At 43.4% G+C, this 121896-nt stretch overlaps 2 protein-coding genes across 8 annotated transcripts; both read right to left on the bottom strand.

Annotated features, from left to right (window-relative positions):
• Positions 1-750: 750 nt before the first annotated feature.
• Positions 751-73012, bottom strand: LOC130358582 (serine/threonine-protein kinase Nek5-like). Of its 6 annotated transcripts, none has more exons than XM_056562022.1 (23): positions 72932-73012; positions 49334-49470; positions 45213-45309; positions 41792-41889; positions 41121-41204; positions 40969-41039; positions 36266-36352; positions 34960-35014; positions 30726-30926; positions 29449-29545; positions 28773-28906; positions 27662-27831; positions 26250-26313; positions 23606-23725; positions 21413-21502; positions 20490-20585; positions 19297-19377; positions 17146-17232; positions 12319-12406; positions 11025-11174; positions 7116-7232; positions 4531-4639; positions 751-1864 (listed from the first exon to the last, which is right to left on the bottom strand). In XM_056562022.1, the coding sequence occupies exons 2-23, from the start codon at positions 49448-49450 to the stop codon at positions 1486-1488; spliced, it is 2592 nt and encodes an 863-aa protein (XP_056417997.1). In that variant the 5' UTR covers positions 49451-49470; positions 72932-73012; the 3' UTR covers positions 751-1485. The 6 variants fall into 6 exon arrangements, with proteins under 6 accessions (XP_056417997.1, XP_056417996.1, XP_056417998.1 ...); XM_056562021.1 differs by lacking the exon at positions 72932-73012 and adding an exon at positions 63055-63287; XM_056562023.1 differs by lacking the exon at positions 72932-73012 and adding an exon at positions 63055-63287 and having other exon boundaries at positions 7116-7229.
• A 5488-nt stretch (positions 73013-78500) lies between these two features.
• LOC130357628 (serine/threonine-protein kinase Nek3-like) lies at positions 78501-112608 on the bottom strand. Of its 2 annotated transcripts, XM_056560356.1 has the most exons (15): positions 112477-112608; positions 104204-104325; positions 102919-102963; positions 100505-100598; positions 99029-99126; positions 96888-96971; positions 95513-95580; positions 93546-93632; positions 91838-91892; positions 91429-91629; positions 91258-91342; positions 87535-87660; positions 84860-84991; positions 80858-80987; positions 78501-78700 (listed from the first exon to the last, which is right to left on the bottom strand). In XM_056560356.1, exons 2-15 carry the CDS (start codon positions 104318-104320, stop codon positions 78625-78627), a joined length of 1398 nt encoding a protein of 465 aa, XP_056416331.1. In that variant the 5' UTR covers positions 104321-104325; positions 112477-112608; the 3' UTR covers positions 78501-78624. The 2 variants fall into 2 exon arrangements, with proteins under 2 accessions (XP_056416331.1, XP_056416332.1); XM_056560357.1 differs by lacking the exon at positions 102919-102963.
• Positions 112609-121896: the final 9288 nt, after the last annotated feature.

The raw sequence follows: 121896 nt of genomic DNA, 5'->3' as shown, positions 1-121896 counted from the left end.
GGTCGATGCATACGGTTTTCAATATGGTTCCGTACGGTTTTCACATTGAAAACGTATACGGGAACTGTATTGCAAAAAACGTGGTGCGCATGCAGATTTACAATGGCCTCAGGTTATCGCTATACACTGGTCTATTCTGTTTCACAGATCTTGAATCCATATACAATGGACAGTCCAGATCTATGAAACGTGACAATGGCTGGAGGAACTGACCAATCAGAATGGACATTTCACAGGTAAAACCCCTGTAATACTGATGTGCATGCACTGATAGATCTAGTAGCGCCTCCCTACAGTACAGGGAGGTATTACATGTTTTGTACTCTTTAACTGTGCCAGGGTTAGGCTGGGTTCACACCACGTTTTGTTAAATACGGTTCCCGTATACGGCTGGGAGGAGGGGGCGTGGCTTAATCGCGGCGCTCGCACTCAGCCGTATTCGGCAACCGTATTTAATGCAAGTCTATGAGCCGACCGGAGTGAACCGCAGCCTCCGGTCGGCTTCGTTTTCGTCCGTATGCGGTTTCCCGACCGCAGGCAAAAAACGTGGTCGACCGTGTTTTGCCTACGGTCGGGAAACCGCATACGGCCGAAAACGAAGCCGACCGGAGGCTGCGGTTCACTTCGGTCGGCTCATAGACTTGCATTAAATACGGTTGCCAAATACGGCTGAGTGCAGGCGCCGCGATTAAGCCCCGCCCCCCTCCTCCCAGCCGTATACGGGAACCTTATTTAACAAAACGTGGTGTGAACCCAGCCTTAGCTGCGCCTTTGGACACCAGGTGGGGGGCGGCTCCATGTTACTCTTTTAGGACACTGTGCACTGTACAGGACCCTGAAGCAGCTCCTGTCCTCTACATAGACAGTGATTTACAGCTTTCAGCAGATCTTTCTTTCATTTATATGTAAGAACTAGCTTTATCTGCATTGGCTGTCTACTTATTTTTCCTTAATCCTCACTTCAGAACCATATATCCGATTTACATAGAGTTCAGGTCTCAACATACAATGGAACTTACATCCTGGAACCAATTAATATTATAACTTGAGAGACCACTGTATAGACAAGCACTGTACTATGTTGGACTCAATCCAATAATCTGTTCATAATGACCTGGTGTGACGATTGGTAAAAAATGTTAGGCTATGTTCACATGCTGCGGCTAATCAGTGGTACCGCAGCTAATTACCACGTGTGGTTTTGTCGCAAACATCCGTAATTGTAAAAATGGCGCATTTTACAGTAGTAAGCATAATTTGTGTAATCGCTGTAAAATGTGCAATTTTTCACAATATTGGTCATTCACGGCAGAAAACGTGCGTTAATCAGCTGTGGTGCCGCTAATTAGCCTTAGCATGTAAACACACCTTAAATTTAGGGATAACCCGCGTAAGGGGGTTTCGTTAGATTTAAAAAGAGATCAAGTTTCTCATTTACACAAAGTATTTCCTTTTACACACATGAAATGAAGTCCACCACCATATCTATTCTACAGAACAAATAGGAGACTGTGTATTGCTTTTAGTGGCGGGATCTGACGCCTCAGAAATATTATCGGAGCAGAGTTCAGATTTCACTTCTTCAGCCTGTCCTCCTGAAATGACTGGTCCATGATCATTCTCCATGGAGCTTATAGATGGAGACGAGTCCTGGTTATTATCTGAACCTTCTGCTTTCTCCACAGTTGACTGGTCTGCCACGGCTTCTATGTGATCTCGGCTTCCCAGGGACACTTTGTCACTACAGGTTTCCTTTTTAGCTTTCTCTACAGCATCCTCATAATCTTCATCATCATCTCTGGGCGTTAAAACTTTTTCCATCATCTCTATAACTTCCAGCTCATCTTCAGACTCTTCAAAGGTGCTGTGTAAAAAGAGTAACACTTGTGAAATAAACTATAGGAGATCTTTCCTTTAAAGGGTTACTCCGCTCTCCAGGGTCCGGAACTCAATGTTCCGAATGCTGGGTGGGGGCTTCTGTGTTCACGCCAGCCCCCTTGTGACGTTACGCCCCCTCCCATAGACTTGCATTGAGGGGGCGGGATGTGACATCACGGGGCGGGATGTGACGTCACGAGGGGGCGGGCGTTAACACGGAAGGCCGCATCCAGAGTTCGGAACATTGAGTTCCGGATGCTGGGGAACGGAGTGACCCTTTAACTTAAAGGGAATGTGTCATCAGAAAATGATCTATTGTCCTATTTTATGTTAACCATTTTTTAAGAAATTTTGCAGTGATGTTTTTCTAATTAGCTATCTGTATTTCATAATCCTAATATTTTGCAGTTTCCATTCTGGCCACTAGAGCTATAACTAAGATGAGACCTGTTCTGTACAGATCATTTCCCAGTAATGCCTTTCTTCTTAGGAGTACAGTGAATGGTGATGCCAGTAAAACACTGGATTCACCGCAGTGATCAGCACCCCCCTCCTGCCGGCAGAATTACTTCTTTAAAAAAAAGGTCACAGAGAATGCCCAGTAAAGTCTCCAAATTATAGGAAAGGTGACAGGTTCTGTCTGTTGCTGTCTGTGGTCCGTGGGTACTGCAGTAAAGCATATCACTAAATGTTGTTAAAACAGCAAGGAAGGCAAGATGGCATTCCCTTCCCCATAATAATGTACAGAAACAGATAAGAAAAAACAGCATCTGGGTCTAATCAGGGAAAAAAATCTAGATGACACATTCCCTTTAAAGGGGTACTCCGCTGCTCCAGCGTTTGGAACATTTTGGTTGCAGGCGGCAGGGGTCATGATGTCACCACCATGCCCCTTGTGACGTCACGCCCCCTCAATGCAAGTCTATGGGAGGGGACGTGGCTACCGCCAAGCCCCCTCCAATAGACTTGCATTGATGGGGCGTGGCATGGTGTCATAAGGGATGTGGCTGTGACGTCATGGCCCCCGCCGCCTGCAACCAAAATGTTAAGAACGCTGGGGCAGCGGAGCACCCCTTTAAACACTTCTCTCCTATAAGGGCATACATGCCATAGAGTGTGAGGCCCTTGCAACTCGTGGCAGAAAGTTTACAGGACTTTCCTCTCTATAGGATGTGCATTGTTATAAAAGATGGGGGTGAGGAATTAGTCTGAAGGATCATAGAGCAGAGGAGCAAACAGCAGGTCCTACAATCCTAGGTGACATAATGGACCATGAGGGTTTATGCCCACTGAAGTGATTTGCTGCTGATTTTCCATGCTGTGCAAGGCAAATCTGCAACAGATTACAGCAAAGTAGATGTGATTTATGAAATCCCATATTTATACAGCGGACATTTTTCTGACTGATTTGTCACAGATTTCCCTATTAAAATAAATAGGAAAAGTAAAATGGATTATTTAATGCGCATGTACCCTAAAGCGGAGCCCACTCTGAACTTTGCCATGAATCCCTGTTCTTCTGATTTAACTATCACTCAGGTCATTGCCTTTGGAAAATGAGTAAATGCACATAATGCCTTCCTCTTGCAGAAACTGCTGACACACTCCAGCCACATGAGGTCTAGCATTGTCTTGCATTAGGAGATACCAAGGGCCAACCGCACCAGCATATGGTCTCATAAGGGGTCTGAGGATCTCATCTCGGTACCTAATGGCAGTCAGGCTACCTCTGGCAAGCACATGGAGGGCTGTGGTGCCCCCCAAAGAAATGCCAGCCCACACAATTACTGACCCACCGCCAAACCGGTCATGCTGGGGGATGTTGCAGGCAGCTGAACATTTTCTACGGCATCTCCAGACTCTGTCACATGTGTTCAGTGTGAACCTGCTTTCATCTGTGAAGAGCACAGGGAGCCAGTGGTGAATATGCCAATCTTGGTTTTCTCTGTCAAATGTCCTGCACGGTGTTGGGCTGTAAGCACAACCCCGACCTGTGGATGTTGGGCCCTCATACCACCCTCACCACCCTGTTTCTGACCGTTTGAGTGGACACCTTCTGGAGGTCATTTTGCAGGACTCAGGCAGTGCTCCTCCTGCTCCTCCTTACACAAAGGCGGAGGTAGCGGTCCTGCTGCTGGGCTGTTGCCCTCCTACAGCCGCCTCCACGTCTCCTGATGTACTGACCTGTCTCCTGGTAGCGCCTCCATGCTCTAGACACTACGCTGACAGGCACAACAAACCTTCTTGCCACAGCTCGCATTGATGTGTCATCCAGGATGAGCTGCACTACCTGAGCCACTTGTGTGGGTTGTGGATTCCGTCTAATGGTACCACTAGATTGAAAGCACCGCCAGTATTAAAAAGTGAACAAAACATCAGGCAGGAAGCACAGGAACTGAGAAGTTGTCTGTATTCACCACCTGCAGAACCACTCCTTTATTGGGGGTGTCTTGCTAATTGTCTATAATTTCCACCTGTTGTCTGTTCCATTTGTACAACAGCAATGTGAAATTGATTGTCAATCAGTGTTGTTTCCTGAGTGGACAGTGTGATTTCACAGAAGTGTCATTGACTTGGAGTTACATTGTGTTGTGTTGTGTTTATTTTTTTGAGCAGTGTAGTAGTTTTGTTCCCTGCTCCTATTACACTTACGTGTCTTCATCATCGGATCTTGGCTCAAATCGTTCTTCATCCAGATCATCAGATGTCATGTCTGCTTCTGGTTCATTAGTGGCTGGCGTCCATTGCTTCAGTGTTCCATCTAAATACACAATATTTTACAGATTCTATTTAGTAATGTTTTAACGACCTTATAATCTTGTGAGATGCAAAAATGGGAAAACTCAGCCACACTTCTCTATGATCATTGTTTTCATTGTAACAGAACACATGATATACCATATATACTCGAGTATAAGCCGACCCGAATATAAGCCGAGGCCCCTAATTTCACCCCAAAATCCCAGGAAAAAAAAAAATAAAAGTTATCGACTCGAGTATAAGCCTAGGGTGGGAAATACATCATTCCCCCCCTGTCATCATCCAGACCCCCGTCATTAACACCCTCATCATCATCACTGTCATCATCCCACACCCCCCTTCATCATCCCCTTGTCATCATCCCCACCTCCCTTCATCATCCCCTTGTCATCATCCCCTTGTCATCATCCCCACCCCCCTTCATCATCCCCTTGTCATCATCCCCAACCCCCCTTCATCATCCCCTTGTCATCATCCCCACCCCCCCTTCATCATCCCTTTGCCATAATCCCCCCCCCTTCATCATCCCCTTGTCATAATCCCCCCCCCCTTTCATCATCCCCTTGTCATCATCACCACATGTCATCATCATGGTCTTCAACCTGCGGACCTCCAGAGGTTTCAAAACTACAACTCCCAGCAAGCCCGGGCAGCCATCGGCTGAGGTAGCCTGAGGGCTTACCTCATGTCCTGTGCCGGCTCCGGCAGGGCCAGGCTTTATCAATCGAGCGCAGAGCACACAGATCATTGTGGTTTTATAAAACCACATTGATCTGTATGAGGAATCAAATGATTCCTCCTTAAAGTCCCCTAAGGGGACTAAAAGTGTAAAAAAAAAAGTTTAAAAACACACACACACACACACACACACACACACACACACACACACACACACACACACACACACACACACACATTAACCCCTTTCCCCAAATTCCATATAAAAAAAATATAAACATAAAAAAACATATGTAGTATCGCCGCATACGTAAATGTCCGAACTATAAAAACTATTGTTAATTAGACTGCATGGTCAATGGCGTACGGGCAAAAAAAAATCCAAAGTCCAAAATAGCGTATTTTTGGTCACTTTTTATACCATAAAAAAGGAATAAAAAGCGATCAAAAAGTCCGATCAAAACAGAAATGATACCGTTTAAAACTTCAGATGACGGCGCAAAAAATGAGCCCTCATACCGCCCTGTACGTGGAAAAATAAAAAACTTATAGGGGTCAGAAGGACAATTTTAAATGTATTAATTTTCCTGCATGTAGTTATGATTTTTTCCAAAAGTACGACAAAATCAAACCTATATAGGTATCATTTTAATCATATGGACCTACAGAATAAAGATAAAGTTTCATTTTTACCCAAAAATTTACGGTGTAGAAACGAAAGCCCCCAAAATTTACTAAATTGTGTTTTTTCTTCAATTTTGTCGCACAATGATTTTTATTCCCGTTTCACCATAGATTTTTGGGTAAAATGACTTCTGTCATTACAAATTGGAATTGGTGGCGCAAAAAATAGACCCTCACATGGATTTATAGGTGCAAAATTGAAAGGGTTATGATTTTTAAAAAGTGAGGAGGGAAAAACAAGTGCAAAAACAGAAAAGGGGTACTCCGGTGAAAACCTTTTTTCTTTTAAATCAACTGGTGGCAGAAAGTTAAACATATTTGTAAATTACTTCTATTAAAAAAATCTTAATCCTTCCAGTACTTATTAGCTGCTGAATGCTACAGAGGAAATTCCTTTCTTTTTGGAATACTGATGACATCACGAACACAGTGCTCTCTGCTGACATCTCTGTTCATTTTAGCAACCATGCATAGCAGATGTTTGCTAAGGGCAGCATGGTGGCTCATGCCTTGCAGTGCTGGGGCCTTGGGTTCAAATCCCACTAAGGACAACAATAAATAAAGCATTATTATTATAATAACGTCAGCAGAGAGAACTGTGCTCGTGATGTCATCAGAGAGCATTCCAAAAAGATAAGAATTTCCTCTGTAGTATTCAGCAGCTAATAAGTACAGGAAGGATTAAGAATTTTTAATAGAAGTAATTTACAAATATGTTTAACTTTCTGCCACCTGTTGATTTAAAAGAAAAAAGGTTTTCACCGGAGTACCCCTTTAAATCTGGTTCACCCACACTATAACCCTGTGTATTGGGTAAAAAAGTACTTTTATTATGAACTGCTAAAGGAAAATATATATATATATTTTAATATTTGTTTTGTATTGCACTTTTGTAAATGCCCCTTTACAAAATTGAAGAAAAAAAAACTTCCTATGTAAAAAGGACCCTTAGTTAGGGGCCTACAATAAATTAATTGCTTTATTTTCTATACACCATTAATAAAAAAAAACAAATACCACAGATACAAGGTGGTCAAAAGTTATTGTCACATTGCTTCTCACCATCTTTCTAGTATTTCCAGGATTAAAACACTTATATTACCATTCTTATTTACCTTGGAAGTCTTCAGGTGCAAAGGAGTCATCCATATCTGCTGCCTCCAAGACTCTCATCAGAGTTTGTGGGGCCTCATGCCTCCAAAGTCTCCTGTTTGCTGAGGGATCATCATCTTCTTTAGTGAAATAAACATGTAATAGGGAGAGCAAAGGGTTAAGATACATAGAAAAGAGCAACATATTCATTAAAGTATAATTGTTATGTGCAAAAACCTTTTATATAATGTAGATAATACCAATCTATATTTATAATATACAATGGTTAAAAAAAAATCTGTACATTTTTTGGGTGAAAAAATTCTGTCTGGTCTCTGCAGCTATTGGCTGTGTGTCTTTGCAGAGACAAAATACAGGAAGTGTGGACGGACAAGCAAGGCTCTGTGCAGGCTGCTGTGTGAGCCGAAGGCATGTTACAGACAGAGCCCTGCTTGTCCTCCGTGTGCAGAGCCCTACTTGTCCTGAGTGTACAGAGCCCTGCTTGTCCTCACTGCAAAGAACCCTGCTTGTCCCCACTGCACAGAGCCCTGCTTGTCCTCAGCGCACAGAGCCCTGCTTGTCCTCAGCGCACAGAGCCCTGCTTGTCCTCAGCGCACAGAGCCCTGCTTGTCCTCAGCGCACAGAGCCCTGCTTGTCCTCAGCGCACGGAGCCCTGCTTGTCCTCAGCGCACGGAGCCCTGCTTGTCCTCAGCGTACGGAGCCCTGCTTGTCCTCAGCGTACGGAGCCCTGCTTGCCCTCAGCGTACAGAGCCCTGCTTGTCCTCAGTGCACACAGCCCTGCTTGTCCTCAGTGCACACAGCCCTGCTTGTCCTCAGTGTACACAGCCCAGCTTGTCCTCAGTGTACACAGCCCTGCTTGTCCTCAGTGCACAGAGCCCTGCTTGTCCTCAGTGCACAGAGCCCTGCTTGTCCTCAGTGCACAGGGCCCTGCTTGTCCTCTGTGCACAGGGCCCTGCTTGTCCTCAGTGCACAGGGCCCTGCTTGTCCTCAGTGCACAGGGCCCTGCTTGTCCTCAGTGCACAGGGCCCTGCTTGTCCTCAGTGTACAGATCCCTGCTTGTCCTCAGTGCACAGAGCCCTGCTTGTCCTCAGTGCACAGAGCCCTACTTGTGTGGTAGCTTGGGGGTGTAGGGTATCTGGGGTGTAGCTGTGTGGTAACTAAAGGGTGCTTGTTTAGGAGATAATAAATAAATGATTGCCCACAACCGAGATTTTCAGAAAACTGTCGGAACTTTTACTGCAGCTTTTATGCAGACTTAAACAGGAACAGTCCATTTAACAGAGTCTATCTGAAGTTTGACAGCTGGTTGGGACCTCGTGAGTTTCTAGAGCTTAGGAGATTTATATGCGCGGTTCCACTGGATTTAGGGGATTGATATTAGGTCCAGTAGTCACGTTAGCTTTAGCGGGGATTGATATTTAAACTCATGGTTTCGCAAGTTGCAGAATTTTCAGGCTTCAGGCTTGGTCTTATCTTTGTAAGTTGCACAGATCCTTTCTCTCTCTTTCTGCTAGTCCGGAACCCAAGAGAACAATGTGATAGCCTGGGGGATGTAGGGTATGGGGAGTGTAGCTGTGTAGTAATTAAAGGGTGCTTGTTAACCCTTGCTATTCGTGACGCCAGGGTGAGGGCTCCTCAATAATGCTTTTCCTACCACCACCCTTCCCAAGAGACATAGGGAGGTAGATAATAAGAATAGATTGTCCACAACCGGAGAGTTTCTGAAATAGTATTAACTTTTACTGAAGTTTTTCTGCAAGCTTCAATAATATAACAGTCTCTAAGCATAACAACGGCTTTACTTGGAGAATGACGAAGGTTGGGACTTTAGCATTTAGAGTCTTTTAGTTCTATGCGTTGTTCCACTGGATTTAGGGGTTAGTTGCGGTCCAGTAGTTATGCTAGCACTAGCAGGGATTTAGATTTGAACTCACGGTTTTGGTTCTGCTGAGGCCGGTAGGTTTTTAGGCCTAGCGTGTCTTTGAAAGTTGTGTAGCACCGTCCTGTTAGTCCGGCATCCACGAGAGCAGCAACCGAAGAGAGCGATAATTGGACGCAGCTCCCTTATATGGGCAGAGGCTGGACTAGTGCTAATTGGTCCATACTGATGTCAATCACCATTACAAAGATTTGTGGGTAACACGTGACTCAAGGACCTCCTAAGGTCCTCCAACATACCATAGAGGTTATTAGCATGGTCACATGACTGAAGGTTCTGCGACGCTGAACAAGGTGAGTACTATACATTACTATAAAATATAATTATTAAATATATACATATATATTATTATTAGAAATAGACTTGAGGAGACGCAACTAGGGGCTGTCCCACCTGAGGAATCCTACCCGAACGTAGTTAATCTGACTTTGGGGACCTCTACACTAGGTACGGTATGCAATACGGTACCGGGTCACCACAGCAAGGATTGGCTGGCAGCTCCCTTATATGGCAGGGGCTTGTCTTAAGCTCATTGGTCCATATCATATGTCAATTCTCCTTACAAAGGATTATGGTCTGACATGTAACTATACCATGTGACCTCGGAAGGTCCTTAAGCATAACCTAAAGAAGTAACATTAGTCATCTGACCTAAGGTCCTGTGGCACTATATAGACAATTAAATATATAATTACTTATACATGTAAACATCCTAAAATTAAAGAAGGAAGAGGTGACTAGGAGGATCCCACCAGGAGGATGCTACTGGAACAAAAAAACTCTGACTTTGGGGACCACCATACAAGGTACGGTATACCATACGGTACCGGGACACCACACTTGTCCTCAGTGCACAAAGCCCTGCTTGTCCTCAGTGTACAGAGCCCTGCTTGTCCTCAGTGCACAGAGCCCTGCTTGTCCTCAGTGTACAGAGCCCTGCTTGTCCTCAGTGTACAGAACGCTGCTTGTCCTCAGTGTACAGAGCCCTGCTTGTCCTCAGTGCACAGAGCCCTGCTTGTTCTCAGTGCACAGAGCCCTGGTTGTCCTCAGTGTACAGAACCCCGCTTGTCCTCAGTGTACAGAGCCCCGCCTGTCCTCAGTGCACAGAGCCCCGCTTGTCCTCAGTGCACAGAGCCCTGCTTGTCCTCAGTGCACAGAGCCCTGCTTGTCCTCAGTGCACAGAGCCCTGCTTGTCCTCAGTGCACAGAGCCCTGCTTGTCCTCAGTGCACAGAGCCCTGCTTGTCCTCAGTGCACAGAGCCCTGCTTGTCCTCAGTGTACCGAGCCCTGCTTGTCCTCAGTGTACAGAGTCCTGCTTGTCCTCAGTGTACAGATCCCTGCTTGTGTTCAGTGTACAGAGCCCTGCTTGTGTTCAGTGTACAGAGCCCTGCTTGTGTTCAGTGTACAGAGCCCTGCTTGTCCTCAGTGTACAGAGCCCTGCTTGTGTTCAGTGTACAGATCCCTGCTTGTGTTCAGTGTACAGAGCCCTGCTTGTGTTCAGTGTACAGAGCCCTGCTTGTCCTCAGTGTACAGAGCCCTGCTTGTGTTCAGTGTACAGAGCCCTGCTTGTGTTCAGTGTACAGAGCCCTGCTTGTCCACCCACACTTTCTGTATTTTGAAACAGGCAATAGCAGGGACAGCATTTTTTTATCCAAAAATATACACATTTTTTTAACCGATGTATATTACAAATATACATATAATGTTATCTACATTGTGTAAAAAAAAATTTTTGCAAGCGACAGGTACACTTTAAAGCGTCACTATCAGTTGAATACACTTTTGACATGTTGTCCAGACATGTCACAAGTATAGATTTTATAAGCATGATCGTTTTAAGAGGTATTTATAAAAGTTTGAAGACAGCAACAACAGGTTGGTTTTCAAGCAGGTGGCACTTACAAACATGGCTTTTTTTTAACTGTATTGCATAAAGTATAATCCAGGATATGAAAATTATGACTGGCTATTACCTGCTATGACAGAGGGGGAGATATCCCCATCCCACACCGTTTCCCCCATAGTATTGCACTCAGATGTGATGGCAACAGCCCTTAGATTACCAAGAAGTGTCTGAGGCTCTTTCGGACTCCATTGTTTTCGGTTATTTAAATTTCCATGATCTGTAATAAGATATGACAAAGTTACAATATATCAGTGATAGGATGAAATGTTTGTAGCGGGGGGGGGGGGGGGGGGGGATAATATTAGGCAACAAGGCTTGTGTGTGACTGTCACCTTTGCTTTCTATATAGCTCATAATTAAAAAACCCTTATTAATGCCCATGGTTTGGGGATGAGATTTAACTTGCCCCTAAGGATATGATTGTCTAGTGCAGCGGCTCTCAACCTTTTTCGCGAATTTACCCCCAAAGGGTGAAAGTATGTCCACGGGTACCCCTCACGCGGAACTTACGTGCAAGAGGTACCCACGAACAAAATAATTCATAAAATTCCTTATTTTCATAATGGCGTGTGCTTACCTTTATACTAATGCGATACTTAATCCCCTTTTGCCATTATTCCCCCCTCCATCTTTATTCCCTTGTGCCATTATTATCCAATATGGCAAAAGGGGATCAGAGGGAGGGGGGGGGAATAATGCCACAAGGGCATTAAGATGAAGAGGGGGGGGGGGGGGGGGGAGAATAATGGCACAAGGGCATTAAGATGAAGGGGGGGAGAATAATGGCACATGGGGATCCCCTATCCATCCGATCCCCCGGGGCTAATATATACATACAATAACATCCCTCCCTCCCATACACTTAGTTTTTACTTTTTTTTTTTTTTAACATTACCCGTTCTGTTCGGGTATACAGCGCTGGAGTCCCATTCGGTGGGCCACACGCACTGATGGGTGACGTCCTCCTGCGCTGTGTGGCACATGCGCGCAATGTCAGGGGACGTCAAAAGTCTGCCTGGCAACCACGCAGCTCCCATAAAGCCGCTGCGGCCGGAGTTGTGGCCGCGGTACTTTACAGACAGCTGCTGCAGCCATTCTCCGCTCTCCTTTGACAAATACTGGCCAATGCATTGCTGGTAATAGTCAGCGCATTGGCATACCCCCGCACAACCAATTACGTACCCCTAGGGGTACGCGTACCACCGGTTGAGAACCCCTGGTCTAGTGTTCTACACCAATATAAAAAAGGAGGTATAGGGTGTATTCCCTTAGGGCACACGTACCACAGATGAAAAAACTAAGCTTTAGACCATGCCGTGTATTTTCCTTAACTGATATTGGATTGTGTTAAATGTTCTCACCTTGATCCATACAAATCTTGTGCCAGTTGGTGCCCTCTAATCTTTCTCCATGTTCAAAGGTTAATGTGTCATTGAGAGGATCATTTTCCTGTAAAAATAATAAATTATCACCTTTGCTATCAGAGAAATACAGTCAATGAGGGAATGTAACTAGAGATGAGCAAACTTACAGTAAATTCGATTCGTCACGAACTTCTCGGCTCGGCGGTTGATGACTTTTCCTGCAGAAATTAGTTCAGCTTTCCGTTGCTCCTGTGGGCTGGAAAAGGTGGATACAGTCCTAGGAGAGTCTTTCCTAGGACTGTATCCACCTTTTCCAGCCCACCGGAGCACCTGAAAGCTGAACTAATTTATGCAGGAAAAGTCATCAACTGCCGAGCCGAGAAGTTTGTGACGAATCGGATTTACTGTAAGTTCGCTCATCTCTAAATGTAACCATACTAAAAGCATATCTGATGGATAGCATTGTGTACGTGTTTATTTTCCTTTTTTTTTTTTTAAGGTTAAAAAAAATGTTTAACCTGTCACTAAGATGATTCTGCTTCATTTATTTTTCGTATCCTAGTAAGAGACTGTTTTCCTTATGATTTCCTCTTATGTTCATCACCATCCTGTCAAAAATGGGATGTCAGTGTGTACTGCGACATACTTTAATGGGCCAAACATAGCCAACTACTGACTACATTCAAACCATTTTCTGCACCTATACGTTTACTTTGGGACATGTTTTGAGTTGTGCAAGGGAAATATATACCCGTATTTTTCGCCCTATAGGACGCACCGGCGTATAAGACGCACCCAATTTATAGGTGCAAAATCTAAAAAAATAAAGATTTTGAACCCAATAGTGGTCTTCAACCTGCGGACCTCCAGATGTTGCAAAACTACAACTCCCAGCATGCCCGGACAGCCGTTGGCTGTCCGGGCAAGCTGGGAGTTGTAGTTTTGCAACACCTGGAGGTCCGCAGATTGGAAACCACTGCATAGGAGGTAATACTCACGTGTCCCCGCCGCTCCGGACCCGTCACCGCTGCCCTGGATGTCGCTCCATCGCTGTCGCCGTGCCCCCGTCGCTCCGGAACGTCTCTGCTGCCAGCCGGGTATCCTCGCTCTCCGTCGCCGTCATCACGTCGTTACGCACGCCAACGCACGTACGCGACGACGAGGAAGGAGAGCGCCGGCCATACAGGGGATCCCTGAATGGAGAAAACACCGAGGAGGCAGGTAAGGTCCCTCCCGGTGTCCTGTAAGCACTAACCCGGCTATTCAGTCAGGCTGTTCGGGACCACCGCGGTGAAATCGCGGCGGTCCTGAATAGCCCGACTAAACAGCCGGGTTAGTGTCACTTTCCCTTCAGACGTGGCGGTCAGCTTTTATCGCCGCATCTGAAGGGTTAATACAGGGCATCACCGCGATCGGTGATGTCCTGTATTAGTCGCGGGTCCTGGCCGTTGTTGGCCGCAGGGACCGCCGCGATAGGTTTGTATTCGCCGTATAAGACGCACCCTTTCCCCCCAGTTTTGGGGAAGAAAAAGTGCGTCTTATACGGCGAAAAATACGGTACATCTGGGAAATGGACTAAATGTATTTACTGTGTTTGGGCCACACATTAGTATGCTGCGTTATATTTTAGCATGCCTTATTGACAAGATGTAGACGTTTACCGCAAACATAAGGGGAAATATAAATAGAAAAAAAAATAGAAAATGTATATAATAGAAAATAGAAGCTGACTCAGCATATCTAATCCTCAGCAATTGGGGGAAGTAATTCATGGCGGGGGATTATTGGTGGATCGTGCACTGAATTTGCAAGAAAGGCAGTAATTCCTAAACTGCAGCTCTCAGGTCTGGCTCACAGAGCTGGTCCCAAGTGGGGCGGCCCGTAATAAGATACCTATATGTCCTATAGGTTATATAAATGTGGTGTCCCAGCACCAAAGGCTGTCCTGTGGCTTCGGACTGCTTCAGGACACCTTACAAAAATAATTATGTTTGCACTTTAGTAAGTATTAATATATATTTTTTATAATTATTTTTGTTGTTATTATCCTCATTTATGTTATTTGTATGTTACTGTGCCTTTAACCCGTTAGGGACTCAGTCCATTTTCAACTTAAGCAAAGGAAGAGAAATCCAGCGCTGGGTGCAGCAAATTCAGGTATTTATTGTAGGATCAATGCAGCCGACGCGCTTCGGACCTCTAAGGGTTCTTAGTCATGGCATAATAAACGTGAGTTAAAAATCGGAGTTTAAATACTAACAAACTAAGTCACATGTAGCATGACATCATCATCAAAATTTTAACCTTAAGGACTAAAAACTATTTTCATTTTTGCACACTCGTTTTTTTCTCCTCATCTTCTAAAAATCATAACGTGTTAAATTTTGCCCCTACAGACCCATATAAGGGCTTGTTTTTTGCATCACCCATTGTACTTTGTAAGGTAAAGAAAACTGCAGCACTCTAAGATGTGGTAAAAAACTTGTGAAAAAGTATTTATTCCATCAAAAATACAGAAGGCAATGTTTCAGCTAACATGCAGCCTTTCTTAAGCCTTTCCCTATTGTACTTTGTAGTGACATTATTTATTTTATAACAATCTGCAGCGAAACAAAAAAAATAAAATTGTGTGGTAAAATGAAAAAATTATTAAAATTTTTTAGGGCTTCTGTTTCTACGCAGTGCACTTTTTGGTAAAAATGACACCATATCGTTATTTTGTAGGTCCATACGGTTACAGGGATATCAATTTTTTGTAGGTTTTATTTATTTTACTACTTAAAAAAAATATATAACTACATGCACTAAAAATTTGTATGTTTAAAATTGTCAAATTCTGACCCCTGTAACATTTTTGTTTTTGATGGGACTTTTTGATTGCTTAATATTAATATTTTTATGGTATATGAAGTGACCAAAAATGCACAATTTTGGTATTTTTTAACGTGTGTGCCAGACCGTGCGGTTTAGCTAACCTTATATTTGAATAGTTTGGACATTTACGCATGCGGCGGTACCACATGATTTTTTTTAATTACATTATTTTATATATAAAAAAGGAAATAGGGGGGTGATTCAAACTTTTATTGGGGGGGGGGGCTTATTCACATTTATACTCTTATTTTTTTAACCACTTTTTACTTTTTATTTTTTTTGCCCCCTTAGGAGGCTATACCATGCAGTATTTTGATTGCATACACTGATCAATGCTATGCCATAGCATAGCATTGATCAGTGTTGTCTGCGCTTTTCTGCTCCAGCCTTCTGAGCAGGCATGGACCAGTAGATTGCCGATCGGACGATGAGGAGGCAGGTGAGGACCCTGCCGTCGTGCAGTAAGCTGATCATGACATCGTGATTCTGTTGCGATTGTCCCAATCAGCTCCACTGAGCTGCCGGGATAGTATTACTTTCACTTTAGACACCGCAATCAACTTTGATCGCAGCGTTTAAAAAGTTCATGCCGGGCATCGGCCCGATTGGCAGTGCCCGGCATTAGCCGTGGGTCCTGGCTGCCTGTAGCAACCGAGACTCACAGGGTTTAACCAGTTCTCCGCTTGTGAGAATGGTTTAAACCCTGTTAGCGGTACTCAGTACCTACAGGTACGCCCTCAGTCCTTAAAGGGGTACTCCGCCCCTAGACATCTTATCCCCTATCCAAAGGATAGTGGATAAGATGTCAGATCGCTGCGGTCCCGCTGCTGGGGAGCCCAGGGATCGCCGCTGCAGCACTGCGCTATCATTACTGCACAGAGCGAGTTCGTTCTGTGCGTAATGATGGGCGATACAGGGGCAGAGCAGCGTGATGTCATGGCTCCGCCCCTCGTGACATCACGGCCTGTCCCCTTAATGCAAGTCTATGGCAGGGGGCGTGACAACCGCCATGCCCCCTCCCATAGACTTGTATTGAGGGGGCGGGCCGTGACGTCATGGGGGGCGGAGCCATGACGTAACGATGCTCCGGCCCCTGTATTGCCCGTCATTACATGCACCGCGAACTCGCTCTGTGCAGTAATGATAGCGCGGTGCCGCAGCGGGGATCCCGGGGTCCCCAGCAGCGGGACCGCGGAGATCTGACATCTTATCCACTATCCTTTGGATAGAGGATAAGATGTCTAGGGGCAGAGTACCCCTTTAAGGACTCAGGAACGGGGCCGTACCTGTATGCCCTGTGTCCTTAACTGGTTAAACATAGGAGCAGTGCCTGCCAATGGGAACGCCTAAATTCTTCCCCGTATAGTGTAGTGAGGGGAGGAGTTGCCCCAGTTTAGCCAGAGCATCAGTGTGGTAAAGGTGTTGTGTGCTCTAAGGGAAGGCCCAGATCAAATCTACTTTATCCGGTCATTCTACAAGGATCAACCGCACGGTGGAAGTTCATGCCCTGGCGGAGGAGGCTACAATGTCCCAGCAAGGCAACAGGGCTCCCAAGGAGTTACGCTGCATCCTCTTACTCTACACCAGACTGTCCGTGTAATACCGTCTGCACCCTGCTCAGTATAGACAGTTATCCAGAACCTGACGTTGGGGTGTTCCTTTACTCCCCATGTCTGGCCCAGGAGAAGCTGTCTCCAACCTCGGACCATGTATAAGCTTACGGTGTCCCTGCGTCACAAAGCAATAAGGTATTTCTCCTAGCACCCCCGTGGCTACCACAAAACTATGGACTGTCCTGATAGCTCAACCCCTTTTATGTTATAATGAGGCCTGGGAGCACCATTGCTCAACTATATGTTCATCCAACCTTAAATAGAAGATCTAGAACACTGGTCCACAGTTATGTAAAGTATAAAAAGCTGAGGTGTATAGGAATAAAGTTTCTCAGACCTCTTCATGTTCTCTGTTAGGGTCATCAGCAGTGGGACCATCTGTCTGAAACTCTTCTGTGATGTCAATTTCAAATCTTATTCCACCCTGGAAAATCAAATAATAACATCATGAAGAATAAAGATAATTTCACCTTATAGTCCTAGTGCAGGATATGGAAACTAACAAGATAAAGATCACTTAAATGCAGTTTGGAAGAAATTATTCTGTACTTAAAAGGGTACTCCACCCCTAGACATCTTATCCCCTATCCAAAGGATAGGGAATAAGATGTCTGATCACGGGGGTCCCGCCAATGGGACCCTTGTCATCTTTGCTGTGGCACCGTAGTCATCCTGCACATGGAGCGAACTTTGCTCTGTGCCTGATGACTAGCGATGCAGCACTGACATCACGGCCACACCCCCTCGTGGCCACCATGCCTCCTCCCATAGACGTGCATCGAGGGGGCGTGGCGTGACATCACGAGCCATCCGATGCCGCAGCCAGCGTTCTAAATGAACGCCAGCTGCTGCAGGGAGATCGCGGGGGGTCCCAGCGACAGGATGCCCTGCGATCAGATATCTTATCCCCTATCCTTTGGATAGGGGATAAGATGTATAGGGGCGGAGTACCCCTTTAAAGAGGACCTCCTGATATCTTAATTTTAATAAGAGGGGTAACCCAGAGAAAACTATTATTTTTAAATCAACTGTTCAAAGAAAGTTATACATATTTGTAAATTAATTCTATATAAAAATGTCAAGCCTTCCAGTACTTATCAGCTGCTGTATGTTCTGGAGGAAGTTGTCTGTAGTCTTTCCAGTCAGAAATAGTTCTCTGCTAGCACCTTTGTCGTTTCAGAAACTTCCTAGAGCAGAAGCATAAGCGTGGTTTATCCTCAATACCACCTGAAGGTATACCACTGGATCCTGGGCTAGGCAAGGGGGCAATAATGACTGCGACACCAAGTTACGGACAACAGTAGCTTTACTGAGTGACAGATGGAACAGTCTATACAGTTCAGCCAGGCCCACGGAGGTGACCAGTGACTTCAGAGACCTTAGGGCTTGCAGTAGATTTGGACAATTTTAGTGCAGGCCACTCTGACTTGACAATAGATGACTGTGACTGACTTGACTTGAGACTGACTAAGCGGTGATTGTAGCTTACTTGTAGACTTGAAGGCTTGTGGCTGCAGGACAGACTTGAGGCCTCCTATGGACTCCAGACACACTCTTATATACATTTTATGGTATAACACTTGGCAGAAAATAAATATCCATAAGGGGACAGGTGTCGGGGGTCCAGGGGACACTGCAGGGAGGCTGCCTGACAGGGCAGCAAGGGTACAGGGGTATAACTCCTGTACTGGGCCACCACACCCATAGCAAACATCTGCCGCTCTGGACAGTTCCTGACAGAGACAGATGTGGCAGAAGTCTACATGACTTCCTCCAGACATACAGCAGCTGATAAGTACTGGACCACCGATACAACACCACGACTGGACACTGTGGACCTTGATCATAGGCATACCTATCTATACTATCTATACTACCTGAGTGAATGGTCCAATCTTGGACCATTTGAGATAAACTCAATTGGGGAGATTTATCAAAACCTATGCAGAGGAAGAGTGGTGCAGTTGCCCATAGCAACCAATCAGATTGCTTCTTTCATTTTCCACAGGCCTCTAAAGAGGCCTGTGGAAAATGAAAGAAGCGATCTGATTGGTTGCTATGGGCAACTGCACCACTCTTCCTCTGCACAGGTTTTGATAAATCTCCCCCATTGTTTCTAATCTGGGGTCTAGTCGTGGAAAAAAATAAAGTGTGAGAACTCAAGATTTCCACTCAAGGGCTGGTCCTACAGGACTTCTGCTAATGGGAACTTCCTGCTGTGAAAAAAGTACAGGAACTCCCTTCCCATGCGTTCCTGCAGGACTTGAGCTCTGTTTCTAATTTAATCCATGCTTTATTTGCAAGAATTGTGGGGAGTAAAGAACCCATTACACCTATTTCCACGGGCCCAAACAGTTGTCGGGTTGCACTTACTTCTCTATAATATATATGACATCATACAAAATCTATCTATTTGAATAAACTATTTAACTTTTATTATTATTATTTCAATAGTAGCACAAAGCAGGATGTTAAACATAAAACTTACCTTTACTTTATACTTCTCTTCCAATGCTTTTCTCTCTAGTCTGTTTTGCTTGAGGATATTGTCAAACTGTAGTTGAATCTCCTAAAATATATAAATATACAGGATCTTCATCAGCACCTTGTGATGGGAAATGTGTATATAAGAAGGGAGAAGCAGTGACTGTAATAACTGAGGCACCTGCTCCACCAGACAGATTTCTGTTACACTGATCCACATTGTTGCCTTTATTGCAGTGAAATAATAATGTGTTTATTCTATGTACACACATATAGCACTTATTATGAACACTTTGCAGTTGGCAACATGGCAGCGGGAAATTCCTGGCCTTTTAGACTATGAAGTGGCGTGGCCCCTGCGGCAGAGCGTAATGCTTTGATAACAGTCAGTGAGAGTATAGGTAGGAGTGTACTTAAAGGGGTAGTCCAGTGGTGAAAAACTTATCCCCTATCCTAAGGATAGGGGATAAGTTTGAGATTGCAGGGGGTCCGACCGCTGGGGCCCCCCTGCGATCTCTCTGTACGGGGCCCCGGCTCTCCGGCCAGATAGCAGGTGTCGACCTCCGCACGAAGCGGCGGCCAACACGCCCCCTCAATACATCTCTATGGCAGAGCCGGAGATTGCCGAAGGCAGCGCTTCGGCTCTGCCATAGAGTTGTATTGAGGGGGCGTGTCAGCCGCTGCTTCGTGCGGAGGTCGACACACCCCCTTCCCGCGGGCTGTCGGGGCTCTGTACAGGAGATCGCAGGGGGCCCCAGCAGTCGGACCCTCCGCGATCTGCAACTTATCCCCTATCCTTAGGATAGGGGATAAGTTGTTCACCACTGGGTCACTACTGGACTACTCCTTTAACAACTTAACAGGAGTTTGCGGGATTGTAGCAAATTTGGCAAAATTCGGCGGTGACCAGGCCCCATTTGTGCCAAACCACGATTCCTTCACTACAAGCCATGCCCACCTAATTGGCGCGGTTCAAACTGGCAAACAGTTGCAATTTTTTTGTGCACAAATATACAACTTTTTGTAATTTTTTGATGTAATGGGGATGAAAAGTCTCCCTGCGTGTGCTTTATTGAGCTGTCCGGGCATCCTGGGAGTTGGAGGCACCCTGGTTGGTAAACACTGCCATAGACACTAAAACAAGGTGCTATGACAACTTGCTAAACACTTGTAGCTATTCAACTAACTATACATTACCTCAGCCTGTTCTCCATCTGGCCGGTCTGCAGGAAATTGTCCTGCCTTGTTTCCTGGCTTTACAAGATATGTCCCGTCTGTTGCTTTAGGAAATTCCTGTAAAAAGCCATATGAGCAGTTACATTTCCAATGCACATTTATCATGACTTAATATAATGATACATACTGTGGCCCAGATTTATCAATCTGTCCGAGACAAAAATGTGTCTGATTTTTGTCTGAGACAAAGAGCTACCAATCGTAGATCAGCTTTCGTTTATTAAAATGAGCTGCAATTGGTTACAATCTGTCGGAGACAAAAATCAGACATATATATGATACATCAAGGCCACATAGATCTAATAACCTGATGTTAAAGTGAAACTGTGGACAAACTGTTATTTAATAACAGGACAGTCAAGACTGGGAAGACGGCAGCTGCAGGGGATCAGGGCAGGCGAGTATGCCTCCTTTTTTTTTTTTTTTTTTATCTTTCAAGCACCGCCTCTGCATTTAAAAATATTTATTCCCAGAAAACCCCTTGAAGAATGTCATTTTGGATGCTGGTTGTGCGCTGAAGCTAGATGTGCCAGTTTTATTAATTTGGCGCTTCTGTGACCGCCCATGTGCCACACACAGAGACCTATGTCAGCTAGTACCCCAAGTAGATTTCCACTATAGCTTCTTCCAACTTATAGTGTACAATATAGTAAATGTAAGGGGCAATGGAAGGAAATGCTAAGCCCTGCCCACTTAAAAAACGGTAAACACGGAATAAAAACGCAGAGACGCAAAGTTTTGCTTAAATGTGCTTTTCGCACAAATTTGAAAAACCAGAAAACTGACATATAAGCCATTTATTCTGCCCTTTGGGTTATGACCCCATTCTAGCATACATTAAGTCCTATCCCAATGATATTTATGTTGTTAATGGGACAGCTCACCTGACGGGCAGCGGCGGCAGCTTTCAGTCTGATCTCTCTAACTTGTTTGTGATGTTGTTGGCGGATCATTTCGAGTTGTCTCAGATATTCCTGTTAAGCAAATGTTACATATATATTTAATATTCTCGGATTTGTTTATTGATAAGGAAAACCTATATAAATCGGAGAATAATGCTAGATTCATAGAAATATTTTCTAGAAGTAACTTATTATTGTAAAATTGCCAAATACAGATTACATACATGTCATGTCTCTCACATAATAGAGATTTATTGCTGCATCAAGATCCACGGCTACAAGAAAATCTATAGGAAAATCAGATCAATCCTTCCCCCGACCAGTTTATTAATATTAATAGTGATCCTTGTGTACACAGTTACTGCTCTCTGGTTGGGACCAAAGGGGGACTGTTTCTCCTTGGGGAGAGTGCCATACAGTTGTATGAAGACTTATAAGCCATTCATGCTCCGTATGCAGGGTTCTCCCCTCCTATCTCCCATCCTGTCCATCCTTCTCTCTTCTCTCCCTCCTTCTTCCATCTTCCCTCTCCTTCCCCTTCTTCCCCTACTGGTTTCCATTCTTCACTTTTCTACACCTGAGTTTTCTGTGTTACTTCTGCCATTCGGCTCATAGATAAAACCCCGAAGGGGACCCACTTTGGGCTCTGAGTCTTCACCAAGTATTGAGAGTTGGACTCTCTAGTGCATCATTTTCTGTATGAAACGCATTGCTTGTAATTTTGTCAATGCTCACCTAGTGTCTTTAAGGGGTTGTCCTGTTTTTTTTTTATTGTTTTAGTATCCCCAGTATGTCTAATAAAAGAAAAACATGTTAACTCACCTTTAATCAGTCCCTCGTAGCTCTAGGACTAGGACACCCTGTTTTCAGCCAGTCTCCACAGTCTATTTTAGCAGAACTGGCCGAGCTGTGGACTTGTCATCACAGCGCTGCTCAGCCAATAACTGGTCGCAGGGGTATCCCACCTCGGCCAGTGATTGGCCAGCTGTACTGTCAGTTTCTTTGGCTGTAGATGCTACACTCGGCAGCTCAGGGGAAAGCAGAGTCAACGGCCATGGATAGGGTGCCCCAATACCAGAGCTATGAGGTAGAGTTGGAAGGTGAGTTAAAGTAAGTATGAAAAGTTTTTAAAAAATCCATAAGACAACCCCTTCAAGGCTTTTTATGTGAGTTCACAATCAGTGTTGTGTCTTTTCTTTTATGTAAGGGGCCATGTCCACCATTGTATGTACTCACTTGGTTTCTTTTGTTAAATAAAAAAAGATATACAAAGCAGCTCTCACATCACCTTTTCCAGGTAGCTTTACCTTAATGGGGTACTCCACCCCTAGACATCTTATCCTCTATCCAAAGGATAGGTGATAAGATGTCTGATCGCAGGGGTCCTGCGCTGGGAACCCCTGCTATCTCCAGCACGCCATTCTGAAAATTTCATTCCGAATGCTGGGTTCACATGTCATCACCCTTGTGATATCACACCATGTCCCCTCCATTCATGTCTATGGGAGGGGGGCACCCCCGCAATCAGATATCTTATCCCCTGTCCTGTAGATGTCTAGGAGTGGAGTAACCCTTTAAAGTCAGTGTTTCACTTCAACTAGGAGTCTTAGAACATGACTGAGAATGTATACCAAACCAGAATATCCCACCAGGCTGCTCTTAGAGTAAAGTATGCAAAGTATCTCTATGCTACCTAAGAGCTAATAGAAGAAGGATTCTAGAATGTACTTCCATGTGAAGAAAACAAGAAAAAACAGTGCTAGCGCTCAAGAGATATCACTTAGTTAGGTACAATAGGAGGACTCAGGATGTATACTTGGTATTATTCACTCCTAGTGGGGGGGACCGAAAACCTTAATACTTGGTACCCCCTCCACGTCAGCTTATTACGGGTTCTCCGCACCGGATCAATCCAGACTCCGGTGTATAAATTCGTAATGATCACCGCAGGCGTCCGTGGCAGAAGAGGTTTATTACTAATATTTTAATAAATCTGGATGAGCGCTGCTGGTTTTTTTTTATAAATTATTTTATTGTTTCTCAGAATGTACTTGCAGTAAAACTTGGGGTACGGATTTAGTCCTACCGACACTGTCTTGCATTTATAGTGGCTGATAATCTGATTTTGTCAACTTTTATCACCTCCAAAAATGCAACTCTAAATAATCCCAGTACCTCATGGTCTCTGGCGTGTTGTTTCTGTGGTAATCTGTTCCCTGCATGATTAACTTGCACGTCCACCCGTGTCACAGGTATATGTCTACCATGGTGATCAGCAGACGAAGGACGGAGCCCCTAGACACAAACACCAAGAGGTGAAAACATTGTATATCCTCCTATGAAGGGGATCAAAAAAGTGTCCAAAAGAAGTATTATAAAATAATAAACCAACTATTACTCACCTGTGGAATCCTACATTGCTACAGCACCAATGATCCAGTGGTTCCACACAGTCTTTGTGTACTTTTCCTGGAGGGATGACATGCTGTCCACCGATGTGACCGATGCAGCCGATCACTGGCCTCAGTAATGGTGGCACCCAACCGCCGAGGACAGTGCTTGGCTGCACATGAGGTCTTTGCTGCAGGACAAGTAATCCCAGCATCAAGTTCTGCTTTTGTATTTTCCACCGGTGTGACCTGAGTGTATTTTTTAACTCTGTTCCCCTATATATCACTGTGGTTTGTCTGCATCCTGCTCAGAATGGTTTTTAACCTGCCCTTTGTATTGGTAAATATGGCCCTTTTTCTGTGATTCTATTCCTGAAATATAATTTGTTGTTGGTAATGATTTTTAACCCTTATTGGTTCCTACTACTATATGAATGAAAGGGGTTATCCCAAGATTATCCCAAGTTATTCCCCTGGACTTTGAATCTTGGGATAACTAGCTGTTCTCTGGGTTTCCAGTCACTATGATCCTCACCAAATCACAAGAACAGAAGTCAGTGGTGCCTGGAATGAAAGAGTCGGCGCCACATATGCGCAGCCACCTCTACATTATTTTAAAGTTGAGGCAATGTCCGGTGGAGGCAAGGTTCAGAAGTCCCATAGAAAAGCTTTCCCAATTACTAAATAGTCCCATATGCTGTGGAAAGGGAATCATTTTTTTATCTTGTGTGGTGGCCCAGTACGGGATAGTGTTTCTGTACTTCTCCTGCCCTGTCAGGCAGAGTCTCTCCATGTCCCTAGGGCCACCTTTATCTGTTATCCCCTATGTACGTAAGTTGTATAATAAAATGTACTGTTTCTTTAATAGCTGTTACCATGTGATTGTTACCCAGGAGGCACTAGTGGCCAGGTGACCCCCCAAGTGACCTATGGGCTCCTTGCACAGCCCCCCTATTAAACCTGGGGAGGGGCTGCAATCTCTCTCTTAGCTCATTGCTATTCCTGCTGAGGTCCAGTGCAGTCGTCTCAGAGTGTGTCCAGAGCACTGGAGGCCTCAAGCCTAAAGTTTGCAGCCACAAGTCAGCCCAAGTAAGCTCAAAGTCATCTTCATGTCAATTGTCAAGTCAAGTCTTCTATATAGTTACCATGACCTGCACTAAAGTGTTTCTACATACTGCAAGTCCCAGCAAGCCTGCGAGGTCCCCCTGTGTCACTGGTCATCTCCTTGGGATATTGGCTGTACTGCATAGACTGTGTCCTCTGTCTACCCCCAGTAAAGCTACCGTTGTCCGTAACTTCTGTTAGCGTCGGTGTCTTCATTGCCCCCGTGCCTAGTCCAGGACCAGCGGTATTACCTTCAGGTGGTTGAGGCTAAACCACGCCCTGGCGTCACGACAAGAAGGGGTTAATAACATCTGCCCCCAAGGTTACAACAGCTGCCCTACATTGCACACCCCGCACGCCACATTTGGGACAACCCCTTTAGGGTAGGGTCAAAGGTGCCGTATTTTCTGCAGCTGATTTTGATACCCATTGACTTTAGTGGGTAGGAGAATATGTAGCAAAATACGACACGTGTGACCCTACCCTTAAAGTGAATCTATCACCTGAAAAATGCATATGAAACCAACAGCACTGTCACATGCTCTCACATGATAGTTGTGAATCCAGAATGAGAGTGTTTACTCCTCTGAAAAATGTATTTTAATTGCCTGATAAGGTGTCAGAGAGGTGTGGCCTAGGGTCTTCTGTGCCCTAGGGCCACAACTCCACTGGGCTGTAAATATTCACTCTCCCTCCAACAGACAGAACAGCTGGGCTCGGCTTACACAGCTAAAGTCTGACACCTGTACTGCCAGAATGACAACTCGGGGAGAGATTGGAGCCTGTATATCTTGCTGCGCAGGTCCAGTAAGTGTGACAGGTAAGTGATTGGCTTCAATCAGGGCTCAAGTCCTGCAGGAATGCATGGGAACTGAGTTCCTGCAGTCCTTTAGTGGAAATCTTTTTTTATATTTTATTTTTTTCGGACCCCTGGCTTCAATAACTTTCATCACGCATGTGCCAGCATGGGAAACTTTGGTGCAAGTGCAGCACTTCACTGGCCTCTGTCAATGAGCAGGAGGGTGGCTATTTACAGTACAGAGGCGTTGCAGCCCTAAGTCACAAATTACCCTAGGCCACGCCTCTCTGACACTTCAAGGTGCCATAAAAATGCATTTGTCAGTAGAGTTAACACTTGCACACTGGATTCATGGCATCATATGTATCCTTTTCATGAGTATGTTACAGGGCCATTGGTCTCATACACGTTTCGTTTTTTTTAAAAAAAAATTTACAGACTGACTTTTAAGTAGAAGTATTAGATTATTTGGGGACAATTTTGTGATTTTTCATATGAATTTACATAGGGCAGAATGTTTACTCACCAGTTGTTTTTCAACCTTCATTTTTATTCGTTCTGCCTCCTGTTTCCTCTGCAAATAGTCATTCCTTGGAAACAGTGTTATTGGTTAATTATTATACACATTAACACTAAAAGTCATATCATTTGGCATCTGCACATACATTATAGGGAGCACCGTCTGCTTAGATAGATAGCTAGGAAGATATTTTGCCGGAAAGGATATGGTTTAGGTAGTTCTAAATTATTTGTATTAAATGTGCACTGTAAAACAATATAACTTATATCATTTAACGCTTATTTACAATCAAAATGACAATATTAGACACAAAGGAATAAGGGACTAGGGGTTGCAAGAATTTATGAAAATGTGTTCCCGTATGAGCGGGGCAACAAAAACATAAGGGTGGTGCTCACATTAAAGTACAGTCCGGTAATACAAAAACTGACAATGTTAGTAAAAAATGGGCACTGATTTACCATGTTAAAACGTAGTTTTTTTGCACAATGGGCACAATTTCACACTGTTAGGCTGCATTCACACTTCGTTTTTACATTACAGGTGCCAGATACGGCTGGGGGAGGGGCAAACCGGGCTCTCCCGTACCCCAGCCAGACCAGCGCTGAAATCCATTTACTTTAATGAGCCTACCACAGTCAAATGGTGACTCTGGTCGGCTCATTTTTGACCCGTATCTGGTTTTGTGACCGGACCTAAAACCGTAGTATACTACGGTTTTAGGTCCGGTCAGGAAACCGCATACGGGTAAAAAATGAGTCGACTGGAGTCACCGTTTGACTGCGGTAGGCTCATTAAAGTTAATGGATTTCAGCGCTGGTCTGGCTGGGGTACGGAAGAGCCCGGTTTGCCCCTCCCCTAGCCAGATCCGGCACCCATAATGTAAAAACGAAGTGTGAATGCAGCCTTAAAATGGAGCTTTTTTTGTTTCATATAAAAATTGCTCTCATGGCAAGGGATAAAACAGACCCGGCAGCTGCCGGGTCTGTTTTATCCCTTGCCATGAGAGCAATTTTTGCATGAAACAAAGAAAAGCTACATTTATTTTAACAGGGTGAGTGCCCATTTTTTCTACTATCATTGTTAAAATTACAATATTTTTTGCATGGCAGCTTTTGTATTACCAAACTATGGTTGTCCTATCAAGCACTGCATGGTAATAGCAGGGTGGATGCCAGCCAAAAGGTCCTTCTTAGGGTGCTCTCCCATTATATTAGCAATAAGCTGTGGTTGCACTTTGGTTCTGGTACCTAAGGGGGCAAAAACCTTTTACCATATGCAACAGTATTATAAATGGAACATAGTATGTGGAAAGCCCTGTTACATTTTGAATAGGGCCCATGCTATTCTATGGTGTACAGTAAGCTCATAAGTAAAATACATTTATCCTCCTTAATTGTCATTTAGTGATCACTTACCATTGAGGTGGGGAGTCAACTCTTTGGTTTCCTCGTGGGCCAAAGTGAGGTTGATATTCATAAGGCCTGTGTTGTATGTTGTTGAGTTTGGCATAGTAATGTTCATATTGTCCATTCATCCTTCCCGGTGGTAACTTTTCCTCTTTGTGTACCCAATTCTGACCAGGCACCTAATGAAATTATCAATATAAAGAACATACAAACCCTTTTATGATCTAAAGCTGGGACACTTTTAGTTCCTCCCGCACTGTTTTGTAGTATCACGTTATATGGTCACCTTCTAAATCCCATGCTTTACTCACATTGGCAGTACCTTGTTTCTTGTTGTGGCACTGTATTAATGACAGGTCATCCTATTGATGTCACAAATGTGGCAAGTGATTGATATGGTCAGGTACAGTGCCTCCTTGCTTCCATAGAGAATAATAAAACTAACCCTGATAGTCCCCAGTACAATGAGGAGCAGAGTATCTAAGGCCTCTTTTGGCCTGTGCGTTTATGGCCCTGTTCACTCTGACAACTCTGAGTCGGTGGGTCACTATACATTAGGTAATCACCCATTCCACTGAAATCGGTGGGTTCAGTTGACATTAATGTTTATGGTCATCTTATTTTAGGAGAACACACTCTTTGGTCTTAAATAGTATCTGTCATCACAAAAACTTTTTATAGGTTGTTAATTAATGTATTAGAAACAACTTTCTAATACCATGTCATTACATTTTTTAATATTTATATATTTATTTTGACTTGTAAAAACCGACCACTAGGGGTCTCCCTACATGTCCCGGCCGCAAGTCTCTCATAGAGTTCAGACTCATGCAGGAGTCCTAACGCTCATACTGCAACCTGGACACTGACAATCGCAGCTCAACTCCCTGCATGTCAATCAAACAGAGTGAGCGCTGTTCACGCTGCATGGCGCACCTCAGCTACATTGAACACTGCCGCAATGAGCAAGTTTTGAAAGAAGATTACGAAGGAAATACTGGGCAAAAATTAAAAAGAAAAACTGTTAATGAAGAGGGCATCATACCAGCAGCATAACATAAAGCAATGGAGATGGTGGAAGGTACTCTTTAAAGGTAGCATTTCTAATCACAATAATCACCTTGAAAGGGTTGTGGTGCTGAACACGTGAAGGGGGCTTCCATTCATTCCTGTGAGGATATTCCGCACGCCTTGGTGGAGTCACTACTTTAGGCTTTTGAGGTTGAAATTCCTGAACTCTGTTATTTCTTGAAGCTTAAGAGAAATGCAAAGAAACTAAACATTATAATATAGATATATATATATATATACATATACATATATATATATATATATGTGTGTGTGTGTGTGTGTGTGTGTGTGTGTGTGTGTGTTTGTGTGTTCAGTTGTAAGCAGATGACAATAATAAAATATGATTGCCAAGAGACCTTAGGGAGGACAGAAAAGAATTTAGCAATGCTAAGAGAAACCTAAATTGAAGAAATTTAAAAGGGATTGTCCAGGATTAATACATTTTCCTATGGGCTGTGTCAGCTCATACTCATTAACGTAGGAAAGGCCTTAGGGCCAAATGCTGCAAGACTGCCCTACTATTTAAAATACATCCCACCTTCCCCCAACACTTGAAGTTGGGGGTTAAAAAGGATCAGGCATGTTGGATTTCAGTTACCCAATCCCAAGTTCTCAGAAAGTTAAGATTCCACCAGGGGACACAGATGTGGTGGTGTTAATGGAAGAAGGCCGCCATGTCTTTTTCTAATCCTGTACAACTCCTGCAAAGAACTGTATATTGATACCTGGTGCTTGCTTGGGTGTTACTGGCCCATGTGCTGGTTTCACTGGTGCAGGCTTTCTCCTGTGTAGTACAGTATGGCTGAACTCCTCTTCTATTACCTAGAAAACCAGCAAATATAAACCACAAGTATAAACATTAAGAATTAAAACAAAAACACAAAACGCTTCAAAAACATTGGTGTCTGTAAAGGTCGTGCTTTCTGTTTTTGTGATCATCAAGTTAAAGGGGATTTTTTTAAATCAGCTGGTGCCAGAAAGTTAAACAGATTTGTGAATTACTTGTATTTAAAAATCTTAATCCTTCCAGTACTTATCAGCTGCTGTATGCTCCACAGGAAGTGGTTATGTTTTTGAATTTCTTTTCTTTCTGACCACAGTGCTCTCTGCTGACACCTCTGTCCATGTCAGGAACTGTCCGGAGCAGGATAGGTTTGCTATGGGGATTTGCTCCTGCTCTGGACAATTCCTGACATGGACAGAGGTGTCAGCATCGAGCACTGTGGTCAGACAGAAAAGAAATTCAAAAAGAAAAGAACTTCCTCTGCAGTATACAGCAGCTGATAATTACTGGAAGGATTAAGATTTTTAAATAGAAGTAATTCACAAATCTCAGAAAACACAAAGCTGGTTCGGCACTGCTGAGGCCAGTAAGCTGGACACACGGGCTAGGAATATAAAGGAGTCCATTGTACCTGGAGTAGCGGTGGTGCTCTGGTTTCAATGAAGAAATATCAACTGTGCAAAAGCGGAGAAGTGGGAAAAAAACGGCTGACTCACCGACAAGTTCTCTTCAGGTTTTCTTCTTTATTAATATACTCACATATTCATATAAAACAAGGGAGGAGGACGGGACGGGGAGTAAACAAATCCGGCGACAGAATCTGTTTCACACGTCAAGCGTGCTTCATCTGGTTTTATATGAATATGTGAGTATATTAATAAAGAAGAAAACCTGAAGAGAACTTGTCGGTGAGTCAGCCGGTTTTTTCCACTTCTCCGCTTTTGCATAATTCACAAATCTGTTGAACTTTCTGGCACCAGTTGATTTAAAAAAAATAAAATAAAATGTTTTCCACTGGAGTACCCCTTTAAAATAATGATAAGGTCATAGTATAGTGTATATTTAAGATAAAAGAAACAAAACATAAAACTATTAAAATAGATGATCAATTGATTTTTGCAGAATTGGCGAATTTTGCTGAATTTTGCCATCTATAATGAAAAAGCTTTATATGGCAAAAGTGGAATATCCCTACAAGACAGACAAAACTTTACTCACCTTTGGACTTAAAAAATTGCATATCCGTCTTTCCAGAAAAGGCTTCTTCAGTATGGAATTGACAGATGGTCGGTCTCGTGGGGAGATTTTAAAGAGCTGAGAGATTAAAGTCCTCAGATCATACGAATACTTTGAGGAAAGTGGCTCATACCGGCCCCGGCTGATTTTCAACACCAGTTGCTTTAGGCTGCTGGCTTCAAACTACGAAGAATACAGAACATTGAGATTTAGGGTAGTGTGGTGAACCAGGAGAGTAACGGTAACTGGGGTGTTGCAGTGGTAGTGTAGGGTCTGGTGGTATTAACCCTTGAATGTCGTGACGCCATGGTGGGGTTTCCTCAATAGTAATATTCCTACCGCCAACCGTCCCACAAACGGCAAGGTATAATAACGGAATGTCCACAGCAGATTTCAGGAATAAACTGAAGAAACTTTACTTGCAGAATTTATTAAACAATCTTTAACATAACAGTTGTTTGAACCGGGATACAGGTTCCTCACAGGTTTGCTGGGACTTGGAAGCAATGAGCTTTTATGCAGACTACTGTGCTACTAATTTAGAAGATTTGAGCTGGTAGTAGTCACACAGGATTTGATAGATGGGGATTTGAGTAACTCACGTTTAGTGGCTGCAGGTTCTTAGGCTTTGTCCTAGATGAATGGAATTGATGCTGAGACGTTGTCCCGAACTAAGAGACCCAATTTAGTGGCTACAGCCCTTTATATAATAAGGGGCTGGACTAAGCTCATTGGTCAGCAAACCTGTAAGTTATGGACCCAGTGAACTCTGGGTACATCACATGACCTCTAAGGTCCTTGAACATTTTATACATCACAACCGTACATCATGTGACCACTAAGGTCTTGTACATATATTTTCTATACATTAAATAAATATAAACACACTTTACATGAGGCAACCAAGGGCAAGCCCTGCAGGAGAGCCCTATATAAATGGAGGGGCTCTAGCTGAGGGGACTTAAGACAAGGGACAGGACAAGGTCCTGTACCGGGACACCACAGTAGGACATATAAAGACTCAAAAAACAGAATGAAAGCTTAAAATTGATGTTTTTACCTCTTCACAACAGTAAAAATCTTCTACAAAACAACTCCTAGGGATATCTGGGCCCATACTTTGACCAGCCAAAAGGACCAACTGGTTAATAGGGCAATAGACATTTTTATTTTCATAGTGTTTCTGGGCTTCTCCAGCTTTGGTGGGTCTTGGTTTGTGCCCAGATATGCCTAGGAGGTTGTTTGGAGGAGATTCGTATTATGGTCCATGCTGTTGTCAAAGGGAGGAGCTGCTACCATTTGGGAGACCGCCCTGATTCTACACTGTTAAAGAGTTGTGTCTCCATTTTCACAACACACCACTGTAAGTGTGTTTCTGTAATTGTGCCCTGACAGAGTTGCCAGTGACTTGTACATGCTGGGGTGCACTCCCCTTTGTGCTTTATACTCTTCACAATGGAGGAGTACTTACATCTTTACATGTAAAGTTAAGTCTACTACCCTATAGTGTTGATCCAAAGAAAGGCAAGGGAAGAACCCAAGGGCACACCTACCCCTGACAACCATTTTACAGAATCAGTCTTAATATTGTAATAATAATTAATTGAGACCTTGTATAGCTCTTCCATTAGTTAGGCCCCATTCACGGTTCCTACACCTGTTGCAGGTATACCTCAGTGTCCTCTCAAAAAGGTTTGCCAACACATACCTCGACTTGTCCCCGGTCGATTCATTATAGTCAATGAATGTAATCTAATAGTGACTATGTTTTGGTTTATTTCCTGAATATATACTGTTCAGGATTCAAAAGTATGGTACAGTATGCTTTTGAATCCTGTACAGAAACAATATTGGGGGAGATTTATCAAAATCTGTGCAGAGGAATAGTTGACCAGTTTCCCATAGCAACCAATCAGATTGCTTAATTTATTTTTCAGAGGCCTTTTTTCTTTTGTGGTGCCTTGGGGGGGGGGGGTGTATGGCAGTTGGGGTGTTGCTGTGAGGTATATCACGGTTATAATTAACTCTTGTCAGTCGTGATGCCAGGGTGAGGGTTAAATGCTGTATGGCTTGGCCTATCGCCACCCTTCCCAAGAGCGATAGGTAGATGCAGAATAAAGTATTGTCCACAACCAGAGCTTTGCTGAAAACTTGCGTGAACTTTACTGAAGATTTTCTGTAAAATGCGAACATAAGCAACAGTCTTTGTAACAGAGTCTATGAACAGCTTAGCTTAGATTGACAATTTGTTGGGACTTGAGTAAGTTCCTCAGCTTGTAGGGATTTAGTATGCGCAGATCTACTGGATTTAGGGTTATGTTTAAGTCCGGGGTCCTTGCCGATATTTGCAGGGAAATTTAGAAGAACTCACTAACTGATTCAGCCAAGGCCGAAAGGCTTTGGCCTGGTAACTGTTGTTGAAAGTTGCGGAGGTCCTACCTCATCCAGTGACAGCAACCCAAGAGAGCGAATAATGGCTGCAGCTCCCTTATATGGGCAGGGGCTGGCCGTTTTAGGATTGGTCCACACCATATGTCAATCAGCTTTACAAGGCATTGTGGGTATCACATGTCCCATGAACCTCCAAAAGGTCCTTTTTACCTACATAGAGACTAAAAATCGTCACGTGACCCGCAGGTCCTGCGACACTAGCGCAAGGTAAGTACACTTTTTATATACATTTATTTACATTTACCTGAATAATATATTAACTATTTAAGGGGTGACTAGGGGAGGACTAGACCTGAGGACCCCACGGTTCCTAGGAACTCTGACTTTGGGGACTCCTACCAAGGTACGGTATGTAATACGGTACCGGGACACCACACTTTTTTTTAAAATAATGAAATAAGCGATCTGATTAGTTGCTATAGGCAACTGGTTAATTTTTCCCACTTCACAGGTTTTGATAAATCTCCCCCATATATGTTTGTGAAATGGACTCAAGTCACTTTTAGACTATGTTAAAGGGGTACTCCGGTGGAAAACTTTTTTTTTATTTTTTTATTTTTAAATGAACTGGTGCCAGAAAGTTAATCCGATTTGTAAATTACTTCTATTTAAAAATCTCAATCTTTTTAGCAGCTGTATGCTACAGGGGAAATTCTTTTCTGTCTTGTCCACAGTGCTCTCTGCTGACACCTCTGTCCATGTCAGAAACTATCCAGAGCAGCATAGGTTTGCTATAGGGATTTTTTCCTGCTCTGGACAGTTCCTGATATGGGCATCGGGTGTCAGTAGAGAGCACTGTGGACAAGACAAAAAATAAATTAAAGATTTTTTTTATAGAAGTAATTTACAAATCTGTTTAACTTTCTGGCACCAGTTGATTTAAAAAAAAAAAAAAAAAAAAAAAAAAGGTTTTCCACCGGAGTACCCCTTTAAAGTCAACAGGGGAGATTTATCAAACCATATGTGGAGGAAAAGCGTTGCCTATAGCAACCAATCAGATCGCTTCTTTAATTTTTTTATATTTTTTTAAAAGAGCTCAAACTGAAAGCAGCAATGTGATTGGTTGCTCTGGGCAACCACATTACTTTTCATCTACCCAGGTTACGATAAATCTCCCCCCAATGGGCCTGACAGCAACCCGTCAGGGTATGCAAACTGCATACAGTTGTCTGGTACACAAAAATTAGCACTTTGTACCGGTTGTACCCGACGACATGTGCATCAGCCGTGCAGTCCCCGTACGGGAAAACACGGGGGTCCCAGCCTAAGACTGCAGCACTCCTTTAAAATTTGTCATTTTGTTTTAAAGGTGTAACCTGCAGCTCCAGTGCAAAACCTGTAACAGAGTCCATGTAAGGCAGTGGTCCCAAACTGTGGCCCTCCAGATGTGGCAAAACATCAACTCCCAGCATGCCCGGACAGCCAACGGCTGTCCGGGCATGCTGGGAGTTGATGTTTTGCCACATCTGGAGGGCCACAGTTTGAGACCCCTGTTATATGGGTACCAGAGCCCAGGTGAGCATGTTACCTTTTTTTTTAACAATATGACATACAGTATTGTGATAAAAAAAAAAGTAACATCTCATTACAATATATGGGATATTAAAGTGAAAAGCAGGAGGATGATACAAATGATCGCCTAAAATTTGGTCTTCATAATTGGAATTTTTTTTTCCTGTTTTGGTGTCCTCCTTTTTTATATATTTATTTTTTACTTTGCTTGTGCCCTACACAGTGTTTGCACAGTAAAAGATATATTACTCACTGGATGTTTGAGGGTGCAAAGTTCATACAGCACGCATCCGAGAGACCAGATATCCCTGAAAGAAATAAAAAGATCATAGTTTTGTTTTTGTTTTCTTCCAGATGCTGCTGTGGTATCCCATTAGTTATTTCTATGGTGAAAAATACTGATAAATGTTAAATAGCTTTTTTACACTTAAAGGGGTATTCCAGGAATTTTGTTTTATTTGGCTATGCTACAGGGGCTGTAGTTCATAATATAGTGTCTGTACCTGTGTGTGATGGTTTTCTCACAATTCTTATGTGATTTTCACTCCAATATTTATTTTTAACAGCATACAAAATGACTGTTGTCTCAGATTTTTCCCAGGTTGCAATGCAGCCAAGACCTGACTCACCAGTCAGCTGATGACAGGGAGCCTGTCTGCTTCAATGGGTGGAGGAATCGCTTGGTGGGAGAGAGATCAATCTGCAAATAATGCAACAGCTGTAGGCACCCTGATTGAAAACCACAGGTCTTTTGAATGGATGCAGCTCATTTATGTTTCAATGGGTGGGGTGGCTGATGTGTGGGAGGGAGGAAAATGAAATTATGGGATTTGTAGGCGAAAAAGAAAACTCAAACAGGAAATACCAGTTCACAGAAAGCTAGCCACAGTGTTATGGTAATCTCACAACATAGCCATTTAGCCCCAAGACAAGCGCAGATCCTTCCTAAGCATGTCCATTACTGTCTGCCAGGTACGTACTAAAATCACCTTATGGTGGAGAACCCCTTTAACAATATTCATCTATTTCCAGAATATCAGTGTCAAGAACTGACTATTCATATGGTGCTAAATGTATCCTACCCCTTAATAGGGTCCATTGTCACAATACAGTATGATCAACCTATCCGTAAGATATTAGATAGATAGAAAGATACATAGACAGAAATTCTATACACCAGTAATTTACACCATATAAGGGCATACATTTTTAATACATTTGGCTTTTAACACTCCTCTCAGTCATGCCCCTTTTACACTTTTCAAAACCAAGGTTATCAAGGAACAGAAAAACAGAGCTCATTTCTTTCAAAAACTGCTCCCCGTCTGTCTCCAGGTTGGGTGTGGTATTATAACTTGGCTCCATTCACTTCAGTGGAACTAAGCTGCAGAACCACACCCAAGCTGGAGACAAACAGGGATCGTTTTTTTGAAAGAAATTAGCTCTGTTTTTCTATTCCTGGATAACCCCTTTTAGTATAAAAAGTGTCAGTAAATTTGGCACTATACATGCACCCCATATTTGTGCCGCATGGAGCAGCCTTCTAAACAGTAACTCACGTTTTATTGTTATAGGGTCGGTTTTCACAGATTTCTGGAGACAGGTAGTAAGGAGTCCCTACACACGTCCTGGCCAACTCCATTGTGCTTTGGTGCAGACAACAGAAAAATATATGTTCAGAACCACATTTAATGTTTAGGAAAATACAGTATATTGTCCTGTAAAGTAGTTTTATGTATTAATCCCCATGCATTATTTACTTATACCTGATTAAGTGTTTTAACCCCTTCAGGACCAAGCCCATTTTGGCCTTAAGGACCAGAGCGTTTTTTGCACATCTGACCACTGTCACTTTAAACATTAATAACTCTGGAATGCTTTTAGTTATCATTCTGATTCCGAGATTGTTTTTTCGTGACATATTCTACTTTAACATGGTGGTAAATTTTTGTGGTAACTTGCATCCTTTCCTTGTGAAAAATCCTAAAATTTGATGAAAAATTTGAAAATTTTGCATTTTTCTAACTTTGAAGCTCTCTGCTTGTAAGGAAAATGTATATTACAAATAAAAAAAAAATTTTTATTCACATATACAATATGTCTACTTTATGTCTGCATCATAAAAGTGACGAGTTTTTACTTTTGGAAGACACCAGAGGGCTTCAAAGTTCAGCAGCAATTTTCCAATTTTTCACAAAATTTTCAAACTCACTATTTTTCAGGGACCAGTTCAGGTTTGAAGTGGATTTGAAGGGTCTTCTTATTAGAAATACCCCACAAAAGACCCCATTATAAAAACTGCACCCCCCAAAGTATTCAAAATGACATTCAGTAAGTGTTTTAACCCTTTAGGTGTTTCACAGGAATAGAAGCAAAGTGAAGGAGAAAATTCACAATCTTCATTTTTTACACTCGCATGTTCTTGTAGACCCAATTTTTTAATTTTTACAAGGGGTAAAAGGAGAAAATGTATACTTATATGTGTAGCCCAATTTCTCTTGAGTAAGCACATACCTCATATGTCTATGTAAAGTGTTCGGCGGGCGCAGTAGAGGGCTCAGAAGGGAAAGAGCGATAAGGGGATTTTGGAGAGTACGTTTTTCTGAAATGGTTTTTAAGGGCATGTTGCATTTAGGAACCCTTATGGTGCCAGAACAGCAAAAAACCCTCACATGGCATACCATTTTGGAAACTAGACCCCTTGAGGTACGTAACAAGGAATAAAGTGAGCCTTAATACCCCACAGGTGTTTCACGACTTTTGCATATGTAAAAAAAAAAAATTTTTTTTTCACTAAAATGTGTGTTTCCCCCCAAATTTCACATTTTTCCAAGGGTTAATAGCAGGAAATACCCCCCAATATTTGTAACCCCTTCTCTTCTGAGTATGGAGGTACCCCATAAGTTGACCTGAAGTGCACTATGGGTGAACTACAATGCTCAGAAGAGATGGAGTCATATTTGGCTTTTTGAGAGCAAATTTTGCTCGGGGGGCATGTCGCATTTAGGAAGCCCCTATGGTGCCAGAACAACAAAAAATACCCACATGGCATACCATTTTGGAAACTAGACCCCTTGAGGAATGTAATAAGGAATAAAGTGAGCCTTATTACCCCACAGGTGTTTCACGACTTTTGCATATGTAAAAAAAAATTAAAAAATTTCCACTAAAATGTGTGTTTCCCCCCTAATTTCACCTTTTTGCAAGGGTTAATAGCAGAAAATACCCCCCAAAATTTGTAACCCCATCTCTTCTGAGTATGGAGGTACCCCATAAGTTGACCTGAAGTGCACTATGGGCGAACTACAATGCTCAGAAGAGAAGGAGTCATATTTGGCTTTTTGAGAGCAAATTTTGCTCGGGGAGCATGTCGCATTTAGGAAGCCCCTAAGGTGCCAGAACAGCAAAAAAAAAAAACACATGGCATACCATTTTGGAAACTAGACCCCTTGAGGAACGTAACAAGGGGTACAGTGAGCATTTGCCCCCCACTGGTGTCTGACAGATCTTTGGAACAGTGGGCTGTACAAGTTTTCATTTTCATGGACCACTGTTCCAAAGATCCGTCAGACACCTGTGGGGGGTAAATTCTCACTGCACCCCTCATTACATTCCGTGAGGGGTGTAGTTTCCGAAATGGGGTCACATGTGTTTTTTTTTTTTTGCGTTTGTCAAAACCGCTGTAACAATCAGCCACCTCTGTGCAAATCACCTCAAATGTACATGGTGCGCTCTCCCTTCTGGGCCTTGTTGTGCGCCCACAGAGCACTTTGCGCTCACATATGGGGTATCTCTGTAGTCGGGAGAAATTGCGTTACAAATTTTGGGGGGCTTTTTTCCCTTTTACCTCTTGTGAAAATGTAAAGTATAGGGCAACATCAGCATGTTAGTGTAAAAAATAAAAAAATTTTACACTAACATTCTGGTGTAGACCCCAACATTTCCTTTTCATGAAGGGTTAAAGAAGAAAAAGCCCCCCAAACCTTGTAACGCAATTTCTCCCGAGTACGGCGATACCCCATATGTCGCCCTAAACTGTTGCCCTGAAATACGACAGGGCTCCAAAGTGAGAGCGCCATGTGCATTTGAGGCCTAAATTAGGGATTTGCATAGGGGTGGACATAGGGGTATTCTACGCCAGTGATTCCCAAACAGGGTGCCTCCAGCTGTTGCAAAACTCCCAGCATGCCTGGACAGTCAACGGCTGTCCGACAATACTGGGAGTTGTTGTTTTTCAACAGCTGGAGGCTCTGCTTTGGAAACAGTGGTGTACCGGACGTTCTTATTGGGGGAGGGGGGCTGTGTAGGGGTATGTGTATATGTAGTGTTTTTAACTTTTTATTTTATTTTGTGTTGGTGTAGTGTAGTGTTTTTAGGGTACAGTCACATGGGCGGGGGATTACAGCGAGTTTCCCAGCGCAAAATTTGCTGCATCTCAAGATGCGAGAAACCCACTGTAAAAGCCTCGCCCATGTGAATGTACCCTGTACATTCACGGGGGTGGCGGGGCGGGGCGGGGGGCTTGCATCAGCTGTTGCAAAACCGCAACCTCCCAGCATGCATGGTCTGTTAGTGCATGCTGGGAGTCATAGTTTTGCAACAGCTGGAGGCACACAGGTTAGGAAACACTGAGTTAGAAACAGACAATGTTTCCCAACCAGTGTGTCTCCAGTTGTTGCAAAACTACAACTCCCAGCATGCCCAGACAGCTGAAGGGCATGCTGGGAGTTGTAGTTCGGCAACATCTGAAGGGCCAGATGTTGCTGAACTAAAACTCCCAGCATGCCTGGACAGTCAGTGCATACTGGGAGTTGTAGTTTTGCAACAGCTGGAAGAGCACAGATTGGAGACCATTATACAATGGTCTCCAAACTGGGGCCCTCCAGATGTTGCAAAACTACAACTCCCAGCATGCATGGTCTTTTAGTGCATGCTGGGAGTTATAGTTTTGCAACAGCTGGAGGCACACAGGTTAGGAAACACTGAGTTAGAAACAATGTTTCCCAACCAGTGTGTCTCCAGCTGTTGCAAAACTACATCTCCCAGCATGCCCAGACAGCTGAAGGGCATGCTGGGAGTTGTAGTTCGGCAAAATCTGAAGGGCCAGATGTTGCTTAACTAAAACTCCCAGCATGCCTGGACAGTCAGTGCATGCTGGGAGTTGTAGTTTTGCAACAGCTGGAAGAGCACAGTTTGGAGACCATTATACAATGGTCTCCAAACTGGGGCCCTCCAGATGTTGCAAAACTACAACTCCCAGCATGCCCAGACAGCCAAAGGCTGTCTAGGCATGCTGGGAGTTGTAGTTTTCAGACTCCTAGAAGCAGCAGTGAAGATCTTCACTGCTGCTTCTGAGGACCATATACTTACCTGCCGGTCCCGTCGCTGCTCGTCCACGTGGCCGGTCCTGCCGCTGCTCCAGGTAAGTCCGCCGGTCCCCACGTGTTCCCCCCGTGTGCCGCAGGTCCCCGCGAGTCCCTGCAGCCTTCGTCCCCCGTTCTGCCCGACTTCCAGGGGCGGGCAGTGCGGGGGATCTGAACTTTCACCCCAGATCACTGTGATTGGTCCACAGGGACCAATCACAGTGATCGCTGACCAGGACCATCAATGGATGGTCCTGGGGGTGAAGCAGAAGTTGTCCCCTGCTGGAAACAGCGGGACTTCTGCCAGTTAACCCGTGCGATGCTGCGCATCGCCGGGTTAACTGCATGTCATTTATAAACGCCGGGATGCGTGAACGCACTGCACAACCCGGCGTTTATATATGACATTCTGCGGGAAGGGGTTAACTGTTTAAAAAGGGGTACTCCAGTGGAAAACATTTTTTTAATCAACTGGTGCCAGAAAGTTAAACCGATTTGTAAATTACTTCTATTTAAAAATCTTAATCCTTCCAGTACTTATCAGCTGCTGTATACTACAGAGGAAGTTCTTTTCTTTTTGAATTTCTTTTTAGTCTGACCACAGTGCTCTCTGCTGACACCTCTGTCCATGTCAGGAACTGTCCAGAGTAGGAGCAAATCCCCATAGCAAAACTCTCCTGCTCTGGACAGTTCCTGACATGGACAGAGGTGTCAGCAGAGAGCACTGTGGTCAGACTAAAAAGAAAATAACTTATTATACAGCAGCTGATAAGTACTGGAAAGATTAAGATTTTTAAATAGAAGTAATGTACAAATCTGTTTAACCCTGTATTGTTTCAAAGTAAGACATATTGATGTGATGCTATTTCGCACTGTATAAGCCTAAATAAACCACTTACCTGTTCAGTATCCTCGCTATACCAAAGTCTCCCAACTTGACCACTGTCCCGTTATCAGTGAGAAAGATGTTCTGTAGTAAAAGTAAAGCGATCAATAGATAGTCACATGGTGATTATAATATACCGCTGATGTAGGACCATTCGGCTTATACCTGTGCTTTAATATCGCGGTGAAGTACTTTGCGGTCATGGATGTGTTTTAATCCCAGAGAAATCTGCACAAACCAGTTAAGGATCTGTAGTCCAATAAAAGTATAAAATGTGATATATATAAATTACATACAGTTATCTATGGTATATTACCTTTAATATTAAATAATCTAGATAGCCTCAATGGCATCTTGTAACAAGGTTGGTAAATTATGATGGCTGAAGGGTGGGTCCATGTTAAATGCCACGTTTTTCCCCTTCCATTTAGCATTCATGCCGAGAATAGCTCCCAACATGTGCGGTAAACAGACTGTAACAAATGCCTAACAGTGGCATCTGTTACCCAGAGATGAATTGGGGTCCAATTATTATATATCCAAGGCCCAGGGGGTCAAGTCCTGGGAAAAAAAGGGAAGGAACTCACCCAAGACTTTCACGAAAGGGCAGGAGACCTTTAGGACTCCTGCCAATAAGAACAGTGTCCCTGCTGTGAAAAAAGTGCAGGAACGTCGTTCCCATGCGTTCCTGCAAGAATTATGCCCTACCAAGGCCCAAGAGATTTACTATAATTTACCCCACAAAACTGGCATAAATTATAGTGGAAATTTTTACCAGCTCATAGCAGGAGTGTAACGTGAAACAAATTCCCCCAATGAATTTACTGATTTTATACCTGGTCTTCATCAAACAGAACACCCCTCTGCTTGTTAATCCTGATCATCAGGTCTCCGCCATCACAGTATTCCATGACAATGTACAGATGATTATTGTCTGAAATTAGAATTAAATGAACATACAGATAGATTCATGCTTTAACACTGCAATTAGTACTAGAGAATTGCTATAGAATTACAATTTACATAAAGTATAATATATATATATATATATATATATATATATATATATTGTGGTAAAGTATATGGGAAAGTGGTGGATGGGGTGTATATTTCACCTGGTTTCCTCTGCCATGCACGATAAAGGAAATCCAGAAGGTTATATGTTGCTTTAGCAGAGCATAGTCTGCTGGGGCTATTTTGCTACATGGGCTTAATTTCCTGGACTGGAGGACAGGTTGGAAGTGGGAGTGCTCCAGTCCACTACGGGTTTCCCTAATCTAAGGTGTTCTCAGGTGAGGCTTCCAGTGCTGATTGCTGGAGAGACTGAGATGAGAAGCAGCCACAGCCAGAACTGCAGCTCCAACCTACCAGGTCTGAATCTTCCTCGATGGACATTTTGTGAGTTTGCTTGGGGCCAGACATTAGGCACACAGTAGGATAGTGAGGTATCCGGATGTTTAGTTAGAGCCGGACAGGCTTAGGTTTTGTTGTTTTGTTTGCACTGTGCTTTGTGCCTAAAATCATATAAATAAAACATTCTCTTGGATGTTTGAAACCTGCTGCCTGTGTGAATACTGTCATTGCTGACCCCACCGTCAGTTCTCTACAATATAAATATGAAACTGTTTTTTTTTGTTTTTTTTTACTATTTCAAAACAAAATACATTGAAAACAAATTACATCACTTTTCTACACAGTCACTGTCCTTTGCGATGCAAGTCACGACACGTTAAGACACGAACAATTGCTACTTCTCATGCTTCTATTGTTTCCAGCAGAAATATAAAAGAAAATGTTAAACTTTTTGAATATTCCTAATATCTAAGAAGTTTTTAGATAATAAGCAGTTTAGGCATATTGCTGAAGCCCGGCCACAGTAAACCCTGCCGTGTACATGAACCAAGTGGTTGAAGCCCTTGCAACATACAGTGGGGATCAAAAGTTTGGGCACCCCAGGTGAAAATGTGTATTAATGTGCATAAAGATCTCCAAAAGGCATCAAATTACAGATTAGACATTCTTACAATATGTCAACAAAAGTTAGATTTTATTTCCATCATTTACACTTTCAAAATAACAGAAAACAAAAAAATGGCATCTGCAAAAGTTTGGGCACCCTGCAGAGTTAATATCTTATACTGCCCCCTTTGGCAAGTATCACAGCTTGTAAACACTTTTTATAGCCAGCCAAGAGTCTTTCAATTCTTGCTTGAGGTATCTTTGCCCATTCTTCCTTACAAAAGTCTTCCAGTTCTTTGAGACTTCTGGGCTGTCTGTCACGCACTGCTCTTTTAAGGTCTATCGATAGATTTTCAATAGATAGAGAATAGCAGGCGGCACTCCAGGTACTTGTGCAATAAAACCGCTTCTTTATTTGCTCGATTAGCAGGTTACAGCAGAGAGGAACACACCAACAGTTTCACGTCCACTAGAACGCTTTCTCAAGGCCGGCACCGGCAGTGCTACCGTGGATGGGTGGTCTCGGATGATCCTGGACTCAAGTGTGTATATGATTGGCTGGAAAGGTGCATGCAGTAAATACTCTCTCTAGATTTTCAATTATGTTGAGGTCAGGAGATTGTGAAGGCCATGGCAAAACCTTTAGTTTACGCCTCTTGATGTAATCCCCTGTGGATTTCGAGGTGTGTTTATCCATTTGTTGAAGCCATCCACTCTTTAACTTCAGCTTTTTCACAGATGGCTTCAAGTTAGCATCCAAAATTTGATGAAATTTTATTGAATCAATTTTTCCTTCTACTCATGAGATGTTCCCTGTGCCACTGGCTGCAATACAACCCCAAAGCATGATTGATCCACCCCCATGCTTAACAGTTGGACAGAGGTTCTTTTCATTAAATTCTGTTCCCCTTCTCCAAACGTACCTTTGCTCATTCCGGCCAAAAAGTTCAATTTTAACCTCATCGGTCCACAGAACTTGTTTCCAAAATGCATCAGGCTTGTCTATATGTTCATTTACAAAGTCCAAACGCTGATTTTTGTGGTGAGGACGTAGAAGAGGTTTTCTTCTGATGACTCTTCCATGAAGACCATATTTGTACAAGTATCTCTTTATAGTGGAATAGTGTACCACAACTCCAGTGTCTGCCAGATCTTTCTGGAGGGATTGTGCAGTCAAACGTGGGTTTTGAATTGTTTTTCTCACAATCCTGCGAGCTGTTCTGTCTGATATTTTTCTTGGTCTTCCAGATCTTGCTTTAACTTCCACTGTTCCTGATTACTGCCATTTCTTAAAGGGGTATTCCAGGCAAAAACTTTTTTTTATATATATCAACTGGCTCTGGAAAGTTAAACAGATTTGTAAATTACTTCTATTAAAAAATCTTAATCCTTCCAATAGTTATTAGCTTCTGAAGTTTTCTGTCTAACTGCTCATTGATGATGTCACGTCCCGGGAGCTGTGCATGAAGGGAAAATATCCCCATAGGAACTGCACAGCTCCCGGGACGTGAGTCATTAGAGAGCAGTTAGACAGAAAACAACAACTCAACTTCAGAAGTTAATAACTATTGGAAGGATTAAGATTTTTTAATCAAAGTAATTTACAAATCTGTTTAACTTTCCGGAGCCAGTTGATACATAAAAAAAGTTTTGGCCTGGAATACCCCTTTAATTACATTCCGAACAGAGGATATTGACATCTGAAAACATTTTGCTATCTTCTTATACCCTTCTCCAGCTTTGTGAGAGTCAACTATTTTCAGTTTCAGATTTCTAGACAACTGCTTAGAAAAACCCATGGTGCTGATTGTTGGGGCAAGGTCAGATGAGTCTGGGCATTTAAAACCTTTGAGATTGACATCACCTGGTCTTCCTAGATGATGATTGAGAACAATCCATGACACTGGCAGGTCTAAACTTTGAAAAGTTTGCAGTGCATGCTATAAATTCTGCAGGGTGCCCAAACTTTTGCAGACGCCATTTTTTTTTCTGTTATTTTGAAAGTGTAAATGATGGAAATAAAATCTAACTTTTGTTGCCATATTATAAGAATGTCTAATCTGTAATTTGATGCATTTTGGAGATTTTTCCATCTTTCCTTGGCTTCTTTATGCACATTAATACAAATTTTTACCTGGGTTGCCCAAACTTTTGATCCCCACTGTACGGGCTGTAATATTCATATTATGTGCACAGACACTTTCCCATAGACTTACATAGATCATAAAAATGCAGACGCAATTTGTCCTAGCCTAAAGGTTTACCTTCACTGCTTTGTCTTACAAATCATTGACAAACCTTCTATTGATGTGAAAAACTTCACAATATTGGGGTGATTCATCTTTGCTAGTAGGGTCACTTCTTTGTGGGAAGCCTCTTTCTCCTTTCTGGCCATCTAAAGTCAACAAGAAAACTATAAATCAGTCTAAAATTGCTAATATTTCTAATACAGAAACCCTTCCAGGATTTTTTAGCAGCTGTATGCTAAAGAGGAAATTATTTTCTTTTTGAATTTCTTTTTAGTCTTGTCCACAGTGCTCTTTGCTGACACCTCTGTCCATGTCAGGAACTGTCCGGAGCAGCATAGATTTGCTATGAGGATTTTCTCCTGCTCTGGACAGTTCCTGATACGGGCAGCAGATGTCAGCAGAGAGCACTGTGGTCAAGACAAAAAAAAGAAATTCAAAAAGAAAATACATTTCCTCTGTAGCATACAGCTGCTAAAAATTACTGGAAGGATAAAGATTTTTTAATAGCAGTCATTTACAAATCTGTTTAACTTTCTGGCACCAGTTGATTAACCATTGACGCCAGTCTCGACCAATCTCAGTCGCAAGTGTGCAAAAGTGCATGTTGTCCAAGACACAGTCTCAGTCAAAGTCCTTGTTAGCACAAGGGTACCATTTCTTTTAGGACTGCGCACATGGTCTGTCTTGCAACAGTAGCAATACTATTACCAGTACTTTGCACTGCACCATTTGCAATGTCACATGCAAAAACTTACATGTTGGGCTATATACAGGTGGAAGGTTGCGTTTGGATACAGTGGTATCCTTGTGTCAGAAGTATATATTGGCAGGGCCGGATCATCATTGGCGCTCATGGAGTGCCTGCTCCGAGCCCCGGGCCTGCAAGGGGCCCCCGTCATATTCAGGACATCCCTGTGTCCCGAAAAATCTTTTCAGGACACAAGGATGTCTCTGTTACCTCTCTGCGGCCCTGCGTTAACTTTAAAACGCAGGGGCCGCCGGGAGGTAGCGCACGCAGGGACGTCACTGACGTCCCGTGCGTGCGCCCATAGAAGACCAGAGTGGAGCAGTGAGGAGGACGCGCGCATGGTAAATCACCAACGGCACGTCATCTTCAGTGTTCCGACCAACGCTCCTCTCCAGTCCCGGGACCTACTGCTATGGCCCGTAGGCCATAGCAGTAGATCGTGACCCCGGAGGAGTGGTGGTCATAACACTGGGTCAGTAAACAGGCATACAGCCTCCAGCCATACACTGTATATGGCTGAAGGCTGTATGTCTGTGGGGGAACTGTACTGCACCCCTAATGTGGGGGGGGGGGGGAACTATACTGCACCCCTAATGTGGGGGGGGGGAACTATACTGCACCCCTAATGTGGGGGGGGGACTATACTGCACCCCTAATGTGGGGGGGAACTATACTGCACCCCTAATGTGGGGGGGGAACTATACTGCACCCCTAATGTGGGGGGGAACTATACTGCACCCCTAATGTGGGGGGGGGCTATACTGCACCCCTAATGTGGGGGGGGGACTATACTGCACCCCTAATGTGGGGGGGGGGGGGAACTATACTGCACCTCTAATGTGGGGGGGGGGGAACTATACTGCACCCCTAATGTGCGGGTACTTATACTGCACCTAATGTGGGGAACTACAACCTAATGTGGGGGAACTATACTGCACCTAATGTTGGGAACTATACTGCACCTAATGTGGGGAACTATACTGCACCCCTAATGTGGGGGGGGACTGTACTGCACCCCTAATGTGGGGGGGAACTATACTGCACCCCTAATGTGGGGGGGGGGGAACTATACTGCACCCCTAATGTGGGGGGGGGGAACTATACTGCACCCCTAATGTGGGGGGGACTATACTGCACCCCTAATGTTGGGGGATTATACTGCACCCCTAATGTGGGGGAACTGTACTACACCCCTAATGTGCGGGTACTTATACTGCACCTAATGTGGGGAACTACAACCTAATGCGGGGAACTGCCGGGGGGCATCATAATGAAGTGCTCCGTCTTCCAGTCAGCCTTAATCTGGCCCCCCTGTATATTGGGAGTCCTCCTGATGTATACCTCTGACAGAAGGTCTAAGAACCCAGCAAAATGGAGTAGACCAGCTTCTAGGTGACAGTGTTTCCCAACCAGGGTGCCTCCAGCTGTTGCAAAACTACAACTCCCAGCATGCCCAGACAGCCGGAGGAAAATTATCTACAGAATGTATGCTCCTGTGTTGTGTAAACGGAGAGAGTAGAACAACCATCAACCCTGCATGAGAGAGAACTAGATTAACATGCACAACAGCTTTGGTAGGATTCTGATCATCTAGTTTAAAGGTAACGGAGTCAGAGTTCACAGGTTCACTAGTGCTTTGATCCACAGCATATGTAACATCTAATGTGGACATGTATTATGCTGTGAGTCATTGTTTTCCAACCGGTGTGCCTCCATGCTTGGAGTTGTAGTTTTGCAACAGCTGGAGGCATTCACCGCTGTAAATAAATGGGATTTTCTTAAAACTCAATTTCCTAACATTGTGCTTTATTGCATAATTACAGTGCAGATTCCATAGCCAAAATTCTGTAACAAATATGTGATGTCCTAGTCCTACGTTAAATTCACATTGTGCTCCATCCCGTCCATCAAGTCCCGATGGATCCCATTGACTTAATTAGGGTCCTTCGAGATCCCATTGTTTACCAGATTTTAGTGGGGGGGAATAGTGCATGTACTATTTCTTTCTTCGCTAAAATAAACAGAATTCCACATAGCGGAGCCTGACCACATTGTGTAAGAGGCCTTAAACTGGCCCAGGTCTCTGATGCCAAACAAGCACAATGGGGGAGATTTATCAATGCCCGTGTAGAGGAAGAGTGCTGCAGTTGCCCATAGCAACCAATGAATTTGCTTCTTCCATTTTTCACAGGTTTCTTTAAAAATGAAAGAAGCAATATTATTCTTCTGAAAAATTTTTGATAAACCTCCCACAGTACAGCAGCTGAACTAAAGGCTAAGCTAACACTGTGGAAGCTCTGGATGGAATTTCTGACTACATTGCAGTCCCCATAGACGGCAATGCATTTCTGTGCAGATCTTTTGGCGGATCCGCTCAAAAATGCATTGCCATCTATAGGGACAGCAATGCAGTCCGTGTGGTCCTAGCGCCGCTCATTGGATCCCAATCAGAAATTAGGATTTTACTTATATATTTATGTGATAGCCTGGGGGAGTAGGGTATGGGGAGTGCAGCTGTACGGATACTAAAGGGTGCTTGTTAACCCTTGCTATTTATGACGCCAGGGTGAGGGCTCCTCAGTAATGCTTGTCCTACCGCCACCCTTCCCAAGAGCGATAGGGAGGTAGATAATAATGGAATGTCCACAACCAGAGAGTTTGCTGAAACAGATTTAACTTTTACTGAAGATTTTATGCAAGCTTCATAACCGGAACAGTTGCTATACATGCAAGCTTTCTTTGGAGATTGACAAAGGTTGGGACTTTAGCAGTTTAGAGTCTTAAGGGTAATATGCGCTGTTCCACTGGATTTAGGGGATTTAGTTGCAGTCCAGTAGTCACGCTAGCTTTAGCGGGGATTAGTTTAGAACTCACGGTTTAGTTCTGCAGAGGCCGGTAGGTTTTCAGCCCTAGCGTGTCTTTGCAAGTTGCGCAGATCCGTCCTGCTAGTCCGGCATCCACGAGAGCAGCAACCAAAGAGAGCAATAATTGGCTACAGCTCCCTTATATGGGCAGGGGCTGGACTAGAGCTAATTGGTCCAATACTTGTGTCAATCACCATTACAAAGAATTATGGGTAACACATGACCCAAGGACCTCCAAAGGTCCTCCAACATACCATAGAGGATATTAACATGGTCACATGACCGAAGGTCCTGCGACGCTAAACAAGGTAAGTACTATACATTATATTAAATATACATTATTATTAAATATGTACATGTATTAACATTAGAGAATTAGAGTAGGGGAGAGGCGACTAGGGGCTGTCCCACCTGGGGGACCCTACCTGAGCGTAGTTACTCTGACTTTGGGGACCCCCACACTAGGTACGGTATGCAATACGGTACCGAGACACCACATTTATCATAAGCCATGGCTTGGGCCCTCCTACTAATATGATATATATAGACACAAGGCACCTTGGAGAGATTCACTTCTTTGATCACACATTGTATACTGTCCCTTTTTCCTCTGGCCAGAAAAGCTTTTCCAAATGCTCCTTCTCCGATCATCCGAATGATTTCATAGTTATTCATCGTTTACTGTCAGATTGAACCTAATAAGGAGAAAAAAAGAAAAAAAAATGAATATAAAAAGGACATTTTATGAAATGAATTATTCCTTAACACATTACTTTACTTTAGAGGCCCATAAAATGTGTAGGTTTTTTTTTTTATGCGAGTGGACTGAGTATTTCCCTCTATGCATCTTGGGGCACTAAGGGAAGATACAGGATCTCTATTCTACAAACCACAGAGAAAATGTAAGTGAAATATAACTCTGCTTTGGAGAAGCACTGGCGTAATTTTAGTAGGCAATATAAAACCTTACAGTTTTTCAGCAGAGGCATTTAAGGGAAGTATAGCACTGTCATGGCGTAAATGTTGGCACCCCTGAAATTTTTCAAGAAAATTGAGTATTTCTCACAGAAAAGGATTGCAGTAACACATGTTTTGCTATACACATGTTTATTCCCTTTGTGTGTATTGGAACTAAACCAAAAGAAGGGAAGATAAAAAGCAAATTGGACATAATGTCACCGAACTCCAAAAATGGGCTGGACAAAATTATTGGCACCCTTTCAAAATTGTGGAAAAATAAGATTGTTTCAAGAATGTGATGTTCCTTTAAACTCACTTGGGGCAAGTAACAGGTGTGGGAAATATAAAAATCACACCTGAAAGCAGATAAAAAGGAGAGAAGTTCACTTAGTCTTTGCATTGTTTGTCTGTGTGTGCCGCACTAAGCATGGACAACAGAAAGGAGAACTGTCTGAGGACTTGGGAACCAAAATTGTGGAAAAATATCAACAATCTCAAGGTTACAAGTCCATCTCCAGAGATCTAGATTTGGCTTTGTCCACAGTGCACAACATTATCAAGAAGTTTGCAACCCATGGCACTGCAGCTAATCTCCCTATGGCAGGAGACCCAGGAGGACCCCACTGCTGACACAGAGACATAAAAAAGCAAGACTACATTTTGCTAAAGTGAACTTGAATAAGCCAAAATCCTTCTGGGAAAACATCTTGTGGACAGATGGGACCAAGATAGAGCTTTTTGGTAAAGCAATGAGCCCACATCTAAATCTCATTGAACACCTGTGGAGAGACCTGGAGCAGTTTGCAAAGGAAGAGTGGTCCAACATTCCGGCTGAGAGGTGTAAGAAGCTTATTGATGGTTATAGGAAGCATTTCAGTTATTTTTTCCAAAGGGTGTGCAACCAAATATTAGAGGAGAACTCCAGACCATAAAAATTGTCCCCCATAGTGCCGGCAGTAAAAAAATAAATGAAGATGTACATACCTTCCTCCGCTCCCCCAGGGCCTCTGTCAACAAGGAGCAAGAATATAAAGAAAATGAGGCAAACTTTCTAAATTAATGTATTTGCAAAAATAGGAACATGTCTTTATGCTGGGATCACACTAATTTGGGCCTCTACATCCAAAATATATGTTGGCAAACCAGCACAAAGGTATGCTAACATGTAACACAGCATACCCGCAGCACGGCTATTCATTTTTGTGGAAGGAATGTAGTCTACTAGTAAATGTGATCGGTCCATATCCTGAACATATACTTTTATTTTACAAACTCCAAAACGCTCCCTGCTGTGCACAAAATATAATGTTATGTTTGGGAGATGGGTGGAATGTAGTCACTAGTAAAATATGCTCAGTCTATTACAGTGAATAATAGGCCCACCACGGGAAAAGCATGGTATATCTTAGCATAAATGTTTTTCGGTTTACTGTTGGATTCATTGTACCCCTTTAATAGACAGTGTAAACACACTCTAAAGGGCAATTTTGTAAAAAAAAAAAAAAAAAAATTATTAAATCAATAGCCAAATTGTAATATAGTGCATGCTTTACATGTCTGAGTTGGCTTAGACATGTAAAGCATGCACTTTATTACAATTTGGCTATTGATTTAATTATTTATTTATTTATTTATTTTTACAAAATTGCACTTTAGAGTGCGTTTACACTGAGGAATTCACAAGGAATAATTTTGGTCAGGAAACTTCTGTCATTTTATCTATCAAGCTGAATTTGCACGGAACTTGCAGATTTTGCGCTGAATTCGAGCAGAATTTCCACGCGGAAATGAAGGAGGAGGCTTTTCAATTCTACTTTTTTTGGATTCCACATGAATTCCCCCTGAATTCTGCACGAAATGGATTTCGTCAGGAAGAAAAAAATCCCATTGACTTCAATGTGCTTTTACTCATGGGTTCCGCCTGAACATGTTCTATCTTCAGGAGGAACAGAATTCAGTGTCAAATTCTGCTAGAAAAAATTCCTCAGTGTGAACAGGACAGCATAAAGTCCATGAAAGTCAATTGAAAATGGTGAAGAAAAAGCAAGCAAAATAAATTCCTCAGTGTGAACATACCCTTAGCGATCGTGGTTTCTCATAACTTCACCATGAACATGCACACTCTACTCCATCCCAGGAAAACATAGGACATTTGGATGCCCCTGTAGCCCCACAGATTACCAGATCACCCCCACAGCTCTAGGAACGGCTATATATACTGTGTTACTGACCTGCTCTTTAATATATGCTCTCCGAACCTTAAACTGACACAAAACACCAGCAGTTTATTGTAACAAATCATTTATTCAACAGCCTGTATTTCTAGGGAGAAATCCTAAGCTTAGGTAGTAGCAGAGGTTATACAGAGCTGTCCTAGGTCATTAAAGGGGAACTCCGGTGGAAACAAATGTTTTCGACTGGTGCCAGAAAGTTATGCAGATTTGTAATTTACTTCGATTTCAAAATCTGAAGCCTTCCAGTACTTATCAGCTGCTGTATATTACAGAGAAAATTGTGTAGTTCTCTGCTGACACCTCTGTCCGTGTCTGGCACTTTGTCCCATTTTCATGCATGGGCCCACACCTGAAGTGCTGTAATGCAAGGCTTTTTATTTTACAGTTGCCTCTGACCTTTCCCAGAATTCCATGCGGCCAAGGATAATACGTCATTAGTCACATGATCTCAAGGGGGCATCCTGGAATACCCCTTTAATAGACTTTTATGGGGCCTTACTATACCTTATATGCCTGCTGTTACATAAGGAGGGTTTTCTTTTTATCTTGTGGATGCAATATGAATTTGGCAGATAGAATTTTGTATTATGTTCCATCAGCCTCTGACTTACGGAAGCATTCGCCCTGACTTATGCAAATGGTTATTTATATTGAAGTATAATGTACTTTGACATTCAGGATACGGGTGAGGGGAGACCAGCGTGTTTTAACAAAACATTACAGGAAATTACTGTTTTGTATTTATGACCTCTGTGCTATATGGAGATCGGATACTCTAAAATCATGACGCCCTTAAGGTGTAGAGGAAGGTGCGGTCACAATTTATTGTGAAAATAAAACCTCCCTATAACAGTAATCTCTTTATACCGTAAACTGCATTATCTCTTCTGGATCTATATTAAAAATGTCCACAGATTAAATAGTTTTTTAGTTTTTTACCTCAGACCAACTATAATTTCCTGTAATGAGATGCATCAATCGACGAGCCCGGAACTCAAGCACACAGCTGTGTGGTGGTGTCTGGGACCCCGGACGCGCCAAACTTCGCATATATATAACATATCAAAGGTTTATTTATTTATACAGTCATACCTCAGCCTGCACTCTTTAAAGACTATGCATATACCGTATTTTTCGTCCTATAGGACGCACCGGCGTATATTTTTAGGGGCAAATTTTAGGGGCAATTTTTAGGGGCAAAATCTAAAAAAATTAAGATTTTGAACCCAATAGTGGTCTTCAACCTGCGGACCTCCAGATGTTGCAAAACTACAACTCCCAGCATGCCCGGACAGCCGTTGGCTGTCCGGGCATGCTGGGAGTTGTAGTTTTGCAACATCTGGAGGTCCGCAGATTGAAGACCACTGCAGGAGGAGGTAATACTCACTTGTCTCCGCCGCTCCGGACCCGTCACCGCTGCCCTGGATGTCGCTTCATCACTGTCGCCGTGTCCCTGTCTCTCCGGAACGTCTCTGCTGCCGGCCGGGTATCCTCGCTCTCCGTCGCCGTCATCACGTCGTTACGCACGCCGACGCACGTACGCAATGATGTGATGACGAGGAAGGAGAGCGCCGGCATACAGGGGATCCCTGAACGGAGAAGACACCGAGGAGGCAGGTAAGGTCCCTCCCGGTGTCCTGTAAGCACTAACCCGGCTATTCAGTCGGGCTGTTCGGGACCGCCGCGGCGGTCCCGAACAGCCGGGTTAGTGTCACTTTCCCTTCAGACGCGGTGGTCAGCTTTGATCGCCGCGTCTGAAGGGTTAATACAGGGCATCACCGCGATCGGTGATGTCCTGTATTAGCCGCGGGTCCCGGCCGTTGATGGCCGCAGGGACCGCCGCGATAGGGGTGTATTCGCCGTATAAGACGCACCGACTTTTTCCCCCCAGTTTTGGGGAAGAAAAAGTGCGTCTTATACGGCGAAAAATACGGTATCTATATACTCAGACTTTCTTTAATGTACTACCTAAATAATAAAAAAAATCAAACCACATTTCTAAATAGTCCAGGTTAAAACCTGTCGACACATTTTTCTGCTGTAGAACCTGTGCAGCTCTTCTACATAACTGGTAACGCTGTTGTTACTTCTGACCACAGGGCTGACAGCATCTGCTTTTTCTGTTTCCCTCATCATTCCAGTCTATGTTATGGAATAGCCCCACAATGCAGCTGCCATGTGTAGATGAAACCACACCCAGATGGTGGTCATTGCATAAATGTGTCTAAAACAAGATTACACAATAATGCTCCAAATGCGCAAACAACTTTGAGGGAGATTTATCAAAACCTGTGCAGAGGAAGAGTGGTGCAGTTGCCCATAGCAACCAATCAGATTGCTTCTTTCATTTTCCACAGGCCTCTTTAGAGGCCTGTGGAAAATGAAAGAGGCGATCTGATTGGTTGCTATGGGCAACTGCACCACTCTTCCTCTGCACAGGTTTTGATAAATCTCCCCCTTTGTGAATTGGCTCCATTCCGTTTACACCCAAAAGGCTAAAAATCAGTTCACAGCTGACAGATAGTTATCAAAGAATTTAGTTCAGGCAAAACTTTGTGAGCCTATAGACTACTATTTTATATCTGTACTGATACATTGTAGCAAAATATCTGGACAGAAGAGAGATTAATGCTGTTACATTAATGGGGTTTTCCCATGAGCAACACATAACTAATCCACTGAATGAATGGTGCCGAATTTGGATACGCACACTGCAGCTTTATAGTCCTGAGAAAGCAGAGTTCAGTACTTGACTATCGTCATCTGATCTATAGGGATAAATGGAGCTGCATTGTTCATGTTTGACCTCCACACCATTCAACCAGGGAGATATAGGACCCTTGGTCTCATGATTGTGGGGGTCCCAGCGGTCAGATACCCACCTATCAGACAATCATCACATATAAAGCATTTTTTTTTTTTTATTCTTGAAAGAGCCTACGAGGGCCTCAACAACCAGGGTCAAACCCCTTTACAAAAAGTAAAAAAAAGAAAACACAATATAGAAAGTGCATAAAAGTACAAACAAGGCAAAATGGTGATCAACATAAAATCAGTAACAAGGCCAGTTGGTGAACAACATGTAATCTGGTTGACTGGCAGAAATGTGATTGTACAATGAGGCAGCAGAACACTGAAGGCGTTAGCCTCCAGTCGAGACCCCCCTCAGGGTATTATCTATAAACCAAAGGCAGAGAGGGCAAACAGAGACAACAATGTTACAGGAAGCAGGACGCGGGGGGAACCCAACAACAGGTCACAAAGAGGGAAAGGGAGAGGTGGGACAAGAAGGGGTGAGGGTGGGAAGGCAAGAGGAATGAAGAGAAGGGGGGGGGGGAACCCTCCACATAGTGGAAGGCCAGGGTCAGGCAGAGCTCAAGGCAACGAGGAATCTGGACACCTCAGCAGAGCCTGAAAAGAAACAGGTGCTATCAGAGGGGACTGAGAACGCAACATATCAGAATTTTTTAACGGTGTCTTGGAATTGAATCCAAGGGTAGCACTGGTGGTAGAATGTATCATGAGATGCAGACAGGTTGTTTCCAGAGAGAGGAATACAGGCCCTAGCAGCTATGACTAGGAACGTTTGTAGACTTTCATGGAGATTTCACAGTGATGCAGAAGGAAAAGAGCAGGTGTCAATGCTATCGTCAACCTTTAACTTAGCGAAAAGTAGAAGAGACTTTATCTCAAAAGAAGGTTGAGAAGACCTGAAAGTGCTGGATGACACCGGGCCGTGTTAGGACCAGGTGGCACGGACTGTGAGAAGGGGTTATTATGGCAGCCCTCAGTAAGTTAGCCCCCCCTCCCCGTATTCCCTTTACTATAGCAGGGAGGGATGTTGACCATCAGGGGTTAATAAAGGGAGTGTAGTCTCAGGGAGGAAGGGGTTGGGCAATGTGGGTATATAACACTGTGTTTTCCCCCTCCCCTTCCTCTTACCGGTTTTATCCAGCAGGAGTTCCCACCCTCCCGCCCTCTTTTTGTTACGTTCTGTTTTATTGTAACCCCGTTTTATGCAAAAAATAAATAAATAAAATAAAATAATAAAAAAAATAAAAAATTTGTTTCACAATTTTGTAAAACTGTATATCATGTTGTGAGTCGTGATCTGTGGTAGCTTTGGCATTGTTTTCGGTCTCTTTTGTTTTTCTTTAGTCACAGCTGGCGGTACAGGAGTTAGTTTATTAAGAAGGGAGGTGGATGGCTGCGTTGCTCGTCGGCTAATGCCGGCGGCTGGCAGTGCGCTTCCTCTCCGGTTACCAACCTACAGGAGGTTAGAGGTTAATGTTATGTTAATTAATGGAGTTAATAAAGCTGTGGCCGACCCCAAGTCCACTTAAGAAAGTTATCAGTTGTCTGTCATTATTGGTAACTAAAGGGAAGGATGGATATGGTTGTCGGTAGAGGAGCAGGTGCCTTTCACGAAGTGTGAAGAAACAAGCCTTCAGAAGAGCCACAACACCAACACATCGGATCCACATTTGGCCAGGTAGCATGGAGCTGAGTGTGTAACATCTGGGAGGGATTTTATATCCCGCTTCCTGAAAGCACAAACTGATGAAATAATGGTGGACCAGAAGGAAGATATGGCAGCGCTACTCAGGAGTAAGCAAAAGCTACAAATCCACTCCCTATCCGATAAGTTACTAGGTCACTGTGCCTGCCATAGTCATTCTGCTGATACAGTCTGTCACAGGCAGGCTGTACCAGCAGAGCACTGATCCAACTGATCAAAGCTTTGATATAACATAGCATTGATCAGTATAAGCAGTCTAATGATTGCTTATAAAAGTCCCCTAGAGGGACTTAAAAGTAAAAAAAAAAAAAAAAAAAAAAGCTTTTAAAACTATAAAAAAAGCCCCTCCCCTAATAAATTTCCCAAATTGTCCTCCTTTTCTTATTTTTTCGAATAAAAATAAATAAATAAAAAAAGTATAAACATATTTGGTGCCGCCTCCTACACAAATGTCTGAACTAAAAAAATATAATGTAATATTATGCTTGGTGAACGGGGCCATGAAAATGATTGCTGTTTATTGGTCAGATAATAGATCAGAAAAAAGACATAAAAGAGTAATGGCTCTTAGAATAAAAGGAAGAAGCAAAACTACAAAAAATAAAATTGGCCTGTCATTAAAGGGGTACTCCGGTGGAAAACAATTTATTTTAAATCAATTGGTGCCAGAAGGTTAAACAGATTTGTTAATTACTTCTATTTAAAAATCTTAACCCTTTCATTACTTATCAACTGTCCAGAGCAGGAGAGGTTTGCTATGGGCATTCGCTTCTGCTCTGGACAGTTCCTGACATGGACAGAGGTGTCAGCAGAGAGCACTGTGATCAGACTGAAAAGAAATTAAAGGGGTTATCCAGGAAAAAACTTTTTTTTTTTTATATATATATATCAACTGGCTCCAGAAATTTAAACAGATTTGTAAATTACTTCTATTAAAAAATCTTAATCCTTTCAGTACTTATGAGCTTCTGAAGTTAAGGTTGTTCTTTTCTGTCTAAGTGTCTCGGGAACCATCCAGTTTAGAAGCAAATCCCCATAGCAAACCTCTTCTAAACTGGGCGGATCCCGAAACAGGTGTCATCAGAGAGCACTTAGACAGAAAAAGAACAACCTTAACTTCAACAGCTCATAAGTACTGAAAGGATTAAGATTTTTTAATAGAAGTAATTTACAAATCTGTAGAGAGAAAAAGGTACCAAAAAGCCTCTAGATTAATACCATAAATGGTACATGATGATTGAATTACAGAAGAATAAAATCGGACTGTGCTTCACTTTTTATGATGAAAAGATATTTAATATAAAATAATTACAAATGAGACATTAATATAAAATAATATAAATCAAATCCAAAACATAAATTGATACCTCCTTACACAGAGCCCTTGTGGGGAGGTAATATGTAATAATATACAGTAATAAAATTACTAAAAATCCGCTTGTAAATCCGCTTATAAAGTGCAGTCTTCCGCTAATCCAACATTGAGTAAACCGGCATAGTTCACTTTTTGTAAAGTGCACTCCGTGATCATATGTATTGTAAAATGTCAAGATTTTTACAGACAGCTCATATAATATATGAGATATAAGATATGATATAATATAATAGATATAATATAAGATATGATATCTCTACTGAGGAAAGGGTCGTTTATAAAGTACCCTGAAACGCGTCTAGAGAAAGAGACTATTACCGCCCGACTACCGCAATCCACCAACCGCATCTTCCTACCAATCCTATTAAGCTCCGTATTATCCTGCTTCTACACCTGGCGGCATTTTGCCTGCTTTACCATCATCAAACGCCGAGAGACGCCGAGAGACTCTCCACGAGGCTTTGCTTTGTCCCCAGAGCAGATCCATCTGTCTCCGAGTTTGTTTCCATCTCCGGAGTAATCCATCTACCTCCGTGACCGGCGACTTCTCCTAGGCCTGTGGCAACCGGGCCCGTCGCCGTAAGCGCATGCCAGCGCCGGACACAGCCTCCACAGCACTTGTCATCTGCCTCTCGGACGTCCAGCCATACAATTACACCATCTATGGGAGTTGGTAACTATACGACTATATGAGCTGTCTGTAAAAATCTTGACATTTTACAATACATATGATCACGGAGTGCACTTTACAAAAAGTGAACTATGCCGGTTTACTCAATGTTGGATTAGCGGAAGACTGCACTTTATAAGCGGATTTACAAACAGATTTTTAGTAATTTTATTACTGTATATTATTACATATTACCTCCCCACAAGGGCTCTGTGTAAGGAGGTATCAATTTATGTTTTGGATTTGATTTATATTATTTTATATTAATGTTTCATTTGTAATTATTTTATATTAAATATCTTTTCATCATATAAAGTGAAGCACAGTCCGATTTCATTCTTCTGTAATTAAATCATCATGTACCATTTATGGTATTAATCTAGAGGCTTTTTGGTACCTTTTTCTCTCTACAAATTATTTTACATTTGTACTTTTTTGGTGTAAGTACATTCCATATAGCCTCGACTAATTTATTTTGTGAGCTGCACATACCCCAATTTCTTTATTTTTAATTTACAAATCTGTTTAACTTTCTGGAGCCAGTTGATATATAAAAATTTTTTTTTTTCTGGAATACCCCTTTAAAAAAAGAAAAGAACTTCCTGTGGGGCATACAGCAGCTGATAAATACTGGAAGGATTAAGATTTTTTTTAATAGAATTAATTTAGAAATCTGTATAACTTTCTGGCACCAGTTAATTAAAAAAAAAATAGTTTTCCACCGGAGTACCCTTTAAGGGGTTAGCTCACAGACCATTTTCTCTAGACAATGGCGTCCACCTCTCACCTGTAAACACATCTAGCTTTATAGAGTTTCAGGCTCTGGTAAACAAAAATGAATCCTTTAACAGCAGAGATCATGAAAATAGTGTGGGATAAGTGTCTGATCGCGGGGGTCCAGCTACCGGAACTCCCCATGACCTCCCCCCCATGCACCCCGGTAATCTGCATGCTAAGATTGATCTCTTCTCTGTGCCGGATTACTGGAAACCACAGCCCGAAGCAGTGGCCGACATACCCCCTCCATTTATCTCGATGGGAGAGACGGAGATATGCGAATACTGTATCTCTGTTTCTCCCATAGACATAAATGGAGGGGGACGAAGACTAGCCCTGCCAGTGTTCTAAACATAAATGTCCAGAATGCTGAGGTGCCAGGCCAGAGATGGAGAGGGTGTCAGTGGTTTTGGTCACTTTTGAATGCTGACGGTGCTTTCACTCTAGTGGTAGCATGAGACGGAGTCTACAACCCACACAAGTGGCTCAGGTAGTGCGGGTCATCCAGGATGGCACATCAATGCGAGCTGTGGCAAGAAGGTTTGCTGTGTCTGTCAGCGTAGTGTCCAGAGCATGGAGGCGCTACCAGGAGACAGGCCAGTACATCAGGAGACGTGGAGGGCAACAACCCAGCAGCAGGACCGCTACCTCCGCCTCTGTGCAAGGAGGAGCACTGCCAGAGCCCTACAAAATGACCTCGAGCAGGCCACAAATGTGCATGTGTCCACTTAAACCGTCAGAAACAGAATCCATGAGGGTGGTATGAGGGTCCTGGTGAGCTGGTACTTAACACACCAGGACATATATTTACATCCTATACATAACCGCGAGCATCAGAGCAATGCCCGGATCATGCACGGCAGGTCCCGGCTGCTCATAGCATGCCAGGGACCCGCCGGTGATGGCCGACATCCGCAATCAGGCAGATGTCCGCCATTAACCCCTCAGATGCCGTGATCACTACAGATCTCGGCATCTGCAGCGATGCGGTCACTAAAATGGATGATCGGATCGCCCGCAACGCTGCCGTGGCGATCCGATCATCCAGAACAGCAGATGGAGGTCCCATCACCTGCCTCCGCTGCCTTCCAATGGTCTTCTGCTCTGGACTGAGATCAAGCAGACCAGAGCAGAAGATGACCGATAATACTGATCAGTGCTATGGCCTATGCATAGCACTGAACAGTATTAGCAATCGAATGATTGCAATATATAGTCCCCTATGGGGACTAATATCACATCCCAGTATTTAAAACGGGGCTACGCCGTGACCCCCGCATCATACCCGGCCGGTCCTGGCGGCTAATGATAACCGGGACTCTGGGCTAATAGCGTGCGGCACAGATCTTTGTGCCGCATGCTATTAACTTTTCAGACACAACGATCAAAGTTGATCGCCGCATCTAAAACGAAAGTAAAAGCTTCCCGGCAGCTCAGTCGGGCTGATAGGGACTATCGCGATAAAATCTTGATGTCCCGATCAGCTAGGACGGGAGCAGAGGTCCCCTTACCTTGCTCCTTCGCGTCCAATCGGCATTTGATTGCTCCAAACCTGAGCTACAGGCTTGAGCAATCAAGCCCCTAGAACACTGATCCATGCAAAGCTATGGCTTTGCAGGGATCAGTGTAAAAGAACAGTGTGTGCAGTGTTATAGCACCCTAGTGAAAAAAAAAAAAGTGAAAAAAAAAAAAAGTGAATAAAAGTTTGAATCACCCCCCTTTTCCCATAAAAAAAAAAACAGTGTAAATAAAAATAAACATATGTGGTATTGCCGCATGCGGAAATGTCCGAACTATAAAAATATATTGTTAATTAAACCGCACGGTCACTGGCGTACGCGCAAAAAAATGCCAAGGTCCAAAATAGAATATTTTTGGTCACTTTTTATATCATGAAAAAATGTATAAAAAGCGATCAAAAAGTCTGATCAATACAAAAATGGTACCACTAAAAAATTCAGAACACAGTGCAAAAAATGAGCCCTCATACCGGCCCGTACGCGGAAAAATAGAAAAGTTATAGGGGTCAGAATATGAGAATTCTTAAAGTATAAATTTTCCTGCATGTAGTTATGATTTTTTTCAGGAGTAATACAAAATCAAACCTATATAAGTAGGGGATCATTTTAACCGTATGGACCTACAGAATAAAGAGAAGGTGTCTTTTTTACCGAAAAATGCACTGCATCGAAACGGAAGCCCCCAAAATTACAAAATGAAATTTTTTCTTAAATTTTGTCACACAATGAAATTTTTTTCTGTTTCGCCGTGGATTTTTTGTATAATGACTGATGTCACAGCAAAGTTGTCATCATATGGAATTTTAGGTGCAAAATTGAAAGCGTTCTGATTTTTAGAAGGTGATGAGGAAAAACATGAAAATGCAAAAACGGAAAAACGCTGAGTCCTTAAGGGGTTAATGTATGAATATACATATTTGTTATCGCCGCTTGCGTAAATATCAGAACTATTAAAATATAATGTTAATGATACCGTTCGGTGAACGGCGTGAATGTAAAAAAAAAAAAAAAGCCCCAAATTGCTGCTTTTTTATAACATTTTATTCCCCCAAAAAATGATAAAAAATGTATTAAAAGATTTATATAAGCAAATATGGTATCAATAAAAAGTACAGATCACAGCTCAAAAAATGAGCCCTCATACCGCCGCTTGTACGAAAAAATGTAAAAGTTATAGGTCTTCAAAATAGGGGGATTTTAAACGTACTAATTTGGTTAAAAAGTTTGCAATTTTTTTTAAGTGCAACAGTAATAGAAAAGTGTGTTATCATGGGTATCATTTTATTCGTAATTTTTACCGCAAATTGTACGGCATGAAAACGAAACCATCCAAAATTAGCAAAATTGCGGTTTTCTTTTTAATTTCCCCACACAAATAGTATTTTTTTTTTGGTTTGTGCCATACATTTTATGGTAAAGTGAGTGATGACATTACAACGGACAACTGGTCGCGCAAAAAACCAGCCCTCATACTAGTCTGTGGATGAAAATATAAAAGCGTTATGATTTTTTGAAAACGAAAACATAAAAATAAAATGGTCTGAGTCCTTAAACTGTGCTATTTCTACCTGGATTTTGGGTAGAACAATAATAAAAATATTTGCAGCGGCCCCGCCATGTGTGAGCACAGCCTAAGGTCCATTCGAGAAAATGAATAAAAATAAATAATTAAATAATTAAATAAAATAAAAACTGTTTATCTGTCCTTTGTCATGTAAAATACTATATTCAGCCATTATAGTTATAGCTGCTTGCATTTCTTGCTTGCTTGCTGCTGCAGCGTTTCCAAAGCAGAGTGCCTGCAGCTGTTGCAAAACTACAACTCCCAGCATGCCCGGACAGCCTGTTTTGCAACAGCTGCAGGCACACTTGTTGGGAAAGACTGGAATAGGGCGTATCACCCAGCTTTCCTGGATACATTTATGTATTGGGTTACGTATTTGGAACAGATGAAAGATTCCTAGGATAGTTTTTGTTTTCTATTTGCCTTTTTGTAGCTATTACTTTTCTTGCACAATGTAGCATCCAGGCTAGATCCCTCCTGCTCCCTTCATTACATCTTGAATGCTCCTCCTCTGGTTTCTAGGGATACAAGATACAACATATAGAAAGAAGACCACCTCCAGGACTGCCTGGCCCCCCTGATCACTTAACCCTGTCAGTACAGTAATGACTGTACCTCTATAACTCTTACTGGCAGATCTCACCCCAGCCTTGTACTCACCAGAAGGAAGTGCTGGACGCCTGTCTCCCTCTCTGGGATGATCACAATACTGTACAGGCTTCTCTACAGGTGCACGAGCCCTCTCCAGATGCATCATGGGAAATGTAGTCCTGCAACTCCTCCCCACCCCCGGTGTCACTTTACGTAGCTAAACAAGGAAACCTTCTTATTAATACCTGAACAGAAACATTAGTAGGGGGGAGATTTATCAAAACCTGTGCAGAGGAAAAGTTACCCAGTTACCCATAGCAACCAATCAGATCGCTTCTTTCCTTTTGAAGAGGCCTTGTTAAAAATGAAAGAAGTGATCTGATTGGTTGCTATGGGCAACTGGGCAACTTTTCCTCTGCACAGGTTTTGATAAATCTCCCCTTAGATGTGTCAGAACAACTTACAAGACATCTTCGTATTTTCAAGATCTCCTATAGTCTTAGGGTGCGTTCACACGTGAAGATTTTCTGCTGCAGATTTGTTTCCGCAGATTTTGCTTCCCATTGAAGTCAATGGGCAGCAAAATCTGCAGCAACAAAATCTGCAGCAGAAATACAGACGTGTGAATGCACCCTAATAGTAAGATTCTAGTTTACATCCGGGAGGCTGAAAAGCCTGTAATACTACTACACTAAGACAACATTTAACTTCTCATATGGAGCCATAGTATTTATTTCTATCACTACATACAGAATAAAATATACCGCACACAGGCACACTACAATGGCACTAGGTATAAGTATATGTACAGCCTGTAATACTACTACACTAAGACAACATTTAACTTCTCATATGGAGCCATAGTATTTATTTCTATCACTACATACAGAATAAAATATACCGCACGCAGGCACAACACAATGGCACTAGGTATATGTATGTCTGTACAGCCTGTAATACTACTATACTAAGACAACATTTACTGTAACTTCTCATATGGAGCCATAGTATTTATTTCTATCACTACATACAGAATAAAATATACCGCATGCAGGCACAACACAATGGCACTAGGTATATGTATGTCTGTACAGCCTGTAATACTACTACACTAAGACAACATTTAACTTCTCATATGGAGCCATAGTATATATCTCTATCACTACATACAGAATAAAATATACCGCACACAGGCACACTACAATGGCACTAGGTATAAGTATATGTACAGCCTGTAATACTACTATACTAAGACAACATTTACTGTAACTTCTCATATGGAGCCATAGTATTTATTTCTATCACTACATACAGAATAAAATATACCGCACACAGGCACACTACAATGGCACTAGGTATAAGTATATGTACAGCCTGTAATACTACTATACTAAGACAACATTTACTGTAACTTCTCATATGGAGCCATAGTATTTATTTCTATCACTACATACAGAATAAAATATACCGCACGCAGGCACAACACAATGGCACTAGGTATATGTATGTCTGTACAGCCTGTAATACTACTATACTAAGACAACATTTACTGTAACTTCTCATATGGAGCCATAGTATTTATTTCTATCACTACATACAGAATAAAATATACCGCACACAGGCACACTACAATGGCACTAGGTATAAGTATATGTACAGCCTGTAATACTACTACACTAAGACAACATTTAACTTCTCATATGGAGCCATAGTATTTATTTCTATCACTATATACAGAATAAAATATACCGCACGCAGGCACAATACAATGGCACTAGGTATATGTATGTCTGTACAGCCTGTAATACTACTATATTAAGACAACATTTACTGTAACTTCTCACATGGAGCCATAGTATTTATTTCTATCACTACATATAGAATAAAATATACCGCATGCAGGCATAACACAATGGCACTAGGTATATGTATGTCTGTACAGCCTGTAATACTACTATACTAAGACAACATTTAACTTCTCATATGGAGCCATAGTATATATCTCTATCACTACATACAGAATAAAATATACCGCACACAGGCACAATACAATGGCACTAGGTATAAGGATATGTACAGCCTGTAATACTACTATACTAAGACAACATTTACTGTAACTTCTCATATGGAGCCATAGTATTTATTTCTATCACTACATACAGAATAAAATATACCGCATGCAGGCACAATACAATGGCACTAGGTATAAGTATATGTACAGCGTGTAATACTACTATACTAAGACAACATTCAAGTTCTAATATGGAGCCATAGCATACTTCTAGAAATACATAGAGAATAAAATATGCTGCATGCAGGCACAATACAATGGTGCTAGATATATGTATCCCCTATACAGCCTGTAATACAACTATACTAAATGACATTCAACTTCTGATATGGAGCCATAGCATACTTCTAGGAATACACAGAGAATAAAATATACCGCACGCAGGCACAATACAATGGCGTTGGGTATATGTACCCTGTACAGCCTGTTGAGGGTTTTGCTAGCATGTTGTGATATTGTATAAGGGTATTATTTGTAAATCGGTAATAATAGGAAACACTAGCTCACAAGGATACTACACAAAAGAATTAACAAGTGGCTATATATGTACAAAAGATCCTGGTGGTCACACAGTATTCCATTATATTAAAGGGGTGCTCCAATGGAAAAAATATTTTTAAATCAACTGGTGCCAGAAAGTTAAACAGATTTGTAAATTACTTCTATTAGAACATCTTAATCCTTCCAGTACTTATCAGCTGTTGTATGCTGCACAGGAAGTTAACAGAATAGTCTGGTATAGACTATTCTGATTCTATCCTGTCCGGCCTGCAGAAAAAGTGAAAATAAACTTTCACTTACCTTCCTACGTTCCCCCGGAGCTCCGCTACAGCTGATCGGTCGGCCGGGCTGTCTTCTTCCTACTTCCCTTAGCCCGGAACATCACATGGCACTTCAGCCTATCACCGGACATTGCTGCCCCAGGCTAAGGGAAGTAGGAAGAAGACAGCTCCGGGGGAACGTAGGAAGGTAAGTGAAAGTTTATTCTCACTTTTTTTTGCAGCCCAGGCAGGATAGAATAAGAATAGTCCGTACCGGACTATTCCTTTAAAAAGAGTGCCTGTCACCAAATAAAACTCTTAATATAGTGTTCCTTGTGTAATTAGCAGACACTTTCCCATTCACTTGCTTTTATAATTATCAACATAAATATGTTTAAAATGTAATAGAAAAAACAGCCACTAGGTGGCTCTGTTCTGTTCCCTGCCACAATTAATACAGTGAGTTTGGTCTCCTCCCGGCCTAGCAGGAGACCGAACTCAGGAAGTTCTTCTGGCTGCACTGAGCTTGATTGACAGTTGCACAGAGCCTCACTGAAAGCTGCACAGAGCTTGAGGTCTTCTATTCATCACAGAGCTGCAACCATGTGAGGGCGGAAGTGGTCCACCAGCAGGCTTCAGCGATGTCATGCCTGCTGGGAAATGCCCACTTTTTCCTGCTGGGAGATTGCACTATGTGAGCAAGAATAAAGGTAAGATTTTCTTGTCCACAGTGCTCTCTGCTGACACCTCTGTCTGTGTCAGGAACTGTCCAGAGTAGCATAGGTTTGCTATGAGGATTTTCTTCTGCTCTGGACAGTTCCTGATCCGGGTATCAGGTGTCAGCAGAGAGCACTGTGGACAAGACAAAAAAGAAATTCAACAATAATAGAATTTCCTCTGTAGCATACAGCTGCTAAAAAGTACTGGAAGGATTAAGATTTTTAAATAGAAGTCATTTACAAATCTGTTTAACTTTCTGGCACCAGTTGATTTAAAAAAAAAAAAAAATGTTTTCCACCGGAGTACCCCTTTAACCCCTTAACGACGCAGGACGTATATATTTACGTCCTGCGCCGCCTCCCGCGATATGAAGCGGGATCGCGCCGCGATCACGCATCATATCGCGTCGGTCCCGCCACTCATCAACGTCCGGGACCCGTGGCTAATACCACACATCGCCGATCGCTAGTCAGTCGTGCTGTTCGGGACCGCCGCGGTGAAATCGCGGCGTCCCGAACAGCTTACAGGACACCGGGAGGGCCCTTACCTGCCTCCTCGGTGTCCGATCGAATGAGATCCAGGCAGGAGCAGTCAAGCGCCGATAACACTGATCACAGGCGTGTTAATACATGCCAGTGATCTGTGTAAAAGATCAGTGTGTGCAGTGTTATAGGTCCCTATGGGAGCTATAACACTGCAAAACAAAAAGTTAAAAAAAAGTGTAAATAAAGGTCATTTAACCCCTTCCCTAATAAAAGTTTGAATCACCCCCCTTTTCCCATAAAAAAAATAAAACAGGGTAAAAAAAAAACATATGTGGTATCGTCGCGTGCATAAATGTCCGAACTATAAAAATATATCATTAATTAAACCGCACGGTTAATGGGGTACGCGCTAAAAAATTTCTAAGCAAAAAAAAAACCTTTTTTTGGTCACTTTTTATACCATTAAAAAATGAATAAAAAGTGATCAAAAAGTCCGATCAAAACAAAAATCATACCGATAAAAACTTCAGATCACAGTGCAAAAAATGAGTCCTCATACCGCCCTGTACATGGAAAAATAAAAAAGTTATAGGGGTCAGAATATGACATTTTTAAACGTATAAATTTTCCTGCATGTAGTTATGATTTTTTCCAGAAGTACTACAAAATCAAACCTGTATAAGTAGGGTATCATTTTAACCGTATGGACCTACAGAATAATGATAAGGTGTAATTTTTACCAAAATATGCACAGCGTAGAAACGGAAGCCCCCAAAAGTTACAAAATGGCGCTTTTTTCTTCGATTTTGTCGCACAATGATTTTTTTTCCATTTCACCGTAAATTTTTGGGTAAAATGACTAATGTCACTGCAAAGTAGAATTGGTGACGCAAAAAATAAGCCATAATATGGATTTTTAGATGGAAAATTGAAAGGGTTATGATTTTTAAAAGGTAAGGAGGAAAAAACGAAAGTGCGAAAACTGAAAAACCCTGAGTCCTTAAGGGGTTAAAGAGCACCTCTCATGATCTTGTTAAATTTTATAATCCTCCCAGTTCACTGCCCCCATCATGATAAACCACCCCCTGCCTTTATTTTCATTATGTTTTAGTTTTCTACCTTGATTTTACTCTGTATTTTCTGCTCAGTCTCAGTCAGATTCACAGACTGGGAAGGGGCGTTCCCCAGCAGAGGTGACATCATCTGAAGCCTGTCAGCAGCAACCGCAGCATCTAAGCTGTTGTAGCTCATTCCTACTCTTGCCAGCAGGGCCCTCACTCGTCTTGTTGGAATAATTAGTGTGTAATATGGTAATATCTGATATTTGTCCTTGTTTGTACCCTCAGAATTGTAAAATACTGCATAATTTGGTGCATAATTGGAGCTATATAAATAAATTACAATGGGGACAAATATCATTGTTGTCTTTGGAAAGTGAGTTTTGAAGTCATTTTTGTTGCTTTGGTTTTGCTTCTGTGTGACACATTTATCATACTATGAAGTGGGGGTTCATAAATTTGGCGTCACACTTTTTGTAAGTGTTTTTTTTACAGAGTCTTCAGAGGCAGTTTGGCATAGGGTTGAGACTTTTTGGTGGGGTTTGCAGCTTTTTTTATGCCTACGTGCGACGTTTGCACATCATAAATCCATGACCACTGCATAGTGAAAACTGAAAGTTGCTTAGGTAAGAATGTTTGCTACTTTATGTACCCACAAAAGTCACACATAGGCATAAAAAAAAAGAAATAGCTGATCCCCCCCCCCCCAAAAAAAAAATTTGCACACCTGGCTTACAAAACTGCCTTTGGAAAGCACTTTAAGGGTGCGTTCCCACAGGGCGTATATGCAGCGTATTTGACGCTGCACAAAATTTATGGCAGCAGCGGGAAATACGCTGCGTATCCCTTGGTCACTATACACACAGGGCTTTCCGGCGGCAGCCCTATGCGTGTAGTGAGTTTTGGATGCGGAGCCACGCGTCACAGTCACGCCGGCATATGGCTCCGCCTCCAAAACTCACTACACACATAGGGCTGCCGCCGGAAAGCCCTGTGTGTATAGTGACCAAGGGATACGCAGCGTATTTCCCGCTGCTGCCATAAATTTTGCGCAGCGTCAAATACGCTGCGTATACGCCCTGTGGGAATGCAACCTTAAAAAGTAGCAGAGAAGAGAAGGGAATATATACAAAATGGTGTCCTGAAGTGATTTATAGTTTTTTTTGCTTAATGTGCACCAAATTTATCAACCCCCTTTATAATATAATAAATGTGCCGCACATAAACAAAAACAAAGCAAAAAAAAAATATGATAATGCCACAATGATAAGTCTTCAAGACTTCTCAGGTACCTTCATCGGGCAGAGAGGTCATAAAAGCTTGCACTAATATCTTCTCAGTCAACCAATAAAGGAATCATCTTTACTCCACTTATTTCCTGTATTTCTACAGCTAACATTTTACTGTCTTTTATAAAACACATCTTATTTATCGAGGAGACGGCAGATTGAACAGTAGGGGTCTCAGCACTCAGACCCTGACTAATCAAAACTTTTGACATGTTTCTATGACATTTTTTATGACAGTAACACTTTAGGATTTATATTTGTTTTGTAGTTTAACATTTTTGATCGTCTATCTCCATGAAAGGAAATCAAGATTAAAATCTTGGAAAAACCCTTTAACTACAGTGACCCCCCCCCCCCCCCCCCCCGACCTACCATGGCCCCGACATACGATCATTTCAACATACGATGGCCTCTCAGAGGCATCAACATACGATGCTTTTGTATGTCGGGGCCATCGGATAAACAGCTATCCGGCAGCGCAGACTGCTTCAGCTGCCACCGGATAACCGTTTACGGTGCCCCGTGTGCTGCGGTGATGATCACTCACCTGTCCTAGGGGCTCCGGCGCGTCCTCTTCAGGATCCCCTGCATCGTTGGCGCTCTCCATCATCGTCATCACATCGCTGCGCACGCTGTCCCGTCATCCAGTAGGAGCGGCGTGCGTAACGACGTGATGGCGGCGACAGAGAGCGAGGATGCCGGGGAAGCAGAGGCCTTGCTGGAGCGTCAGGGACGCGGCAACAGCGATGGAGGGTGACATCCAGGGCAGCGGTGACAAGCAGTGACGGTCCGGAGCGGCGGGGACACGTGAGTATAACCTCCAATACCAGTGGTCTTCAACCTGGGGACCTCCAGATGTTGCAAAACTACAACTCCCAGCATGCTGGTGTTGTAGTTTTGCAACATCTGGAGGTCCGCAGGTTGAAGACCACTGTCCTATACTTTACATTGCACGGATCCCTCAACATACGATGGTTTCAACAAACGATGGTCCATTTGGAACGGATTACCATCGTATGTTGAGGGACCACTGTACTAGGGTAGGAGGACAGCACATACTATGGGGCTTGTCTATACATGGAGGTGAAACTCGAAAAATTTGAATATCGTGCAAAAGTCCATTGTATTTCATTAATGCAACTTAAAAGGAAAGGAAGCATAAAGTTCTCCAAAATCTCCTGGTAGACGGATGCGTTGACCCTGGACTTAATGAAGCACAGTGACCAACACCAGCAGAAGACATGGCTCCCCAAATCCTATAATATATTGGGGATTTGGGGGTTTCATGAGCTGTAAGCCACAATCATCACAATTATGACAAATCACAGCTTGAACGATCTTGCTTTGCATGCAATGAGCCTCTTCCATATTTTACTTTCACCTTTTAAGTTGCATTACTGAAATAAAGGAACTTTGCACGATATTCTACTTTTTTGAGTTTCACCTGTATAGACAGTCATCATGTAAAGGAAAAGCAAAAGAAAAAGTGGTAAATTGTATACCGAGCACTGGGAAACTATTGAAAGGAGAAAACCTCAGGGGACACCAAAATAATCATAAAGAATGAGGTCATGGAGGCGGGACATCTTAATCTGAGCCTCACTATCGGACCCCCAAGAATTTATACAAGTACCCACAGGTTTTCTGACGTGTTGGAAACCACCTATACAGTCATATAATATCTGATAGAGACTTGACAATACAGTTATATCACATTATCATAGAGACTGTGAGACCATATTACACTGAGATCCTAGTTATAAACGTATACTGAATAAAAACAGCTCTTATGGTGATACTATACAAGCTCATACAATCTATACAAAGTGGTGACCCCGAGTTGTGGTGTGACCATGGGGTGTGAAGGGTGTAGGTGGATGGGGCAGATGGTATTAACCACAGGCAAGATGTTATTAATCCCTAATGTTCGTGACGCCAGAGTGGTTTTTGGGGATCGGTAACCACCCAAACGGTATCTCCGTTATCCCAAGGTTAGGCAGGGCAAGAAGAGTCCACGACCAGGTTATGGTTAATGGAGTCTTTACTGAGGTCAGACAGTTGTTAGTCTTTACAGCTAGGCCAGAATCGCAGAGAGTCAGCCAGTAACATGGAAAGGGCCCTGCAGCTTGCTTGGGGTGCAATACTTTTGGATCAGACTTCCATGCAGCCACTCTGACTATAATTGACTTGACTGGAAACTCGACTTTGTTGTAGGTAGAGACAGTAGACATAGATGAGTTGACTTACTGACAATGTGGCTGGTGTGCAGGCTTTATGGCCTACAGGTGTAATGGATGCTGGATCTGTGATGTCTGTGCTTTGCTGTTCCTCAGCAGGAGTGATGGTGAAAGAGAGAGATGTGGTAGAAGAGAGAGAGATTGTAATGGCTCCCCCTCTTATATCGGGGGCTGAGCCAGAAGCCCATAGGTCAAGCTGCAGGTCCGGTGGTCAACTGGTTCTCTCTGGGTAACATGTGATAACTCCAAAGGTCCTTTACACATTTACATTGGTCCTTCATACTTTATATACACCTAATACATAACCTTGTACTGGCTAGAGATAGTAACACTAACTTCATTATGGGGGAGACACTACAGGAGAGCCCCCAGGACACTAAGTGTAATACAGGACCATGTTCCGTATTGGGGCATTACAAATCTATTCATGTATTGATCCCTATGTATGAATACCATCCCTACAGATTTACATACGTCAATACTTATACCCCTCCCCTGACTCAGTGTTGTAGTGTTGTCAATCCCATATAAGCCTAGTGGAGCGCCACTTTATTGCTGTCTATAGAATTGTTAACATATGAAGTGTAATGTACCAAAGCGGGTCAACTTACTGTGTCATCTGCCTTGTACCCGGGCTTCCCTATCCAGATCTATATACAGAAAGTCAGATGTTATTCCATTTACTTCTCACTAGGGAGTATCTAATGTGACATACGGGAAGATGATAAATTTAGCCCATGTTGTGCAAGTCATCACTGTAATATATTGTAACACACTTTCTGTTTTAAAGGGCAAGTGATATCCAGTGTCGTGACTTGTGAGGTTTTTTTGCTTTTAGATTTTAGACAGTTAGCTTAATAGAATTACAATTCTCTCGAAATGGCAAAAGTAAAAAAAAATGTTGGTTGCAGCATGACTAGCAGTAGATGGCACCCCAAAATGGCATCATGAAGTGGGAGTCACTATTGACTGGCTGGGATAGGAGTCATCTCTGATCCGTTCATGCACAGCCAACATCCGCTGCATATGGTGCGGGATCTGCTTTATTTAGCCTTCTTGGGAGTTTGCACCCACTAAGCGATCTGTAACCATGAATTTATTGTGCCTCGAAGGGGGAGATTCATCAAAACCTGTCCAGATGACAAGTTGCTGCGTTGCCCATAGCAACCAATCAGATTGTTTCTTTCATTTTTGAAAAGGCCTGTGAAAAATGAAAGAAGCGATCTGATTGGTTGCGATGGGCAACTCAGCAACTTTTCCTCTGACTCCTCGTCAGCAGTCAAAAAATTTGCACCACTGTTTGCACAGCGAGTTACAGGATTTACCTGTATTCTTAAAGGGGTTCTTCAAGATAAAAAAGTGAAATGTAGTTTCTTTCTTCTAAAAACAATGTCACACCTGTCCTCAGGTTGTCTGTGGTTTTACAACTCAGCTTCACTCCCTTCTATGAAACTGAGCTGCAATATCACAAGCAAACTCAGGACAAGAGTAGCCATGTTTCTGGATAAAACAGCCATGTTTTTTTCTAATCTCAGATAACTCCTCCAGGCTGCGATTACACTCAGCATACTTGCTGTATGGTGTTTTTATGGGCCACAAATGCTGCGGCCAGATGTTATCTGGGAGTGAATACTTAAAAACAAAACACCATAGGCACATGGCGCTTTTTTTTTTGGGGGGGGGGGGTTCACTCTTTTGTGGCATTTTTAAGCTCGGTGGCAACATATTTTCCAAAATTGCAGCGGCTGCCTGCTTTTTTTCACTGCTTGTTCGCATCATGGGTCAGAGTCTGAACATTACACTCACACCCCCAACCAATAAGGAGGGTGGCTCCATCTATTGCAAAACTACAACTATCCGCATGCCCAGGCTGCCTAGTTATAAACATATACTGAAGAAAAACTGCTCTAATTGTTGATTCCACTTTGAGCAAAAAAAATAAAAAAAATACATTTTGTAACACTCTCGTTTCAGAATACAGGAACCCCGGTGGATGTGGATCCGCTGGACCTGTGTGGCAGATGACTCGGACCGTACCAGGGAGCAGAGTCTAAGGTGCCGCTGGTTTGCACCAGAGCCTGCCGCAAAGCGGGATGGACTTGCTGCGGCAGGCGGCACCCAGGTCGCTACCCCTGGCACGGCTCGACCACACATGCGGCTGAGGAGATGCGAGGCACAGGAGGGATAAGGCAGCTTGTAATCTGGATAGCAGAAGGTCAGGGCAGGCGGCACGGTTGCCTAGTCAGGACGTAGCAGGAGGCCAATAGGCAGGGGGCAGAGAAGCAAGGTCAGGTCACGAAGCGAAGGATCAGATACACGGCAAGGCAGGAACAGGAATGCTTTCTCTCAGGCTCAAGGCAACAAATATCCGGCAGGGGAGTTAGAAGGGTGGAGGAATATATAAATGAGCCACAGGTGAATCACACTAATGAGCGCACTGGCCCTTTAAATCTTAAAGCTCCGGCGCACGCGTGCCCTAGGGGACAGGGACACGCGCGCCAGAGCAGTGAGGCAGATTCTGGGGCAGGAGAAGCACCAGGTGAGTGACGGACTCGTGCTCTCATGCGGGTGCATCCCGCAATGAGAGTCCCAGCCCCGCCGGTAACGAGACCATGCACTCACGGCCAGCGTGTGCGGCCGGAGCGCATAACGTAACAACGTACTTAAACAATCTATACTGAGATGTGGTCTTCATGTATTGATCCCTATGTATGAATCACATCCCTACAGACTTACATATGTCAATACATAAACCCCTACCCTGCAGTCATACAGGTGTGTTTTAGGGCTGTTAACCCTGTGTGATTCAAGTGGAGTGCCTCATTATAGCTCTCCCTAGAAGAGTATAGAATTGTTAAGATATTATGTGAAATGTACCAACACTGGTCACTTACTGTAACTCCCAGGCTCCCCTAATCCAGTGCTATATCCAGGAAATGAGATGTTATTCTATAATCTACTAGGCATTACCTAACATGACATATGGGCAGATGATAACTTTAGCACATGTTGTCATCACTGTAATATATTCTGGGAAGAAAGGACATGCAAAGTCGTTTTCCCACCACCTTTTCAGGAGGCTTTCCCCTTCAAGTCAGTGTTTCACTGTAATTAGGAGTCTTGGAAACTGACTGGGAATGTATGCCAAGCCAGAGATCTCCCCAGAAAGAGAGAAGGGGAACTCCAGTACTTAACAACTTATAAATTCATGAGTGTCTGATCGCGAGATTCCATCCCCCGCCCCCCCCAATCTCCTGCCCAGCATCTGCTTTCCCCATACATGAAGCAGCCATCGCTCCATGCACGGAGCCGTGTCGACCACCACACGGAGAGATTTCCAGAACATGTATCTCCGTCTCTCCCATAGAGATGCATGGAGGAGGCATGTCGACCACCACTTCATGCCGTGGACAACCCCTTTAATGACCCAGCAGGGAAAAATATGGAAAGGGTGGGATTGGGGCCCATGTTTGCCTGGCCTGTGATAAATGTAGTCACAGAATCTCTGCAGATAAGGCATTAGTTATATTAGGTGCTAGAGACCATTATAGGCTTGTTTGACACTAAACAAGAATACAATGAAGCAAGAGAACCCTAAATATAAGGAAAAAGTCACAACCTGACAAAGATTACTATGTATAGGGAAAAAAAACAAATATAGGATTCAAATATAGGAACAGTGGTCTGCAAAGTGTTGGCCTCCAGATGCTGCAAAACTACAACTCCCAGCAGGCCCGGACAGCCTTTGGCTGTCCGGGCATGCTGGGAGTTGTAGTTTTGAAACATCTGGAGGGCCACAGTTTGAAGACACTGGGTTATACCGGGTAGTGGAAACAAGTGATCCTTACTTACCTGTTTCTCCTTGTGAATGTTCAGTGTTCTTGTTCTACTTTCAGTCTAAACACAACAGATGCCAAACAAGTCCAGACATAATAACGTCAGCCTCATAACCAACATAAGGGGCTACACCCAGGAAGTATTATTCTTCCCAATAATGGTTATATTATTATTATTATAGAGGAGCGTTGTGTCTCCTCCGAATGGGGTTTCCCACTATGTAAATAAAGCTTAATGTCTGTATAATGAACAGTTCTCAACCTTTCTGATACAGGGGTCATGTTTTCACCATTTTATACAGGGCCTGTGTGAGGATTTTCGTCTACACAGACGAAGCTGCATTTTGGTGACGCCTCCAGACCGCACTCTAAACACCATATAGTATACAGAAACATGGACTGTGTCGGCAGATAAGAACCAATTTGCCCAACGCTGTGTGCCTTTGGTGTTGGGGCCAAGTGTTAAGACTGAGACATTGAACCCCTGGTTCAAGGGTCAAAGTAGAGACTGAGTACCCTTGAATCAAGGGACAGAGACCAAGTGTAGAGACTTTGCCACTCAATACCACAAGCTGCCATCGTCATATTCACAACTAATATTAAAGGGGTTATCCAGGAAAAAACTTTTTTTTATATATCAACTGGCTCCAGAAAGTTAAACAGATTTGTAAATGACTTCTATTAAAAAATCTTAATCCTTTCAGTACTTATGAGCTTCTGAAGTTAAGGTTGTTCTTTTCTGGCTCTCTGATGACACGTGTCTCGGGAAACACCCAGTTTAGAAGAGGTTTGCTATAGGGATTTGCTTCTAAACTGGGCGGTTCCCGAGACAGGTGTCATCAGAGAGGACTTATACAGAAAAGAACAACCTTAACTTCAGAAGCTCATAAGTACTGAAAGGATTAAGATTTTTTAATAGAAGTAATTTACAAATCTGTTTAACTTTCTGGAGCCGGTTGATATAAAAAAAAAAGTTTTTTCCTGGATAACCCCTTTAATGTATTTTCCTCTGAGTGAGTTGGCACCGTGAACTTGTAAATATGTTTCCTGTAACCACCAAGCTTGAAGTGCCTCATCAAAGTAAAGCATTTCTGTGTCTTTCGAATTAACCACCATGCAACCACACACATTTGCCCCCTCTTTTATCATTTTTCACTATATGTACTGGGAGAACTCCAGTAATGAGAACTCCAGTAATCACAACACCAGACTTCCATGGTAAAAGCCCCCTAAATCTTTTGGAATTTCGTTATCTATGAGGGTAGGGTCACACGGAGCATATTTCATGCTGCAGATGCGCCTAAGGCAGTCACAAGGGCAAGCTCCCTGCTGCAGATGGGTAGCTATGTGTGTCCGCTCGTATCGGGGATTTCCCACTGCGCATCTGCTACACGCAGGCATTGTGTCTACAGCAGGAAATGCGCCTCTACGCCGCAGGGAGCTCGCTCTTGTGACTGCCGTTGGCGCATCTGCAGCATGAAATACGCTCCGTGTGACCCTGCCTTTAATCACAATAATCAAGAGGTTAAATGGCTGGTGTCTGAGGGGATTAGCCCCAATACTTTGCAGGATTTGGGTTGATAAAGGGGTACTCCGACGAAAAACATCTTATCCCCTATCTTAGGGATCTCCAGCGCAGCGCCATGGTCAGGCTGCATTCACACCACATTTTTGCAATACAGTTCCCGTATCAGGTTTTGATGAAAAACGGATTCCTCAAAACCGAACTAAACTGTATCAAAACGTGTGTACAAATTTTAACCAATGTACGGTTAAAAAACGTATACGGTTTGAAAAATGACGTCCGGTTGCATCAGTTTTTTAAGAAAAAACCATATATGTTTTTAACTTTTCACTCCATTATGAATAAAGTTTCACTTGTTTGATTGAAATTCCAAGAAAAAAACTCAAAGTCAAAAACCGTATGGTGCAAACTGGATGGGACCATACGCACATACGGTTCTGTACTGTTCCCATTAACTCACATGTTAAAAAATCGTTCACGGTTTAAATATGGTTATTCACCCGGACCAAAAACCGTGGTAGGCTACGGTTTTGGGTACGGGAAAAAAAACGGACAAAACCGTACAAGACGCAAAACTGATACAACCGGATGCATAGTTTGGCATAAGGTTTTCAATGGAGAGTCAATGCATACGGTTTTCAATATGGCTCCATATGGTTTTCAAATTGAAAACGCATACGGGAGATGTATTGCAAAAACGTGGTGTGAATGCAGCCTCATCCGTGCACGGAGCGAACTACGCTCTGTGCTGGATGACTGGTGACTACAGCAGATACGCCCCCTCCATTAATTTCTATGGGAGGAGGTGTGACGGCTACTACGTAGCCGTCACGCCTCCTCCCATAGAAATGAATGGAGGGGGCGTGGTGTGATGTCACGAACACAGAAGCTCATAGCTTCCGTGTTCTGGCCGCCGCCGCTGCCGGCCTGGAAATTGTGGGGGTCCACAGCGGCGGGACCCACACGATTAGACATCTTGTCCCCTATCCCTTTAAAAACAAATAGTTGCATATATTATTTCTGAGAACCAAGAATTCAGAACTCTTCCTGGGGAACAATGCACCAGAATTAAGACCAATAGGATGTACTAAATGTGGAAAACAACAAACATTTTAATAATAAAATAACTAATAAGGTCCATTTTAATGTAGTGCTACTTTTCTAATTTTGTCATAAATAATCCAAGTTAGGCTGGGTTCCCATTACGTTTTCCCCCATACGGGAGCACATACGGCAGGGGAGAGCTAAAACCTCACGCTCCCGTATGCCTTTCTATGTGCTCCTGTATGTAATTAATTTCAATGAGTCGACCGCAGTGAAACGTTCGGTCCGGTCGGCTCATTTTTGCCCCGTATGCGCTTTTTCCCTGCACCTAAAACCGTGGTCAACCACGGTTTTAGGTCCGGTTATAAAAGTGCATACTGTGCAAAAATGAGCCGACCAGACCGAACGTTTCACTGCGGTCGACTCATTGAAATTAATTACATACAGGAGCACATAGAAAGGCATACGGGAGCGTGAGGTTTTAGCTCTCCCCTGCCGTATGTGCTCCCGTATGGGGGAAAACATAATGGGAACCCAGCCTTAGTCTGGTGAGGTTCATGGAACAATTCTTCACGCTCATTCCATCATATGCAGCGCAAATCCTTCATGGTCTTCAGCTATCCTGAGAACCTGTCATCTTCTGAAGTTCTGAGATCCAGTCAGGATCCACCTCATCTTCCTCAAAGTCCCTGTAGATTGGAGAATAAAAGAGCAGAGAACAATTTACTTCCAATATTATTAATATTAATTCGTTACTTAACACTTCTATCTCCTTTAACACGGCATAGGGAAATAGAACACAATGTGGCCGCATTTATCAAACAAAAATGCACCAGAAATGTGGCATAATATTCATTACCACAATTGCACAGTGTGGTATATTTGTATATAACACATTTATTGACCATGGCAAAAAAAACTCACATGGTAGAGTGAATATTATTATGGACTAGTAAATTGTTGTGGTGCAAATTATTAGAGTACAAGCATGACCGATATAACATGGACACTTAGATCATTGCTAGACACTTAGATACTCCCCTGCTAGACATCTTATCCCCTATGCAAATGATACGGGATAAGATGTCTGATTGCGGGGGGTTCCTCCATGAATGGAGATGGCGTGAAGTGATGTCACAAGGGGGCGTGGTATGATGTCACGACCACTGCCGCAGAATCAGTTTAGAATGTTTAGAACGCCGGGCACTGCGTGGAGATCACGGGGGTCCCAGCGGAGGGCCCCTGATGTTGAGACATCTTATCCCCTATCCTTTGGATAGGGGATAAGATGTCTTGCAGTGGAGTACCCCTTTAAGGCTTCCTGTATATCCAGCCTTTAAATGGGCACTGTCAGATACAAAAACTTTTGATATGTTGTAAAGCATGTAAAACGAATAGGTTTTGTAATTGCTTTCATTAGAAAATTTTCAGTATTTCATACTGAAAAAGCCAGTCAAACAACTGCCCCTCCCTGCCTGCTTGGACACATACTTGTCCTGCTGTGTCCATGCATCATCACCTACGTCATGGACACACTTCCTTGATTGACAGCTGTGAGTGCAGGGCTCAGAGTTGGAGGAAAAATCTTCCCACTGTCAGCTTGTGTCCCGCTACTGTCAGTGAGGACATGCTGGGAGTTGTAGTTTTGCTAATGCTAGGGGAGATGTGAGCATACAGCATAGTGAGGGAGGGGGCGGAGACCTGCACAGTGAGGCCACGCCCCCTCCCTTTGAGAGGAATTCAGACTAGTGAGCAAAATTAAAAGTGTAATAAAAAAATAAATAAAGGTACTAGACACATAAAAATTAGATGTACATGGTCAGGATTAGGTACTAAGTGATATATTTAAAAAAATGTTTTTTGTTGGATCTGACGGGTACGCTTTAAACTGCACTGAGCAGTTCATCGGATGCTACTGGCAGAGGTGTCTTGTAAACACCAGCTGTTATGCGAATCTTACTAAAATGTGCCATTTGAATAACAATTTCAGTAATTGTAAATAAAAACATAACGTGACAGTATGGCTAATAAAACAGCACATGTTACACAGCCTCTGGTCTCTGAAGAATGCTATAACATCTCCCGCTACATATAACTTGTGTTTTCCTGGATGGATTTTTTTAGATTTTCAATTGGCAAAAAAAGGTAAACTTTTGGTAGCACACAAAAGAGTGACGTAAAAAACCCAACACACTGATTTTAATATTTTCATAAAAGACAAAGCAACCTTAGAATATATAACAACCTAAACATTCCTGGCTGAACTTTACTGGATTTTAAATTGGTGCAAAAAAATTGGTGTAAAACATTTTAAAAATAAAAATAATTAGCGCAAAAAAAAAGAAATAGCGCAAGAAACATCCCACACTTGCTCTAATATTTTCAAAAAGGCAGCAAATAAAAAAAAAAACGTCCATAACTATACTGAGCACACAGTGTAAGATGCGCCAGATTTAGCCATCTAAGGCTAAGTTACGTGAACTTCCTGGGTTTAATCGAACATATAGCATTTCTACCTGGTCTGAACATCCCTACCCATTTAAAAGTGTTGGAGGTGAAAGTGGCATAGCCAGCTAAGGCTCAATTATGGTTTTTTTCTGGGTTTAATCAAACCTATAATATTTCTACCTAGGTTTAGCATAACTACACATTTAATAGCGTTGATGGTGAATGCGGCATAGCCATCTAAGGACAAGTTACGTGTATTATCTAGGTTTAATTAAACATTTAAAAATCTGGCGCTATCGTAGACTGCCAAGTCTAAGTAAAACTTGTAAAAAGTGCACAATCACTTTAAGACTTGGTGGTCTGGGTGGTAGAAAAATAATTATGAATAAACAACTCACGTGTCTTCATCGTCAGATCGTGGCTCCAGTCTCTCAGGATCTACGTCAATTTCTTCTTCTCTGCTGTCTGTGGCATCTGCAGCTTGCACGTTATTAAATAGCGGACCCTTCAGACATTCTTCAGGGGCTTCTGTTGTGCAAACAAATCAGAAAGTCCAGCTATACCTGTGATCTTCATCCTGTGGCTCTTCAGCTGTTGCAAAACTACAACTCCCAGCATGCCTGGACAGCCACCGGCTGTCCAGGCATGCTGGGAATTGTAGTCTTGCAACAGCTGGAGAGCCACAGGTCACGAAACACAGCCCTATACAATCCATTACTACACAAGATACATTGTGTATTCTGCTTGCAGACATAATATTAACAATCCTATTAGAAAAACCACTGATCACTGTTGATATTATATGTAGGCAGCTTGTATGATTTAGATGATAATAATAATTATATTTGTTTGTATATCACCAACATATTCTGCAGGGCCTTATTAACAGGGGAGGTTAATAAGAAAAGTGGACTCTGCTTAAAGAACCTAAAGGCATAGGACTGGTTCACATCCTGATTCGTGCCTCCAAGGCATGGAGTCGTCGGCAAAGTCTCTAAATAGGCTACCGTCATATCCCATTTACTTTAATAACCAGAACTTAGTCAGCTAGTGACTACAAGTCAGGTCAGATCTGGCTTGGACAGAGAAGCAAAGTTAGCTGCACTTATCAGTCCAAGCCGAGATTCATATAGGCTTGGAAAATGACCTGAATGTAGTCACTAGTTCCACATACGGGTCATTGAGATGAATGAAGCCCCAGCCGATCCAGGCATATGTCTCAGCAGTCGAGCCTCGGAGGCATGATTCGGGATTGAACCCGGCCTTAGACTATTTTCTAATGCTGGGGATTTTCCGTCCATATTTTTAAACAGAAAATCCACATATTGTGATCATTTTCCAGGCAGAAACTGACCTACAGAGCAGATTTGTAAAACCGTAGCAAAGTCAATTTCTAAAGCGGAAAAAAATCCAGAAAATAAAATGAAAATAAAATGAACGTTCCCTTCCCCCAGGCACTCCACGACAATTTCTCTACTGCAGGAATCTGATATACCAAAGGTTGGGTGTAGAGCGACCGGTGAGGGATCAGAGAAGCATTGGCAGGGTGCGAGTATAAGATTTTTCCCTACAATCAGTTGTTTTCTGCAGGAAATGCTGCAAAAAAATCAGAACTACATAGACATGAATGGAGGGGGCATGGCGTGATGTCACGAGGGGGGCATGCCATGACGTCACGTCTCTGTCTGGGAAATTCAGTGTTTCTGAGACTTGAGCAGCACCCTGCCCTTTCCTTTGGATAAGATGTCCAAGGGCCCAATACCCCTTTAATCATATTTTTAACATGTAAGGATGAAATGTTGGAGTTGTCCTTTATTAAGAAACATTGTAAGTTCCATAAGTTCACAGTTCTCATGGTAAAGAAGGCGTGTCGCCCCTTGAGACTAAACCTTTTCTTCTCCAGACGGAGGGAGTGCCCCCTCGTCCTATGGGGGGGTTTAACCTGGAACAGTTTTTCTCCAAAAAATATGGAGAAAAACTGTTCCAGGTTAAACCCCCCCAAAGGACGAGGGGGCACTCCCTCCATCTGGAGAAGAAAAGGTTTAGTCTCAAGGGGCGACACGCCTTCTTTACCGTGAGGACTGTGAATTTATGGAACGGTCTACCTCAGGAACTGGTCACAGCAGAAAAAATGAACAGCTTTAAAACAGGATTAGATACATCCCTGGAACAAAATAACATTAATGCTTATGAAGAAATATAAAATCCCATCCCTTCCCCAATATCGCGCCACACCCCTACCCTTCAATTCCCTGGTTGAACTTGATGGACATGTCTTTTTTCGACCATACTAACTATGTAACTATGTAAGGGTGGGTTCACATCACGATTTTACCATCCTACTTTTTCTCACAATTTTTTACCTTCAAATTGTACAAAACTGTATGCCAAGTCGTATCCATTGACTTCCACTGAGTAATCCTATTCAACACATGCATCAGTTTTGATCTGCATCCGATTTTAAACAATTTTATGTCGGGAGTAAAATCGTAGTTGACCATGATTTTTGCCCAGATTCAAAATCGGATTGAAATCGTGTAAGTTTTTTTTTAGATTATTACGGTGTATGTAAATCGTATTGAATCAGATTTATTCCACACCAAATTTTTTTTTCTTTACACATGTGCAGTAGCCTCGGAATACTCTGGAAAGTGCTAGAATGTAAAGATAGGATGAAAAAGCTTTAACATTTCTACCATACGATTTTTGGATACAATTTTAAATTGGATGCCATATATACCGTAATGATATATAATATATAATAATTATATATAATACGATTGTATAGGATTTCAGGGAATCCGTTTTTTGTCTGATTTTCTGTCTGTTAATCGGACGATAAAATCGTTATGTGGACCAAGCCTACCTGTTTTTTATCCCAACATATGGTTCATAGGAATAAAATAGTGATATTTTGGTTTTTATGATGCCCTATCATTCTATTCCATAAGGGTATGTGCACAACGGCAAAAATCTTATCTGTCTGCTGCGTTGTGGTTCATTCCAAGTCATGGGGTCCTGTCACAAATCTTGCACTGATTTTATTGTAATAGTCAAAGCAACCAGGTATAATGTCTCCCATTAAAAAGGTTATCTTTTAATTTTTTAAATTTTTTTTTTTAAAGGTGAAACCACACAGTTGCGATGGGGAAAATCCTGCACCATAAGCCATGCGTTTTTTGCCTATGTACAACTGCCTTACTGTTTTCTCCAATGTAACATAACTATTATTATTGTCTCTTTAATCCAGAATTATTCTTTTGCATTTGAAGTGTGTATATGTGGTATTTCCAGCATGATGCGCTGATAAATTATCTTTGATAACACTCAGATTTAATTTTCTTGCATTAGATATACGTCTACATTGCAATACAATTTTAAACCCAAGGAAGTAAACCAAAAATGTAATATAGAAAGAAATGTGTTAAAGGGGTATTCCAGGAATTTTTTTTTATTTGACGATGCTACAGGGGCTGTAAAGTTAGTGTAGTTCATAATATAGTGTCTGTACCTGTGTTTGACGGTTTTCTCACAATTCTTATGTGATTTTCACCCCAATATTTATTTTTTAACCGCATACAAAATTACTGTTGTCTCAGATTTTTCCCAGGTTGCAATGCGGCCGAGACCTGACTCACTAGTCAGCTGATGACAGGGAGCCTGTCTGCTTCAATGGGTGGAGGGATTGCTTGGGGGGAGAGAGATCAATCTGCAACTAATGCAACAGCTGTAGGTACCCTGATTGAAAACCACAGGTCTTTTGAATGGATGCAGCTCATTTATGTTTCAATTGATGGGGTGGCTAACCCCTTTAAGGCTGCCAAACAAGCAGGCAGAGATAATGTTATTCAGTGGCTTAGCTTCAACTCTACTGTATTCATGAATTATGAATATAAATTGCTTTGTATGATGGCTGCACATTACAATACTTTTCCCTTGGAATACACATGCCTTTCTATTCTGGACCACCCGTCGGGTTGTCTGATCTGTGTGGTTACACAAGGTTCCCCACCTGCCCTTTCTGAGTTTATGTGCCATGGATGCTCTCACTACAACCACTACAAACCTTAATGTTAATTTAGAGAATTATTACTTAGTTTTATATTGTTTTCAGATAACTGTACATATGGAGCTGTAATTTAGTCACCGTATGACAGTATTTACAATATGCACTCTATTGCAGTGATTTCTATACATGTTGTCTTGGCAAATGAAAGTGACATGAACGTATCCCTGCCAGCAGTTATCAATCCTAATCCCCTCACCAGATCCTTGTAATGGAGAAGTCATGGGAATAAGGATTCAGTGCTGCTTAGTAGTTTGTATCATGTGGTGTACTTTTAATCTTTATAAGCGAAACATTTATTGTTGGAGACTACTTGCACTCCCAATATGCTTACTTGATCTATAGATGGTGTAAGTCTTAAATGCCGAACAGAGATCTTGGTTATTCAGGATATTAAGTACAGTTTCCGATGCCTCCTTATTCCATTCCTTCCTCTTCTTCAGATTGTACTGTACAACATGGCCTCCTGTGGGCAGAAAGAGACACACTGAGGGTGCATATCTCCCTAACAGACAAATGCAAACTTAGACTAGACAGTCTTCAAATTCACCACATTTAGTACAGTGTATCAGGCTGTTTCATAAAGCTGGTGCATCTTTAGACTGTCTAGTGTGAGTTAAGACCAACTATTAGTTGGTTTACTGTAGTCCAAATTGTTATACCACAATAGTGTTTGAGACCCACACAAACCACACCCACTTACCGCTAAGCAACACCTCCTTAACATTGTCCAAAGATATCTAATGCTTATCACTAATGGAGAAAATCTGCCCCATAGGGTTTGTACGGTCTTTGGTAAGCAGGCTCATGTATGAGTATTACATTGTAGTTATACATTACACTATAATTAAAGGGGTATTCCAGGCCAAAACTTTTTTATATATATCAACTGGCTCCTGAAAGTTAAACAGATTTGTAAATTACTTCGATTAAAAAATCTTAATCCTTCCAATAGTTATTGTTACGCCGAGCGCTCCTGGTCCCCGCTCCTCCCCGGAGCGCTCGCAGCGTTCTCTCATTCGCAGCGCCCCGGTCAGACCTGCTGACCGGGTGCACTGCGATATTGCTCCCAGCCGGGATGCGATTCGCGATGCGGAATGCGCCCGCTAGCGATGCGCATCTCGGCTCCCGTACCTGACCCGTTCCCCGTCTGTGTTGTCCCGGCGCGCGCGGCCCCGCTCCTTAGGGCGCGCGCGCGCCGGGTCTGTGTGATTTAAAGGGCCACTGCGCCACTGATTGGCGCAGCAGGCCTAATCAGTATCCTCACCTGTGCACTCCCTACTTATACCTCACTTCCCCTGCACTCCCTCGCCGGATCTTGTTGCTATTGTGCCAGTGAAAGCGTTACCTTGTGTGTTCCTAGCCTGTGTTCCAGACCTCCTGCCGTTGCCCCTGACTACGATCCTTGCTGCCTGCCCTGACCTTCTGCTACGTCCGACCTTGCTTTTGTCTACTCCCTTGTACCGTGCTTATCTCAGCAGTCAGAGAAGCTCTGGTGAATACCAGTAGCAACTTAGAATCGGTCCACCAACACGGTCCACGCCAATCCCTCTCTGGCACAGAGGATCCACCTCCAGCCAGCCGAATCGTGACAGTTATTAGCTTCTGAAGTTGAGTTGTTGTTTTCTGTCTAACTGCTCTCTGATGACTCACGTCCCGGGAGCTGTGCAGTTCCTATGGGGATATTTTCCCATCATGCACAGCTCCCGGGACGTGACATCATCAATGAGCAGTTAGACAGAAAACTTCAGAAGCTAATAACTATTGGAAGGATTAAGATTTTTTAATAGAAGTAATTTACAAATCTGTTAAACTTTCCGGAGCCAGTTGATATATAAAAAAAAAGTTTTTGACTGGAATACCCCTTTAACTTTCAGCTGCCCTATTGAATAATATTTTATCCAACGCTTTCTAAGTAGACATCGTAAATATGTTAAGATTCTTGCCTTGTAACATAGAATGCATGAAGAATATGACATCATATCTCCTACTTCTTGTGGAGGTCTGGCATAACTCTTATTGAGAAAAATGATAATTTTTCTCAATAAGTCATAGAAAAATCAAAAGTTATGATAGGTCAGTGTCTCAGTGTTCAGACCACAACCGATTATTAAAATGAGCCAGGAGAAGTGCACGCTTAGCACGTTTTTTCCCAGTTCTGTGTCACATGACTGTCTCATAATGTAAGTCTATGGGACCATCTTGCTCACATAGACACAGATATATCCACAAAGAAAGTACACCAATTAGGTAAATGTATAAAACATAACTTTTACTTATAGATCAAAAACATAAAATAAGTCAAATATAGGGTAACCGCAATAACACCATCAGTGTGGGGGAATGGGGGAAAAGGGTACAGGTGAATACCTAATCTTGACTACCTACGATGGGCCCTTCCTAATATAGTGTGGATAGGGTAAGGGAATTAAATGCAGATAATGGCAGAACTCCAACGCGTTTCATCCTGTAATGTGCAGGACTCATCAGGGAGTAGACATAAATTGGTAATGCTATCAATATTCAAGATCTAATACCAATAGACAGTAACACATGTAAAACAGAAAGTAAGTTAGGTCAGTCAGACACTGTCATATGCAGTCAGTAATATGGTCGGGTCGTAAGGAGTAGTGACAGTAAAGATGTAACATATAACTTTACACATTAGGCACTGTTATATCAATACAAAATCAAAATATAAGATAATATAGAATAAATTCCCAGGGGATCCAAAATCGATCCAAGATGTACAATATCCCTGAAAAATGATACAAATATTCAGTATATGATCCATCACATAGACACAGAGCTCGTTCTACTGATCAGTCAGGGTATAAACATTCAGACTCTGAACAATAAAAAACATTTAACATGCAATACTCCAACTCCCAGCTGTTGGCTGTCCAGCCATGCTGGGAGTTGTAGTCAACATCTGAAGGTCCACAGTTTGAAGACCTATATTTGAGACAAATAAAAGTTAGTATCCATCAATACATTTCATCCACTCACCTACACTTTTGTTGGCTTGGATGCTTGAAGTGAGGATGGAGGCATTTTCTAGAACATTTAACACTGTGTCTGTGGCTCTTTTCTCCCATTGTCTCCTACTCGATACTGGTGAACTGGAATGTTGGGCTACAAAAAGAGGAGAAAGTCTGAGCTCCATTTGCTGTGATCTCTTTGCTCTTGTAGCCTCTACTAATTGTTTGTCTTATAGACTTATTGACTCACTATCACTTGTGATGTTATTATTTTGTTATTCTAAAACTTATCAATAATAATACAGTTTTAGGGCAGGGTCAGACGTAACGGATTCGCAGCGTATTTTACGCTGCGGGTCTGCCAGTGACCCGATTCTTATTGTGCCTTCTGCTGTTACCGAAGCCACGTGCCCCCCTCGTCCCGCCCACTGGCCTGGTTTGCCCTGCCCCCCTGGACTGCTTGCAGCAACAATCTGCCGCTCCGAGCAGCCATACTGGGGCCCTGCGAGTCGCCGAGTGCACTCAGACATCCCGATTTAGCCGCGATGTACGAGTACACTGCACATGTGCATCCACAGTGTACACAGGCATCGTGGCTACTCCGGGTGCACTCGGCGACTCGCAGGGCCCCAGTGTGGCTGCTCGGAGCAGCAGATTGTCGCTGTGAGCAGTCCAGGGGGCAGGGCAAGCAGGCCAGTGGGCGGGGCGAGGGGGGGGGGGGACACGTGGCTCCGGTAACAGCAATTGTTATGGAGGTTACATATATACGTTATTGACAGTTATATTGTGTATATAGCAAAGTGTCATATGAAATAGAAATGATAAAATTATAACCTTTATTTTATGGTATAAAGGCAGACTGATCCTGAATTATTATGAAGGATTACTGGTAACTTACACGATCATTCTGACCATATATTCTTGATAGATGAGGAGAATGAATCATGTTGGATTTTATAAATATCTCTTAATTGAAGATTCCAGACAGCCTTTTGGCATTTTCATTTGTTAAGAAATAATGTGCACTTTTGGTCATTAGGTATGTAATGTCTGGGGTATCTGTAAAGCAAGGTTCACACTAAGGAATTTCTGGGCAGAATAATTCCGTCTGGAGATCCTGTGTGCGCCCAGCGCAGACCGAATGTCCGTGATCGTTCTTTTGGTAGCAAAATTCGTAGTATGGACTGTGCAGCAGAATCCCATTGACAGCAATGGGATTCTGCTGCACGGGAATTTTCAATGTGTGAACCTAGCCTAAGGGGTTATCCAGGATGTAGTGAGATAAAGGTAATCCCTTGTATACCTTCTACAGTAGAAGACATTACATATAGTGTAAAATGTAAATATCCCAAGAACTGAAGATCATTATCCAGTGCTTGACTCTCATGTTTATGTCCAAGCTCTACATAAGAAGAAAATGTCTTCACTTATTGTGAGATATCAGCTACTAAAACCTCTACAAGTTCACATGTTACTTTTATCTACATTCATACAGTCTTCAGAAGTCGAAAGGTGCCCATGCACCTGCAATAGCTATCGGCCAACAGCTCTATGGTTCTGCCCATACAAATAACCAATTGGCTCGGCCAAGTGCTCATGTGTTCAAAATCAAAAGAGGGGAGCTAAGCTGCTGCACGAAAGCCCTGGCAAAATCTTATCTTCCCAAAAACAAGAAGGTCCAGCATTTGAAATCCAACATGTCCATTCCATTTCTCTGTCAGGAGGCCTCCATACACACTAGACAGTCGGTCAGTCCTGCTAAAATTGGCGGGTTCAGCCAACTTTTCACTAATGTGTACGGTGGAATTAAAGACATGCATACCTATAGATCACCAAAGTGATCCACAAAAACCCTTATTTCCCATATATAAAATATAATTAACTTTATTATTGATTATTCCTCACACTAAAGACAAACAGATTATAATTGCAGTGTCTTTCTCTCCATACAGTGTTCTTTGTCTGTAGCTGATGCCAGGCTGGCTGTCTAAGGCTGGGTTCACACTACGTTTTCCCCCATACGGGAGCGCATACGGCAGGGGGGAGCTAAAAGCTTGCGCTCCCGTATGTCACCGTATGCGCTCCCGTATGTCATTCATTTCAATGAGCCGACCGGAGTGAAACGTTCGGTCCGGTCGGCTCATTTTTGCGCCGTATGCGCTTTTACAACCGGACCTAAAACTGTGGTCAACCACGGTTTTAGGTCCGGTTGTAAAAGCGCATACGGCGCAAAAATGAGCCGACCGGACCGAACGTTTCACTCCGGTCGGCTCATTGAAATGAATGACATACGGGAGCGCATACGGTCACATACGGGAGCGCGAGGTTTTAGCTCCCCCCTGCCGTATGCGCTCCCGTATGGGACAAAACGTAGTGTGGACCCAGCCTAATACTGACTAAATGATTACTGCGTGCATCTGCAGTATGCTATGCGGCATGGAGAAGGCACTGTATTTAAAATCAACACTCAGCCCCCCTCGACATGTTTCGCTGCAACGCAGCTTTGTCAAGCTGTGCCCGTTGTCCTCTTGACAAAGCTGCGTTGCAGCGAAACATGTCAAGGGGGGATGAGTGTTGATTTTAAAGGGGTACTCTGGTGAAAACCTTTTTTCTTTTAAATCAACTGGCGGCAGAAAGTTAAACATATTTGTAAATTACTTCTATTAAAAAATCTTAATCCTTCCAGTACTTATTAGCTGCTGAAGGCTACAGAGGAAATTCCTTTCTTTTTGGAACACTGATGACATCACGAGCACAGTGCTCTCTGCTGACATCTCTGTCCATTTTAGCAACCATGCATAGCAGATGTATGCTAAGGGCAGCATGGTGGCTTAGTGGTTAGCACTGCTGCCTGGCAGTGCTGGGGACTTGGGTTCAAATCCCACTAAGGACAACAATAAACAAAGCATTGTTATTATTATTATAATAATGTCAGCAGAGAGAACTGTGGTCGTGATGTCATCAGAGAGCATTCCAAAAAGAAAAGAATTTCCTCTGTAGTATTCAGCAGCTAATAAGTACAGGAAGGATTAAGATTTTTTTAATAGAAGTAATTAACAAATATGTTTAACTTTCTGCCACCAGTTGATTTAAAAGAAAAAAGGTTTTCAGCGGAGTACCCCTTTAAATACAGTGTCTTCTCCATGCCGCATAGCATACTGCAGATGCATGCGGTGATCATTTAGTCAGTATTAGACAGCCAGCCTGGCATCAGCTACAGACAAAGAACACTGTATGGAGAGAAAGACACTGCAATTATAATCTGTTTGTCTTTAGTGTGAGGAAGAATCAATAATAAAGTTTATTATATTTTATATATGGGAAATAAGGGTTTTTGTGGATCCCTTTGGTGATCTATAGGTATGCAAGATTAATTTACCCGCCATATATAGGTCCTTTTGTATGGTGATTAGAGATGAGCGAACTTACAGTAAATTCGATTCGTCACGAACTTCTCGGCTCGGCAGTTGATGACTTATCCTGCATACATGAGTTCAGCTTTCAGGTGCTCCGGTGGGCTGGAAAAGATGGATACAGTCGTAGGAAAGAGTCTCCTAGGACTGTATCCACCTTTTACAGCCCACGGGAGCCCCTGAAAGCTGAACTAATTTATGCAGGATAAGTCATCAACTGCCGAGCTGAGAAGTTCGTGACGAATCGAATTTACTGTAAGTTCGCTCATCTCCAATGGTGATAGTGGAATTAAAGACAGAACCAGATCTACCCATAAATATATGGCCCCAATTCATACCATCAGGAGAAGCTTTCTGCTCGTCCTTCGTAGGCTGGACCACTGAGATAGATTCATCATTTAGGAGGTCCAACGCGTCATTCGGCTAATAAAAGAGACATAACATTTAGAGGACAAGCAGTGATGCTTCCCTGTTCATAACCACATGGTGAGGTAAAGAACAGTAGTTACCTGAGCAGATGCACACAAGTTCACCATTTTTAGTAGGCCTCTCCTCTGGAGAATAGTGTTGACTGAAGGCCGCTGCCGGGGGTCTTTGCGAAATATCTGTTTAATAAGACTCCGTAATTCATAAGAGTATTGAGAAGGAAGCGGACTGTAGCTTCCATGGCAAATCTTTAGAATGAGATTTTTCCAGCTTCCTGCTTGAAACTTGACAAGGACAAAACATAGAAAAAAAACTTTAGATATATTTTTAAAGAAATTGTAGCGGACAGACATCTGAGGCCCTAGAATGTGTGCTAGTTTATTCCTATATTAACCTATGCAGCGGTTTACATTTTAAGGCTATGTCCATGCAGCAAAAAATGCAGAAGATACTGTACATGTGAACAAACCCCTAAGAAATACATTTACTTACTGGGTGTTTCAAGGTGCAGATTTCATACAGGACACATCCCAATGACCATATATCACTGAAACAGAGTAACAATAAGTATATTCAGAGGTAAACTATATGGCATTTACAACATTTTCAGAGAGTTGACTGTACTGTATAAATGACAAGTTACCTTTATTCTGCAGGTCGGAAGGATTACAATGATCATTTACAGAGTTTTTATTAGGTTTACGGTAAATACTTAAAAAAAAAAAAGAGTTAAAAAAATTGTATTGCTTCGCCATATCTTCAAATCCATAATTATTTAAAAAAAATTTTTATTGATGGACCTGTGTAAAGGCTTGTATTTTGCGGAATAAGTTGTCGTCTTCATTCCATTTTGTGGTAGCTGTGACTTTTTGATCACTTATTTTTTTTGATTTTGTAAAGCAGTGATCAAACAGAACAATTCAGCCATTTTTTAAAATTTTTTATTTCTTTTTAACCACATTTAGAGCACAATACACAATATAGCGTGCAGAATATTTTAATTGTTTGGGCTTCTTTGGACATGGTAATACCAGTTATGTTTTTAGTTTTTATTTTCGTATTATAAATGGGAATAGGGTTTTTATTTTATTTAAAAAAAAGACAAAACAACAACTTTATTTGTGAGTATACAACAATGAAAAATATCTGTATTGCAGTGCATTGCACAGGGTGTGCTAGAAGTATTAATATGGCAGGCCTAAGGACACTCATTGGCACTTGGTTGCCATGTTAGCTGCTCTGCACAAACACTGCAGGGGGCTTACTAGGTGACACCTTGATGCTGAAGTCTGTATTGACTGTGGCATCTAGGGAGTTTAACAAAACTCCAAAATTAACCCCAGGGGGGCTATTGAGGCCAAAAAACAAAACTGAATTCCTAACCCCAATGCCGTAGCCCGGGGTGCAAAAACACCTCTAATTAATCCCCCTTTAAAATGTAACTTTTATTATGTATACTTATAAAAATAGAAAGGTGATGATTAAAATTAGGATGTCAGGTAGGATAGTACGAGTATAATTAGAGCAGTATAGCTTCAATGTCAAGGGCTCTGCAGCAGCCCAACATTCCAACACTGACACCAAATTAAAACACTAAATTGCCGCCTCTACATGTTTCGCCGTCTCCACAGCGTTTTCAAGAGGCAAAATGTGGCAGCATTGGATGTTGCCACATTTTGCCTCTTGAAAACGCCAAGGAGACGGCGAAACATGTAGAGGCGGCAATTTAGTGTTTTAATTTGGTGTCAGTGTTGGAATGTTGGGCTGCTGCAGAGCCCTTGACATTGAAGCTATACTGCTCTAATTATACTCGTACTATCCTACCTGACATCCTAATTTTAATCATCACCTTTCTATTTTTATATGTATACATAATAAAAGTTACATTTTAAAGGGGGATTAATTAGAGGTGTTTTTGCACCCCGGGCTACGGCCTTGAGGTTAGGAATCTAGGGAGTTTAACAGCTGAGACCCAGTGTTATCTCGGAAACCGGATGCTGCAGGTGGGTGTAAACTATCTACCACCTCGTAACCCGACGGCTCCTCTCCCAAACATCTGGTCATACAAGGATTTCAAATCTGGGGTAGGGTTTAGGCTTTTTTATATGAAGCATACATTAGCATACATCAATAGTCTCGGTGACTTTTGTTGTTAGAGGGCGTCACATCACTTATAAACAGGATTGTTTTACCATCTTACCTCTTATTATTGTAAGGTAAATTTTCCCAGATCTCAGGAGGAACATAATAAGGAGTCCCAACATACGTGCAGGCATAGGCCATAGGACTAAGGAAAGAAAACACTGTTTATTATACAGTATTAAAATGTTTGCCAGGCAATTACAGTGATGTAATAGGCTATAGTCGGGGTTCTTATAAAGGGGGCAATATCAATCATTTCATGTTTTTTGACAGGAAAAGGCAAGAGACATTTTTTTTTATCCCTCACTAGGGACTGGACTGTGCCACAGCCTTATACAGTACACTGCAATATTTCTTTATTGCAGAGTACAGTGGTCCCTCAAGTTACAATCCTAATTGGTTCCAGGACGACCATTATATGTTGAAACCATTGTATGTTGAGACTAGTGTTGCTCGCGAATATTCGCAATTCGAATATTATTCGTGAATATCGCATATTCGCGAATTTGCGAATTTCGCGAATATAGCGCTATATATTCGTAATTACGAATATTCGTTGTTTTTTTTCTCCACAGTACACATCACAGTGATCACCCCTCTCTGCTTCCAGCTTGTGTGGTGTAAAGAAGGCTCTAATACTACTGTGTGAGACTGGCGTGCGAAAATTCGCATATACGAAAATTCGCATATGCTAATTTTCGCATATGCGAATTTCAGCTTATGTTAATTTTTGTATATGTAAATTTTAGCATATGCTAATTTTCGCACACGCGAATATTCGCATATGCGAAAATAAATGAGAATATTACGAATATGACGAATATTCGTCCATTATATTCGCGAATATTCGCGAATTCGAATATGGCCTATGCTGCTCAACACTAGTTGAGACCAGAACTCTATGGAAACCTGGTAATTGGTTCTGAAGCCACCAAAATGTCATCCAAAAATAGGAAAAGGTGAGGATTAAAGATGAATAAGTAGATATCTAACAGAGATAAAGCAAATCCTTACATATAAAAGTAAGAAAGATCTGCTGGGAGCTGTAATCACTGTCTATGCCAGTGTTTTCCAAGCAGGGAACCTCCAGCTGTTGCAAAACTACAACTCCCAGCATGCCCGGACTACAACTCCCAGGCTGTCCGGGCATGCTGGGAGTTGTAGTTTTGCAACAGCTGGAGGCAACCTCTTTGGGAAACACTGGTCTATGTAGAGGACAGAAGTACAGAACACGCAATGTCCTAAAAAAAGGAAAATGGAGCCGCCCTCACCTGATGCCCAAAGGAGAAGCTAACCCTGGCACAGAGTACAGAACATGTAATACCTCCCTGTACTGTAGGGGGCGCTACCAGACACCAGTCAGTGCATGCACAGGGGGGTTTACCAGTGAAATATCCATTCTGATTGGTTGGTTCTTCCACCACGTTTAGCAGGTTTCAAAGCATTGTATGTTGAGTCTGGTTTCAAGTTACAATGGTCCAGAAAAGACCATTGTATGTTGAAACTATTGTATGTTGAGGCCATTGTAAGTTGAGGGATCACTGTATTGTACCTGTCTGCATAATGTTATTAGGCATCCTGTAAGGCCTTCTGGCAAGGCCTAATAAGTACAGTAAGATGACAGACATTGCTCTGGCTGCCATAACAACCCATTCTACAATAGCATCAAGGGGACTGGCATAAGGGGTGACATGGGGGCATCTTATTTCTGTCTAGCCAATTAGATGCTGCATGTGCTATTGGTCACAGCATCGGAGGGGTTAAATGGCCAGGATCTGAGATATTTTTTGTAGCTCTAATATATAGCCGCTGCTGGCTGTTGTTGGCATGGGCTCAGCGCCTGAGCTTGTGCTATTACAGTGCTGTATATGCATGGCGATAGCACCCTTTCATAACAATGCAGCATCTGACTACTGCAGCACTTTTTGTGACTACAGATTGCTTTACCAGTATCTGAGCGTATGACAAGTATTATGTGAGTGTAAACTGCATGTGAAGAATGGAATATAATACTTTAATACTCACCTGGAGAGAACTCGTGCCGATCCAAAGTCCCCCACCTTTATGGTTTTTCTTTGAGTAAGAAAAATGTTCTACATTGAAGCATAATGTGTATAGCGTTATTGCTCTATAATGTCAAAACTGAATTATACATACATCATGGGTCTCTGCCCACCCTCATATACCTGTCAAAAGTCTTTTAAGTTACAGTAATGTTTACTGTACATGCCATTACAGGTATCTTTTCAGGATAAGCTGCCCTTTGTATGTATATGAATAGCAACACTATTTCTGGGCATTATATAACTTGTATATAATGTTTATAGCAGATTTTTGCTCTGCAGTCTTTATCTATAATTTGCAATTCTCCAAGAGCTAGTGGGAAGAGCTCCCTCCATAGACTTGTGTTGACTTGTCTTTCAACTAATGACTGGCCTAACCTTAGACTAGACAGTGAAAACTTACAGTGTACCTGTCGTTAGCAAAAATGTTTTCTATAATATAAATATGTATACTATTATATGTATATTTGTAATATACATTGGTTAAAAAAAATTGCATATTTTGGGTGAAAAAATGCTGTTCCTGCAGCTATTGCCTGTGTTCCTCTTTTAGGGAGACCAAATACAGGCTGTGTAGGCTCCTGGCTTGTCAGTCATTCTGCTGTGTGAGCCGGGGGCATCTCACAGAGCCCTGCTTGTCCTCAGTGTACAGAGCCGTGCTCGTCCTCAGTGTACAGAGCCCTGCTCGTCCTCAGTGTACAGAGCCCTGCTTGTCCTCAGTGTACAGAGCCCTGCTTGTCCTCAGTGCACAGAGCCCTGCTTGTCCTCAGTGCACAAAGCCCTGCTTGTACTCAGTATACAGGGGCCAGCTTGTCCTCCCTGCACAGGGCCCTGCTTGTCCTCCCTGCACAGGGCCCTGCTTGTCCTCAGTGTACACAGCCCTGCTTGTCCTCAGTGTACACAGCCCTGCTTGTCCTCAGTGTACACAGCCCTGCTTGTCCTCAGTGTACACAGCCCTGCTTGTCCTCAGTGTACACAGCCCTGCTTGTCCTCAGTGTACACAGCCCTGCTTGTCCTCAGTGCACAGAGCCCTGCTTGTCCTCAGTGCACAGAGCCCTGCTTGTCCACCCACACTTCCTGTATTTGGTCTCCTCACAGAGACACCCAGACAATAGCAGGGACAAAAATATGCACATTGTTTAACCAATGTGCATTACAAATATACATATAAAGTTATTTTCTACATTATATAAAAAGTTTTTGCTAATGACAGGTACACTTTAAATAGACATTGATTGATTTCTCAAACAACATGCACCACACTGCTGAATTTGGTGCATTTGTAGACTGTCTAAGTTTACACTGACTAAGGATCAAGCTAGGCCTAACCAACTCACCTTTGACTTAATGTCTCTGTGCAGAACTCGTTTCTCATGAATATGTTGAATGGCCAGACATATCTGAACAAACCAGTGGAGGATCTGGTAGAGATAACAGACAAAAATAATTAAACTATAAACTATACACATATGTATAGGATGAACAGACAGGGTTGGGACATGAAGACAAATTTCCACTGTTTCTTCACCATTTAAAACAACTTTTTCTTTAGAAAATATTATAAAGTAATTTAAAAAAACATATTTTTAACTGTCTAAATGAACATATATTGGTAAATAAAGTTATTTTTACTACCTTTCTGGTGTCTGCATTGGTTTCCTTCTGCTTTTGATACAAGCTGTCTGCCCTAAAGCTGTCCCTAAGACCACTCTCCCTGCCTACTTGCCCATCTGCCCTAAACAACGGATTCACAACTTGGAGCTGGTCCCCTCCTTACGCTAAAGTGTATCAAAGTGACTATAAAGTGCATCAAAGTCAACAAAACAAACTGAACTGTACAAAGTCAGAGAAAAAGGCAGGAACATAACGGGAATACAATAACCAACAGATATAAAAAAAAATACAAACAAGGCAGGATATAGCATACTAATAGGTCAGGAAATCAAGAGCACTGTTCACACTGAACACAGAACAAGAAGCACACTAGACACCCCACTCCAAACATAAAGGGACATCAAAGCCCAATAGGCTCCTAGCTGGCGGGCACACTCCACAGTGAAGGATACTAGCCAAGGAGGAAACAAAAATCCTAAATACAAGCAAACACGTGTACAGACACAAGACTAACTCACTCAAAACAGGACTGACAAAACGCACAGTGTGAATATGGACTAAGAAACACAAAGCAGAAGCAGAATGAAAAATACAAGAATGCTAAAACCTGACAAAAGGTACTAAAACAAAGCAGGCTAAAGTTTATATATCAGACAGGACAGATAACCATAGTTAAAACTCAGGACATGTGATCAGACAGACAAAGAGAACATAATGCGAACGTGGTCAGAGTAACAGGTGTATCATAAACAAGACATGGTCAGAGTACAGGTCTAATAAGCAGCACAGAACAGCACCTGAAGAGGTCTTATATATTCTCCCAGTGCTGAAGTCAAGAAAGGTTAACTCTTCCCATCCCAGGTAGAGTTAACACAGAAATTGTTCAGACACAAACCTAATGTCTGAACAGGACCCAAAGCAGAAAATACAAAATACAGATAAACAGACTTTACACATGTCTCGTAGAAGTTTGGCAACAGGGGCAATTTACTATATGCATATACCCCTGGTAGATAGAGGTAGTGCAGTACACATTTTCCTCTTCATGTTCCTTAAAGGTCCTAAAGGACGTACTACTAATTGGTTATCTTATAATCAGCATACACCCACTCTGCGAATTGTTACATCCTTTAACAGACTTTCTGCTCCTCTGTACAGGACACTTTAGCTGGGAATTCAGCCAACTCTATCACCTTCCACTACAACTTCTTGATTATAACTCTTCCCACAAAGTAGGAGGAAGATAGATTTGGCTGAATTCCCAGCTACAGTATACACAGGAACAGAAAGCCCTTTACAGGATGTACACCAAACATGAAAAGCATAAAGAAAGCATGAAAGACCCCAGAAAGGTAATAAAAAACTTTACTTAGGAATATATGTTCATTCATTACACAGTTGATAATAGGTTTTATCATCAAACAACCTGTCAAATGTAGCAAAGTCCAAGGCAACAGATTGTAGTTAAAGGGGTTATCCAGAAATAAATAAACAGAGATAATTTCTTTTAAAAAACGCTCCCTGTCTGTCTCCAGGATATGTGTGGTATTCCAACTTGGCTCAATTCACTTTAATGGAACTGAGCTGCAGAAACCCACCTAACCTGGAGACAGACGGGGAGCATTTTTTGAAAGAAATTGGCTCTGTTTTAAGATTTCTGGATAAACCCTTTAAAACTTAACATATGTAACATAAATATGAATTTTTCAAGCCATCCAAGACAAAATAGCAGCATATATTTTTGGCTATTGTATGAGTAGCTTTTAATGGGAAATAGGACCCATTCTAAGAAATTTTTTATGATGATGCCCTAGGATTTTTGTGCACATCCCTATACACAACAAAAAGAATAACTAATACTTACTGTGTGTTCTGAAAACAGTTTTCCTCTTTGAAGTTTAATGGTGTCTAGCAGATCACCGCGGTCGCAATATTCCATCACAATGTACAGGTGGTCATCCGCTGGAATGACAGAACCATAGGCAGAAAACAAAATTGTAATAAAAGTAACCAATGTTATAAGCAAGAAAGGTAGAACATCTGTGCATTGACAGCTATGAGGGTTACTATGACAAGAAAACAAAAGCAATTCACAATTGAACCATCAATGTAGAATTTTCATAAAATATATAATATAGGATTTACTTAAAAAGTTAAAACTATCCCTTTGTATAAGTAAGAGAAGTAGATTATGTGCAAACAAGGAATCTCAAAGGTTTCCTCCTATTGAGGCTTATTTGCCAAAAGGCCCATTAGTGAAACATTAGTGAAAAGTCAACAGAACCTTCCGATTTTGGAAGACTATCTTATGTGTATGAAGGCATGAAGGATCGGGCATCCCTTTGTTTCCGTAAGAGACAGGCTGCCGCCAGAGCCATCTGCCTGTTGTATTATCTTCTCTCTCCACTGAAAAGACATCCGTACCTGGCAATATGGTAGCTTTTGGCTAAATAAGCGTTTGGCTCACAGCTCTTGAAGGTGTATAGGCAATATGGGGGATATTTATCAAACCTGTGTAGAGGAAGAGTGGCGTAGTTGCCTATAGCAACCAGATTGCATTATTCATTCTTCAGAGGCCTTTTTAAAAATGAAAGAATCAGTCTGATTGGTTGCTATGAGCAACTGCATCGCTCTTCCTCTACCAAGGATGACAACTATACTTACCTGAACCCATTCCGTGCTCCAGTTCTCCCGCTATCTTCTTTGGTATCTTTCGTTCCAGGGCACACTTGGAGCATGGGCGGAGCTTCCGGACATCACCACTTCCGCTTCTTTGCTTGGTTGTGCTACTAGCAAACAGCAGGGGTGACGAAAAGGAAGCTCCACCTATGCTCCAAGTCGGCCCTGAAGAACCAAAGAAGATAGCGGGAAAACCTGAGCGTGGAACGGGATCAGGTAAGTACGATTATCAGTGTCACTTGCACTTCCTGTCTGTACCAACAGGTTAGTGCAGGAAACTGATGACAATTTTCTTTTAAAGGTTGTATTTATTTTGTTACTGAAAAATAAATACAGCAGAAGCCCTGTATAAATGTAACTTCATTATTCCGCTCTTTGACTGCTATTTTGCTGCTATTTGACTGGTTCTATGGAGCTAATCTCCCAAGCTAATTATTTACTTTAATTCTATTTTATAATGTAATGCAGATCAGTCTGCCCCTTTCATAGACTTCCAGGTGAAATATTTTTTATGGACAGAACTATAAGGGCAGAGCTGCCGTGTAAAATATCAGAGGAAAGAGCAGCAGACTGGGGCTTTATTAAGACATGAGGTTAATGTAAATAGCGGGTCAACCCATAACCAGACCGAGACAATCCTGAACACTTTCCAATGACATACCTTCAAACGCCTCACGAAATTTCACTATATTTGGATGTTTCATCTTCTTCAGCAGAACGGCTTCCTGTCTGGACTCTTTCTGTGCAGCTGAAGACTAGAAAATGATTATAGGAGTATAAGTCTCTGGTAGACATTGACATCCAATATAAAGAAGTAGATAACTGGATTATATATTTTACACAGAAACTCTATATTAGACTATAGATTGGTGGGAATCAATGTGCTCAGTAGTGTTGAGCGGCATAGGCCATATTCGAATTCGCAATATTTCGTGAATATATGGACGAATATTCGTCATATATTCGCAAAATTTGCATATTCGTAATATTCTTGTTTTATTTTCGTATATGCGCAAATTCGCATATACAAAAATTTGCATATGCGCAAATTTGCATATGCGTAAATTTGCATATGCAAATTTTCACATATGCGAAAATTCGCACGACAGTCTCACACAGTAGTATTAGAGCCTTCTTTACACCACATATACAGAGATGTGTACTGTGAAAAAACAAAACAAAAAAACGAATATTCGTAATTGCGAATATATAGTGCTATATTTGCGAATATTCGTGAATTTGCAAATATGTGATATTCGCAAATAAAATTCACATTGCGAATATTCGCGAGCAACACTAGTGCTCAGACTCTACATTAATGATACATTTATGGAAATACTTCCACAGACTATAATATTTTCATATCTACTGGCTCCAGAAAGTTAAACAGATTTGTAAATTACTTCTAATAAAAAAATCTTAATCCTTCCAGTACTTATCAGCTGCTGAAGTTGAGTTGATCTTTTTTGTCTGACCACAGTGCTCTCTGCTGACACCTCTGTCTGGCTCAGGAACTGTCCAGAGCAGGATAGGTTTGCTATGGGGATTTGCTCCTACTCTGGACAGCTCCTGACATGGACAGAGGTGTCAGCAGAGAGCACTGTGGTCAGACAGAAAAGAACAACTCAACTTCAGTAGCTGATAAGTACTGGAAGGATTAAGATTTTTTAATAGCATTAATTTACAAATCTGTTTAACTTTCTGGAGCCAGTTGATATGGAAAAAAATGTTTTTGTACTGGAATACCAATATCACTTCTCCATTGGGAAAATTGATACAGGATTGGTGGGAATCCGACCCTACATTAATAATACATTTATGGTATATTCTTGCATCATAAAAGTAATTCATTGGAAAAATTATTTATATGTTAAGATTATGCATTCAGTGCATTGAGATGAAGATCTGTTCGTATGTCCAATGATGGCATAGTGTAGCTTTCCTTGCTCTGGACTCCCTATAGGCTAAGAGAGGAAAGTCTCTTCCTCTAGAAGCAGCTACAAAAGCTATGCTTGGTTATGATAATTGTTTTTAACCCCTTAAGGACTGAGCGTTTCTCCACTTTCGTATTTTCCTCTTTACCTTTAAAAAAAATAATAATTCTTTCAATTTTGCACCTAAAAATCCACATGATGGCTTATTTTTTGCACCACCAATTCTACTTTGTAATGACATCAGTCATTTTCCCCACAAAATCTACGGTGAAACAGAAAAAAAAACTGTGCGACAAAATTGAAGAAAAACACCATTTTGTAACTTTTGAGGGTTTCCGTTTCTACGCAGTACATTTTTCGGTAAAAATTACACCTTTTTATTTTGTAGGTCCATATGATTTAATGGTAGCCTACCTATATAGGTTTGATTTTTCATAACTACATGCACAAAAATGTACACGTTTAAAAAAAAAAAAAAATTGCCCTCCTGTACTGACTGGTTAAACCGGGATAGACCGAAAGGTAATTTCAGTTGTGGAAGCTGCAACTGGTGTAGGTATTACTGTGCGGATAAGTACATTAATTTGGGGGGAGTGGATATTACATGTAGAGATTTCATGTGCTGCAGAACGAAGAATGTCATCTATTGTGTCCGCTGCAGCCGCAACAGATTTTACATTGGTTGCACAACACGCGCGGTTAATGTACGCTTTAGAGAACATGCCAACTCAATCAGGACGGGCAAAGGATCGCCCCGGCTGATTGCCCATATGCGCGAGTGCCACAATAGTGACATCGCGGCAATGAGGTTTTGTGGCATCGTGTTTATCCTGCCGCTGGAGTGGACACAAAAAGGCTCATTCTTCAAAAAGAAGGAAAATGGATTTTGAGAACTAACGCCCAGGGCAACCTTGGGCTCAACGACAGGTTAGATATGAGCGTCTTCTTATAGTTAGATGAGCATTATGTTCTAAATGAGTTTTCTACAGTATCTGTTTGCCGTGTGTTGTTTTTAACCAAGTTGTGTTATCACACCCCCCCCCTTGGTCATGTGATCAGGGAGGTGTATATACCTGAATCAGGTGTCCAAGGGGGTGTGGTCTGAAGAAGCGCCTGTAGGTTTGGCGTGAAAGCTGCTTACCTGTAACACCGGCGCTCCTGGCGTCCAGCCCGTCTTGTACAGCACCTGAATAAAGAAAATTTCTGCACCGCAACTGAGACCTAGTGATTCGTGTGTGCTCCCCCTTCTTTCTTCCTGTCATGGACTGTTACTGTTCATGCACACGTTTAAAATTGTCATTTTCTGACCCTGATAACTTTTAAATTTTTCCGTAAATGGGGCGGTATGAGGGCTAATTTTTAGCGCCATGATCTGAAGTTTTTAGCGGTACCATTTTTGTATTGATTGGACTTTTTGATCGCTTTTTATTCATTTTTCCATGATATATAAAGTGACCAAAGATACGCTATTTTTTTGCACGTACGCCATTGACTGTGTGGTTTAATTAAGGATATATTTTTATAATTCAGGCATTTCTGCACGTGGCGATACCACATATGTTAAATTTTATTTTCTATGGGAAAAGGGGGTGATTCAAACATTTATTAGGCAAGGGGTTAAATGATCTTTATTAACTTTTTTTTTTTCACTTTTTTTTGCAGTGTTATAGCCCCCTCTAGTGGCTATAATACTGCACTAACTGATCTTTTACATTGAGCTATGTTATCTCATAGGATAACACTGATCAATGATTCTGCCGCTTGACTGCTCATGTCTGGATCTCAGGCACTGAGCAGTCATTCGGCGATCGGCGACACAGCAGGAAGGTAAGGATCCTCCTTGTGTCTGCCAGCTTGTGTCTGCCAACTGCCGGTTAGCTCAGTGGGCTGTTCGGGACCCGAACAGCCCACTGAGCTAACCGACAGTAGTTTACTTTCACTTTAGATGCAGCGATCAACTTTGAACGCCGCGTCTAAAGGGTTAATAGCGCGCGGCACTGCGATAAGTGCCGTGCGCTATTAGCCACGTGTCCCAGCCGTGACGCCACCTAATAGAAAGGAAGCGGACTCAGGGCGTACAGGTACGTTACACAAAAAGTGCACTAGGACGCTCTCTATTGCAAGATCTTCTCCTAAAGGATAGGGGGCCCCACAAACCTTCCCGTGTCCTCTGTCCTAGAGGATCCAGGATCAGGTAATGTGATCCTTACCTCTATGGCCATATGCTTATTGTATATTGATAGCTACAATATTCATGATTTTGTGGTTAATGTTTCTAGTTATTACTGTATTATTTCTACTTTCTTAGGTCATGTTCAGACTTTGTACCATGGTACAGTTCAGAGCACTGACACATGTAAAAAACATTCTGTAAACTATATAGTAGGAAAATGTCATCAAATAACTGATATAATATAACCTCTTACCTGTGGAAGTCTTATTTCTTTCATGACATACTTATCGGCGGTGCCTAGGTGGCTCACCAGAAGAGCTCTGCCAAATGACCCCTCTCCGATGACGCTCAGCACCTTGTAGTTCTCCATTGTAACTGAGGAAAGAAATGGAAATTATTAAAGGAAATTTACTAAAATAATCTGAATGGCAAATCCGCCAGGTCGCTCAGTCCAAGAACCAAAAGGTTAACGGGGTACTCAACTGGAAAACATTTTTTAAATCAACTGGGGCCAGAAAGTGAAATAGATTTGTAATTTACTTTAATCTGGATAAACATCCACTTACAGGTCACTTGTGTGGGGCCAAATTAAGATTAGGTAAAATTTGGCCAAATGAGAAAAGCTACATTAATGAATACATAAACAAGCTGGTACGAAGACAATAATGTTCTTATCTGTTTATTAGCCAGAGCCACACACTGGGTATATTCTAAGTGTACGTCACAGGTCATACAATTATACGTAGCAATTATTAAGAGGACACTTGCCTGCAATCTCAGCCCCTGGCCAATCTCCCAGAAACTCCTCAGCTCACCGTTATCAGCTTGGTCATTCCTTCCTGAGAACTTATACACTGATACAAAGTAGAACCAACTTCTTTAGCCTTTCTCAAATTCAGCTTATTTTCCAACAAATTCTGTACATTGAGAATGTTAACTGTTTAGTTTCCATAACAACTTCCATTTAAAAATCTTAATCCTTCCATACTTATCAGCTGCTCTATGCTTCACAGGAAGTTATTTTCTTTTTAAATTTCCTTTCTGTCTGACCACAGTACTTTCAGCTGACACCGCTGTCCGCTGTCAGGAACTGTCCAGAACAGGAGAGGTTTGCTATGGGGATTTGCTCCTACATTGTACAGTTCCTAAAAATGGACAGAAGTGGCAGCGGAGAGCACTGTGGACTGAAAAGCAGCTGATAAGTACTGGAAGGATTAAGATTTTTAAATAGAAGTACATTACAAATCTGTTTAACTTTCTGGTACCAGTTGATTAAAAAAATTTTTTTCCAGCGGAGTACCCCTTTAAAGGAGTATTCCAGTCCTGAAAAACTTATCCCCTATCCTAAGACTAGGGGATAAGTTCCAGATCTCCCATACGGGGCTCCGGCTATCCAGCCAGATAGCGTGTCGACCACCGCACGAAGCGGCGGCCGACACCCCCCCTCAATACAGCTCCGGCTCTTCCATAGAGTTGTATTGAGGGGGCGTGTCAGCCGCCGCTTCATGCGGTGGTCAACGCGCCCCCTTCCCGCGGGCTGCTGGGGTCCCGTACGGGAGAACGCGCGGGGGGGGGTTGGGTCCCAGTGGTCGGGCCCCCCGCAATCTGAAACTTATCCCCTATCCTTATGTGGTGGCCCAGTACAGGAGTTGCACCCCTGTACCCTTGCTGCCCTGTCAGTCAAACCCCATTCAGTGACCCCCGGGCCCCCCCTGTACCTATGTTCCATGTCTAATGTTAAACACCTATGTTAGCTAATGTAAAGTGTATAAATTGTCATACACCTTTAAAGGAGTAGTCCAGTGCTGAAAAACTTATCCCCTATCCTAGGGGATAAGTTTCAGATCGCGGGGGGTCCGACTGCTGGGGCCCCCCGCAATCTCCTGTATGGGGCCCCAGCTCACTGGCCAGATAGCAGGTGTCGAACACCACATGAAGCGGCGGCTGACACGTCCCTCAATACATCGCTATGGCAGAGCTGGAGATTGCCGAAGGCAGCTCTCCGGCTCTGCCATAGAGTTTGTATTGAGGGGGCGTGTCAGCCACCGCTTTGTGCGGTGGGCAACACACCCCCTTCCCACTGGATATCTCCTTTAAGTAATGTTGCTGTGCATTTCAACCAATAAAGGTACAGTACCAGTGACCTTGTGACCTACAGGGTGACCTATGGGACCCCTCCACAGTCTCCCCCAAATAAACCCTTGGTGGAGCTAGCTCAGTCACTTTTCCTGCTTGACTGAGTTACAGTGAGGTCAAGTCCAGAGAGAGTGTCTGGTGTCCTGAGGAGGCCTGAAGCCTACCACACAGCCACACATCCGAAAGTCTACTGCCCCACAGGTGAACGTCAAAAACTGGTAAACTACAAACGGGTGAAGTCTGTCTAGTCAGTCCCAGTCAAGTCAGTCAAGATTTATCTGTGTCAAGTCAGCGTGGCCCTGCATCAAATTGTCCAAGTCCCAGCAAGCTCTGTGGTCTCTGAAGTCACTGGTCACCCCCTGGGGCCTAGCCAAGCTGTTAAGACTGTTACACCTCTCTGACTTAGTAAAGATGCCGTTGTGCCGTAACTTGGCGTCTGAGTCATTATTTGCCCCTGTGCCTAGCCCAGGATCCAGCGGTATACCTTCAGGTGGTGTAAAACCACGCCCTGGTGTCACGGACACAAGGGGTTAATGCCATCTGCCCCTAGGGTAATTCCACCTGCCCTCATCACACCCTCACCACAACTTTTGGTGTCCTACAAACAGGAGCCGTACAGGTGGGTGCTGCAGCCGAGATCCCAGGTGTCCCCAGCAGCGGGACCCCGGCGATCTGATATCTTATCCCCTATCCTTTGGATAGGGGATAAGATGTCTAAGGGTGCGGAGTACCCCTTTAAAGATGTGCCAGAGAAGCATTAGAAAATGTCCCGCGCTGGTCATGGAAACCATGTTGCGTAATCGAATCCCAAGTGGAACTGTAAAGATCTGCCCCTTGTTACTGGGGAAGCGGAAGTCAGCGCTGCACTGCTGATGCACTTTTGGCCATTTTACTGAAATCCTGTATAAAAGACACTGCGCCGCTGGACCTCTTCAGTTGGAGCAAGCAAGCACGAGGTCGGAGAGTCCCAAGATGGCGCCAGAGGCCCGGAAAGCCGCTGTGGCGCACATGTTTCAAGAGTTGGGGGATTGTTTACAGACAATCTCCATCAGTTCCGCTGCCCGAGGACGATGGAGAGTTGCCCGCAACTCCAGCGGGAGGAACGCTGGTATCTTCCAGAGGAGCGTCGCCGGAGGCTGTCTCCTCATCACCGGACCTGGGGATCCTGGGCGGAGATCATATGTGGAGGAATCATATGTGAGTACCCTGGCTGAGGCCGCTTACTCTACCCCTCCATCTACTCCTAGCCCAGGCGCCAGCACGCCCCAGATCCCCCCCACTTCCAGAGTGGGTGTTCGGCGATGGGCCACAAGTAGTCCGTGATATGCATGAGTACCTGTCAAAGTTACCTGAGTACTTGTCATAGCTACCTAAGATGGTTTTTTACTGCTCCCAAGTCGAGGAGCAGCAGTATCCAGTACAGATGTGCCCAGGCCAACTCCTATTGCTCAGGAGGTTTGGCCTAACCTCCGGGCACCAACTAAAGTGCCTCGGCCTACTCCTGCTGAGGAGGGAGGAGGTTTGGCCGGCCCAACAGGCACCAACATCCATTCCCCTAGTAGCGCAAGCTGCTGCTGCTGTCCAAATGGTGGTTATCATTAGTCCCACCATCACTGAGTCTACCCTATCCAGGGTAAATTGGAACACATGAGTTAGTCCTTTGGAGACGGCACAGTCCCGTGGTCCCCGTTACATGTCCCAGCCTAGGAAGAAGTCTTATAGGTGAGGCTGGGATGGAAAAATTCCAAGCTAAATGTCTGTATGTAATAACTTTGCCCTCAAGTCGAGAGACTAACTCTGTTTTGTGAAGCATTATTATTGTTTTCTAGGTTCCTGTAACTAGTATAATACACAAGGGAGCCCCCAAGAAAGTATAAAGATCCTACGCAAAAATACAAAATCCAAAGTGAAATGCAAGTGTATCTAGATCAAGTTATAACAATGAATCACTTTATTGATACATAAATGCAAAATAATGACATACATTTAAAAATTTTAAGAGATGGAATACCAGATATGCATCACCGTGATACAGAGATAGAACAAGGGATCTGGGATAGTTACATCCCTTCCACAGTAAAACAGTGTGCGTAACCAAGTAACTAAACGTGTAAAGCCACCAAATCACAGCTCAAAATATAAGATGTTGATAGTAGAAGGTTCCCAATGTGAGTTAGGGCACCACTGGAAAACATGCAGCAGATATACAAGGGTGGTACACAGGTATAGGAAAGTAACAGAGCACAGGAAGCGACAAGACATAGTGTAGTAAAGTGATTACAAAAGTAATTACCCAGTAAAGGAGTGTAGCCCAGATCCCCATCACCCGACGTTTCACCACTGAAGGCTTCTTCTGGGGCGTATTCACTGGGGTATGGGGCTCATATTTATGTAAGGGAACGGCGTAATGTACATAAAATCTTATGTATATAAATAGTCAAATGTTATATAAGTAGTCAGGACTGTAACTAACCAATTTATATTATCAATCCACAATAGTCATTTAATGTCTAATGCCTAATTATTTTCCTTTCCATAGTGTACAGGGTACTCTTGTGGCCAGAGAGTTCTCCCTGAGGTCTAAGTAAACACGTGCAGTGACAGAGCTACTGTGTATAGGTGATATTGTCATATGTTGTCAGAAAAGGTGAATTTACTTGTATAATGTTATGGGAAGAAGTAGCTATAGCCGAAGGGCCCCATTATCAAAGGCATTCAGGTAGAAAGCCTCCGGCAGCCCGATCCGGACTCATCCTTATTCTCCAGTATGTAGTTGCAAGTCCTAAAAATCTCACATGTTAACATCTTTATCTAAGTTATTCATACTCCTACCAAAATGGAACATGCAAGGACATTGACAGCTATGCCACATGGACTCTTTCCCCAGTTTGTTTGTTCACCAGCCCTGAGAAGGACATTTGTGAAATGCCCCAGGAACTGTTTGTTGCTATCACTAGGCCTCCAGTCCTGGAAAGCGGACGCCACTTCATGTTGTCCAACTTCCAGGACTGGGCACCGAGGACGGCAGTTGTTAAGAGGGGGAGTGTGTGGTGGCCCAGAACAAGAGTTGCACTCCTGTACCCTTGCTGCCTTGTCAGGCAGACTCCATTCAGTGACCCTGGGCCCCCCCTGTACCTGTGCTCCATGTCTAATGTTAAAGGAAAACTGTCACCAAATCCCCCCGCACTAACCTAAGGTACTGGCTTGTAGTGCGGGGGACACTGATCAATATGATAATTAACATGCCCGGATCCGCCCCGCCGTTCGCCCATTATCTTCATTATTCCATATATGCAAATCCTCTTCTAACTTGCACGGGTGGGGTTACTGCCTTCATCTGGCACTGTGAAATCACCGCCGCTCAGACCGCAGCACCGCCCAGCTTATGCATATTCATGCCCTCCCTCACTTCCCTGCTTTGTATGTTACTCCACTACACTGAGGCAGCTTCCGGGTGTACACAGGAAGCCGGCACATGCATAGTGGAGCTCAGTCTCTTTTTGTGCTTTTCAAACGGAAAATGGAAAAGGACCTCATTCATCCAGGCGCTGCCGGTTAGGTCATCAGGTGCACAAAATGATGCAATGTATACCTTGGAATATTGTATACATGAAAGTTTATTAAAAAATAATAAACAACATACAGATTACGCGTTTCCTCAGATCAGGTGAGCACACCTGATCTGAGGAAGAGGGGAGTCACCCTCGAAACGCATAATCTGTATGTTGTTTATTCTTTTTTAATAAACTTTCATGTATACAATATTCCAAGGTATACATCATTTTGTGCACCTGATGACTTAACCGGCAGCGCCTGGATGAATGAGGTCCTTTTCCATTTTCCGTTTGATGACTACGTCAGGACGTATGTGCCTGTGACCTCCGGCTTGCCACTCACAAGGGGGGGTCCCGCCCCAGGTGCCACTCACAAGGGGGGTGCCAGGGGCGGACTGACCAGCCGCCGCCACTACTGAGGATCTGGGACAATGGTCCCAGATCCCCAGCAGACAGCGCTGCCTTCTCCTGTATGCGCGATACACACATATACAGGAGAAGGCGTCCCCTCTGTGTGACCCGCATCTGCAGCTACACAGAGGAGACGTGACCTCCGCCCCCACGCAGCACGCAGTACAGGCGCCGGTGACGTCACTCATCCGGCGCCTGTACTGTGGAAGGGAGAAGACGCGGGCCCCTGCTGAGGAGATCGCTGCGTGGGATATCAGGTGAGCATCCTTTTTTATTTAATTTTTAACCCTGCATATACCTAAGGAGGGGGGGTGTAGGTCTGCATATACCTATGGGGAGCGGGGGGGTGTAGGTCTGCATATACCTATGGGGAGGGGGGGGGGGGTTTGTAGGTCTGCATATACCTATGGGGAGGGGAGGGGGGGGTGTAGGTCTGCATATACCTATGGGGAGGGGAGGTGGGGAGTGTAGGTCTGCATATACCTATGGGGAAGGGAGGGGGGTGTAGATCTGCATATACCTATGGGGAAGGGAGGGGGGTGTAGGTCTGCATATACCTATGGGGAAGGGAGGGGGGGTGTAGGTCTGCAAATACCTATGGGGAAGGGAGGGGGGGGGTGTAGGTCTGCATATACCTATGGGGAAGGGAGGGGGGGTTTAGGTCTGCATATACCTATGGGGAAGGGAGGGGGGGTGTAGGTCTGCATATACCTTTGGGGAGGGGTGGGGGGGGTGTAGGTCTGCATATACCTATGGGGAAGGGAGGGAGGGGGGTGTAGGTCTGCATATACCTATGGGGAAGGGAGGGGGGTGTAGGTCTGCATATACCTTTGGGAAGGGGTGGGGGGGTGTAGGTCTGCATATACCTATGGGGAAGGGAGGGAGGGGGGGTGTAGGTCTGCATATACCTATGGGGAAGGGAGGGAGGGGGGGGTGTAGGTCTGCATATACCTATGGGGAAGGGAGGGAGGGTGGTGTAGATCTGCATATACCTAGGCGGAAGGTAGGGAGGGGGGGGGTGTAGGTCTGCATATACCTATGGGGAAGGGAGGGAGGGGGGTGTAGGTCTGCATATACCTATGGGGAAGGGAGGGAGGGGGTGTAGCTCTGCATATACCTATGGGAAAGAGGGGGGGTGTAACTCTGCATATTCCTATGGGAAAGAGGGGGGGGGGGAGTAACTCTGCATATTCCTATGGGAAAGAGGGGGGGGTGTAACTGCATATTCATATGGGAAAGAGGGGGGGATGCAACTCTGCATATGCCTATGGGAAAGAGGGAGGGGTGTAACTCTGCATATGCCTATGGGAAAGAGGGGGGTGTAACCCTGCATATTCCTATGGGAAAGAGGGGGGTGTAACTCTGCATATGCCTATGGGAAAGAGGAGGGGGTGTAACTCTGCATATGCCTATTGGGAAAGAGGAGGGGGTGTAACTCTGCATATGCCTATGGGAAAGAGGGGGGTGTAGCTCTGCATATACCTATGGGAAAGAGGGGGGGGGTGTAACTGCATATACCTATGGGAAAGAGGGGGGTATAACTCTGCATATACCTATGGGAAAGAGGGGGGGGTGTAGCTCTGCATATACCTATGGGAGAGAGGGGGGTGTAACTCTGCATATACCTATGGGAAAGAGGGGGGTGTAACTCTGCATATACCTATGGGAAAGAGGGGGTTACCTGGCTATCTACCTGCCCTTTTACTGTGCAGGACACAAAGGAGGGAATACGTTTTTCAAGACTGGAATACTCCTTTATGGATCACTGTTCTAAGGCAGTGGTTTCCAAACTGTGGCCCTCAAATGTTGCAAAACTACAACTCACAGCATGCCTGGACAGCCAATGCTGGTAGTTGTAGTTTTGCAATATTTAGAGCAGTGGTCTTCAACCTGCAGACCTCCAGATGTTGCAAAACTACAACTCCAGCCAACGGTTGTCCGGGCATGCTGGGAGTTGTAGTTTTGCAACATCTGGAGGTCCGCAGGTTGAAGACCACTGATCTAGAGGGCCACAATTTGAAGACTACTGCAAGGTATGTGTCATTTGAAAGCCAAAACCTTGCTGCATTTATTGCTCTGTTTTCCATCTAAAGTAACAGAATGTGCTTTTACCAAAGCCTCCGATGTAGCAGAGCCCAGATGTATAAAACAGCAGTCAATGTCATGTTTACACAATATATTAAAAATGGGAAATAAATACTGAAACATATTGATATGCAGATGTAGCAGGGCTGAGATCACAGGGAGCTAAAATTTTCAAATTTTACAAACTCAACTCTGCTGCATCTGCACTCACCAACTCATTTCCCCTATACATAGCTGGTTAATCCTGTTTTAGAATTCCCATTGTGTAAAGCAGCTACAATGGTAAACAATAGAATGTGACGGCTTGTAATGGAAGCAGAAACACAGTGGCATCTATTACCAGTAGTGTCCAGAGGCTGCTACCCCAGGGTCATGCTCGGCACCGTGCTGCGCTGCTAGTGAACCCGGTATACAATGGGCAGAGCTGGTGGTAACAGAGGAGGCTGAACAGTGTTTCCTGGGTGTGATCTGCAGCCTCCCATCCTCCTTCCTGTCACTACTCCTCCTCCTCCTCCTCCTCCCAATCTTCTGCATGTGTTATTGATGCAGGAGAGGAGAAAACATTATTGCAAACTCAGCTCTGCTAGGTCAGGGGCTGCTGTGTCTTCATAATGCTGGATAATTCTAGTAGAGCTGAGAGTCTGCTACATTGTGTCAGTGATGGTAAGAGCTAGGGATATCCCGATACTTTTTTTTAAAAGTCCCCGCCAATAACAATTACCAATATTTTTTTTCCATGTCAAGTGACAGGGTTGTTGTTGTTTTTTTATTATTTATTTTTTATTGTAAAAAATGTTTTTTAATTAAATTAGAGGAAGGGCTTTATTATATATATATATATATATATATATATATATATATATAAATAATTCATTTTATTTAAACTTTTTGGGAAGGGGTTAATTTGTTTATTATTATTATTATTAGTATTATTATTATCATTTGTATACAATTATTATTTTTAGTACACTGACCAATGCTATGCCATAGCATAGCATTGATCAGTGTTCTCGGCGCTCCTTTACTACTGCCTGTCATGGCTGGCTGTAGTGCTGGGTGGTATACCGGTTCATACCAAATACCGAAAAAATTTTCCTGCACGCTATGAATTTAGCCCATACCGCAATACCGGTTGGGCCCCTCCCCCACCTCGAATGAGTGAATTATAAGCCGCAGCGCTCTGCCCCCATATCGGGGAACTAATCATATGTTCTGCTTTTCTTCCTCCCCCCAATGAATTATCAGCTGCGCTGTCCCCACATCATGTCACCCGCAAGCGCTCCTCTGCTCATCCTCCTATGAATTGCGGGCCGTCGGCTCTAGAAATCTGTACTGTACTACAAATAACGTTGCCCGGGCTGCAAAAATAAACAAAATAAACTTTAACTCACCTTCTGACGTTACCGGCCTCACGGTCCCTCCGCTGCGGTCCTGGGGATGGGAACATCACAGAGCTGTCAGCCTATCACCGGCCGCAGCGATGTCCCACCTCAGCTGCTGTTAGGCTGAGCCCACTGTCATGTAAGGAGCAGGCCGGCTTCATACATGACAGTGCGCTCAGCCTATCACCGGCCGCAGCGATGTCCCGCCCTGGCCGATCATAGGCTGGCGGCTCTGTGACTTTCCCGTCCCAAGGAAACAGCAAGAGGAACGCAGCGCAGGACAGTGAAGACGGTACCAGAGCCCGGGAAACATTATTTGTAGTACTGTACAGATTTCTAGCGTCGGTGGCCCGCAACTCATAGGAGGATGAGCAGAGGAGCGCTTGCGGTGACATGATGTGGGGACAACGCAGCTGATAATTCATTGGAGGGGAGGGGGTGTTGGAAGAGAAGCGGCGCCCAGGACACATGGGGGGCGTACAGTTAAATACCGTGGAACCGCCATCACTTACAAAAATACCATGATACACGTTTTTGCTCATACTGTCCTGCTCTAGCTGACTGCATTATAGGAGGGACTATCGGACGGCATGGAGCGCGGTAAGAGACCTCCGGCTGTCCTCTCAGTTGATCAGGACACCGCAATTTCACTGCTGTGATCCCAATCATCATCCCTGAGGTACTCAGCAGTTGATTTCAGGACCTTTAGATGCAGTAATCAACTTTGATTGCGGCATTTAAAGGGCCAGCGGGGATCCCTCCAGCAGGTATTGGATTAGGTATCGTGGACATTTGCAAGAGTACAAATATTTGTGCAAATGTCCAGTATTGGTATCGGACAACCCTAGTAAGTGCTCTTAGTCCAGAGGGCAGGATTGCCTAGACTTCATAGTAAGTGTGCATTCAGGAGTCACCGTCAAATTATGTTTTTATCAACATTTAGTTAAAAATGGCTGAAAACCATAATTGCTCTGCAACTTGTGCATAGGTCCTAGATCTGCATGGAGTTTGAGCCTCTGGAAATAAACATGAATATTCATGGTGAAGAATAATCTAAGAAATTGTTAAAGAGGTTATCCAGGATTAGAAAAAAGAGCTAATTTCTTCATGAAACAGCACCACACCTGTTCTCAGGTTGTGTACGATATTACACTTCAATAGAACTGAGCTGCAATACCACACATAACCTACTTTTTTCTTGGTTTAAAGTATAAATATGATGACATGCTTAGCAAAACCCTAAGATTTTATCTCAATCTAATGAAGAGGGAGGTGACCACCGAAACACGTAATTGCATAAGTTTTATTCCTTTCTGCAATAAAAGTGTATTAAGAGGTATCTTCAGATCTCTGGATTCCATACTTGACTTTAGAGGTAACATTGCCAGGTTCAAGGGTCCTTTTGCAGTACCACAAAGATTTTAGGACAGGTTTCAACAGCCATGCTGCCAAATGGAGTGACCCTATGGTTTGAAAGACTGGTGCCTAAAGGGAAAAGTTGTCCCTGGGAGGCCATAGAACATTCGCCATATAATAGTTTACCATGCGAGGCAGGCCAGTCTGGTGCCACCATGATAGTTGGATTGCTTTCTGCTTAGGATCTTGGGAGGCACAAGGTGGAAGAAATACAGAAAGTTAAAGGGGTTCTCCACCATAAGGTGATTTTAGTACGTACCTGGCAGACAGTAATGGACATGCTTAGAAAGGATCTGCGCTTGTCTTGGGGCTAAATGGCTATGTTGTGAGGTTACCATAATACTGTGGCTAGTTTTTTGTGATCTGGTATTTCCTTTTGAATTTTCTTCTTTTGCCTACAATTCCCATAATTCCATTTTCCTCCCTCCCACACATCAGCCACCCCACCCATTGAAACATAAATAAGCTGCATCCATTCAAAATACCTGTGGTTTTCAATCAGGGTGCCTACAGCTGTTACATTAGTTACAGATTGATCTCTCTCCCACCAAGCGATCCCTCCACCCATTGAAGCAGACAGGCTCCCTGTCATCAACTGACTAGTGATTCAGGTCTCGGTCGCATTGCAACCTGGGAAAAATCTGAGACAACAGTAATTTTGTATGCTGTTAAAAATAAATATTTGGGTTAAAATCACATAAGAATTGTGAGAAAACCGTCACACACAGGTACAGACACTATATTATGAACTACACTAACTTTACAGCCCCTGTAGCATAGTCAAATAAAAAAAAATTCCTGGAATATCCCTTTTAAATTGATCCCAAGAAATTGCCAAAGCATCCACTGCACAAGACAGAGGGTCTTACATCAGGCCACAAACTGGTGGAGCTTGTGGTTGAATCTTGACAACCTCAGGTGTTATAGATCATAGATGTAAAATGAAGATCATCTAAAATGGAGGTTACATCCTGTATCACGCCCTGTGTGACCACCCTGCTTAGCACAGAAAATATGATGCCATGCTTACGTAAGGTAGTCTGCTAACCAATTACAATGCTTACACAATGTGCTACGCCCTACTGAAGAATATATCTTGTGTGTACCTAATACAATAAAACAGAAAGAGCCCTTTTGACCTAATCTTGTGTCAGCGTGAGTTTTTTCTCTCCGTGCACGTATTGTCTAATTTGGCTCAGGACATCAACCCAGAGCGGTCACTTGGAACACATCCAAAACACGGGTACACCTCTAGGGTTTCCCACTGAACACATACAGTACAAATACATGATTAGGGGTACCACTCTTCCAGGTCTAGAGTTTACTTTCTGAGGAATTCCATTTTCCAATTGTCCAATCCTGGGCTGTTGAGCACAGATAGGGTTGCCACCTGGCTGGTATTTTACCAGCACAGCCGGAATTTTGGCAACCCTGCTGGTATTTTTATATTAAAAATACCGTCAAATCAATTGCTGGTATTTATCCACCCAATCCTCCAACTCTTGGAATGTTGCACCATAACCTTTACCAGTGTTTCCCAACCACAGCACCTCCAACCGTTGCAAAACTACAACTCCCAGCATGCCTGGACAGCCAACGGCTCTCCGGACATGCTGGGAGTTGTAGTTTTGCAACAGCTGGAGGCACCCCTGGTTGTGAAACACTGACCTATACTATATACTACTATATAGTCCAACATGCTGGGAGTTGTATTTTATGTTTGGGGCAGCTGCTGAGCCACAGGCTGTATCAGGGAATGCTGGGAGTTGTAGTTAGTAACACACTGCAACTCCCGAATTTAATAAAAAAGTCAAATTAAAACAAAAAAAGGAGATTTTTTAACACTTACCATAAAATCTCTTTCTCGAAGGATCCATTGCTGTCCCTAGGAGGTGTGACACTATGGTAATAAAAAAAGTCAGCTCCTCCCAGCAGGATATACCCGCCTTCAGGCTCTGAGCTAGTCAGTTTAAGTTCCAGAGCAATAGGTCAAAGAAAGACCCAAAAACTGTCCGTGAGCCACTAGAAAAAGCATAACTGAATACACCCTCGGACAGAGAACCAAAGCAAAAAAAAAAAAAAAAGGGCGGGAGCTGTGTCCCCCAATGGATCCTTCGAGAAAGAGATTTTATGGTAAGTGTTAAAAAATCTCCTTTTCTCTATCGGCTCCATTGGGGGACACAGACCGTGGGACGTACCAAAGCCGTCCCTTGGGTGGACAGATAAGTAATCAGGATAAAAAACCTGGAGAAGTATGCAAAGGCAACCAGGTAGCCGCCTTGCAATCTGCGAGGCCGAGGCTCTATTCTGGAAAGCCCAGGATGCCCCAACAGAAAGTATGGAATGAGCCACAACCCTGAAAGGAGGAATCTTCCCCTTACAGCGAAGGCTTCCGAAACGGCAGACCGGATCCACCGAGAAATGGTAGCCTTGGAAGCAGGTGGTCCCTTGTGACGACCTTCCGTAAGCACGAAACGAAAAAGTGATGGAGAGATAAGCCCGAACAGCTCGAACTACGTCCAGCATGCGTAGTAAGCGCTCTTTAGAATGAGAAGAAACCGGACAAAAGGACGGGAGGACAATGTCCACATTGAGATGAAAGGCCGAGCCCACCTTAGGTAAAAAGGAAGGATCTGGCCGGAAAACGACCTTGTCCAGTTGGATCACCAGAAATGGAGAACGTAGGGAAAAAAGCTGCCAATTCAGACACCCTCCGGATGGAGGTGATAGCCTGCAGGGCACTCTGAACCAATTTCAAGTCCCAAGAGGGAGAAGGTGACCGATAAGGAGAACAGCGCGTGCCACTCCTTGCAGGAAGGACCGGACATGAGGATTAGAAGCCAGGGGCCGCTGGAAAAGAACAGTGAGGGCCAAAACCTGACCTTTGAGAGACAACCCCAGTTCCAGCCCCGACTGCAAAAAGGAGAGAAGACAGGGGACCGAGAAGGTCACCGGGGAGAAGTCCTGAGCTTCACACCAACGAAAATAAGACCGCCAAGTACGGTGGTAAATTCATGCGGAGGAGGGCTTACGAGCCTTGAGCATGGTGTGAAAGACTGGGGAAGAGAACCCTCGGTCCTCAAAACCGCAGTCTCAACCGCCACGCCGTCAAATACAGCGACTGTAAATTGGGGTGGCAAAGAGGACCCTGAGATAGTAGGTCCGGGTGGGGCGAAAGGCGCAGAGGAGCGTCGACCAGGAGCTTGACTACGTCAGCGTACCACGACCTTCGGGGCCCATCTGGAGCTACCAGAATGGCGGAGACGTCCTCTGCCTCGAGCTTCCTCAGCATCCTGGGAAAGAGGGGAAGAGGAGGGAACAGATAAGTTAGGGCGGGCCCCGCCCAAGGAATCCCTAGGGCATCCACGGCCAAAGCCTGAGGGTCCTGGACTAGGACACAAACGGAAGAATTTTCCGATTGTGCCGAAACACTAAGAGATCCATGTCCGGAATGCCCCAGAGGCCGCAGCTGCGTGAAGACCTCCGGATGAAGAGACCACTCCCCGGGGCGGGCGAGGACCGACTGAGGAAGTCCGCTACTCAGTTGAGCACTCCCGGCATGTGAATTTCCGAAAAGGCCGGAACCTTGTACTCCGCCCAGGTGAGAATCTTGGTCACCTCGGCCAAGGCTGCCGAGCTGCAAGTGCCGCCCTATCGATTTATGTACGCCACGACCGTGATGTTGTCCGACAGAATGCGGACAGGACTGAAGACGTGACTCCCAATGAAGAAGACAAAGAAGAATCGCCCGTAATTCCAATATGTTAATCAGAAGAAGGGTCTCCGGAGGAGACCAGAGTCCCTGAACCGTCCAATCCCTGAACACGCCGCCCCAGCCTGACAGGCTGGCAACCGTTGTAACAACCTGCCAATGAAGGGGAAGAAAGGAGCGAAGCCACCAGAGCAGAGACTGACGGACCCTGAGAGCGAGAACAATCTGACAATCGAGGGACAAAGGAGACCTGTGCCATCAAGAGAGAATCACCAGTTGACGGGGGCGGTAAAGAAAACGGCAAAGGGTACGGCCTCCATAGTTGCCACCATCCGACCCAGGACTTCCATACAAGTGCGGATGGAGACTGATACCTGGGTCCGAAGGGAGCGGACCCCCGCCCGGAGCACCAGTCGTTTGTCCGGCAGAAGAAAAATTCGGGCAGAGGCCGGACGAATCGAAATCTCAGAACGGTTAGAGACTGGGTAGGACGGAGGACTGACTTGTCCCGGTTGACCATCCCCCCGAAGAGAATCAGAGTGTGGAGAGTGACGTCCAGATTCTCCAGAGTCTGGGCTCTGGTTGGAGCCTTGATGAGAAGGTCGTCCAGATAGGGTATCACCGAGATACCCCTCGACCGAAACAAGCCCATCACTGGCGCAAGGATCTGTAAAGACCCGAGGAGCCGGGACTAGACCAAAGGGGAGGGCTACGAATTGAAAGAAGAAGAAGCGATCCCTCGGAAGGGAGGCGAATTCGATCCGGTAACCGTTGGACACCACGTCCCTGACCCATGGGTCCAGAATGTGTGAGGTCCAGATGTCTCGGAAGAAACAAGAGATGACCTCCCATTCGAAAAGAAACCGCCGGTGGGGGGCCTCACTTCATGCAGAAGTGGGATTGCGGTTGTCCGGTTTGGGCGGTTGGAGTCCGAATTCCAAGACGGCGTGCCCGGAACGAGGGAGCCTTCTTGTCCCGCGAGGGTGCCTGCCTGGACCCATTACTAGGGCCAGAGGTCCGAAAGAACCAAAAGGAAAATGACTTCCTTTGGGAAGTAGGGAGAGCCTTAGTGTGAGGTAACAAGGAACTCCTACCTCCAATTGCCTCAGAGAGAATCTCATCAAGGCGTTTGCCAAAAAGACGGCCGCCCGTAAGGGGAAGCTCAATGAGAGACCTTTTGGAAGCGGCATCCGGCAGTGTAGTCGCCTTAGAGATCCGCGAGATTGGTGGATCCACAGAGGGGAAGCCACCTTAGCGAGAAGGTCCTTGTCAAATGGGTCACGCTCTTGAATTGTCTTGAATTCCGGGAATCTCTTGTCTGGATGTTTCCATGCGGATTCCAGAATGTCAAAGTCAGCGAGAGAGCTGAACCTTTTAGGTGCTGGCTTAGTACGATGAAAGGATACTTCTGGATAGACATCCGAAGATCCTGGGTTCTCCAAGGGAAAGGTGTCTCTTATGGCTGTCACCAATGAGATCACCATAGAAATTGAGTCCGAGCGGTCCTCTGTGTCAGGTGCCGGTTCGGAAGCCTCGTCCACTAGTTCACCAGGGGCATGTGAATGAGTAGAGGCAGTCTTGTAGAGGGTGATCCAGACCGGGTACGCGGCTCTGGCGTGGCAGAGCGGCGACTCCGAGAACGTCCTCTAGAGGAGTGATGTTTGATTCCAGATGATAGGGAGGGGCGGGATCCGCGAGGGGAACGCCCACGTCTATCCGAAGGCTCAATGGAAGAGTCAGACGAGGCACCCCTAGCATGCTTGTGAGAGCGTGAGGTACGAGGGGACGAAGATTGGGCCCTCTCAGAGGTCCTGTGACGGGATGACCCCTTCAAAGCGGCCAGTTCGCGGGAGGCCTGAGCCACTGAACGGGAGACTTGGGACAAGTCAGCCATACACTGGGTCAGGGAAGAAACCCAGGCTGGAGGAGCGGCTGAACCCACCGGACCGAAGGGGCATCAGGGGGTCTGGGGGAGCAGAGGAGCATGCAGAGCCAGCGGGCTCAGCGGAGCCAGGCATCTTGGTATGACAGTGCTTACAGGTATAGTAAGTCACTAAATTCCCAGGTTTCTGTTTAGAGGGATAAACAGCCCTGGGTACGGACATAAAGGGTTAAAAAGGAGAAGACAGGCACTTTCTCACCCAGATCTGTGTCCCCTGTCAGCTGCAGTGAGGAGACATTGCTCCGTGCAGCAGCTAGACTAATAAGGCCAGCCAATAGGGAGGGAGGGGCGTGCCTAGCACGAAGTAACTGACCCCTAAACACAGAAGATTGCGCCCACGGTGCTGATTGGGCGCTGCTTCGCGCCTCTGAGAGCTCCCCCCCCCCCCCCCCGGTCAGTGGGCGGAGCTACAGCGTCGAGGAAGAAGTGTCTTGGCGCCCGGTCATTGTACCGAGCACCCATATAACTGTACATGCGCACGGGGGAACGGAGCAGGCGGCCAGAGTGCTGGCAGCCTCTGCCGGCGAAAAGAAAGTAAGACTGAGCCGGCGCAGAAGCGCCCGCCTCATAACAGCGCCGCGGCTGCAGCCGCTTATAAGGCGCTGTAAAGGAGATATGTGCGCTCGGGGCCAGAGCGCCGGCAGCCTCTGCCGGCGAAATGAAAGTACAACTGAGCCGGCGCTGAAGCGCCCGGCTCATAACAGCTCCGCGGCTGCAGCCGCGAATAAGGCGCTGTGAAGACAGATATAAGCCGGCGCTGAGAGCGCTTGAGCTGAAAAAGCGCCGCGGCTGACAGCCGCATATGAGGCGCTAAGTAGTGTCCAAAAACACACACCACACACACACAGCAAATGCAGCCCCTGTTAAAAAAAAGCCCCAAAAAACTGAGGTGGGCCAAAACAGGGGGTCTCCAGAGGTTGCGACGCTGTACCTGTGGAAAAAGGTACTTACCTCAGTCAGAAGAACTTACCTAATGGAGTCTTCAGTGAAGTCTTCAGCCAGCTGATGGTCCCTGCTGGCCTGGCTGCTATGCGCGAGCGAGGTGAGCAGAGACATAGGGTGACCCGGACCCATGAGGTACCACCCAGGCACTGACCGTTGGCGAGGGGGGGGTTAACAGCGCATATACGCAATGTCTGTGCCCCCTTACTCGCAATGGGGAAACAGGGAACCACAGTCCCTGAGTCCCCACCTGAAAACAGAAAGAAAAAGGAATGAAGAAACTAACATGTCCCTATACTAGGAAAACAAAAAACCTGGTCTGGAGCAACCCAGACCACGTCCACCTCCTCAGACACTAAGCTTAAA

This window comes from Hyla sarda, chromosome 2, assembly GCF_029499605.1.
Source record: "Hyla sarda isolate aHylSar1 chromosome 2, aHylSar1.hap1, whole genome shotgun sequence".
Taxonomy (NCBI): domain Eukaryota; kingdom Metazoa; phylum Chordata; class Amphibia; order Anura; family Hylidae; genus Hyla; species Hyla sarda.
Note: the sequence above shows the minus strand (reverse complement) of the source record. Positions and strands in the feature narration are given on the sequence as shown.

Excerpts from the sequence above, each read along its gene's own strand:
- LOC130358582 (XM_056562022.1), bottom strand. The coding sequence starts at position 49,450 with ATGAATAACTATGAAATCATTCGGATGATCGGAGAAGGAGCATTTGGA. Across the intron at positions 29,546-30,725 it reads GCAATTTTTTAAGTCCAAAG|GTAATAGAAGAGGAGTTCAG; the intron begins GTGAGTAAAGTT and ends CTGGTTTTCTAG. Across the intron at positions 23,726-26,249 it reads TGAAGGTTGAAAAACAACTG|GGGCTCCGTCCTTCGTCTGC; the intron begins GTGAGTAAACAT and ends GTTTGTGTCTAG.
- LOC130357628 (XM_056560356.1), bottom strand. The coding sequence starts at position 104,320 with ATGGAGAACTACAAGGTGCTGAGCGTCATCGGAGAGGGGTCATTTGGC. Across the intron at positions 102,964-104,203 it reads AAGAAATAAGACTTCCACAG|GTGCTGTACAAGACGGGCTG; the intron begins GTAAGAGGTTAT and ends TTCTTTATTCAG. Across the intron at positions 78,701-80,857 it reads CGATCTGACGATGAAGACAC|GGACTTTGAGGAAGATGAGG; the intron begins GTGAGTTGTTTA and ends TCCAATCTACAG.